Source organism: Adiantum capillus-veneris, chromosome 25 (genome assembly GCF_014529385.1).
Source record: "Adiantum capillus-veneris isolate H3 chromosome 25, ASM1452938v2, whole genome shotgun sequence".
Classification (NCBI taxonomy): domain Eukaryota; kingdom Viridiplantae; phylum Streptophyta; class Polypodiopsida; order Polypodiales; family Pteridaceae; genus Adiantum; species Adiantum capillus-veneris.
In genome coordinates this window covers 127,565,662-127,709,840 of record NC_140955.1, presented here as the reverse complement: position 1 = coordinate 127,709,840, position 144,179 = coordinate 127,565,662, and the positions used below count along the sequence as shown (strand labels likewise).

At 42.9% G+C, this 144,179-nt stretch overlaps 2 protein-coding genes across 5 annotated transcripts; both read left to right on the top strand.

The window, feature by feature from the left end:
* Positions 1-25,587: 25,587 nt before the first annotated feature.
* On the top strand, positions 25,588-97,189 carry LOC147425628 (uncharacterized). 4 transcript variants are annotated; one of them, XM_086499879.1, is made up of 4 exons: positions 25,592-25,815; positions 25,974-26,064; positions 94,822-94,895; positions 96,690-97,189. In XM_086499879.1, the coding sequence occupies exons 1-4, from the start codon at positions 25,740-25,742 to the stop codon at positions 96,794-96,796; spliced, it is 348 nt and encodes a 115-aa protein (XP_086356005.1). In that variant the 5' UTR covers positions 25,592-25,739; the 3' UTR covers positions 96,797-97,189. The 4 variants fall into 4 exon arrangements, with proteins under 4 accessions (XP_086356007.1, XP_086356005.1, XP_086356009.1 ...); XM_086499883.1 differs by having other exon boundaries at positions 25,599-25,815; positions 96,782-97,189; XM_086499881.1 differs by lacking the exon at positions 94,822-94,895 and having other exon boundaries at positions 25,588-25,815; positions 96,782-97,189.
* A 22,148-nt stretch (positions 97,190-119,337) lies between these two features.
* Positions 119,338-120,330, top strand: LOC147425627 (uncharacterized). Its single transcript, XM_086500766.1, has one exon. It carries the CDS (start codon positions 119,731-119,733, stop codon positions 120,328-120,330), a length of 600 nt encoding a protein of 199 aa, XP_086356892.1. The 5' UTR covers positions 119,338-119,730.
* Positions 120,331-144,179: the final 23,849 nt, after the last annotated feature.

Sequence of the window (144,179 nt, the reverse complement as noted above, 5' to 3'; positions counted from 1 at the left end):
TTGTATTCTCTAGGAGAATAGCCATAACTTTCATCGGAAGAGAAGGAAGGTGAAGAAGAAGGAGAAGAGGGTGACCTCTTCCTAGCCCTTTTCTTCCTTTGTTTCCTCTCTTGCCTTTGAGACTGATGAGGAGAAGGACTATGGGTTGCTCTTTTCCTCTTGGGAGGAGTAGGCGATCGTCTAGACCGCCTTCTTCGTGGAGCCACATCTTCAGAAGAACTTAGACTTTCATTGCTTTCTTTCTCTTTGGATTCCTCCTCTCGAATGGGAGAGAGTCTTCTTTTGGGGGTCTCTTCAAGAGGCCTCCTAAGCTCTCTCTCCTCTTGGAGAGGAAGGGAAATTCCATAGGCACGAAGTTGTTGAGTAACTTCGGCTTGCAAGGTAGGGTTGCCCATAGCTTGTTGCAACCTAGTCACAAGATAATTCACAAACATGGGAGCATCATCATTAGCACCTTCATGTGCAAAATCAAAGCTATCAATGTTCATTCTACTCTCTTGATTATTGTCAGCCATGTTAACAAAATTTTATGTATGTACTTAGTGTATGCTTTGGCAATTCAAAACCTTAGTTGCCACTCCTCTTAGCCTTTGAAAATCGGCTCTTAAGTATCTACACCCACGGCTCAAAGTGGTTAATTATAGAGAGTAGAGGAGTAGGTCTAACATAGCAGAGTTGCCAAGGGCTAGCTCCTTTCGGACTTCTTATGGCTCAATAATGGTAAAGCCGTAGGCAAGTCTAAAAAGACTCCATTATTAAGTCCAAAGCTCCCGAGGTGTGCACCATCCCCCACATAGTGGGCTTAACAAAACCGGTATTAGATCCCAGTTCCACTTACTCTATTATAATTAACAACATCAACCATTTATAGGCTACTTAAGGACCTCTCTTCTTAAGCAAGAAAAGAGAAACCAAATGCTCTGATACCAATGTAATGGAATTTGCCTATTCAATTTGAGAATAGCGGAATTTAATGAGAGTACTTTCAAGAAATGATTTTGTGAGCATAGCGGGTAGACATAATTGAAGATAGCAACATAATCATAGCAATTAGTTAACTTGGCATAGACAATACTTTTGCAAGAGAGAGAGTTTAGAGAACATGACAACAATTGAGGACCGGATTTATGTGGAGCCGGTCCCCCCTCCAATAGGCATTTGTATTATGATTTCTCCCATAAAGAGAGACTTGTTACAATACAGTCTTTGTGTTCCTTGTGACCTAGGTGATGCCATGAAGATGGAAGGCTTCATGCACCACAAACATAACATAAACTTGAAGAAAGCTTTAACTATCCCAAGCCTCAGTCCCAAGACCTCAAACACCTTCGAAGGTGGAGAGAGCTAGCAGGGAATGAGGGTAGGGAAGAGGAAGAAGAAACATTTCTAGGAGAAAGAATTAGTTCCTCACTTATCATACTCTTGTTGCTAGCATACATAATAGCATAGTAATGAAGAAGAAGGAGATGGCAAGCTTAAGCATTGAAGCATGGCTCTTGGTTGGATTTGCACTCCATAGCCAAGAGTGTTGGTGTAGGCTCTCAACCTCTACTTGCTTGGAGAGGGAGCTCTTACACTTTTCATATCACACAATGAGAGTGCTTGTGAGTGTGTGTGGGTGAGTATACCCCCTAGGCACCCCCCTAGCTTGCTTGGGTCGACCCCCCCTTGTAGCTCATGCCTGAAGCTCATTGGACCCCTCCAGGCCTAGCCAATCACAAGCAGGAGCCATTACAAGCAACATGGGTAGCCTTGGGACAAGTGTCCCCCTTTCCCCTTTGAGAGAGAGGACTTGATAAATGCTAAAACAATTAGATAATTCATGTAATTTATCATTGGACCCCTTTGAAGCCTAGCCAATAGGCTTCAAGCAACACATGAAGGTAACATGGGTAGGGGCCTGACATGTGTCCTTGCTGCCTCTTCAAGATGGGCTTCCCTTGTGTGTGTGAGTGGGTGTTCTCTCTCTAGGCCCTAGGAAAAGGGCTCGCCCCCCCTCTTGTAGGAATGCTTTTGACTTTTAGGTGATCAAGCACCTTACTCACCAAGCATGACAAAGCACTTGAACTAGGGGGGGTTCCCACAAGCATCTCAGGCAAGCTTCTCAAGGCACCTCAAGTACTTTAATCATGCAGCAAGTCAAGCACCTCAAGCATGGAGCCAGTCAAGCACCTCAAGCATCTTAATCAAGCACCTCAAGCATGAAAAACACCTCAAGCATGACAAGCACCTCAAGCAGGACAAGCACCTCGAGCTTGGGCCGGGTTCCCACCTCAAGCTCAGCCCTAGCTTACTTAAGGTCAAAAGGACTTTTACACACATTTATTGGAGGTCTTCAATGAAGCTAACCCTAAGGTCTTATGCTCCATTGGTTAGCCTTGCTCTTTGATAGACCATCTCCCTTTTGGGCCCCTTTACATTGGCCCCGTGTTGAGATAGATCTAAAAGCACATACCTATATCTTAACACTTGTTCTCGTTTATTCTCCCACATTAAGTGATCAATTTAATATGAGAAAATCATTTGGGTTAGTTAGATATTAGATTTTATGACACCTCATAGCACTTTATAGCTCTTTCTAAGCACTTTGAAGTACTTTCTAAGCACCATTGACTGTTGTAAAGCACTTCTAAGAAGTTGCTACACCACTTTTTGTACCTTTGCTTAGCACTTTCTAAGCCCCCCATAGCACTTTGAGGCTCTTTCTAAGCACTTTAGGCACTTGCTTAGCACTTCTAAGCACTTTCTTAGCACCATTGAGCATTGTGAAGGACTTCTAAAAAGTTACTAACCACTTGCTAAGTAGTTTCCAATGACCTTGTAAGCACTTTGTAGCTCTTTCTAAACACTTTGAAGTGATTTCTAAGAATCGTGACCACTGTAAAGCACTTCTTAGCACTTGCTTCACAACTTTTTGTACCTTTGCTAAGCACTTTCTAATCCCCCCATAGCACTTTGAGGCTGTTGCTAAGCACTTCTGAACACTTTCTTAGCACCATTGAACATTATGAAGGACTTCTAAAAACTTGCTAACTACTTGCTAAGCAATTTCGAATGAACTTCGAAGCCTTTTGAAGCTCTTTCTGTGCACTCCTAAGCACCATTGGCACTATGAAGCTCTTCTAAGCAGTTCCTTACCATTTGCTAAGCAGTTTCTAACCACTTGCTAAGCAATTTCTAATGACCCATGTAAGCACTTTGAAGCTCTTTCTATGCACTTTCTAAGCACCATGGAGCACTACTAAGGAGGTTCTTCACTGGGAAGCACATCTAAGGAGTTGCATCACCTCTTAGCACTTTTGTGTCTCAGTTCATTTTCTAAGATCCATTGAGTTATACGAGGCACTTCTCAGTACTGTCTAAGCACCTCATAAGCACTATGAAGCTGTCTCTAAGCACTTTCTATGCACCTTATTTAGCATGATAACCACTCATGCATAGCTTAAGTAGTTTCTCAGTAATTTCAGAGCAATACAAGCACTTTCCTTGCACTTTGAGCAACAAGATCACCTGCAAGGAGTCCAACTCTTCTTTAACCTAGGCCAAATCATTGTTGGCACCTGCTCTGGATAGCATTTTGGTGATGGCCTCTATTGCCTTGCAGTCAACCTCCCTCGGGACATTGCCAACACCATCTACACTACACAGAGCACATTGGTAGTTTTTGCCAGGAACCCAATGTTTATGCTCGCACAAAGCACATTGAGGGGCATTACCACTATGTCAGGGAGAAGCTCTCATCTCAGGAGAGATCAGCTTGGCTTATGTGCCAACACAGGACAACCTTGCAGATCTTTTTACGAAGGCATTGTCTTGTGAGAAGTTCGAAGCTTTCCGCAAAGCTTTGGTCTTACTCCCCTTTGTGTAGTGATCATGTCCTCAGGGCATGGCACTTCCCTATACTCTATGTGCTAGCTCTCGTTCACCGCATCACTCCCAGGGGGGATTTGTTACCATATACATGTGGTAGTGATGTGTGTGAACACACTTAGGACCGCCGGGGCATTTTTTCCCTCACTAGGAGGTTTTTTCCCACGTGCATTGTATATACGTCCATCACTCTAGGGCTATCTATCTTTGCACTGCACACTAAGTAATACACTCTATGTTGTGTGCCTTGAGCTTCCTTCATTTGTTACCACATACATGTGGTAGTGATGTGTGAACACACTTAGGACCCTTCACATTTTTTCCCTCACTAGGAGGTTTTTTCCATGTGCATTGTATATATGTCTATCACTGTAGGGCTATCTATATTTCCATTGCACACTAAGTAATACAATCTCTATTGTGTGCCTTGAGCATCCTTCAACTTCTCCAAGCTGCGTGTGTTTTCTTGCAACCCTAATTCCAACAAAAGTTGGAGAATGAAGCCACGATGACAACATTATATGGATGGATGGACCCAACAAGTCAAGTAGCTTTTCAAATATATATTTTTCTTTTGTTAGCTTAGTTGGTGTTATGCCTTGGGGTTAGCAAAACTTGACATTTGTGCCTCTATAAGCTATGGGGTAAAAAGCATCAAGGATAGTTGCCCTGGAGTATGGACTATCTTGGTTGACTTTTGTTTAGGTGTGTAACATTGCACGCTATAGTGATGCTCAATAATCAATGACTCTTGCTTGAGGATCTACCATGTTGGGACTCACAAACGTATGGTGTCTGTGTAGAGTTAGAAAGTAGAACATCACTATTAAGTTATGGTTTTCCATTAGCTTTTGCAATGCAAGATGAGACCAACCCTTCACTAGTGGCTCATGCCTAAAGCTGGTAGTGTCATATGGTTCTCTCTCAGTCTATAAGAACGGGGTTGAAGACTTATGAAAGGTACCCCGTACTTCATTTTAAGCGGGTGGGGACCTCACAGCAAAATTGGACAAAAACCAAGATGGTGTTCAAAAAGAAGGAAAAGAAACAACTAGTTGATCAAGATGCCAACTTAGTGTTGGCAACATGTTGAGCCACCCATGTGTACAACCAATCTTTTATCTATATGAAAAATTATACTCACACAATAATACATTGACTTTGTGTGAGCATGCCCCCTGCCTTATTTGCATGTGTTCTCCTTCCATGTGCTCTTTGTGTGTGCCTTCCTACTTTCTATTGTTTCCAAGTGGTATCACAGCTCCAAGGTACGATTCTCTAATAGCACATTCTCGCCCTTGTCCAAGCCCATGCACTTTCGGGGTTGATTTTGGTTATGATTTTTGCTACAATACACTCACCATTCTAGGAGCGTTCCAAATGGATGTTGTGTAATTTTACCCTTTTTCAAAGCTATTCCCACCCTCAAAATCTCTATATGAGCAGCACATCGGAAGCTACCTTTTAGTCGCATATAGTCTTCTTGTGTGCAGATTCTGCTACAACAAGAATGTATATGAGATATGGTACTAGTATGCGGAGTCTTCATTAGCCACTTCTAGCCTTGGTATATTGTCTATGTGTGCATCCAATACACACTCATACATTGTTTCTCTCTAGCTATAGCTATCTGTACATGTACAAGTGCAACTAGAGGTATAGGTACAAGTTGCAACACACAATTTCATACATGATTGTTGAGTGACATACATGTTCCTAAGGTACTTAAAGCATGTATATATATGAGGCAACCATATATTGGTTGAGTTTGAGTACGAGCAACTATCCTTTTGAATTCACTTTGATGTCCACCATTCTGGCTATAGGTCCTAGTTGATGACATGTATGCTATTTAGTGTGGAATTGGTAGATTGATCACATGTTCTATTTATTTATGACCTTTTGTGGTACTGTTTTGCACATAGAGAGCGTTTTTGCTCTTGATTCTTGTATCGCAATTGGAATACATGGAGAAACAAAACTGAGTAGTTATTGTTGAGCTATTACATGGTTGTTCTATTTATGCATGACCTTTTGGGGGTCTTTTAGTACTGTTTTGCATACATAGAGAAGTTTTACTCTTGATTCTTGTATCACAATTGGAGTATATGGAGGTACAATACTGAGTACTTAAACCTAGTGTTCCTTTAGGCTTTCAAGTTCATTAAAAGGTATGATGTTATCCGCCTTGTTATGGTCATCTTTGTTTGTTTGGTTGTGAAGCATATGTACATTTCCCAAAGGAAAAATGTAGTAAATTGGATCCAAAAGGAAGAAATGTATCTTCTTGGGATACGGTAGCTCAAAAAAGATGGGTTACAGATTATGGGATCCAATAGTTAGGAAGATTGTGTGTAGACATGATGTTGTATTTTATGAGGACTTCATGTATAGGGCACCATCAAGAATAGTCTGTTTTAATCGTGTGATTTTTCAGGAGGATGAGCATCAAGATGAGGGTCCTATTGTTTCTACTATGCATCCCATTGCACCTCATGTGGGAGTTCATGGGTGATCATGCTTTCTTCACAAGTTTTGAGACGTTCAAAAAGCGACATGCTAGGCTACTGTAGTGCTATGTGCCTTCTATGGACTATGTCATGTTCATTGATTGCAGAGAGCCACCATGCTATGATGAGGCCATGTCTAGTGTGTTGACAAGCTCAAGAGGAGTAGGCTATGCAATCAAAGATGGATCCATTGATTTCTTAATGGTACTTAGGAGCATTAGAAGGCACTATCATGCAAGTGGGTTTACGAGATAAAGTTGCCTCCAATTGGTGGTACACCCAGGTACAAGGCAAGACTTGTTGCAGAGAGATTCAAGTAGCAAAAATGCATTGGTTTTGTTGAGATCTTCTCCCCAATGGCGAAGATGACTTTTGCACAATGTTAGCTTTGGAGTCTACATAGGATATGGAGTCAATATATTTGGATGTAAAGACAACTTTCTTACATGGAGACTTGCATGAGGATTTTTATATGGAGCAACCAATTAGGTTTGTGGCTCCTAATAGATCAGACTTGGTATGTAAGCTTTGCAAGACCCTTCATGGCTTGAAGTAAGAAAACCGTGAATGGTATCATAGATTTGAAGATTCATACAATTAGAGGGCTATACGTGCAGTCGTGATGACCCATGCCTATCACTTGCAGGGATGCCAATGGCATCAAACTTTGTAGGCAAGACAAGTGTGTCACCATGAAACACTTCAAATATGTGCATTCTTAAACAAAACAATGCCACATCTAATGAGACTTTTTAAGACCGATTGAAAAGGGTTCCTCAATAAGAACATGACCTTATGGATTGCAAAAGTTTTGGTAGAAATTATACCTATGGGGCATATCACAAAAGATAATCTCTTACCAAGGATTATTCATGCATGATTTAAAATCAATCTTTAAAGATAACCTAAATGGGACACTAGAATGTGGAGTTATGGAATGAAACTAGTGTGAATGCTCCATGGTGGGTGTTGCATTAACAACAGAGATTGGAGCTGACTGTCAATCACGACAATGGCCTTGTGTAGACTCAAGCGATTCTAGGGATGGCCATGCATTGCCACAACAATGGGGAGGTTACTACAATGATGTGCTAGCATCAATGTCCCACATCATAGTTGCTGGACAGTACTAGCGGCTCACAAATGTGGCTCGTGCAGAGCAGTGCACAATGGTTAAGGATGTGGGGGGTTGCCTTGGAGGGTTTGGGGTTGGGGGGGTATGTACAAGTGTTGAGCGAGATGTAGAGTGGAAAATGGGGATAGAGGGCTTGACCCACTTGCAGAACAAGAATCATGGAGTTGAATAACCTCAGAGAGAGCACTCAAAGAGGGGGGATGTAGAGTGCTAAAGAGAGAGAATAGCAACATGGAATGAAATAAATGACTTGTTTTTATTTTGGGTTGGGAGGGAGAAAGAGACGATGGACGAGGGAGTAAAGAGGGGGAAAGAGGGACAAGGGAGTGTGAATGGGAGAGGGTGGTGTATCTAGGTCTTTTAGAGAGTATAGAGGTCATCAGATGGAGACAAAAGGGAGGGAAAAAAAAGACAAGCAAAATTTTTAATTTTGTTTATCAGAATAAAAATGAGAACATAGTTTTTTTGCATATGAGGGATGGGTTATTAGTATTTTTTCCTTTTTTGATTTTTACGAGAATTTTTTGAAATTGAAATGTATAAACAACAAATCCATCAAATAGAAAAATAGAATGGTTTAAAAAAAAACAAACAAAGATTGATTACAATATCATCAATTTTTTCCAAGTGTTTAGAAAAAAATTCAAAGGATAATCCTCCAAATAAAAAAATGGATTCCTTAAAGGCACAAATTAACTAAAAATGTGATTCATTAAGTTGTAGCTTTTTTTTAAAAAGCCGTTCGAAGCCGAAGCTTCAACTAGTTTTACAGGATTGCACCCACTCACCCACATCAACATGTCTCAAGGATTGAAGCATAGTGGGTGCGCTTAAAGCCCTCACCTTTACGACTAGGCCAACTCCCTTATATCAATTAAGTTGTATCTTAGTGTCAACCCATCACAGTTTGACCAAAATTGAAGTCATTGTGCACAATTGTGTATACTTTTTAAATTAAGCTCAAAGTTGAACAAATTAAATATAAATTGAATTTAATCAATGAGATAGTTTTGGTGCATTCACACATCTACAATTTGCATTCTTGGATCTCCAAATTATCAAATATAATTCTTTGATTGGTTGGTCTACGACATTTTTTTCAAATATGCGTGCAAGCTCGTCCATGTAAACCAGTCCTTTGATGTTAGATGAGTACCATCATCGTATGGCCAATCCTCAGCCTCATTTGCTTTGCTTTTCAAATCCTTTGATAGCAAATTGCCTTTTATCATTGGCGTTTTTCATAACTTGCATTTTTCAACTCTACGCTACTTTGTTCGCTTATCATCGCTAGTGTTTTTAAAAGCCTATAAAATTCACTTGGTGCTTATAATTGCCAGTACGTACCTATAGACCTACAAGTCATGAACCTGCCAAGTTGTCCTCTACCTACAAGTGGAAGCTTTTTGCTTCACAGTCGCTCTGCTACAACGAACTTTGCTTTTCAGTACCAATTGTTAAAAAACTCTCCAAGTCATGAGCGTGCCCTATTGTCCCGTACCTACAAGTGGAAGCTTTCCGCTTTAGAGTGGCTATGCTACGATGAACTCTGCTTTTCAGTACCATTGTTAAAAAACTCTCTATTGATGTGCAACAGAAAAGCTCCCTATTGACGTGGATGCTAAAACGACAATAAACGTGTAGCACTGATCAACACAACACCAGGGGGGTATAACCTTACTTTCACACGACGTTAAAATTATCTTATTCTTGTTCTTTTTCTATCTCTCCCTCTCTTTGACTACCTTAGTGTATGCAACATTGATTAGCAACGATGATACGACAACAGGATATGGCAATGATGAGATGTTTAATAAATGATATTTATTACCTTTCAACTTCAGGAGAGCTTCAACAGGCAATACAAACTGCGTATATCTATAGCCATCGATAAGGTCATCAGCAACAAGATAGTGCCAAAGAGTAGTGCACAATGCTTTTAAAAAGGTTTGTCATCTAGTTCCCAATCTCCATGTCTATGTGTCTGCTTGGACGACACATACAATCTACAGGGTAGGGCATGGCTTCCGTTTCTTATTATTTCCGGGGAGACACAGTGCCGACTCTCCACCATGCTTTTGTATGGCACGTTTGCATGACTCACACTTTTTGCTCTTGCTTTCCCTCATTTGCTAAAAACATGATGAGAATTCTAATTTGCCAAATGCTTTTTTGATGCTTTGCAATGTAGGTCTGCTTTCCGTTGCACGCTTTGAAGAAACTATACCAAAAAATCAGGTTGGTATTTAATTGATGGTTGTGAATATTGCATTTTAAAGTCTCTTTTGGTAGCTTCCTTTAGCCACTACACAATCTTGTACAAATTCGATATTAGCCAATAAATTTTTCCAACATTTGACAATGCATGCTAAGTCAAATACTGCACATCACGTACCTTTAGTGAACAATAATTTATCTTCTGTTAGTGAGAAAAGAAGCGCTCTAAATGAAGTACTTCATAACAACCGCCAGAGGACTGGACAACGAGTAGCAACCACCATGAAGCTAGCCTTACGTCCATACGCTAGATCATGGTTTGAAGTAGTTGCATTACATAGAGATTGGACAACACACTATGACGTTGTTGCCCATAATTTCGAAATATGTCAATATTGCGGACTGTCAAATTTTACATATCATGGTCGACGACATTACCCAACATCTGAACCAAATAATTCTGCCACCTTGGCTTCAGTGCTATTGCTTAATGCCTTGGACCACGCAAAAGTGAAATGTACATGGACATCTTGTAATGCTTGCAAAAAAGATAGCTCCCATCTGAACTATGTTACTGTCCACACCCTTGATTATATATAACGACTTCTATCTGCAAAACAGTTGTATGTGCAACTACTCAGTGTTGTCGACATCTCCATCAATGTGATGAAAACTACTCATGATATAACACACAGATTACTGGAGAAGATATACTTGATAATCCATTGTTGTGTTAAGCAAGTAATCACACTCTACGCTCAACGACCTAGGAACTTTCTACTTCGAACGTCTCAAATGTGCTTGCTTTCAATATCCTACACAATCCCACACTACAAAGATACAAGAGCATGGCCGAGAAAAGGCACAAGAGACTAGGGCTATGCATACTATCTGAAGATCCAGTGCCATGCTGAACTACAACCCTCTGATCTCATGACTCAGGTGGAGAATGTTACCACATACATGTGGTAGTGATGTGTGTGAACACACTAGGACCGTCGGGGTATTTTTCCCTCTTTAGAAGTTTTTCCCCCTCGTGCATTGTATATACGCCCATCACTCTAGGGCTATCTATCTTTCCATTGCACACTAATTAATACACTCTCTATTGTGTGCCTTGAGCTTCCTTTGTCTTCTCCAAGCTGTGTGCGTTTTCGCACAACTCTAATTCCAACAATTGGTGTCAAAGCAGGTTGCATCCTCTCGGGCTCAGTCGCCAATAGCTCCAGCACACGCCTGCTCACTTTCTCCGATTTCTCTGAGCTTTGGCGAGCGTTCACAGGTCAACAAAAATTTTGGGAGATCTCATAGAGCACAGTCTGCTCATATTTTTGGGCTCATTTTGGCCTCTGTTTCTACTATAGGCAGTACTGCACAGGCTATTTCGTCATTTCGTGCAAAATTTCTATCAGTGTTGTTTTATGCATAACAAGTGCCTTACAGTCTTCTACGGTTTGTGCGATATAGCACGTGTTGTTCCCGCTTCGTCTCTCCTCTTTTCGGGCAATTTTCACATCAAGTGCAGCATTTACCATGGCTGAAAACAACACAGATGTGTTCAAGATGTTTGCTACTGTTGAGGACAGACTGGATGGGGACAATTACCCTATGTGGGCTTACATGATGCAACATGTTCTTGTGTCAAAGGGAGTCTAGAATATTGTGCAGGGCATTGATGGACGTCTTGGTCCTGAGGATGTAGGCGATGTTGAGGATGTGGTAGGTCTTGCTGCAAGGATTGCTGCTATTAGAATTGTTTTGCCTACGATAGAACAATCTCGTTGGGATGTAGAGGATGCACAGGTGTGCGTGTATGTCGCACGTGTCAATGCAAGGAACTTGTCGATACACTGTGTGCGAGCCACAAATGGCTCCAAGCACGCAAGTAGCCTAAACTAGTAAGCTCAAAGATGGCGATGGTGTGTCACTCACCACTCTACGCTTGCTGTCGTGGAGGATTCCTCGCCACGAAGAAGAAGGAGTCGCTGCTGTGCCACGCTCAACCGCTTCGCCGTCGCCGTGCCAACGTCGCAATGCTCGATCTCTCTCTCTCTCTCTCTCTCACACACACACACACACACACACACACACACACACACACACACGCATACACACACATGAGGAGATGAAGAAGAAGAAGATGGAGATGGAGCAAGAGCACTCTTCAATTGCACAAATGAGAGAATGAGTGAATTTTAGGTTTAGTTGACTTTTATATGAGCTCGCTCCATTCACACTTGGGCGCCCATGCTTAGCCAACCAATCCCTTGAATGTTCCAGTCAGAGTGCACCTCTCATCGGCGATCACTCATACCCTTTTCCTATTGGACCGACAAGCCCGGTACCTGACTCTACCAAATAAATAATATGGTGTCCGTCTTAGGTGATAGGAATGTGCGCGAGAGTTTACATGCCCCCCTTCGTGATGTAGATTCCGTCCTCAGAAGCTATTGAGTTGAAGCTCGTTCATCGAGATGGAAGAGCATTTGAGATGAATGTCCTTAGCCTTCTTCAGTCAATGCAAAATCAAAACAACATTGGCACAGTAACTGCATTCTCATATACAATTAAAAAGCATATGCAGTTGTAGGCAGACAATTCGATTGGTAACAGAATTTTAAACTATTTGTCAGCAATAAACATTAAATTGCAATTTAATCAAGCGCATAAACAGTTATAAAGATAAAAAATTAAACAAGTCTGGGGTCGCTTATTTAACGGTCGAAAGGCACTAAAGATCGACTATTAATACCATGGGCAAGCTTCTCAATTTTCTATGGTCAATTAAGTTGTTTAATCACGAGAGCCAAGTATTTCATGTCCGAGGGGTGACTAGAGGTTATACCTAGAAGACCTTGTAGTTAAGCTACGATAAAAGGAGTTGCTTATGAAATCATCGCCTGACTTATTTCCTTTTCTTCGACCCCCCAAAGTCTTTTTCACAGTGATTCCATTTTGATGCGTGTGCTTATTTTGTATACCTTGGGTTTTTTGCTTTTCAAGGAAAAGCACCCACACTGGGAACCTCTAGGGCTCTAGTACCATAGGCGATACATGTGAGTGAAGTACCAAATCAAGCTGAGGTTTCTCTTCCAGCTTAAGATTTTACATTGTGGCACTTTGGTTTTTTTTTTGTTCATTTTCAACATTTTAATTTTGTAACTTTGGGGGGTCATATAACACAGTTACCCTCCCGAGGCTCATCACACTAGTAAACTCCCTTTATAATACTTAAGCTAAAGGTCAATAGGGACTAAGCCCACTAGAAAGCCCTAGTACATTTCACGCAATGCTGCCTAAATCGGATTAAGAACCTAAGTAACCATTGATTATTAGAAAGGCATTCCCCACGGTATTAAGAGAAGATCTCTAACACCTTGCTTGGTCAAACTAGCTTAGTCGGACTGCTTGATTTTTAAACCTACACAAGTGATTATGACAAAAATCACATTGAATTTAATGTTTGATACTAAGCAAATGCGTTGAATATTATGCTACCAATCACAATTAAAGCAGACAAATATAGATGCAAAAAGATAAGGGGCAATGCTAATGGACAAGAAACACTTGTTTGTGTTGATGATCACGCCTGATTTGAAAAATGGACGAGAGAAATATTCCATGAAGGTCCAGATCCTAACAACAGCAACACGTTCCTGTACACACTAGGAAACACAAAGGATACCTCTAGGAGGCACATTAGTGGGAAAAGGTACCAACACTTATTGAACACAACAAAAAAACATAAGGAACCCTAACCTAATTATTTGCACTCCCCCTAGAGAGTCAAGGAAAAAGGATATTGTAGAGATTGGGGGGAAACCCTAAGGCTAAACCCCTATCCCTCGTCATCGAGAAAAACAAAGTCATCATCCGTGAGACCATATATGCCATCCGTATAATCATGTAAATCTTCTTCTTCATCAGAGGCACCCATGTTTACTAAGAAGGTCACTAGACGCCTATAGTCATCTTGGTCAAAAGGACAGGCTTGTGCAATGGGAGATACACTCTCTACTAAGTATGGATCAGTTGTGGTCAAGAGACGTATCGGCTATTCTAACTCCTCAATATTCCTCTCACATGCTAGTGTACCTACCAAATCCCATTCACAGGCAAGCACTGGAAAGACCATGTGAAACATTTGTGAAAGTAACAAGGGTACCTCCCACCCAAGGCAGGAGTGGATGACTCTAGCGTACTCGCCATATCTGTACACGCAAATAGATGATGGTTAGAGTGAAAATATTACAAGGCCATGTTCTTGTGCATAATGTGTTTTTATGATTTTGTGTTATGGCTCTTGCTTTTTTACTTTTTTATCATGTTTTTGTGAGTATAAGGCTATATACATTCCCTAAGATTGGAGATTGAGAAGTCAGGGAGGAAGGTTGAGAGGGAAGCAAGTGAATGATGGATGTCAGTAAACACTTCCCCCTTCCTTGGGTAGATCATACCTTTTGGAATGATGTCGTCACCTTTTGAACCAATTGTTCCAAGTTGTTATGGGTGAAGGATTTAACCAATAGTTTTCGACCACCCTATGCGTTTCATCTAGTTGCAAGGGTGGGAAGGTACTCTCCCATGATTTTATTTGCAACATTGTTGTAGGTGGTGAACTTACAACGGTAGGTGCAAAATCTTTCTTGCTTGTATGGATATGTACAATGGTAGGTGGAGGTTGTGTTGAAACTTCTATTTTCGTATAGAAACTACATGAAGAGCAAGAAGCTTCATTTGATTTCCTCATTCCTGAGCTAGGTGGAACAAATCGTTCTTTCTTTGGTACCCAAACTAGCTCTGGAGCAGGTGTGTAGCATTCCGTGATTTTTTCCTTTCCGCGATCTTCAATTTGTTTTGGAGCCACATGATTGAGCTCACATGGGCCCAGTGACAAGTAAGAGCACAATTTACGTTTTGTTTTGGCACCCAGATTTGATCATTTCTTTCATAGTAGCCTTGGGCTTCTAATAGTTTTTTAGGAATCCAACACAACGTTTCCTTATATTTCTTGGGGCTAATGGGACGTCTCTTACCATGCTCTTGTCTTTTAGCACTGGCTATGGTTGCTAAAGAAGCTTTAGAAACCCTCTTGTATGTTTTCTTTGTTATATTGGGATGGGTCTTATGTGTCTCAAGCTTTATTTTAACTACATTAGTTGAATCTCTAGAGAGTTGGGCTATGGGGACATATGGTTCAACCTCTTGGACATGCAATGTTTTGGGTTTTATTTCCTTAAGAGGCAATATCTTAGGGACTATAGCTTGAGTGGCAGGGCTAAGAGTTGGTTTCTGTGTTGTGACACCCCCTGTCCCCCAATCAATAGTGCATTTGGTGGCTATCATCCACATGCATCCTAGGTTTATATTACCCTCCATAGTTCCAACAGGCATGACCAAAAAGTCTTGAGCTACAACCCCATTGTCATAACTGACAGAAGTGTGGCAGATTCCAAAAACTGCAGTTTTTTTCTTGTTGACACCCTTGACTCGAATGACAGAATCTTGGAACTGCAAGTAGACATGGGTTTTAGACCAGTCGTGCACCATTTTTGCTTCCCTCATGAAAGGACATCCTAAGATTATCTTCGATGCCATAGTGTGTTTGGAGAAATCCATACCAATGAAGGTAATCCTTATTTTATGTCCAAAGACCTTGATCTTGAGATCTTCTAGCATCCCAATAGGTTTAACAATAGATCCATTGGCCATCTGCACTACTATGGTTGTGGTCGCAAGGTGAGGTCTTCCCATAGTTTCCCATCAATTTTTAGTCACAATGCTGACCCCAATGCCACCATCAAGGATTCCCTTCACAGTTAATCCCTTAGTAGTGATTGGTATGGTCGCATTGGATTCATCACCCTCAAAGTATTGTCCCAACTTGTTAACAAGTATTTCTATAACAAGGTTCTCATCTAGGTTGGGTTGTGGATCTAAGTGTTCCTCCTCTATTGGCATCTCCCCAACTCCATCCATTCGTGCAAACTGTGGTAGCCTAAACTTTAGTTCTCCATTGAGGAAGGCTCGAAGAGCTGAGACTAGCTTAGGGTCTTTATATAGTTTGGCCATGATGGTGGTTCTAACTTCTGAAGACATGAAATCCATCAATTTGGCAATGTTTAACGGCACCTTTTGGACTTTAGTCCCTTGATGTGGGGAAGATGGGATCTCCATTTCTTCGATAGGATCAGGTAGTCCCTCTGTAAACATTCTTTCCATCAAGAAGTGAGTATGCCCACTTTCCCATGACTTTAAGCCACTTTCTTCTTGGATGACACTAGGTATGGCTAAGGGTCTATGGACTTGGTGAGGTTGTTGTTGCATAGGGAACACGGTGTCTGTAATCTGGATCTGCCTCTTCTTCTTGGATGTTGGCCATTGTGGCTCATGAAGATCTTCCTTGTTGGTTTCTATCTTAGTGGTCATTTTGATCTCCATGGTTTCACCTGAATCAGAATCCTCTTCAGCGTCGTTCATATATACGGGGTTGTCACCAGTCCCTATGTTGGTCTTTGAACCGGGGTCTGACTTCGCTGCTTTTTGCGATCTCTTCCTTCGTGTTTTCTTCTTTTTCTGAGAATGGGCAATTGATGCCATGTCTCTTTCCTCAAGAATATAATTTTGTTTTTGGAGCATCGATCGTGTGAGTATGTTTACTGGTACCACAGGTGTACTTTGTGATGGCTCCTCGGTAACCTCAATCAAATTTAATGGCGTGATCTTCGGTGCATTTGGATTATTTGGGCATTGGGCAATCAAATGATCTATGCTACATTGATTACACATGAGTATCGGCATTGTAGACGTGCTCGTTTGATTGGTTTGCATTAGTGTGGCGTTCTTTTGTAGCCTAATAGGACACTCGGCTACACGATGTGGACCTCCACACTCATAGCATTGAAGAGGTGGTCTCTTAGCAGTGTAATTGATATTTTGGCCTCTTGCAGCAAGCAGCTACTTGATAGACAGGTTTGACTTGTTCCCAATAGTCCTCCATGTAGTATTGTGGACTTTCGTCAAGCACGTCCATCCCATAGGAAATATTAGGGTCTATATCTTCCTTACAACCTTCCAAACAAGCAATAGATGACTCACAACACACTTGATTCACGGAAGTGATTCTCGAATGTGGTGGTTGTGGTCCTAGCATTGGAGGTGGTAAGGGTGTTGTTTGAACAACATTTTGGGCCCTAGGGACCATGTGTTGTACTGTTTGTTCAAGAGGTGGGGCCGGCATCAATGCAGGCACTCAAGGTGTGTTTGTCCATGTTAAGGTTGGTCTATTGGCCATCGCGCACTTAAATACTATGCAATCCTTAGCTTGATGACCATACCTTCCACAGGCATTGCAATTCCCATTGAATTTTACTCTAAAAGTAGGGCATTCACTGGTACTATGCGGTCCATAGCATACTGAGCACCATTGTTGCTCCCTTCTTGGATACATATGATTGTTTTGCGGAACACAATTATCTCTAAGACTCTCTTGAATGGCCTTGGTGGTGAGATCCGCTAAAGTCATTTCAGATATCTTTGACTCCTTAGCAATAGGCTTTAGGGTCATTGGTTGATGCCCTGATGCTTGCGAGCTAATAGATTTAGGCTCAACAGACACTCTTTCTCCTTGAATCATTAAATTATCTCCGATTGGATCGTATTGGTGGTGACTGCTTCCCAAGTGGTGATACCTCTAATGACTAGGCCATTGTAGATATCCTCATTTCATAATCCCCTAATGAATCTATCAAGAAATTGGTTATTGTTGAAGCATTCATTTGGATTACAACGAGAATTCAAATGCTTTAAGCGACTAATAAAGTCTCTCACCGACTCTCCTTCCTCTCATTGGGCTTTCTGGAGCTCAGAGGCTACACCCCAAAGCACTCCTTCTCGTATGTATTCTTTCAAGAACAGTCTCCTAAGAGTAGGGTAAATCGTTTTTTTCTTCCACCCTTAGGGTTCTATACCAATCCTTTGCCTTCCCACTTAAGGTTAGGCTTAAAGCATTACTCTTATGCAGGTCATTGTGTTCTCCTAGAGAATCGCATATTTGTTCAAACACTTCGATATGCTTTCTCACATCCCCGTCTCCACTAAATTTTTGTGTGAGCTTGGCTATTTGTACTGCCTTACTTTTAGGCTCTCTATCAGGTATGTTATGCATATTCTCAGTAATATATCGACCAATAGCTTGAGCAAATGTTGCCAAGTCACCTAAGTGAGCAGGCACCGTGGGTGAAGGCGCTCCAGAGACTACATGTGGAGTAGGTATTGGCATTGGGCTTGGCGCATAGGAAGCACTTGGGTTCCACGTTGGGTATGATGTTGTGCCATGTGGTGGCCCAAAGTTCATATGGGTGGCCCTAGGCATAGTAGACGTCGGATGTGACATGCTAATGCTAGCCGGTATAGTCCCTTGGAAATAAGAACTTGGGTGTTGTGGTTGTGGAGCATAGGTAGTTGAAACAATGGGAGGGGTAGGGACTACATAAGTACGAGGACCCATAGGTGCATACGATTGGTACACACTTGTAGGTACTATTGCAATCATTGAGCTACCATGTAGTGGTGCTTTACTAATAAATGAGGTCCATGGCGTGTTTCTCGGCATGACCATCATTGGGGTAGGCATGGTAGATGTGGTGTCATCAAGGGAAAGATGAGCTAGACTTGGAAAGGTAAAGCCATCACTTGTGGGCTCAGATTGCACCGAGACCCCTGGCGAAACAACATATGGGGGATCCATCGGACTTACCGAGGGAGTCTCCATTTGCGATAAGGTTGGTTGTTTAGCCTTTCCTGTATCCATGAATCTCATGAGACCCGTTGAAGGCATGTTGATCCCCTTGTTCTATCTCTCTAACTCAATGACCCTATGGATGACCTCACAAACTCTTTGTTGTTGATCCTCCACACTAGTAGCACCCATTGTGGATTGTAGGACATCCAACCAACCCACGTGATAGGTGTGACCTGTGTATAGGTCAGTTAGAGTTTTTGTTTGTAGTTTGTACTCCCAGTTCTCATTTAAGAACGCTCCATCTAGGATTGAGGTGCTAGGGGTGTCCTTTGAGCTAGATGCAATGTTGCTTTCTAGGGGTTGGCCCTTAGTGGTTGCTAAGTCAAGAGCACTCGATTGCTCTCCTAGCAAGGATATTGACATAGGGCTTTCGCTTTTAACTCTTTTCGTTGCTCCGCCTTGCGTAAGCTCTCAATTTCCTTTTCCCTTGCTGCAAGGATATACCGCTCAACCTCTTGTACTTCGGCAAGGCTTCTACCATCATGCAATATAACCTCAGAGGGGAATAATTCTGAAGAGTCATGGGGTGCAGTGAATGGAGTATTCACGTGCACATTCTCTAAGGGCATAGGGTCTACGTTAGTCATGAATGGAAAATTTACTTCCCCACCCCCCTCATTTACATCATTAGCTCCATGTTCACAGCGAGTGGCTCTACTAAAGGTTTCCTTCAAGTGGCTAAGCACGCTCGGTCCGGACCGTGGGTCCATGGCATGCATGTCTTGAATTGAGCTATCGGGATTAGGCATCGAGAAACCCTCCATGACATCGTAGTCAGAGCAAGAGTCACTAGCCGCTTTGTTCGGGTCTTGGTTTGTACTACCTTGGGTCCCCGTTAAGGGCCCGAACCTAAGGTAGGTGGATATTGAGAACTCATGTAAGTCAAAATTCTCTCTAGTTGCTCCGTCTCTAGCACACGACCAGAGTACAGATGCATGTGCCTTTGGCAACCTACAAGCATCGACGAATAATCTCGAAGGTTAACCGCTTACTTTTTTAGGCGTCCGTTTTCACTCGTCTTTTATGTTTTTAACTGTTTTTTAATGATCTATTTTTTTATTGAAGTGTGTGATAGCTCGAAATGAGCGTATCACTCAGAGGGTCGTGGTGTGCTTTACAACACAACGTTCGGTCACTTGAAGCTCTGTTGGTCATAAAAAAAGTCGATTTTTAGCTATGTGTGAGGCTAAAATACGTAATTTTAAAGGGCGACTGAGGCTTGAGCCTGAGCGTGAGCTTGGGATTGGGTTTGGGCTTGGGTTTGGGAGATATACCCGATCTCGGTTCTACCTTTTAATTTTTTTAAATTTATATATATATATATATATATATAGTTTTTATCTTTTTGAGATAAGGTCACCGCGGCCTGCGCGCGAGCACACACACACTCTACCTACCTAGTTACAACTAATACACCTACTATTACACACTAACACACTTCATTAGCTCTAACAGATCTACTTCCTACTTACTGTACTTTACATTACACATAACTAACAACCTTAATACTAACACCTTATCACAAAGAAAACACAGTACCTTTCAAAACCTCATTAACAAAGAAATACACAGTAGCAAAACAAAATCCTTCTTCTCAACACACACACCTTCCTTCCTTACCTTTCCTACAATTGAAATTGCACCACAAAGAAGCACAAACTGCCACTCAAGCTTAGTGTATGGCATTCCCCGGCAACGGTGCCAAAAATGTGCATGTATGTTGCACGTGTCAATGCAAGGAACTTGCCGATACACTGTGTGCGAGCCACAAATGGCTCCAAGCACCCAACTAGCCTAAACTAGTAAGCTCAAAGATGGTGATGGTGTGTCACTCACCGCTCTACGCTTGCTGTCGTGAGGATTCCTCGCCGCAAAGAAGAAGGAGCCGCCATTGCGTCGCGCTCAACCGCTTCGCCGCCGCCGTGCCATCATCGCAATGCTCGATCGCACACACACACTCTCTCTCTCTCATGCACACACACACACACACACACACACACACACACAAGGAGATGAAAAAGAAGAAGATGGAGATGGAGCAAAAGCACTCTTCAATTGCACAAATGAGAGAATGAGTGAATTTTAGGTTTAGTTGACTTTTATATGAGCTTGCCCAATTCACACTTGGGCGCCCATGCTTAGCCAACTAATCCCTGGAATGTTCCAGTTAGAGTGCGCCTCTCATCAGCAATCACTCTTACCCTTTTCCTATTGGACCGACAAGCCCGGTACCTGACTCTACCAAATAAATAATACGGTGTCCGTCTTAGGTGATAGGAATGTGCGTGAGGGTTAACAACAGGCTCATGCATTGATTGCGTTGTGTGTGAAGTGCACCATTGTTCCTCACATTCGTTCAGCAAAATCTTCAAAACAGCCTTGGGATATTTTGGTTGGCCTTTATGCAAGTCGCAGTGAGGATAAAATTGCTTTGCTGCATAAAGAATTGGAGTCAAAGATTTTGCATGAGGAAGATGATATGGACACTTTCCTTGCTGGTGTCAAGGATATCAATGAGCAACTTATTTCTGCAGGTAAAGTCATTTCAGACAGTTCCCTTGTGCAGATTGTCCTTGATGCCTTACCAGATTCTTACAAGACTTTTGCTAGTACTTGGAGACTTATGACCCAAGGAAATCCTAAAGTTGTCAAGTTTGATGTATTATGCATATTGCTGTTGCAAGAGTCACTTTCCAGATTAAACAAGACTAGGCAGAGTGTAGTTGAACTGGCTTTTATTGCTTCTCAAAGAAAGGGTGGTAACAACAATGCAGCCACTTCTTATGGCTCTGCTGCGAGTGACAAAACTTATGTTCCCGATGCTTCTGCTGGCAGCACTTCGTCTAGCAATTCTGGTGATAAGGGCAAAAAGAAGATGCGTTGCCATTATTGTAAAGCTAATGATCACTTGATCAAGCAGTGTCCTAAGTTGAATGCCAAAGAGGCTAAGAAGAAAGAGGGTGGTTCCACTGCAAATGTTGATTCCACTACAAAAGCAGCCATTGTCAAGCTTTGCCGCATTCTTTTTGGCTTGAGGCCATCATGTGTGCCACTTATGTACTAAATAGGTGTCCTACAAAAGCTTTGAAGTCTATTACTCCATATGAAACATGGCATGATAGAAAGCCTTCTATTGAGCAATTGTGTGTTTTTGGTTGTTTGGCATATGCTTTGGTGCCACAAACACAACACAGAAAATTGGATGATAAGGCTGTTAAATGTATTTTTGTTGGTTATAGTGCTAAAAGCAAAGGTTACAGGTCCGCAAACAAAGCGTATTCTGTTTTCACAAGATATATTGTTTGTGGAAGATTCTGTTCAGCCCTAGCTGTCATGTACTAGAGACAATAATGTAAGCTCACAGGACATTTATGACACTTTGTTGCCTCTTTTCGGTGGTGGAAATACGAATGTAAATTCCAATGAGGCAATGTACGGCCTATGGGGGTTTCTGAAAATGTTAGAGATCAGCCTATTACTGATGCAGATGTACATGATGTACTTGATGAGGAAAGGGCTCAAAATGAGCAGGCTAGAGGTATGCCAAAATGGATGGTGCATACATTGCGTGGCAGTAAACTGGATGCACCTTTGTCTAGTCGTACTCTTTCAGGCTCTCATCATGCATCTTATGCATTAGATTGTTATGCTTTGGCTGTGTCTAGCTTACGTGATGTTGAGGAACCTTTGTCTTTTGATGAAGCACATAATTCAAAACATTGGATGGCTGCCATGCAATCAGAATATGATGCACTTATAGAAAATAACACATGGACTTTATGTGATTTGCCTCCTAGTAAAAAGGCCATTGGTACGAAGTGGGTTTACAAGTTGAAACGCAAGTCGGATGGTGAGATCGATCGCCATACAACTCAACTTGTTGCAAAGGGTTATGCACAGCAAAAAGGCATAGATTATGAAGAGACTTTTGCTCCCACTTGTCGTATGACTACTGTGCATTTTCTATGTGCATTGGAAACTCATTTTGGTTGGGATGTACATCAATCAGACTTTGTTACTGCTTTCTTGAATGGTGACATGTTTGAGGAAGTTTATGTAACGCAGCCTCGCGGTTTTGTCAAGAAAGGACAAGAGGACAAAGTGTGCAGATGTAAGAAGGCTTTGTATGGGTTGAAGCAATCGCCTCGTGCTTGGTATGAGAAAGTTGACACTCATTTGGTCAAACAAGGCTTTCGTAACAGTCTAACGAAAAGCACATTGTATGTAAAGCATGAGCGTGATGTACTTCTCATTGTGGTTCTTTACGTCAATGATGATCATTGGACCAAATGAGAGACATATTGCTGAATTTAAGGCTGATTTGAATGCTACTTTCAAGATGAAAGATTTGGGGATGTTGCATCATTACTTGGGTATACAGTTTAAGCAGTGTGATGGTGGTATTGCCTTCTATCAGAAAAGTTACGTAGAGACATTGCTATGTAAGTTTGGACTTGAGGATTGCAAACCTATTGTTATTTCTATTGGTCGAGTCTCAAAAAGGATGTGGACGAGTTTGTTCGCAATTAGTATGCCAAAAGGTAAAGTTTGACAGGCATAAGCACCATGTCTCCTATAGCCTCTACCAATGCCCTCCCGTCCCTGATAAAGCATCGTTATGGACTTTATTTTTTATCTTCCCAAGACTCAGAGTGGGCATTTGGCCAGCCATCGACAGATTAGTAAGCAATCTCACTTCATTCTGGTAAAGATAAGCTTGATCATTTGGCAAAACTGCTTGTCTCACAGATTTTCCAATCACATTGTATGTCTCAGTCCATTGTGTCGGATAGAGCTCCCCGATTGTCAACCGTGCAACTTCATTCATGTACAACGGCTTGCCCGCACACAACTCCGTCTACAAGATACCACAATAGAATCGGTAGTTTTTCCCTTCTTATTTCCATTTGGCTATGGCCACTACAATGGCCATATTCGGTTCAGTGACTATATCAGGATGCAAATTCATACATTATTCTCTTTGTTTACATTGCACAAGACATATATCCTCGTGATGTTTCAGTTGAAGCAGGCAATATTGATTGCAAACAGTACAACATCTGTTTTACAACAAGATATTGACAAATATAAAAGGACACACAACAATGAGAATGATGAGGAGGCTATCTGAAACATACTTTGCTTCAACCTTCTTGCAACAATTGCTGGCACTCCATCATGGCATAGTCAATGTCTGAAGGATTTGATCAGCATGGTGGATGCATGGGGTTTGCCAAACATTTTCATGACATTCACAGCAGATGAAGTGACCTCTACCAGTTGGACGGAGATACACACACTCGAAGACATAACGCGAACTATGAAACCTCAATTTTCTTGGAAGGATTTTCCAGTTGAATGTATGCTACTCTTCCATAATCGATTGAGACAATTCATGCAATGATATATCTTTCATGGAAAACAAATTCTAGGGTGTGTTCACCACCATCTAATACGATATGAGATTCAAAACAGGGGATCTATCCATGCCCATATTATTTTATGGATTGACTATGAAGACATTGACCAAACTGCATCAAAGATTATTGCTCCTATCTTGAGAGCAGCTGCGAGTGATATACATGCAGGGACACTACCCGAACTTGTCCTCGAGAAACAAGTGCATGTCTATCGTGATGCATGTCGTATACATAACAACACTGGTAAGTGCAAGTATGGGTTTCCATATAATATCCATCAAAACCCTCTCCCATTCTTGGACCCTCATTGCTTGAAGTGGATGTGTTATTGACCAAGTTTCGAGCATCGAAATGTTGTGCCGTACCACCCATTCATACTTCTCGTTTGGGGAGCTCGTATGAATATGCAACATGTCAAAAACTTGTCAATATCATATTATTTGCTCAAATACACAATGAAGGATGAGACCATTGGTACACTTAACATATCTGCAAAATCGGCCATCAAATTTTCTTAGAGGGATTGGACAAGAGTAAACTGCAATTAATAGCTGCATCCCTACTAACCAAACCAATTTTAACGACAAAGACTGCATTGATTTGCTTGCAGATTCCCATTATATCAAAAGATTCAAAAGCTCCATTATTCCCATTGTAAGTATAATACCACAAGCTCCAGAGAATACAACATCTTGCAAGCTCACTTGCAGCACTACACGAAATATACATACCTAAAAGAAAAAAGAAAAATATGAAATCTTCAAAATCTTGATAATGTCTTCTTTGTCTTGTCTTCCATGTTCCAGTTTAATGTGGTCGCATTCATATACCCTTTGATAACTTTAATTGGACTTAGTTTTGGAATGCAATCTCCCGAATTTACAAAACCATGGGTCAGCGCTAGCAATCCCTTCTCGGCGTAAGAGCCGGGCCTCACTATGTACTAGTGAATTTAGTGAGATTACTTTGATGCAATTAAAATGTGGTAACATATATTTTTCACACTTTTAAGGGTATCAAGCGGACAACTTCCAAAATCATCCCCCTTTTTCCTTGTATTAAGAGCTTTTCAAATGTACTAGCAAATGAAAACTCAAGCCTAGTTTCTAGGTGGACTTGCACAATGTGATTTGGTGTATTTTTGATAAGTTGAAAAATAACTCTTTCTATCAAACATTTAGCGAGACCACATACTTAGGCCTTTGTCACACAAGTCCGCCCGGACATGTGTGTATATGAGTTGGCAAAATTTCATTGGTTGGTTGCCATGTCTGTCAAAACCTGGATCCGTCCAACTTTACCCCCTTGACCATTGTCGGCCAAGTATTGGACATGAGAAAATTCTACGCAGGAGGTGCTAAGAGTGGGCCTGGACTGCATAGGTTTTGCTCATAGGCCTGCATAGTTGCCAACAGGCTGGGTCTGATTGGTGCTAATATCAGCGAAAAAAGATACATATAAGTTAGTCTTTGCCTGCATGAGACACTACAAGCGCTTGAACATGCTATTTGTAAGCCTATCCAACACTCGTGTGTGACACGGGCCTTAGTATTTCTCCTTTCATAATACCACTTATACCTTAGTGGGACCCGGCTCTAAGTTTGTGTAGAATGTCAATAGTGAGGAGAATGCAACCGCCCACCTGTGCTTAAGAGACCAATCACATTGAGGACTCCAACTCTGAACAGGACCATATACCTAAGGAGCGGCAGACAGTGAGCTTCCTTCTTCACCAAGTCTCTCCTCGCACGCGTGGGCGCCGCAAACACCCTTCACAGCGAAAAATGGCGGCTGAAAACAAGAGTAGTACAATGGAAGACATCAGACAATGGGTCTCCGAACACAAACTCCGATCTGTGGGTATGCCATAGCCTGCTCTCGCTTCTCCCCCACCACATCACACACACACACACACACACACACACACACACACACCCCCAGAAAAAGAAGAGAGAGAGGGAGAGAAATGCTAAACCTTTTATCTTAAGAGTGGTTTGAGATTGTGAGCGTTTCTGCAGGTATTGTATGGGTTTCTGGAGTGGCAGCTTCGCTAGCTTACAACTGGTCGAGACCTCACATGAAGACCAGCGTCAAGATAATGCATGCCAGGTTAAAATTTTGTTTATCTGCACATGTTTAAAGTTTTTGGGCTTGATGCCACTCTACCTTATCTGAGGTTGCCATTTTGATGAGTGTATTTGCTAATCTTTTGTTCTGATTTTTCCCCGTCTTCAAAATTTCGTCTGTAGAGTCCATTTTTATCTGTTTTCATCAATCTAGATATGCAATCATCTTGTTGTACTTTTTAGTGATGCATGCACCATCATCAGTTTAATAGCTCAAAACATAAATTGTGTATTCTATGTATGAAAGCATCTCCTGCTTGTCTTGTTGTTGTTAAGGCTGCAATTGTGCACCAGGACTTGTAGAAAGGCATCAAGGAAGTGAAGGCTGGGCTCCTGAGATTGAAAATGGATGGGTACATGGTAGTTAGAGATTTCTTTTTACGAATGTAACCAAGCAGAGAAGTGGTGACTAGTTGGCCTCACAAAGAAATTGTGTACGTTCTAGAACGGGCACAACCGAGTGGGAAGAGGTGGAAAGCTGTGTGAGTGCTCCAAGTGACTCTACAAGGGATGAGACAAGGAAGAATAACCTTGTTGGTGTCTCTTGGAGGGTAGCTTCATGCAAAAACAAAGTGTACACGTACAACTTCTCTCTTTCATATTGGAATCAAATAGGCAAAAGACAGATTGCACAATTGTCAAAAAAATTGAGGAATTAACTCTTATGAACATCGAGGAAGATGCAATTGGTATGGGTGCAAGGTGCAGGAAACATATGGGGTGCTTGTGGGATGTTGATGTTATACCTTCTCTGCATAGCTATTGGTATCATCGCTTTGTTAATTGCTCAGCCATTGTAATGGGTGAAATTCTTGCTAACACTTGAGACCATTGTTGTGGAAAGCTTTGAAATAGATTTTGAAATGGGCATGAATGCAGAGATTGATAGGGAAATTTTAGAAAGGGGGAAGAGAAAATGCCACGTTTCTTGGAAACCACGTGGGAAAATCTTTTAGGGAGGTCACGCATGCGCTTCACATGCATGAATTGTAATGTTTTTCAAACTATTTAGCTATCTAGACCCCAAAGCCTTCAAATGATGGAGACTTCTAGTTTAACCATTTTGAATCATCTCGCATGTTGATAACTCTCAACCCAACATCTCTCCTTGGTGCCAACTTGCCCAAGAGTGCCTCTGCCAAATGGCACATACTACAACGTCACTTGAATGACATGCCTCCAACACCATCTTAATGTTTGAGCTCCCAACCCTTTCAAGCTGCCTTGAGGCACATGTGCTTGGGTTTGTTAGAGTTTTGGCATCTCAAGTGAATTGCCCAATGTGATCCCATTATTTAGTTTGGCTTTTAAGGTATTTATTTTACTTATTTGTCAAAAGTCTGGGTAGGGCAATTTACTGAGGTTGCTTTATAAGCAACCCTCAACCCCCATTGTATTATCATCATTCCATTGCCAAGGTTGGTTGCTCTCTCTCTCTCTCTCTCTCTCTCTCTCTCTCTCTTTCTCTCCCTCTCTCTCTCTCTCTCTCTCTCTCTCTCGCTTTCTCTCCTTGGTCTCTACGCTTCTGCATCGTTGACTTTGACATGGTATCAGAGCCTTGGTGGAGCAAGGCGATACCGTGAGAAGAAACCCGGAGAAGTTGTAGAGTTCTTTCACTTAGCAGGTGGCGCCATCCAATCCATTCACAACAATCGACTTGTCAAAACGTGTTTGTTTTGGTGTCGTTTTTTTCCCCTCTTGGCATCCTCCCATACTTTCCCTGCACTATGGTGTGTTTTAGAACGCAATCCCCAAGTAAGTCTTGCCGCCTCTTCGCTTTCTCCCTTTGCAAGTTCTCAGCGTTTTAACACTCATGCTGCAGAAGGGCCCCTTCCACCACAGCGCTTCATGTCCCTCCCCATCTTGCGTTTTAAAACGTTGACGGCGGCTCCTTGGGCAACGACAATGGTCCTCTCCGACCCCCCCTACCTGCTATGTTTTGAAACGCAGGTAGCGCTACTAGCGGCGACTCCCCTTGTGTTTTGATAAGCAATCCCGAGGAGTCCCTCGACGGCGACGACACCCATGCAGTGTGACATAAAAACGCGTTTCATGCGGATGAAACCCCGAAACTCCGAAACGTTTTGCCGAAACGCATGAAACGGACAGGCATTTTTTATGAAACGTTTAAAATTGGGGCTTTTTTTCCAAAAACTTTGTTCAATAGAAGTACTTTGCTAAATGAATCAATGATGCATCATTTATGATTTATGAAACTAGTGGCCGTGTTTTAACTTTCATCAATATTGAACATCTCTTTGATCGTACTCGCTTGAAGTCGCTTCTAAGCAGTGAGCACTGAGCAGTGAGTACGTCTCTCTCTCTCTCTCTCGTGGACATTAAAGTCTAGAGTCATGTGTGCTACATTATATACATATTTATCATATTTTATTAATATATAATTTAATGTCGTTTATGAAACCCGTTTCATGTTTTTGACGCTATGAAACGGAACGTTTCAAAACCTCGAAACCGCGAAACGATCGAAACCACGAAACATTTCATGTCACACTGCACCCATGACGACCACTATTCGCACCTTTCAAGAACTAGTTTTTAGGAACGTTGGGTTCTTCGGATTGGTGGAAGTGAAAAAGTTGAAGATTAAAGGGTTGAGGAAACGGCCGTCTAAGTGACGAAGAAGAAAAAATGCTTTCTGGAGGCCTCTGAACGCAGAGTCCGTGGATCGGCTTTTGAAAAGCGGCAAGGAGAAAAGCCACGACAGTGTTCTTGGGAGCAACGTGAAAGGAGGAATCTTGGAGCCCAAGAGAGGGGCATCTAAAGACGGCTTCCTTTTGGCTTGGGAAGTCAAGAAGAAGTTTTGCAAAGGGAAGAGAGGAAGCAGCTTTGGTTTTGGGAAGGTGGCAGGTTGTACTGGATTGGAAGGGGAGGGGTGAAAGTCGATCGGCTTAGGGCGAAGCGGCTTGGTGGAGTTGTCTGCGGCCAAACCTTGGAGAAGGAACCCTTAATATCTAGATCACGTAATTTCAACATGGCCTCCCCTTGCTGGAGCGCCCGCGACGACAACCAAAACCAACAAATGGCTATGGATTGTGGATCAACCATCCAGTTAGTAGTTTAGGAAGTCAGGAAGAAGTTTTGCAAAGAGGAGAGAGGAAGTAGCTTTGGTTTTGGGAAGGTGGCAGGTTGTACTTGATTGGAAGGGGAGGGGTGAAAGTGGATCCGCTTAGGGCGAAGCGGCTTGGTGGAGTTGTTTGCGGCCAAACCTTGGAGTGCGAGAAGAAACCCTTAATATCCAGACCACGTAATTTCAACATGGCCTCCCCTTGCTGGAGCGCCCGCGACGACAACAACCAAAACCAACAAGTGGCTATGGACAGCGGATCAACCATCCAGTTAGCAACCTATGCTTTGACATGGTTCTCAAGGAAACCGACAAATTGTTTGGCTCGAGATTGTGAAGCCAAAAGCAAATGGACGAGTTCGCTAGAGGACAGAGGCAAAGCGAAGCTTGACAGGGATGACAATACGAGTACTCAGTTAGTTGCCTCCGTACCCACGAGGTCTGACAACCATTGGTATAGATGTGACTTGACGTGTTGTTTGGCTCGGGAGTTTGAAGCCAAAGGCAAAAGCAAGAACACATAAATAGTCAAAAGACAAAGACAAGCTGGACAGAGATTACAGTAATAAAGATTGATAGAGGAGATGGACATGGCACACCTGGCGGCGGCCACAATGGCCTCGACGTCAAATTTCTAGTCAGAGCAATTAAGGCCACTAGCTTCAGCCAGAGAGAGGCTTGTGAGTAGCGGAGAGGGGCAAACAGTGCACCGTATAATTAATTTGGACCCTTGTGTTGGAGTTCAAGTTGTCGGTGTTTTGAACCAGTAGGTCAGAGTTCAAGGCACATGCATCTGGCAGGGAATCAATCAGACGTATCTAAAACACTATGGATGAGTGCACCTCCATTGTTGTTGGTCAGATTATGGACAGGATGTGTTTCAAAGTTCATTTTTCGAAAGTATATTCGGATGTGATGTGTTCACAATTCATGAATGGAGATTTTTGGACGTAGCATGGTAAGTAGGTTAATTCTCTAAAAGACAATCGATGCTCAAGATGGAATTCTTCTAAGGTACAACGTTGAGGGCAGCATAACCGACGTGTATCCAGTGGAAAGGATCCTCTACTGGGTGTCCATGTAGCTTCTTCATCGACTTGGTCTCACTATTTATGTCCACTGTGAGTTGCAAAGAGGGTGTTAGAGTTTTGGCATCTCAAGTGAACTGCCCAATGTGATTCCATTATTTAGTTTGGCTTTTAGGTATTTATTTTACTTATTTGTCAAAGTCTGGGTAGGGCAATTTAGTGAGGTTGCTATATAAGCAACCCTTAGTCCCCATTGTATTATCATCATTTCATTGCCAAGACTGGTTGGTTCAAAAGACTCTCTCTCTTCTCTCTCGTGTTTTCTCCCCTTGGTCTCTACGCTTCCGCATTGTCAACTTTGAGAGGGTTACACCAAAAACAAGCCTCCAAAAGATCTGCACCATAGGACTAGTTAAAACAATGGGTTGAATGGGTACCACCAAATGCCATCATGCCCACTCTGTGTCTTCGGGAGATAAAAAATGAAATCCATAGCAATACTTTCCCAGGGGCGGGTGGGAATGGGTAAAGGCTGTAACAATCCCTGTGCTTTATGCTTGTCAAACTTGATCTTTGCAACTAAACTATGTACAAAGTCGTCCACATCCTTCTTGGGTCTCGTGTAACAGACTTGGACACTCCAAGTCGAGAATCTACCGCGACAACACAAATAATCACTTCAAAACAGTTCACAATAGATTCGGCACTGGTCGATGGAGTTTCATGCCTAGAGATATTGGCCCCAAAGACTGGCGCCCCTTTCGGTATTCCTTTTTGTATTAATCTGTGTTCGAAGTACAAGAGTGCGGGCAGGCGCTCACACTCAAGACTTTGCGTCCAAATGCTCTGAGTTGTGAGGCCCCTGCCAGCTTATTTAAAGAATACAAGGGATGCCAAAAGTATAGCCCAAAAGCTGGTAAACTCAAAAGCTTGAGTAGTTTTAAAAGCCTCAAAAAACTTAAAAAGTAAAAATTCTCTCTCTGCCTTACGTAAAAAAATAAAGCAAGTCCCCAAAAGCTTCAGCGTAGCCTAAAGCTGGCCTTACAGCCTTGCCACGTGGCTGCCTATTCCCACGCTGCTGCCCCTTTCTGCCATATGCTTAGGCTGCCTCAGTCCAGATGCCCTGCAGAGTGTCCGTACGCAGCAGTGCCACGTCTGCCTGCCATGTCAGTCTGCCACGTCAGCGGAAACGCAACTAGCCAGCCACGTGTGTACCAAGGGCAGCCACGTGTCCAGATTGTGACATACCCTCTCTTGAAAGCTTTGTAATCGTCCTCGATTACGCCTGCAAAACAGACAGAGGTCAAAAACTGTTTTAGTAGACACTAACTGTTAGTACCTACATACTAGGAACACACATCTAGCACATGTACCAATCGACAGTCACATCACATGACATCACTAGACATCACAGGACATCACATGACAAATCACATTCAACATTCATTCGGATCTTAGACCATGATTTATCGGCAATGTAGTTAGCAATCGCATCTAGATCCACTCGGGACCTAATCGATGCTCGATTGACTAACCCCTATTGCAACCATGTCTATTCGAGATCATTCAGACCAAAATGCTGCAGTCATTTCGTCTATCAATTCTTGCACTTAAAAACAAGTTAGTTTCATATTTTCCGGAATTCCATTTCATAAAGTCATAGAGTAGAATACTGTCAGCTCTCAGTATCCCTGAAGCTCATAGAGACAACAATGACTCTAGTATTCAAGGTTCGAGGCATCTGTTGACAAAGGAGCGGAGTAACTCCCCTCTTGTGCAAACCCACGCACCAGATCTCCGATCAAGCTGAATTTTGGGTTCCATTTGGAATAGACTATGCTAAACCAAAAGCTTCAAGGTAAAGATTCACATTCCGAGGAATATCTGGTAAGTCTTCCTCCTCCATTCGCTTTGCATCCAATGCGAAGTAGGTTTTGAATTTAACCAAGAACCGTCAATTCGCTTTACCTTCTTTCTCTCTTTCTGTGCTAATGTTTGTTCTGGAACGAGGATTTGCGCGTTTTCGTCCATTTCGGGTTGTTCATCATCAGACACATCGCCTTCAAAAGGCTTCAAGAGACTCACATGAAAAAAAAACATTGTGAATCCTTCAAGTATTCTGGCAGCTTCAATCCAAAGGAGATATCATTTATCTTTTCGGAAAATCTGGAAAGGTCCACACTATCTCATGCTAAGCGTTCAAAGAAGCCGCTCCTTTCCTGTCACAAAAATACGGAAGCGTAAACTCACTTTTAATTATACTTCAAATATGCGTGAGAGAGAGAGAGAGAGAGAGAGAGAGAGAGAGAGAGAGAGAGAGAGAGAGACTTCATTGGGGACCAGAAGATGGGCTGGTCCCCCCCCCCCCCTAAAGAGATTATCTTTATTACTAAGGGAGAATCTTTACAAGCACAGGAATGGGGCAATAGCCCGTCCTCTATTCTTTCTTTTCTGCTTCTGACTGAGAGAGTGCGAAAGCTACTCTCTGAATACTGAGAGGATTTTCCCTCTACTATGAGGTTTTGGGAAGCTCTCGAAAACGAGAGTCTATCTTCCACAAAACTCAACGAAAGCTCTCGAAAATGAGAGTCTACCTTCCGCTAACTGAGTCCCTTTATGCATAATCATTCCTGCAACAAAAACAAGGGAGAAACACGCAAAATGCACGCACACATGCTTGCTGTAATTTTCTGCACATAACCTGAAAATGTTACCTGAGCACCTTCCAAAGCCGAAATAGAGACCTTTTCCGTGATGGAATTGCACGAAACTTTGTGTACGCGTAGTGTAGGTAGAGAAGAACTAGATTCTATATGTATTTTACTGAAATTCACCCTAAAAGAGATGATTAGAAGCTGAAAACAAAGAATTTTCAGCCACCACTCTCTACGAAGAGAGTGCCTGCTGCAACTTCTCGCGATGAAACTTTACCAAAAGCTGGCTATGGCTATGAGAACCCTTGTTCTAGACAATGGGAGCACAAGGCCACCACATATCTTGCAAGGGAGAGCTCCAATGCGTAGAGCATACTCACAATAGGGGGGGGGTGAGCGCGAGGAAGAGAGAGAGGGTGAGAAGGTTAGTTTGAATTGGTAATTGTGCCACTTGGCACACTTAAGTAATAACTTAAAAACCCTTCAACTTTCACTTTTAAAAGTTCACAAACTATTAATGAAATGTGCAAATTGAACCACAACTGCACACATAGATGCAACCAATGAAAATGTTAGCTGCTCCCCAGCGCAATGCCGTACCAGCACTGCTCTGGCATTACCTGTTCGCACTTGTCCGGCCATTTGGTCCAGCGCAAACTATTTAAAAATACTTTAATCGACTTATCCTAAGGCTGTAAAATAATTCAAGCCTTAGGGTTACTGTTCTAAAGACCCCATCTCATTCTTGAGCTTGCACTAGCGCACGTAATTTTCTGAGCCTGGATCTGAGGCTACTATCTATCCCTTTATTGAAGACCCAATTTCCCAATCACTAGGGCTTCAGGGTATTTTCTGCTTGAGTCTCCCTGAGGTTTTCTGGCCTAAACTTGGGCGCACCCAAGGCCCCATAACTGCTAGATCTATTATGATGTGCACAACTAATTAGATAATTCTTTTCTCGTAAATAAATTAATTATTTACAAAGTCTGATATTGTTACATCCCTCTTGGTTCTAAACATTTGACCTGAACTGTAGAGCGTCTTAACATAACTGTGCAAGATGTCTGGGTAGTTCTTGAGATCGGACTCAGTCATCCACTTTGCATCTAAAGGGGTGTAATTCTTGAACTTGACTAAATACTTTCAATGTAGGCTCTCGAACTTTAGTTGTCGCTCAGAGTCGTGTATTATCTGTTGAGGTTGAAGGATTTCCTCAGTCTCTTCGACTTCTGGAGGATCTTCCTGTATTGGCGCCATTGGAGGAGGTCCAACATATGGTCGGAGGAGACTTACATGAAAAACATTATGGATGCGCCAATGAGGAGGCAAATCCAATCTAAAAGTCACTTCATTGTCTTTATCTGTAATCTTGAAAGGGCCGTAAAATCTATGGGAAAGTAACAACTTTCCCTTTTCCGACCCACTTTTACAATCTAGCTTTCTCAAACCGAAGCAGGACATATAGTCCTTTTTCAAGATTGAGAGTCCTTCTGTGCTTGTCTGCTTTTCTCTTTTGTTGCTCTTGAGTACAAAGAATCGCTTGCTTTACTTGTTGATAGGCAATATCAATATTGCGTACAAATTCATCTACGGCGAAGATGTTTTCTTTGGTAACCATAATAGGAAGTAAGAGTGGCTTTCTGTAAAAATGTAAGAGTGTTATACTGGTTGGCTTTGTACAAATTCTCCTTCTTTGCATAAAAGTTGGTGTCATTAGAGTCCGAACTGTCTGTAGACTAGTCCTTTATAGAACTGTCACTCACGTGGCGAGATTTAGGCTTCTTTGCCTTTTTCTTTCCCTTTCCAAAGCGTTGCTTTTTGCTTCGCTTTTTGCCTGTTCTGTCTTCTTCGCTCGAGTCAGATGAGCTAGAAGAACTGTCAGAAGAAGAAGATGAAGAAGAAGAACTGGGTCCTCCTTCAAATCGAACACGCTTCTTTTGCTTTCTTGCCTTTTCAAATGTCCACTGACGACCCAAATAATGCGGCTTCTGCTTTTTGTCATGCTTTTTAGCATCGTTCTGCGCGCCAAAAAGGTGAGCAATTCGTGCATCAACCACCTCTTCTAATTCTTGCTCTGTGTACATCATGGGCATAGGAGGTTTCTTGAGAGCCGGTTTGAGGAGTGGTTCTGTGGTCTGCCATCATTGTGTGTGCACCTCATTGAAAGAGGTCTCGCTCATATATTTTGCAAATTTTGGGTCCTTCGCAAAAATTGAGCATCATCTTTGTTGTGTCGCCGATCAATAGTTGACGCTGTATCTCTTCGAGCTCCGCCCGAGTAGGCCGAGGCGGGCCATACTCGCGTGAATCTTCATTGTGATCCCTTCCCGCATCTCCGGATGTAGAGGGAGTCGACTGATCTTTGCCTGAAGCCATAGGTGTCGCGGAAAAAAAATAGGGATCGGATTTCCCGTAGAAGAGAAATCGGCCATGCTCTGATACCACTGTAACAGACTTGGACACTCCAAGTCGAGAATCTACCGCGACAGCACAAATAACCACTTCAAAACAGTTCACAGTTCACAATTGATTCGACACTGGCCCGGCGGAGTTCCGTGCCTAGAGATATTGGCCCCAAAGACCGGCGCTCCTTTCGGTATTTCTTTTTGTATTAATTTGTGTTCAAAGTACAAGAGTGCGGGCAGGCGCTCACACTCAGACTCTGCGTCCAGATGCTCTGAGCATAGCAGCTACGGTACGGGACAAGACGTTTAATATGCGGTGTACAATACGCGTATTAGACGTATTTTTGAGAATCCAAAATAAAATACGTCAACTTTTTTTAGATATGATAGTTTAATAAGAACAAATGAAGCGGTTCATGGACCTCCTCAATGATTCTTCAATATTTAACCATAGCATACGTAAACAAGAACCATGAAGCTCTAAAACACAATTGATCAACTAGAAAAAGACATACGTTTTGAGTAAAAAAAGTTAGAATAGAAAACGTTATGAGACGTATTGTACGTTTTCAATACGGGACGTCGTGTATTGAAAATAAAATACGCGTATTTTAGCTGCTATCGCTCTGAGTTGTGAGGCCCTTGTCAGCTTATTCAAAGAATACAAGGGATGCCAAAAGCACAACCCAAAAGCTGGTAAACTCAAAAGCTTGAGTAGTTTTCAAAGGCTTTTGAAAACTTAAAGTAAAAATTCTCTCTCTGCCTTACGTAAAAAAGTAAAGCAGGTCCCCAGAAGCTTCACCGTAGCCTTTGCGTAGCCTAAAGCTGGCCGTACAACCCTGCCACTTGGCTGCCTATTCCCACGTTACTGTTCCTTTTTGTTGTACGCTCAGCGCTGCCTTAGTCCAGATGCCCTGCAGAGTGTCCGTACGCAGCAGTGTCACGTCAGCGGAAACGCAGCCAGCAAGCCACGTGTGTACCAGGGGCAACCACATGTCTAGATTGTGACATCTCGGCCAAAAGGAGTAACGCTCCACACCTTTCAAGGTGGTGTCAATGGCGCGGTGACCCGTAAAAGGTGGACAATGGCTCTCAATCAGAACCTTTTCCCTCAACGGTTGTGTAACACACAACATCGTTTTCTTTATCAAGTAGCCATCCCGTATGGAATATCCCTCTACTACCTCTCCATTCCGTATTCGAGTGAATACATTTGAAAAATCCGGATCTGTGACGTACTGATCAACCATGTCCTCGAAGCTTCTATGATGAATCGCGGAAATAGCCAAGACTAGTGGCTTCCGAGACAAAGCATCTGCCACCAAGTTCTTTTGTCCGTGAACATGGACAATTTGGAAGTGAAACTGTGACAAGATGTTAGTCCACCGCATGTGCTTTTCCGAAAGCTGCTTCTGTGACAAGAAGTAGTGTAAACTCTGATGATCAGTAGAGACCGTGAAATCGGCTCTGAGTAGGTAATGTTGCCACTGAGTAAGAGCATGGATCACTTTCGGTAGCTCTTATAAGCAATTTATGCTTCCTCAGTGAAAACCCACAAATGATCGGTATTCTTTGAAAATCCAAAAAGTAGTCCTGAAAGCTGTCTCTTGTAGACCTCTCTAGGAGCAATACAGATCCGATGATAATCACCCTTCATATCAATTCGGCAAGTAGAATTTTGAAGTCTGTTGAGTATATCATTGATCCTCGTAATGTGGAAATCTGTTCTGGCTCATTGGTTCTTTATCTTGGCCTCGGCTAAGTCTGCAAGGTGGCCGGTTCGGTGGTGTACTACCACGAATCAATCATGTGATCTTCACGACGTAAAGGAGGTAACTCGCTTTGTACGCCTTCAGAGAAACAGTAAGCTCCCAATGCAGAAAATCTTGTCATTCCTTTTCGAGGTCAAAACATATTTGACCTTGAATCATCATTCAGTTCTCTCAAGCGAATTGAGTACAGAAACTGAATTTCTTCAAGTACAATCTCTCTTCCCTTCATTTGTTAAAGTCGCTTTCTCAGCCCGATAGTCAACCATGACGTTGTTCTTGTGGTACCAAGGGATTTCGAGGAGGACGTCACAACCTTCTTAAGGACATTACGTAGAAGTCCTCGTGCCCTAAATACCCCTGACATTGCAAACGAAGTTTGCCAATGATTGGTGTAATGGCAACATCCCGTTAGGGTGTAGAGCTGCCTCCACCTGTGGCCTCGGCCCGTTGGGCGTTATTCCAAATTGAGCCGCCAATTCAAGGGAAAAGAAGTTGGCCTTAGCTCCTCCATCAAAGAAAATGAGGGCTTCCTGATCTTTTACTTTGCCCCAAGTGCAACTAAGTTTTGTACTTTAGTTCATTTGATTGGGTTCAGGCCCCACGGAATGTGGTACCAGTTCTGTTTTCATCTTTCCTTTTCTTCCACACTCGTTTGCTGCTCTGTAACTCTCAAGTTTATCTTCAGTGTGCCCTTTCTGTGCCTTTTTGGGGCACTTTGTAGAGATGTGCCCTAGTTTCCTGCAAGCAAAACACTTCCCCTCTTTGAGATAGATAGCCCTTTCTCTAAGAGTCAGTCAGGGTTGTGTATCGTTCTTTTCTTTGTACTGGGAACTCTTTTTCTTTCTACTTTCATTATTGGAGGTTTGTCTGGTCCTTTGAGTCAAGATCTTATTAGTGGGGTAAGTCAAATTCCCGGAATGTATCAAAAAACCCCGTTTCGCATGACCCATCAATTCTTGATTAGAATTTGACTTGTGTTCAAGGTAGTAGTCTCGGATCTCTCTAGGGAGTCAGCGGCAAAACCACTCAATCTGTTCCTTAAAGGTGACCTTCTTTAATGAAGAGGTTGGTAGAGAAGAGTCCCACAATCTCTCGCAATAAGCTTCCAAAGAATCTCCCTTGGTCATCCGAAGATGGTTCCAAGCGATTCTTACATCCCGTTCGTACTCCCGGGTCAGCCAAGAAGAAATAAAGAGCCTTTTGAATTTCAACCACTTGATTGGAGCTTCCTTCCTTAGAAGAAGAGTGGACCACCATGTTCGAGCATTTCCTTTAAGAAAAGATGCAGCCCTTCTAATCTTGGAGTGCTCTGAGTAATGCCCTCCAGAGAAGGCTATGTCAAACTGCTGGATGAAGGCCAAAGCCCTCGGAGCGTCTCAGAATCCTGAAAAGGATTCAAATTTATCGACTGTCCACCTTTTCCAATTCTTTTGTTTTCTGGTTCTTGTCCTCGAGGAAGTCATATTGGTTGTTGGCTCTGTAGAAGTGCTTCGTTTCAAGAGTTCTTGTCCATCTCTTTCTGCGAGTACAGGTTCCGCTTTTCTGCACTCGTCTGTCTTTTCGGCTTTCCTCCCTACTTGAGAGAAGAAGCAATGGCCACGTGCCATCTCGAGTAAATCTTATCAATCGGGTAATTCTTCAGGTGTTTTGCCAATCTCGGGTCCTTGGAGTACTTAATAAATCTGTTTATACATATGCCAATATGCATTGATGTTTGTACTCCGTTCTGGCAAACTTGTCTGAATTTTTTTTGCCCCAAATCTTCATTCTTTTCTTTAGTTTCGACGCCAGATTTCAACTTTTCTTTGCCTTCCCACTGAGAGGTGTCATCTCTGTCAGATTCTCCACGAGAACCCATGTCTAATGTGGGATTCTTTATGGCTTTATGCCTTGTAAGACAGAGCGATGAAGACGTGAGCGTGCCTGATGCGCGATGAAGTAAGGGTGGGAGTAGCTAATAAGTCTCGGGTGAGGACACAGATTCTTTCACAGAAGTCTGCGTGTGCTGCAAAAAGGATTGGATCCTTCGTAGAAGAAGAATTTTTTTGTGCTCTGATACCATTGTAACAAATTTGGACACCCCAAGTCAAGATTCTATTGCGACACAGCAGAGATTCACTCTAAAACAGTTCACAAAAGACGACACGGCCCGGCGTAGTTCCGTGCCCAGAGGTATTGGCCTCAAAGACTGGCGTCCCTTTCGGTATTTCTTTTTATATTAATCTTGGTGCAAAGTACAAGGGAGTCTGCGGGGACTCACACTCAGACTTTGCGTCCAGATGCTCTGAGTAATGAGGCCCAACAAACTTATTTATTGTTACAAGGGATGCCCAAAAGCAGAGTCCTAAAATTTCAGACTCAAAAGCTCTTAAACTCAAAAGCAATTGTAGTCCAAAAGTTACCAAAAATCAGCCAGCGAAATTTACGGGCGTCCGTACACTGCCACGTTAGCATGTCGACGGAAATAGCGGAAATCTGTACGGCCTGCCACGCCAGCCTATCGGTGCGTTTTGCGGCGCGATTTCCAAGCTCGTTGCCGCGTCAGCCTGTCAGCGCATTTCAGGGACGGCCACGTCACCAGTTTGTGACACAAACCACATGTCAAAGCCCCTTCTAGCGTGCGCAACCGCCAAATGATGGCTTGAATGAATGGATCTTCCAAGGATTATACGCTCGTAGATGATTAAGCCGATGCCGAAGATACGGTGTATTGCAACAGTCACTAAGAGACGGCATGGACCACCACCGGATGGTGTCCTGGCAGGTGGTAACCTCATCCTCAGTGAAAAACACAAGCCATGTGGCTGTTGTTCACCCAAAAACGCAACTGCGAGGTGATGAAAACGTTGTTGTCCAGCGATTTTCAGCGTGCTTGTACGCTTCCGGCAGGGTCCGGAGCGGTGTAGAGGGTGTAGGGAGGGCGGGGGGTCCCTCAGATTGGCTAAAAACAGAGAAAAAACAACAGGTGTATATGGCTGAAATCCGAAGGAAATGAAGAGGAATGTCGCCGGCAAAGCACCGGACGCCGGGTAGGAGGCAAGATCTAGATGGGTGTGGCAAGCGCTCCCCCTCTCTTGCAAAAACGTTGCTGAATCAGCCAACAACGCAGATGGAGGGAGGGGTTTTTCGCGAGGAAAGTGAGTAAAAAGGGCTAGCGCTGTCAGCCAGGAGATAATCGCCACCAAGGAGAGCAAAAACACAAGTAGCCTCCAAAAAACGCTAGGGTTTTTTGCTGCCCAAAACGCAGATGGGTTGAAAACGCAGGTTCTTCGCGATGGGAGGATCTGAAGGTGCAACTTGTTTGCCTTCTTGATTGGTGGATGTCTCCATACCGCTACGAGCCTTGACCATGCAAGGATTTCCTCTTGGTTCAAGGAAGTTCGCTAGTCAGACTAATCTTTGGGAGACTATATCTACCTCCTCGTGGGCGCACCCCAAATGCAACACCTGGTATATAATTGGTTGCTATTTTTTGACGCTCAAGGTGCACAATCGTACGTGCAATGGCAAGCTCGCAGTTCCAAGAGAGCGAGGAGTATACACCGAAGGGTTGCCAACACAACCAAAAACACAAGAGAGAAAAAAAACTTTTTGCGCATTAGCGGATTAGTGCAAAATCTTCAAAGCTATGATACCAATGTCAGGTGCAACGGAATTGAATTGGTGAAGATCTAGCTTTGACACTTCCACAAATCCTTTACTTCCTTTCTTTGCGTTAGTGATTCCTTTTAGCTTGAATGAGAATTCCTTTTCCTTTTCTTTGAAGAGAGGGAATGAGAGAGTGTGGTAGAGATGTGTAGAGGGAGAGAGAGAGAGAAGAGGAGAATGACATATGGTTGTTGTCGATGTGGTATTTGCTTTAGATTGGGTAGTCTATTCACTCGAATGATGATTATCGCCGCGGTAACTCCTCAAGGTGGGCTACCTTCGGGACTGATTTGATGTATCTTTTGATCCTTCTTGATGTGGTATTGCAGACGGTCACCAAGGGGTAGATCCTGGGTTGATTTGCACTCTCGATTTGAGAGGAATGAATGGTTAAAAGTTGGCTGCAAAAAACGTAGATCTGGTTGCAAAAGCGTAGCCGATCTGCTTCATAAAGCACGACTGAAAACGTAGATCTCGATGATGTCGATGATGAGTAGTAATGGTGTACTCGATGCCGGTGAGGGAATGGCCAAGGGGAGGCTCAATGGGCTGCCGAAGGACTGGACCGCATCTGGGATATTATGAGAAATATGGACTTTGCATAAGTCTTTTAAGGAATCCGAATTTTTAAGATTAAGGTTATTGTTGTGTAGGGTTAAAGCGACAAGAGCATTGAAGGAGCTAGTCTTGAGTATGTTTTTTTAGCCTTTTTTTTACACTCATGTAGGATGTGGACATCGGAGGTCACTTTCTCTCTAGCGTTTTGAAAGTGAAGGGAGTAAAGGGGTGTGGATACATCAACAAAAAAGTGGGTCACTAAGGACCAAACATATATACATATAAAAAAAATCATTGTTTGACCTTTTTTTCGACTTAAAACTCCCTCCAACATATATACATATAAAAAAAATCATTGTTTGACCTTTTTTTAAAACCTACAAGCATTAAAAGTCCACTTTTTCAAGAACTTTTCACAAAAAAAAAACCCTTTGTTCTTTTCTCTTCTTCCTCTCTCTCTCTCTCTCTCTCTCTCTCTCTCTCTCTATCCTCTTCTCTCCCGTTTCTCCTCTCTCCCCCTCTACCCCGTTGTCCTCTTCTCTTCTCCTATCTCCCTCGCTCTCCCTCCCTTCCTCTCTCTTTTCATCCTTTGCTTTCTCACACAGCAGTTGCCATGGTACTTACGGACATCACAAATCGTGTTCCTCCATCACCTACTCCGCACACCAACGTACATATTCGTTTTGTCCACGACGTTTGCATCAAAGGCCGCACGTGAGGGTGAGGAAAGGTGATAACAGGAACGTCGTTGTCGGTGAGACGAATGTTGACATTTGTGTGGATGGTCATTTGTACCCTTACGAGTACCCTTATGATCCTATAAGCCGCTTCCATCCATCCTTTAATAGCCTTTTGACGTTTCTTCAATATCTTGGGAGAGAAGAAGCAGCCTTATTAGGTTATTACAAGTGGTTGTGGTGGGTGCAGATGTTTCTTTGTATTCGTGGATGTACGAATGTCTATCTTTTCAATTCAAAACAGTGGCATAACAAGAAAGTATTGCTCGGAGAGGGAGATTGAAATTTTCGAACAACAAATGCAAGAAAAGGATGCCCACATTATGAAGCTTGCCAACACTATCACATATTTAAAAGAAACACCCTTTGGTGCAAGGGAGCGCAAATGCACATTTTCATTCATTGAAACCCTTGCACATTCGAGTGGAGCACGCAAACGACGAGTGATAGCCACAAGGTGATTTGTTTTTCACTTACAAGATATATTTTTACTTCACATTATTTGCTAACATTTATTTTATTGGTTGTTAGAAACTACATCCAGGAAACATGCGGTGGAACAAGCCAAGATGATTGAGTGAATCTTTTTACTAGTTGTCTCAATACCCATGATGTGATTTCTATTTTACAATTATTTGGGGGAAGCACATTAACGATGCAGTCATCAAGGACCTTATGCATAAATTGAGAAATGTGGTTAGTGAAGATGATGTGCAAAAAGCTTGTGATGAAGCTTGGATTACACCAAAGCTTATAAGTCTATAAGTCTATTTTTAACTTTTAAAAGATGCCCTCAAAGAGCGTGGCATTGAAGAGAACCTATTTCCTGTTCTGCACAAGGTAAACCTTGCAAAGAAGGCCATAAATGAAGATATGCTTTTTCGCATAAGGGCATATCTACACATTGAGGGCACAATGAAAGCTTCACTTTATGCTTCATGCACACCAAAGGCAGAAAGAAAAGGTAGAAAAAACTCCATAAAACTTTCGTAGAAGGGTTTTTTTCCTTACACAATGTGGAACAATATTTTTGTGGACCTTAGAAGGGTTTAACAAGCCATGCTTAGATTCTACAAGTTACTTGAAAAAGGTGACACAATATATATTTTTCTTTTTGTTGTGTTTTTTTTATCATAGATTTTGAAGTTTAAGGTCTTAAGAGCCTATACTTATTTTGCAGTGCTTGGCACAAAGGTTGCTTTTGTGCTGAAACTCGATTAGTGTCAAATAGTAAAAGGCGAAGATTGGAGACGCGGAGTGTTACTCTAATGAATGAAGCCTTATTGCAAATCAAGCGAACGGATTCAATTGAGCCATCTCCCACTCCGTCTTTTAATGTGCAATCAGAGAGAGACATTTGGCGGTTGGATGCTATTGAGGGCCGAGGCGTCCAAAGAGACTAATGGAGTACTTTCATGGGTTTTTGAGAGAACTCCATGGATCAAAGAAGTAGTACACTCCCAACTTACAGGTGAGAAGTTGGAGGTTAAGAGTTTTGGTAGCTTTGATGTGGAGCGGCACTTAGACGGGGACTTGAAAACCATAAAGTGTTTGTTTGGCTGCAAACAAAAGGCTTCTTCTCTCTTGTCTTGTCCATACAAACAAGATGCTTTTTCTCTCTTGCCTTGTTCATTTTGCAGCGAAGCAAACACTTTATGGTCTTCAAGTCTCCGTTTAGGTATCGTTCCACTTCAAAGCTACCAAAATCCTCAACCTCCAACTTCTCACCTGCAAGTTGGGAGTGTACTACTTCTGTGATCCATGGAGTTTTCTCAAAAATCCATGAAAGTACTGCATTAATCTCTTTGGACACCTTTATTACACCCAACCACCAAATGTCTCTCTGATTGCACATTAAAAGACTGTTTGAGAGATAGCTCGATTGAATCCCTTCGCTTCGTTTGCAATAGGGCTTCATTCATTAGAGTGACACTTAGCGTCTTTAACCTTCGACTTTCATTATTTAACACTCGTCGAGTTTCAGTACAAAAGTGACCTTTGTGTCAAGCACTGCAAAATAAGTAGAGACAAGATCTTAAACTTCAAAGTCTATGATAAGAAGAACACAACCAAAAGAAAAAAGTATATTGTGTCACCTTCTTCAGGTAACTCGTAGAATCTAAGCATGGCTTGTTGAAGCTTTCTAAGGTCCATAAAATTATTGTTCCACATTGTGTAAGGGAAGCACTTCTCCGAAGGTTTTATGGAGTTTTTCCTACTTTTTTTCCTTGCCTTTGGTGTGTATGAAGCATAAAGTGAAGTGTAGGTATGTCCCAAAGCGGGAGAGCATATCTTCGTTTGTGGCCTTCTTTGCAAGGTTGACCTTGTGCGGAACGGGAAATAAGTTCTTTACAATGCTACGCTCTTTGAGGGCATCTTTTAAAAGTTAAAAAATAGACTTATAGGCTTTGATGTTGATTGCAGTCTCATCACAAGCTTGTTGCATGTCATCTTCACTAACAACATTTTTCAATTTGTGCATAAGATCCTTGGTGACTGCATCGCTAATGTGCTTCCCTCAAGTGATTGTAAAATTGAAATCACATCATGGGTATTGAGATAATTAGTGAGAAGGTTGACTCAATTATCTTGGCTTGTTCCACCACATGCATCTTGGATGAAGTTTTTAGCACCCAATGAGATAACTGTTAGCAAATAGTGTGAAGTAAAATTGTATCTTGCAAGTGAAGAATAAATCACCTTGTGGTTATCACTCGTCGTTTGCGTGCTCCATCCGAATGTGCAAGAGTTTCAATGGATGAAAAAGTGCGCTTGCGCTCTCTTGCACTAAGGGGTTTTTCTTTCAAATATGTGGTAGTGTTGGCAAGCTTCATAACGTAGGCATCCTTTTTCTATATTTGTTGTTCGAAAGTTTCAACCACCATCTCTGAAGAGACAAATACTTTCTTGTAATGCCACTCTCTTGAGCTAAAGAGCTTGACATTCGTACATCCACGAATACAAAAAAGCACTTGCACCTATACACAACCGCTTGTAATAGCTTAATAAGCTTGGTTCTCCCCTCTCAAGATATTGAAGAAACGTTGAAAGGCTATTAAAGGATGGATGAAAGCGGTTTATAGGATCGTAAGGTACAAATGGCCTTCCACCCAAATGTCAACATTCGTCTATTGACGACACGACGTTTCTGTTATGACCTTTGCTCACTCTCACGTGCGGCCTCCGATGCAAACACCGTGGGCAAGCGAATATGTACGCTTTTGGTGTGTGGAGTACGTGGTGGTGGAGGTACACGATTTGTGATATGTGTAAGCACAATGGCAACTGCTGCGTGAGAAAGCAAAGGATGAAAAAAGAGAGAAGGGAGGGAGAGCGAGGGAGATGGGAGGAGAGAAGGGGACAAGGGGGGAGGAGGGGAGAGAGGAAAGGAGGAGAGAAGGAGGTAGAGAGAGGAAAGGAGGAGAGAAGGAGGTAGGGAGGAGGAGAAGGAGGAGGAGGAGGAGGAGGAGGAGGAAAGAAGAAAGGTTTTTTTTTTTTTGGGATGGAAAGTTTTTAAGAAAGTGGACTTATAGTGATTGTGGGTTGAAAAAAAGATCAAAAAATGTCTTTTTGGATATGTATACATGTAGGGAAGAAGTTTTAAGTAAAAAATAAGTAAACATGTCTTTTTTGAAAAAAAGTCAAATTTTGGTCCTTAGTGATCTACGTTTTTGTTGATCTGGCCACACGCCTTTACTCCCTTCACTTTCAAAAAGCTAGAGAGAGAAAGCGACCTCCTATGTCCACATCTTATATACGTTTAAAAAAGCTTGCTCAAAACTAACTCCTTGATTGTCCTTGTCTCTTTAACCACGCACAACATTAGCTTTAATCCCTAAAAATTAGGATTCCTTATAAGGTCCATGCAAAGTCCATATTTCTCTTGATGTCCCAAATGCGGTCCGGTGCTTCGGCAGCCCATCGAGCCTCCCCTTGGCCATTCCCTCGCCGGCATCGAGTGCTCCATTGCTGCCATCATTGGCATCATCGAGATTTGTGTTTTCAGCCGTGCTTTATGCAAGATCGGCTGTGTTTTTGCAACCAGATCTATGTATTTGCTGCTAGCTTTCAGCCTTTCATTTCTATCAAAGCAGGAGTGCAAATGAGCCCTAGATCTACCCCTTGGTGGCCATCTGCAATCCCACATCAAGAAGGATCTAAAGGTACATCAAATCAGCCTTGGAGGTACCCTATCTTGAGGAGTTACCGCGGCGACAGTTATCATTCGAGTCAGTAAACTTTGCACTTGAAGTATTGTACGTGCATACATTTCATTTACGCAATCTAAAGCGAATACCACATCGGCAACGGTGTGGGGGGGTCCTTGAGAGGGCTGGTTGGGATCCCATCAGGTGTCATTTTCCTCTTCTCTCACTTTCTCTCTCCCTCTACATATCTCTACTGCACTCTCTCATTACCTCTCTTCAAGGAAAAGTAAAAGGAATCATCATTCAAGCTAAAAGGAATCATTAACGCAAAGAAAGGAAGTAGATGATTTGTGGAAGTGGAAAAGCTAGATCTTCACCATTTCAATTCCACTGCACTTGACATTGGTATCCATAACTTCAAAGATTTTGGACCAATCCGTTAATTCGTAAAAAGTTCTTTTTTCTCTCTTGTGTTTTTGGTTGTGTTGACAACACTTCGGTGTATACTCCTCGCTCTCTTGGAACTGCAAGCTTACCATTGCGCATATGACTGTGCACCTTGAGCGTCACAAAATAGCAACCAATTGTTTACCTGGTGTTGCTTGTGGGGTGTGCCGACGAGGGGGTAGATATATTCTCCCGAAGATTAGTGTGACTGGCGACCTTTCTTGAACCAAGAGCGGAAATCCTTGCATGGTGAAGACTCGTAGCAGTATAGAGACCTCCACTAATCAAGAAGGCAAACAAGTTCCACCTGCAGATCCTCCCATGAGTCCTCCTGTCACCAGCGTGTGACTACTATCTATCCTTTTTGTTGACTTCTTTCTTATTATTTATTTACTTTCACTTTTTGGAAACACCCCTCGAGAAATCTAACTGCCCTGCATTGCATAGCTAGTGTGGAACTGTCTAGAGGGAGTCCAGGCCCGAGGGCAAGAGAGCACTAAGGTTGGACAAAGACTATGGTTAGCCAAAGTGGAGTCATTGACTAGCCATAGTGGAATCCTTTGCTACAGAGGCTACATTTCAGTTTTGGGTGTGGCTACAGTGTACAAAGGGGGTCGGATGACCTAGAAAGATACAATGGCAGCATCTCCTAAAATTTAGGGAACTGCTATTTTGGGACCTGAAAATGTGTTTGCGTCATTACCTCCGGAATGACAAGGAGAACATTTTCTTACTCTGCCGTGAAGTCAATTGGGCGACCGGTTGGGAGATTTTTAGGCGGCAACCCCGAAACGGGAAAATGCTTGTAAATGTGCCAAGTGGCACCTTCTGGTGCACTTTCCTCATGCAAGAGAAGGTGGCGCTGAATTTTAAGCTGGGAGAGGCTCATTTTCAGATTTTGTCACAGGTTAAGAGCTATGGAGTGCTTGCTTTCCCTCCTATGTACAGTGCGGTGCCAGGAGTGATGCCCTGCACGCTACGCACTGCCCTCTCTCTGTGGGGGAGCAGGAGAGAGAGCCCACTTGCTGTCCTATGTGATGAGAGTGAAGGAGAAGAGGAGAGTGGCGCAGAAGAAGCTCACGTAGAGGAAATTCGTGAGAGAGAGAGAGAACGCACGTCAAAATCTGGGAGAAGTCACAATCTTTTATTTGGGCTTGACCTTTGAGTATATGAGTAAGTGACTAGGGGGCCATTCACACTTGGGCCCCCTCACTTATAAGTCTTTTAACTTATAAGTTAATAAGTACAAGGCACTTAGGCCTTTATTCCCTAACAACCTCCCACCTAAAGGCAATGTACCTTGGGAGATCAAAGAATCAACTAACTATAATATATCAGCTGATCATGCACTTACTCCTCCAACACCCATCATCTGTCGGCAATATGCAAACCGCTCTGCTGGAAGACTCTTGGTCAAAAGATTTGCAGGATTGTCATCTGTGTGCACCTTGACAAGTGTAATGCTCTTGTCATCTAGCACACTCTTGATAAAATGATACTTCACCTCTATGTGCTTTGTCTTGGCATGAAAAACAGGATTCCTTGCAAGCATAATAGCACTCTGACTATCACAGTGTAGCACAGGAATGGGTGACTTAATGCCAAGCTCTTCTACCAAACGCATGAGCCACAAAGCTTCTTTGCATGCCTCAGTGGCAGCCACATACTCAGCCTCAGTGGTAGACAAAGCAACACATTTTTGCAGTCTAGAAATCCAAGAAACTGCACCTCCTGTGAATGTAAACACATATCTAGAGGTAGACTTCCTGCAATCTGGATGTCCAGCAAAATCTGCATCTGTAAAGCCATGCACAGATGTCTCACTCTTCCCAAAACAAATGCACAAGTCTTTAGTGCCTTTCAAGTATCTCAAGATACACTTCACTGCTTCCCAATGCTTTTTGCCAAGATTGCTCATGTACCTGCTTACCACTCCCACCGCAAATGCAATGTCCGGACGTGTAGCAACCATAGCATACATCAAACTGCCAACGGTTGATGCATAAGGAATCTTGGCCATTTCAGCCCGCATATCATCTGTGTTTGGGCAGTCATGTGCAGTCAGTTTTACATATGGAGGCAGCGGAGTACCAAGTGCCTTTCCCCCATCCATATGAAAACGATGTAGCACCTTATTAACATAATCTCGTTGAGATAGATACAGACGCCTGTTAGGTCTATCTCGAGAGATATGCATGCCCAAAATATGATTAGCATCACCAAGATCCTTCATGTCAAAGCGATTCTTTAAGCTTTGCTGTAATGCATCCAACTCCGTGACATTTTTACCCGCAATAAGCATGTCATCAACATACAAAATCAGCAATAGAAGAGATCCATCACTTGCCGTTTTGATATACAAACAGTGATCAGAATGACTTCTTTTGTATCCTTGAGACCTCATGAATGTATCAAACTTGTGATACCATGCACGGGGAGACTGTTTCAAACCATACAAGCTCTTCAAGAGTCTACATACTTTCTTCTCGTGCCCCTTTGACACAAAACCTTCTGGCTGCATCATATAGATTATCTCAAGCAAATCACCATGCAAAAACGCTGTTTTGACATCCATTTGCTTTAACTCCATATCTTCAGAAGCAACCATGCCTAAAACAAGACGTAATGTGGCAAGCTTTACAACAGGAGAAAAAATCTCATCAAAATCAACACCATGCTTTTGCTTGTACCCTTTAGCAACCAAACGTACCTTGTACTTAGAAGAAGCATCAGATGTGACTTTGGTCTTGTAAACCCATTTACATGGCAGAGCCTTATGCCCTTTAGGCAAATCAACCAAGTCCCATGTATGGTTTTTCTCCAAAGACTGCATTTCCGAAACCATTGCTTTGAACCATTTCTTACTGTCTTCCCGTTGCATAGCCTCTTTATAGCAAGACGGCTCACCACAATCAGTAAGCATGACATAGTCCAAAGACGGTTCATATCTATCGGGGGGCCTTGTCACCCGAGTAGACCTACGCACCCAATGATCCATAACAGGTGGATTTTCAGCCTGTAAACCATCAAAAACAGCAGGCTGTTCAGCCGGTTGCATCGCAACAACGGGCGGTCTAGGAGCATCAACCTGTTCCCCTACCTGTGGGGCATCAATGGCAACCTGTTGGGGCTGATTTTCAGCAGCTAATGGCTGATTTTCAGCACCATTTTCAGCATGTAAAGGCTGCTGAACATTGGGCCTTCTTGGCTGTCCATATGTAACATCTTCACGAAAAACAACCCGGCGCACTTCCTCGACCTTTGTGGGTTGTTTGTGCATGCAATTCTCATTGAAGATGACATCATTGCTGCGTATGATTTTCCGTAATGCGGGATCCCATAATCTATACCCCATTTCACCATCCTCACCATATCCTAGGAAAATGCATTTATGAGACTTTGGTTCTAGTTTGGTGCACAGTTCACTCCGGATGTGAACATAGGCCTCACAACCAAACACTCTTAAATGTGCATATGAGGGTGGCTTGCCAGACCACACCTCATCAGGCACCTTTCCACCCAAAGTCTTGCTAGGTGAGCGATTAATCAAGTGAATAGCTGTTTGCACAGCTTCTGCCCAAAAACCATGAGGTAATGCAGCATGTGACAGCATACTCCGAACTTTCTCTTGGATAGTCCGGTTCATCCTCTCTGCAACTCCATTCTGAGAGGGATTAAAAGGAGCCGTGAGCTCTCTTTTAATACCTTTAGTAGCACAAAAGTCAATAAATGCTTTTGATACATACTCCCCCCCATTGTCTGAGCGCAAAGACCTAAGCTTCTTGTCAGTTTGATTCTCAACAAACGCAAGAAACTTCTTGAAAGTATCCAAAACATCGCTTTTAGCACGTATTGGATACACCCACACCTTACGTGTAGCATCATCGATAAACGAGACAAAATATTTCTTTCCCCCTAAGGACAACTGTGGCATTTCACATACATCAGAATGCACTAAGTCTAACCTGTCAGACTTCAAAGAAAGAGACCTTTTGTGCGGTGTTTGACTGTGCTTACCATAAATACAGTGCTCACAATGAGAAAAATCAGCATACCTCAAACACGGCAAATAACCACAACGAGACAGAGTTTCCATTCCTCTTTTACTCATGTGTCCCAACCGGCCATGCCACAAAGAAACACTTGGCTGCTCGGTTACGGTGACAACATGGTCACGCACACTAGATACATGCAAAGGATACAAAGTGTCCGATTTACAACCCTTGGCTACAATCCGGGCCCCTTTACAAATTTTCCACTTGCTATCACCAAAAGTGGTGTGATAGCCTGCATCATCTAGCTGCCCTGTACTAATCAAACTCTTCTTGAGTTGTGGCACATGGCGCACTTTGTGCAAAACAAAAGTCATACCATCAGCAAAAGAAAACTGGACACTGCCAATACCTGCAATGTCACATGCATAGTTGTCTCCCAAATAAACAGTGCCCTGCACCTCACCTGAGTACTGTGTAAACCAATCCCTATGAGGTGTTACATGAAAGGAGGCACTTGAATCAAGAATCCAAGTATGCATGTCCACATCAGAACCTATAGCAAGGGTATGTGCATCCACAGAAGAGGCATTGAGTACATCAGTGCTGCTGTCACTGTCACAACTACTAGCAACATTGATTTCCTCAATCAACACAGTGCTCTTCTTGGCATTTCCCTTGTCCTTTGCATCAGTTTCAGCACCCTTGTTCTTCTCTTTCTTCCACTCATAGCATTTCCGTTTATAATGCCCTTTCTTTCCACAATGATGACACACAACATCTTTCCTACGAGATTTGCTGCGTGCCCTGTCCTTATTGTCAGATTTCTCCCTCTGTTGAGACCTGCCTCTCAAGTGCAAAGCATTAGAAGACCCACCTGTGGTGTTCTTCCTGTTCATCTCTTCCATCAAGAGAGAACTCTCTACATCTGCATACTTAAGTGACGCACTTGAGTTACTAAGAGCTGTCCGGAATACATCCCAACTCTCGGGCAATGTGCATAGCAGAAAAGTAGCTTTGAACTCCTCATCAATCGTGAATTTCAGCTCTGTCAGTTGGCTGAAAATAGAATTGAATTCATTGAGGTGCACTGACATGTGCGTGCCCTCCTTCATGCGGAGATCCATAAGCTTCTTAAGCCAATACACTTTACTGACAGCACTCTGCTGTGCATACAACTCGTCTAAACGCTTCCACATGCCCCATGCTGTCTGCTCATTCTCTACATTGAAGAGTAAATTGTCAGACACCGAAAGCATGATCGTGGAGCTAGCCAACTCGTCCACTTCTTTCCATTCTTCAACCTCCATATCAACCGGTTTCACACCCTGTAACTTAATAGGTTTCGCCTGTTTCTTCTGCAACATCACATTATAACATTGCTTCTTCCATATAGCAAAGTTATGGGCACCTTCAAGCTTGCGAATGTGCAACAAATTGCCACTTTCACTGCTAGAAGCCATTCTGAGTGATTGCAAACACTGAAACCCTGTTTTGCCGACCTAAACACGCCCAAATGTGCGCAATCGGGCAAAAAACAGCTTGCTGTTGCAGAAAAACAGCGAGCAAATTTCACGCGAAATCACCCCAAAACGGCGTACATTCACTGCCAAACCACCCTTACCAAAGGTTTCCACAAGGTGTATACATCATTTGCTTGCTGGAATTCCCTGTTTTAGGGCAAAAATCAGACCTGTAAACACCTGTTTTGCTGAATTTTCAGAACCTCGTTGGTGGAAACACCTGTAAGATTGACCTGTGAGACTTGCCCTAATGAAATTGCATCAAATTGACCCCGAAATTGGTCAATTTCAGCAGAAATAGGCTGCTGTTCGCCAGTTTTTGAAACCCTAATTTTGGGGAAACTGTCACCGGAGGTCGATTCTACACGGTGAGAGGATCCCTTCGCGACAGAGTTGATCGAAAACGGTTGAATATCCTTCCCGCAGCGAGCAAGAACAGAATTCTGATCTGTGTTGCGAAAATGGCTCTCTTGGAAACCCTAAAGCTCTGATACCATGTGTGGTGGAGCAGGAGAGAGAGCCCACTTGCTGTCCTATGTGATGAGAGTGAAGGAGAAGAGGAGAGTGGCGCAGAAGAAGCTCACGCAGAGGAAATTCGTGAGAGAGAGAGAGAACGCACGTCAAAATCTGGGAGAAGTCACAATCTTTTATTTGGGCTTGACCTTTGAGTATATGAGTAAGTGACTAGGGGGCCATTCACACTTGGGCCCCCTCACTTATAAGTCTTTTAACTTATAAGTTAATAAGTACAAGGCACTTAGGCCTTTATTCCCTAACAACCTCCCACCTAAAGGCAATGTACCTTGGGAGATCAAAGAATCAACTAACTATAATATATCAGCTGATCATGCACTTACTCCTCCAACACCCATCATCTGTCGGCAATATGCAAACCGCTCTGCTGGAAGACTCTTGGTCAAAAGATTTGCAGGATTGTCATCTGTGTGCACCTTGACAAGTGTAATGCTCTTGTCATCTAGCACACTCTTGATAAAATGATACTTCACCTCTATGTGCTTTGTCTTGGCATGAAAAACAGGATTCCTTGCAAGCATAATAGCACTCTGACTATCACAGTGTAGCACAGGAATGGGTGACTTAATGCCAAGCTCTTCTACCAAACGCATGAGCCACAAAGCTTCTTTGCATGCCTCAGTGGCAGCCACATACTCAGCCTCAGTGGTAGACAAAGCAACACATTTTTGCAGTCTAGAAATCCAAGAAACTGCACCTCCTGTGAATGTAAACACATATCTAGAGGTAGACTTCCTGCAATCTGGATGTCCAGCAAAATCTGCATCTGTAAAGCCATGCACAGATGTCTCACTCTTCCCAAAACAAATGCACAAGTCTTTAGTGCCTTTCAAGTATCTCAAGATACACTTCACTGCTTCCCAATGCTTTTTGCCAAGATTGCTCATGTACCTGCTTACCACTCCCACCGCAAATGCAATGTCCGGACGTGTAGCAACCATAGCATACATCAAACTGCCAACGGTTGATGCATAAGGAATCTTGGCCATTTCAGCCCGCATATCATCTGTGTTTGGGCAGTCATGTGCAGTCAGTTTTACATATGGAGGCAGCGGAGTACCAAGTGCCTTTCCCCCATCCATATGAAAACGATGTAGCACCTTATTAACATAATCTCGTTGAGATAGATACAGACGCCTGTTAGGTCTATCTCGAGAGATATGCATGCCCAAAATATGATTAGCATCACCAAGATCCTTCATGTCAAAGCGATTCTTTAAGCTTTGCTGTAATGCATCCAACTCCGTGACATTTTTACCCGCAATAAGCATGTCATCAACATACAAAATCAGCAATAGAAGAGATCCATCACTTGCCGTTTTGATATACAAACAGTGATCAGAATGACTTCTTTTGTATCCTTGAGACCTCATGAATGTATCAAACTTGTGATACCATGCACGGGGAGACTGTTTCAAACCATACAAGCTCTTCAAGAGTCTACATACTTTCTTCTCGTGCCCCTTTGACACAAAACCTTCTGGCTGCATCATATAGATTATCTCAAGCAAATCGCCATGCAAAAACGCTGTTTTGACATCCATTTGCTTTAACTCCATATCTTCAGAAGCAACCATGCCTAAAACAAGACGTAATGTGGCAAGCTTTACAACAGGAGAAAAAATCTCATCAAAATCAACACCATGCTTTTGCTTGTACCCTTTAGCAACCAAACGTACCTTGTACTTAGAAGAAGCATCAGATGTGACTTTGGTCTTGTAAACCCATTTACATGGCAGAGCCTTATGCCCTTTAGGCAAATCAACCAAGTCCCATGTATGGTTTTTCTCCAAAGATTGCATTTCCGAAACCATTGCTTTGAACCATTTCTTACTGTCTTCCCGTTGCATAGCCTCTTTATAGCAAGACGGCTCACCACAATCAGTAAGCATGACATAGTCCAAAGACGGTTCATATCTATCGGGGGGCCTTGTCACCCGAGTAGACCTACGCACCCAATGATCCATAACAGGTGGATTTTCAGCCTGTAAACCATCAAAAACAGCAGGCTGTTCAGCCGGTTGCATCGCAACAACGGGCGGTCTAGGAGCATCAACCTGTTCCCCTACCTGTGGGGCATCAATGGCAACCTGTTGGGGCTGATTTTCAGCAGCTAATGGCTGATTTTCAGCACCATTTTCAGCATGTAAAGGCTGCTGAACATTGGGCCTTCTTGGCTGTCCATATGTAACATCTTCACGAAAAACAACCCGGCGCACTTCCTCGACCTTTGTGGGTTGTTTGTGCATGCAATTCTCATTGAAGATGACATCATTGCTGCGTATGATTTTCCGTAATGCGGGATCCCATAATCTATACCCCATTTCACCATCCTCACCATATCCTAGGAAAATGCATTTATGAGACTTTGGTTCTAGTTTGGTGCACAGTTCACTCCGGATGTGAACATAGGCCTCACAACCAAACACTCTTAAATGTGCATATGAGGGTGGCTTGCCAGACCACACCTCATCAGGCACCTTTCCACCCAAAGTCTTGCTAGGTGAGCGATTAATCAAGTGAATAGCTGTTTGCACAGCTTCTGCCCAAAAACCATGAGGTAATGCAGCATGTGACAGCATACTCCGAACTTTCTCTTGGATAGTCCGGTTCATCCTCTCTGCAACTCCATTCTGAGAGGGATTAAAAGGAGCCGTGAGCTCTCTTTTAATACCTTTAGTAGCACAAAAGTCAATAAATGCTTTTGATACATACTCCCCCCCATTGTCTGAGCGCAAAGACCTAAGCTTCTTGTCAGTTTGATTCTCAACAAACGCAAGAAACTTCTTGAAAGTATCCAAAACATCGCTTTTAGCACGTATTGGATACACCCACACCTTACGTGTAGCATCATCGATAAACGAGACAAAATATTTCTTTCCCCCTAAGGACAACTGTGGCATTTCACATACATCAGAATGCACTAAGTCTAACCTGTCAGACTTCAAAGAAAGAGACCTTTTGTGCGGTGTTTGACTGTGCTTACCATAAATACAGTGCTCACAATGAGAAAAATCAGCATACCTCAAACACGGCAAATAACCACAACGAGACAGAGTTTCCATTCCTCTTTTACTCATGTGTCCCAACCGGCCATGCCACAAAGAAACACTTGGCTGCTCGGTTACGGTGACAACATGGTCACGCACACTAGATACATGCAAAGGATACAAAGTGTCCGATTTACAACCCTTGGCTACAATCCGGGCCCCTTTACAAATTTTCCACTTGCTATCACCAAAAGTGGTGTGATAGCCTGCATCATCTAGCTGCCCTGTACTAATCAAACTCTTCTTGAGTTGTGGCACATGGCGCACTTTGTGCAAAACAAAAGTCATACCATCAGCAAAAGAAAACTGGACACTGCCAATACCTGCAATGTCACATGCATAGTTGTCTCCCAAATAAACAGTGCCCTGCACCTCACCTGAGTACTGTGTAAACCAATCCCTATGAGGTGTTACATGAAAGGAGGCACTTGAATCAAGAATCCAAGTATGCATGTCCACATCAGAACCTATAGCAAGGGTATGTGCATCCACAGAAGAGGCATTGAGTACATCAGTGCTGCTGTCACTGTCACAACTACTAGCAACATTGATTTCCTCAATCAACACAGTGCTCTTCTTGGCATTTCCCTTGTCCTTTGCATCAGTTTCAGCACCCTTGTTCTTCTCTTTCTTCCACTCATAGCATTTCCGTTTATAATGCCCTTTCTTTCCACAATGATGACACACAACATCTTTCCTACGAGATTTGCTGCGTGCCCTGTCCTTATTGTCAGATTTCTCCCTCTGTTGAGACCTGCCTCTCAAGTGCAAAGCATTAGAAGACCCACCTGTGGTGTTCTTCCTGTTCATCTCTTCCATCAAGAGAGAACTCTCTACATCTGCATACTTAAGTGACGCACTTGAGTTACTAAGAGCTGTCCGGAATACATCCCAACTCTCGGGCAATGTGCATAGCAGAAAAGTAGCTTTGAACTCCTCATCAATCGTGAATTTCAGCTCTGTCAGTTGGCTGAAAATAGAATTGAATTCATTGAGGTGCACTGACATGTGCGTGCCCTCCTTCATGCGGAGATCCATAAGCTTCTTAAGCCAATACACTTTACTGACAGCACTCTGCTGTGCATACAACTCGTCTAAACGCTTCCACATGCCCCATGCTGTCTGCTCATTCTCTACATTGAAGAGTAAATTGTCAGACACCGAAAGCATGATCGTGGAGCTAGCCAACTCGTCCACTTCTTTCCATTCTTCAACCTCCATATCAACCGGTTTCACACCCTGTAACTTAATAGGTTTCGCCTGTTTCTTCTGCAACATCACATTATAACATTGCTTCTTCCATATAGCAAAGTTATGGGCACCTTCAAGCTTGCGAATGTGCAACAAATTGCCACTTTCACTGCTAGAAGCCATTCTGAGTGATTGCAAACACTGAAACCCTGTTTTGCCGACCTAAACACGCCCAAATGTGCGCAATCGGGCAAAAAACAGCTTGCTGTTGCAGAAAAACAGCGAGCAAATTTCACGCGAAATCACCCCAAAACGGCGTACATTCACTGCCAAACCACCCTTACCAAAGGTTTCCACAAGGTGTATACATCATTTGCTTGCTGGAATTCCCTGTTTTAGGGCAAAAATCAGACCTGTAAACACCTGTTTTGCTGAATTTTCAGAACCTCGTTGGTGGAAACACCTGTAAGATTGACCTGTGAGACTTGCCCTAATGAAATTGCATCAAATTGACCCCGAAATTGGTCAATTTCAGCAGAAATAGGCTGCTGTTCGCCAGTTTTTGAAACCCTAATTTTGGGGAAACTGTCACCGGAGGTCGATTCTACACGGTGAGAGGATCCCTTCGCGACAGAGTTGATCGAAAACGGTTGAATATCCTTCCCGCAGCGAGCAAGAACAGAATTCTGATCTGTGTTGCGAAAATGGCTCTCTTGGAAACCCTAAAGCTCTGATACCATGTGTGGTGGAGCAGGAGAGAGAGCCCACTTGCTGTCCTATGTGATGAGAGTGAAGGAGAAGAGGAGAGTGGCGCAGAAGAAGCTCACGCAGAGGAAATTCGTGAGAGAGAGAGAGAACGCACGTCAAAATCTGGGAGAAGTCACAATCTTTTATTTGGGCTTGACCTTTGAGTATATGAGTAAGTGACTAGGGGGCCATTCACACTTGGGCCCCCTCACTTATAAGTCTTTTAACTTATAAGTTAATAAGTACAAGGCACTTAGGCCTTTATTCCCTAACACTCTCTCCCCTATGGCAGTATGTTATGCCCCTCTAGTGGGCTTTTCAATTGACCAATGTACAGTTGTGTGGGTTCATGCGCGATTGCCGAGGCAAGAGCCTCTTGCACAGGTACTCGATTAGCTAGCGGCTAATCCCCCGCAGGTACAGGTGAATTCGGAGAGGTTTCACGCCAGAAATCTCGTCCGATTCAAAGGGCAAGTAGCCCTACAGGTGCAGGAGCTCGAGGACTTGCTATGGATGCGACCGGCACGCGGAACGGAGCCCGAAACAGTAAATTACAGCCTGCTGTGTATTTTTGCAGGTTTAGGGTTTTGGCCCTAAACGGTCCCCAATACCCCCAGGAGGTTCGGGGACGCGAGGGGACCGCTGTACAGGTGATCTGACGAATTTTCGGGGCTGAAAACAGAGAATTCAGCGTGCTGCAGATTCTTGCCAGGTTTTGCAAAGTGCCCATATGCGTCGGGAAAGTCAGTCAATGCGTGGGAATATTGACTGTGAAGGGTCCTAGTACAGTTATGTTGAAATTCAGCCGAGCTTGTGCGGGGCAGCTTGTAGGGAACCACAATGTTTATTCCCTCTTTTAAACAATAAAGAAATACCGAAAGGGGCGCCTAAGTTAGGGGCCAATCTGGTATCGGTCTACTCATACAGGTGCAATCTAGCAGCCTGTATCCCTCTCCCCTTTGTTGTGTCTTGAAAGTACAGGTAGAATAGACGACTAATAATGGGTGAAACCTAAATCAAGGTTTGAAGTAAAGTCTACCGCCCTTTTTGAAGTTAACAGGCCGGTTACATGGTTGAGAGGAGTTCGAGGAGAATCTAAAGACTCGCTTCTTGCCTCCACAATACTTGAAGCGATTAAAGGCGGATTTTGGGGCTTTGTCTCAACAAGGTAGATTTGTAATGTCGTATGCTAACCGTGTCTCAGTTAGGTGGACAATTGAGAAAACCGGATGAGGAAAGGTTGGAGGCTTTTCTGTTTGGATTGGACCACTCCATCAAGTTTGATGTGGAAGCCGGTGATTGCACAAAGCTATACATTTGGCTCAACTCCGAGAGACGAAGCACAACAAGGGTAAGATCAAGACGGCTTTAGATAATGGTAACTCTTCCTCTCATGACTCCTCCAAGGACAAAAATTGTAATTGTGGAAGCGTGTGATCCAAAGACATTGCGCGAAGCTATACATTTGGTTCAACTCGAATAGACGAAGCACAACAAGGGTAAGCTCAAGACGGCCTCAGATAATGGTAACTCTTCCTCTCATGACTCCTCCAAGGACAAAAATTCTAATGGGAATGGTAACAATAAAAAGAACTCTTCCAGTTCTTCTTCTCAATGTAATTCTCCATCTCAATCTCAAGCAAAGAGTGATAAATCTAAGGATAAGGTTAAAGGAAAATTTGATAAGCCTCAATTCACACCTGATGAAAAGATTGCTCAAGGAGTTTTAGGAGGTTAATTAAGTATAGAAGAAGAAGCATTGTATGCAAAGAAACGTAGGTGCTTTCATTGCTTAGTCCTCGGTCACATGAAAAAGGAGTCCCCCAAGAAAGAATCTAAAAAGAAACCTCTACTGCGTTGATGTAAGGTGCAGCGGAAGTGAATATTGAACTTTGCTCAAGATGAGTGCTCCGACCTGTGCTCAAGGGTTCCTTTTACTTACGGAAGGGAGAGCCTTCCGTTCCTTTAGTGAGAGAGTGCAAATGATCACAAACAAGGTGAATGACACTGTGAATGAAGGTGCTGAGAGAGAGAGAGAGAGAGAGAGAGAGAGAGAGAGAGAGCAGACGGTTCTCAAACCCTCCTCCAAGGGCCCCCCTCTCTATGGCGCGAGAGGTCTATGCTATTGATTGCACAAATCTGGTACAATGGTCTAGATGCAATGGACTTGCCGACGTGTCGATGACAATGATGACGACGACGAGACGGGCTAAAATTTGAAAACGCTAGGGGCTGAATTCTGCAATCTACTAATTGCTGAATTCTGACACTGTGTCGGCGAGGACGGCGATGGCGACGAACGTGACGCTATGCGGTGAAAACGTAGATGTTGAAACCTGCGAACAGCGGGCTGAAAACTGAAAACACTGGTTGATCGGACGGTACGGCGAGGATCTGTTGCGGGTACGTGCGATCTGCGAGACTAGGGGCTGATTTTGCGGTGTCAGGTGCTGAAAACTGAAAATGTTGATGCTAGGGCTGATCTGACGGTGGAAATCTACAAAATGCTGATGTTGATATGCAACCAAAAACGCCCGCGAATCTGTAGCAAAAACATTGGTCTTGATTTGCTGTAGAAAACGCTATGTTGGTCTGCAATCTGCTTGGATTTGAAAACGCTAAGTCTCCTGCCGGTCTTGCTGAGAAGGTGCATTGCAAGTTGCTGGAATCTGCTGTCTCTTCTGTCAGAAAGTGCTAGCGCTAGGTTTAACTTAGCAAATTTGCCCTACGCAGTTTTCCAACAAAGTCACTTCTTAATAATAAGTGAAAAATGGATAAAATAGGAAAAATGGGTTCTGTGCACTGTAAAATGCTCATGATGGGTACTGACTGTCATGGTTCATGCTGTGTGCAACCAGAGGATATGCAACTACTCCTAAGTGCGTGGGCATGCACGGCCTGCGCATAGGCTCACAAAGGTGCCAGAACACTTCCTAATCTGACTTGAACCCTAGACCTGAAGTAGCTTGTCCACATGCACATAGGGTTAGATGTGCATGTGACATTCCCTCCTTTTTAAAGTGAGGTATTGGTACCGAACTGTATGGCGTCGAGGAAGAGCGCCAACAACGTCTGGAATCCTAGGAAGGACTTTTCGCTGGCCCACTCTGATGCGTGGGTCGTGCGATACTTGAACTTCATGAAGGTCTGCAACGCTTGCTTCTTTGGGCCACGCCGAAAGCGACAAAAAGGAATTTGTGGCTGCTTCAATGCTCCCACTTCGGCTATGGACGTAGGTCCACCTTCTTCAAGAATCTCTGAGGAGGAAAATTCCTGAAACCACTTTGAACACAAAATCATGAACATATCCACTCCAGGTAGAGTGACTGGAAAAATACTAGTCGTCCTAAAAGACTGTGCATGCAATGCAGATGAACAAAGTGATGGAGTGCCAAACCGTTCACCAAACGCACACAAAAAATGGAGTCGAAACTTGACTTTCTGATCTAAATCTATCAACTGTGGCAAATCACCATGAAAATGCCGATGCTTGATGGTCAATCTTTCCTGTGCTCTTTCTGAGATTGGGTCATGCCAAGGAAGAGACTTGGAATGTGAATTCCTTGAATGCAAACTTTTCTTCTTTTCGATAGTGATCCGCATACAATTTGCCCTATGCAGTTCTTGATCTGTTGTAGAAAACGCTATGCTGATCTGCAATCAGTTGGCGTTATCTGCTGGGATGTGAAAACGTTGGCTGATATGGGATGTCCAAAAACGCCAGGCTGTCTTTGTGGCTGAAAACGCTAAGTCTCCAGCCGGTCTTACTGAGAAGGTGCATTACAAGTTGCTGGAATCTGTTGCCTCTTCTGCCAGAAAGTGCTAGCGCTAGGTTTCTTATACATTAACTTAACAAATTTGCCCTACCCAGTCTCCCAATAAAGTCACTTATTTATAATAAGTGAAAAATGGATAAAATAGGAAAAATGGGTTCTGTGCACTGTAAAATGCTCATGATGGGTGCTGACTGTCATGTTGATGATCATGCTGTGTGCAACCAGAGGATATGCAACTACTCTATGTGCTTGGATATGCACGGCATGTGCACAGGCTCACAAAGGTGCCAGAACACTTTCTAAGCTGATCTGAACCCTAGACCTGAAGTAGCTTGTCCACATGCACATGGGATTAGATGTGCACGTGGCAGTCAATTTCTGACTCTACCCCTCAAGTGAATGCTATGAGTGTGGTAGAGCAAGTAGGTAAGCAGGTTTCGAAGAGGATGAACTCATAAAATGTTATGGACATGTGAATGGTCAAAGGGTTGTTGTGTGATTTGATTCCGGAAGTTCTCATGATGTCATAAGTGAATCGCTTGTGAAACGTGAATCTCTTGTGAAACGTGTGTTACATTTACACCACTCTGTTGCTTCACTCATGTCTAGGGCATACATGTACGACTAGTATGTCTCCGGGCTGGCCGCCCACTCTTGGGCCATCCGCCTGTATCTTGTCCAGGCGCCCTACACTCACTTATATCGTGTTGGGTGGTGGGACCATACTGTGGTCGGCTACAAACTTATGAAAGGAACCTAACCCTAATTTTTGGTATAGGTTTCAGGATGGAAAGTCAATCGACTTTTCTAGCTTAATTGTTGTCGAGATTGCTTTTTAAGTTTGAGTATTATTTGAGAATTTGTTTGAAATGGATGGTATCTGTTTTGAACCTGTCTTGGTGCCAATTTGAACTGTTTGACTTTGGTTTTAATGATTGGTCATTTTACTCTCAGGTGGAGTAGTGAGAAATGATGTTTGAGAATGCTTGTTCATATTCATGGCCTAGACCCTTGTGGTTATTTGCGGGGGGAGTATTGAAATGTTTGAAAAGTGTTGTTTTTACTCATGGCCTGGATGCTTGTGGTTATTTATAAGGGGAGTATTGTTGTTGTTACTCATGGGCGGGATCCTTGTGGTTATTTACGGGGGGAGTATTGTTGTTGTTACACGTGGCCCAGACCCTTGTGGTTATTTACAGGGGGAGTATTAAGAAGTCTGAGCAATGGTTACCCTCAGCACCTCCAAACGACGCAGGCTGCGGTTTGGGAGACGTTTGGTTGTAAAAGACCTCTATATCTCATGGCCCGCACCTTTTTTGGTTATTTGCGGGAGGAGTGCTGAGGGAGTCGTTGAACACCTCATGGCCCGGACCTGGATGGTTATTTGCGGGGGGAGTGTTCATTGACGACTTTATGTTTGTATGTCTTGTAACATGCGTATGTGAGCATTTGTGTTGCGTTGTGATGTGCCACCCATTGAATATTCCTTATTGGATGAAATTTGGAAGTCTTAACGACCGAGGATACCAAGAGTTCCGATCTGGGATGAGACTCCTTACTGGACGAGATTCTTCTGGGAAGCCAACGATCCAAGAAATCAATAGCTCCGTTTTGGAATGAGAAAATGGATTGTCCATCGATGTCCCTTGGAATGACCCTCGAAATTTTTTGAGCTAACTTGAGTTGTTTTGCAAATATATTGTGATCGCAGACGTTTACTTTCTTTCAAGGAGGAGGGATGTCACAAATTGCTGACGTGTCAAGCAACTAAAGAATGTAGCTAACCTACAGATCCCGGTCAAGGGGCCTAAATCCTAAGAAGTAGCAGCAGAAGAAGAAGAAGTCCTACCAACTTATGGGACCCCGTCTGAGGGGGTCCAAAGGACATAAAGGCATTAAAATACAGTTGGACCAAAAAAAAAACAAAAACGAATAGCGTAAAAATTGATTACGTGGCAGCTAGTACGGATCTTCGGATATCGTGCTAATTGATGATGTGGCAACCTGTACGGATTTTCGCTTTTGTGCTAGCTTGCTTACGTGGCAACCTATATTGATTTCCATGATTTATGTTGGCAGCTTTTTAAGTGCAGCGCTTTTGGACTAGATGCTTTTGAGTTTACTGCTTTTCATGTAATTGCTTTTAAGGCCAAGGGCCTTAAAATATGTGCAGAGGGCTCATTCTTTGGCATGCTTCGGTGAGAAGTTGCAGAGCGCGAGTACCGGCTTTGTACTAAGTTCAAGTAATATAAAGAGATACCGAAAGGGGCGCCAAGGTTTGGGGCTAGTACTCACTGGGGTGGAATTCCGCCACTCCGTGTTGCATGTGCTCTCTCTCTCTCTCTCTCTCTCTCTTTGAATTCAGTTGTTATTGAAGTGATTAAAGTTGTTCAGTCTATACTGTTCTGATGGCACGTGGTACCCGTCTTGTAACATCTTGCATGCTGGGAGCACTTTAAAGTTTACTCAACACAGTATTAGAGAATTTTTTTTACGGCCTATTGGCTTGCTTTAGGTTGATGACATGATAATCTAAGATGGGACCATTACCTCATGTGGTCTTACATGATGAAACACGTCCTTGTTGCCAAGCAACCATGGAACATTGTGGATGTCGACAAGAGACCTAATGCATCTTTTTCTGGTGTTATAGACCCAAATAATTCAACAAGTCTTGTTTCTTGACCTCCTTTGCCTACATAACATTAACTGCATGCCAAAGCGTGGGTGAAATTGCTTATTGTTATGCACTACTTCCATGAAATGATAAGCGTTTCACAGATAGACCAATTTTGTCATGATTTGGCATGCTACCTTGCAAGAGGAAAGTGCAAGGGACATACTTTGTGTGGATGGAAAAAATGCACATGTTTTGATTGGTCTATGTGTGAAACATTTTATAATCATGCATCTCTTGTCATGCACTACTTCGAAATAAGCGTGGGACAAGCTTGCATATTTGCATGCTGTTGCTAAATTGGCTTTATCTGACAGGAAAATAATTCTAAATGAGTTATTGGATTTATAAGTGAGAGGGTTTTCTCGCTCGGAACACCAAGAAAACTATTTCTAAATGAGTTATTGGAATTTTAAGTGTGAGGGTTTTTCTCGCTGGAGACATCCGAGTACAGAGTATTCCTAGTGCGTCACTCAGAGATGCGTCATAGGATGGGTGACATAAATCATCGCGAAGGAGATTGTACCGTAAGTTCGGTAGGAAAGGACTAGGTGATGGGTATTCCTGATGCGTCACAAGGTGGGTGACGGGTGCATCGGAAAGGGAATATCCATAGTCGGGAGGAAATTCTGAAATGTGTTAGAATTGTGCATAAGGAAAAGCAAGCACTTGAATGAAGATGGATTCAAAGGAAACTTTGAGGAAAAACGGATGCTTTTTGAGAAAGAGGGATTGCTTTTCGGCAAAGCAGATGCTTTTCCGCGAGGAAGTCTATGTCTGCATTGCAATTGTGCACGTGCTTGCATCCAGGGACGCCTGGAAAGTATTGTGAAAGCATTGTTTTTAACTTATCTTCACGTGACACATCCCAATCCTATGTGTCTGTGGACAAGCTACACCATAACAGGGTTCCCGTCAGTCCAGTCAGTCTAGATTAGAAGTGATCTGGCACTTTTGTGAGTCTATTCGTAGACCGTGCATGCCCAGTCACTTAATGTAGATGCATATGCTCTGGTTGCACACCGCATAAGCATAAGCATTTCCAGCAGAGTCAGTTTGGGGATTTTTCAAGTGACTTTATCCTATTTTTTCGTATTTTTAACATTTTTCACTTATTTATTAAGTGACTTTTGTTGGGAACTCAGTAGGGCAAATTGGGTAAGTTAATATACAAGCAAACCCAAGTTAGCACAATTGGGTAGATGAGCAAAGAGCACAGTAGGCTTCCCCAAGCAACAGGTGCTCCCTCCCTCTCTCAACAAGAACCTCGTCAAGCCGCTTGGTGAGGCCACCCCCCTTCATGCCCTAGCGTTTTGGGATCGCCTACATTCCCCCTTCCCCTGGCGTTTCCTTCTCCATCAGCCATCGCCATCAAACTCCAGTTTCCTGGCGTTTTCCCCCCTACTGCAAGCAGCCAACTCAGCGTTTTGACTCAGCGATTTCAGCCAATTCAGTGATTTACTAACACTAGCAAAACCTGCCATTTCAGCGTTTTTCAGCATTGGGAAAACCTGCAAATTCCAGCGTTTTCAGCCTACGACAGTGGCCCTAAAAACGCAGCCAGATAGAGACATATCCTCAGCATTTTTGCTACCGCATGACCCCCGACAAACCCAGTCATTTTCAGCCATAAAAACAGCAGTAGATCAGTCATTTTTAGCCTCCCAGAGTGGTGCAGATTCTCAGCCAATACCCCTTTGTGGACAGCAGATAGAAGAGCATCGAATTCAGCCCTAAAGTCTTCATCGTCGTCATCACCATCGTCATCATCGGCATAGTCCCAAGTTGCATCAGTCCATCGCATACGCATTGTACCACTTTGTGCAATCAAAAGTAGACCACTCTCGTCGACGAGAGTGGGGCCTTCGGAGGAGGGTTTTACAACGTCTCTGGTGTTGTATCTCTCTTCTCTCTCTATCTCTCAGTCTCATACACTTGCACGCACAGTGTCCATTCACTTTGTTTGTGATCATAGCACTTTCCATTAAGAATAAGAACGGAAGGCTCTCCCTTCCATAAGAACTAAAAGGAACCTTGAGCACAGTTCGGACCACTCATCTTGAGCAAAGCGCAAACAATCATTCTGCTGCACCTAACATTTATATGATTTTATTGTGTTTTTGGGCAGATTCAGACTATTTTTAAAATACTCCGACCGCCCACTTAATAAGTTTGGCAGCTATCTAATAAATAAGGCAACATCTCTCTCTCTCTCTCTCTCTCTCTCTCTCTCTCTCTCTCTCTCTCTCTCTCTCTCTCTCTGTGGCAGAACAACGCAAAAAAAAAAAACCCTCTCTCTCTCTCTCTCTCTCTCTGGCAGAACAACGCAAAAAAAAAAAAAACCCGGTCGCGATCTCTACGCGGGCTGCCAATGCTTTCCTATCTTTGATGTGGCCAGGGAGCTATAAAAGCATCACATGTCCTCCCCCAGAGGAAAGACCAATTTTTGCAAGGAGAAGATGCTACTGTAGATTTCAGCCGCAAAGAAGACGTTATTGGTGATGCCCGTGGCTGCCCCAAGTGTACTAGATGTCGCCAGGACCCAGTGCGTGAGTAACCTCGCAAAGAAGTGCCTACGCAGCGTGTCTCCATCGCAACAAGCTGCTGTTTTTTCTCTGTTTTCAGCCCATAAATGTCGTAGACGGGGCTGATTTACGAGAAGAAACCCGAGAACACACCTCTTTTATCTCAAATGTGATGACGTGGCTGCCCGTGTGCACACACACAGTGGCATGGACAATCCCGGGAAATACAATCTGGTTGAAATATGGACATGGCTGTGACGTGGCACCGGAATTTGCGTTGCATGCTAATGTGGCATTGCCGTACGGACCCCTGCGATTTTCGGGCTGTTGACGTGGCAAAAAGCTATACGGATTTTTCTGTGGAAAACCTGGCTGATTTCTACCCAAGAGAGGGGGAGAGCTTTTGGGGATTACTTGCTTTTACTACGCAAGAGAGTTAGAAAGAGAAGCTTTTTGCTTTATTTTAGGGCTCAATAGAGCTTGTCAAAGAAAGCTTTTGCTTTATTTTTAACAGCTTTTGTTTTTCAGCTTTTGAAGCTTTTTGGGGCTCTGCTTTTGGCATCCCTTGTAATCTTTAAATACGTGGGTTAGCCTCTCACAACTCAGAGCATCTGGATGCAGAGTCTTAGTGTGAGCGCCTGCCCGCACTCTTGTACTTTGAACTCAGATTAATACAAAAAGAAATACCGAAAGGGGCGCCAGTCTTTGGGGCCAATATCTCTAGGCACGGAACTCCGCCGGGCCAGTGTCGAATCAATTGTGAAATGTGAACTGTTTTGAAGTGGTTATTTGTGATGTCGCGGTAGATTCTTGACTTGGAGTGTCCAAGTCTGTTACAATAGTATTAGAGCACGACAGATTTCTCTTGTGCGGGAAATCCGATCCCTGTTTTTTTTTTCCGCGGCACCTATGGCTTCAGGCAAAGATCAGTCGACTCCCTCTGCATCCGGAGATGCGAGAAGGGTTCACAACGAAGATTCACGCGAGGAGTATGGCTCGCCTCGCCCTACTCAGCGGACCTCGAGAGATGAAGTGTCAATGATTGATCGGCGACGCAACAAGGATGATGCTCAATTTTGCGAAGGACCCAAAATTTGCAAAATATATGAGCGAGACCTCTTTTGATGAGGTGCACACACAGTGGCGGCAGAACCGGCTCTCAAGAAACCTCCTACGCCAGGATGTACACAGAGCAAGAATTAGAAGAGTTGGTTGATGCACGAATTACTCAGCTTTTTGGCGCGCAGAACGATGCTATAAAGCACGACAAAAAGTAGAAGAAAGGCGTTGACTTCCCGGGTTATTTGGGTTGTCAGTCGATATTTGAAAAGGCAAGAAAGCAGAAGCGTGTTCGATTTGAAGGAGTACCCAGTTCTTCTTCTTCGTCTTCTTCTTCTAACAATTCTTCTAGCTCATCTGACTCGAGCGAAGAAGATAGAAAAGGCAAAAGCGAAGCAAAAAGCAACCCTTTGGAAAGGGCAAGAAAAAGGCAAAGAAGCCTAAATCTCACCCCGTGAGTGATAATTCTACAGAGGACTCGTCTACAGACAGTTTGGACTCTGATGACAACAACTTTTATGCAAAGAAGAAGAATTTTTACAAAGCCGACCAGTATGACTTTCTGGAAGACAAAAGCAAGAAAGTTCGAGAGTTTAAGGAAGGTGGATAGTCAATTAAATTTGACACGTTTTCTGGTTATAGAGATGCTTCGAAGGCTTTGTCTTTTGTATAGCAGTTTGACATCGCTTTCGTGGTAGGGCGTTACTCAGAGAGTTGCCTCTTACTTTAAGGGGAATGCTCGAACTTGGTGGTGCACGCTTCTATTAAACAAGACTGCGCCAGTTAAATGGCTGAAATTGAAGAGGCTTTTTATTTCTTCTTGGCTGACTCGAGAGTATGAGCGCGATATACGAATTGCTTGGAACCATCTTCGGATGACCAAGAAGGATCAGTGGATGCTTATTGCGAGAGATTCTAGAGCTCTTTTCTACCCGCCTCTTCATTTAAGAAGATCTCGTTCAAGGAACAGATTGAGGGGTTTACCTTGGGTCTTCCTACAGAGATCCGAAATCACTGCTTGGAACAAAAGTCAGCTTCCATTCAAGAGTTGATGAGTCATGTGAAACGGGGTTTTGTCATTCACTCTGGCAGTCTGACCACCCCACATATGAGATCATGACGCAAAGAGCCGAACAGACTTCGAAAAATGAAAGTAGAAAGAGAAAGAGCAACCCAGAACAGAAAGAAAAGGATACACGACCCCGGCTCACTCGTCGAGAGAGGATTAGCTATATCAAAGAGGGGAAGTGTTTTGAATGCGGGGAAATTGGGCATATCTCCGCGAAGTGCCGTAACAAGGCACTGAATGAACAGGATGAAGAAAGGCTAGAAAGTTCCAAAGCAGCTGAGGGACGTGGCAGAAAAGGTAGATAAAAAGCGAACTGGTACCACATTGCGTGGGACCCGAACCGAATTAAATAAAGGAAAGTACAAACTTTGCCGTTTTCAGGGCAAAGCGAAAGATCAGGAAGCTCTTTTGAAGGAGCCAAGGCCAACTTCTTTTGAATTGGCGGCTCGAGTTGGGAGGCCACCAACGAAGGTAGCTCGAGTGGCACCCGGACGGGATGTTGCCATTACATCGAGCATTGGCAAACACGTTTGCAATGACAGGGGTGTTTAGGGCACGAGGACTTCTACGTAATTTCCTTACAAGGTTGTGACATTCTACTCGACATCCCTTGGTACCACAAGAACAACGCCGTGGTTGACTATCGTGGCGAGAATGCGACTTTGACAAATGACGGGCTCAGAGATTGTACTTGATGAACTGCAGTTTCTTTACTCACTTTTTTTTGGAGAGAACTGAACGATGGATGAAGGTCGAAAGAACATTAAGATTTTCTTCACACTCATGCCGATTGCTTCTCAGAGGGCCTACCAGGCGAGTACCACCCGCTCGTCCTGAAGATCATACCATTGATATGATATCTGGAAGCACACCACCGAACCGGCTATAACCGGCCTATACACCGTAGAGGGCGGTACTATTTCAATTACCTGTTAACTTTACACAGAGCACTGAGAAGGGAAGAGAACACAGTTGCGTCCAGCGACTAGAATGTCACTGCGCACACGAGATCGACACCTTGTAGGCCCCTAAGACTGGCGCCCCTTTCGGTATTTCTTTATTCAAATTAAGGTAGACGATCCGATGAAGACTACCATTTGACCACCATCTACAATGTGGGTTGATTTACTACCATTTGACCACCATCTACAATGTGGGTTAATTTACTGGCCCCTTTCAACTTATAAAGTTGCAGTGACTTGACGAGTGGCCCAAATTCCAGTTTGGCGCACACGAGCTTCCATACTCATCAGAATTCAGTGCTAACTGGCCCGGGCAGTCCCTGTCTGACCGACCTAGATCCCCGATGTGAGAAACCCATTTGGCTGTAGCCGTTTCACACTGGCCATGCAATGTCCACTTGCACCTTTTCAAGGGTTTTGGGACAAACAAGTAAAAATAAAATAAATATATCTAATACTTATTTACGGAAGGCAACAGGAAAAATACACCTCCTGGTGACACACCCCACCCTTGAAATACTGCAAGCGACCTCGCTTGCATGCCAATAATACATGGAGATATCTCCTGATATCACATATATTCTATGATGGGAATCCAAGATATACATGCTTCCGGAAATGTAGCGTTGTACGATTAAACAATCCCACCAACCTGGCTACGACACATATATCAAGCATAGAAGTCTTCTAGTGTACTCTTGAGCACAAACCGCTCTAGCTAAATTCTGTATGGAAAGAGTAGATACAATTGCTTAACTACTCTCTTGAGCATCATGAACCATGCTCTTGCCTTGCTCCAAAAAGGTTGCATCAAGTCACTGTGGGTTCCATTTGAAAGGTTTCAAGATACAATTGCAATAGCTGAGGTGAATCAAGCAATTCAGACTCTTCCATCCATTTGGCATCTAATGATGGATAGTTCTTGAACTTCACCAAATAGCGTCTTGCAACTTTTCCTCTAACCTTTCTTTCTTTATGTGCCAATATCTGTTCAGGAACAAGGATTTCATCCAATTCTTCCACTTCGGGTTGTTCCTCATCAAGCATATTCTCTGGCACATCACCAACAAAGGGTCTTAAAAGGCTGACATGAAAAGCATTATGTATTTTCCAGCCTTCTGGTAGCTTTAACCTGTAAGCTACATCGCTGATCTTTTCTGAAATCTTAAAAGGACCATAATATCGCATACTGAGCTTAGGAAACAAGCGTTCCTTGCCTTTCCTTTTCCTTAACCTGGCCTTTTCAAAGCGCAAAAGTACCCAATCGCCAAGTGAAAATACAAGTTCACGACCGTGACGATCAGCAGCTTTCTTTTGCTTAGCCTGAGTCTTCTCAAGAGCAATCTTTATCTTCTTGTATGTTTCATCCATATCTTGCACATACTTGTCTGCCTCAAATATCTTGTCCTTAGTCTGCAAAATGGGTGGGACTTTCTTTCCTCCTTCCACTATCTCAAATGGTGCCTTACCTGTTGATGTATGCACAGTGTTATTGTAAGCATATTCAACCAATGGGAGATGGTGTTCCCAAGTTGCCTTGTGCTCTGAGACATAACATTTGAGTAGGTCCAAGACAATAGAATTTGCCTCTTGTGACTGTCCATCAGTTTGCGGATGAAACGAAGAAGAGAACTTGAGCGTAGTGCCCATGTTGTCAAACAATGCCTTCCAGAAAAGACTCGTCATACGTGGATCCCTGTCACTGACAATTGACTGAGGCATCCCATGATATTTAAAGATATTTCTCATGAATATCTTGACCATGGATCAAAGATAAAGTCCAATGCTATACTTTCCCATGGCCTATCAGGGATCGGCAATGGCTGCAACAATCCCGGCTGCTTTTGTCTGTCAAATTTGACTTTTTGGCATACTAAGCATGATCTTACAAATGTGTCAACATCTTGACGCAAAGCTGGCCAATAGAAGAATGCCTCAACCCCTTTCACTGTCGCATCAATTCCACGATGCCCAACATAAGGTAGAGCATGACTTTCCATCAAAATCTTTGGCCGTAACTGTTTAGTAACACATAACTTTCCATGCATCATGAGAAAGTCATTCTTAAGCATATAGTGCTCATGATGTTGCCCATCAACAAGCTGGTCATAGATCCTTGCAAAATCTATTGTGTGTTCATTTCGTCTAGTTCACAATGGTACGGAATTGACACTGCTGAAATTTGGGGCTTTCGTGACAACGTAGCAGCCACCACGTTCTTTTTCCCTTGCACATGCACAATCTGAAAATGGAACATTATCTTCAGCATATTGTGTCTTCATTTCGTCTAGTTCACAATGGTACGGAATTGACACTGCTGAAATTTGGGGCTTTTGTGACAACGCATCAGCCACCACGTTCTTTTTCCCTTGCACATGCACAATGTGAAAATGGACCATTGACAAGATGTTTGCCCATCGCATGTGCTTCTCAGACAACTTCGTCTGTGTAAGAAAATATCGCAAGGTTTGATGATCCGTTTGGACAACAAAATCAGCCCCTAGCAAATAGTGTTTCCAACTAGTGAGAGCATGAATTACTGCCTGCAATTCTTTCTCATAGACTTGCAAGTTCCTTTCAGTCTTCAAAAGAATTCTGCTCTCATATGCGACTACTCTTTCAAGTGTTTGAACGCTAAAATTTCCTTGGCTGTCCACTTGAAAGTAACTCCTTTTCCTTGCAGTGCATGGAGTGTAGAAGCAATCTCAGGAAAATTTCGGATGAACCTCCTGTAATAGGAACATAAGCCTAGAAAGCTTCGAATGTCATGTACGGACTTCAAGTCTGGCCATGACCTAATTCCTTCCACTTTAGCGGGATCCATGCGTACCCCATCCTTTGAAACAATGTGCCCAAGGAAGTGAATTTCTTGCAAAAAGAACTCACTTTTCTTCGCATTGATGAGTAGCCTATTCTTGCGTAGCTCATTGAAAACTGCGGTCAAGTGATCCCTATGCTCCTCTTCAGACTTTCAGTAGACAATCATGTCATCAAAGAAGGTACCCACGAAGTTTCTCTGTGGTCTAAAAATTCTGTCCATCATTCTATTAAAGGTGGCAGGAGCATTTGTGAGACCAAATGGCATGACAAGAAACTCATAGAGACCAAATGTTGTCCTGAACGCAGTCTTATGGACATCTTCTGGTCTAATGCGTATCTTATGATACCCGCTCTTTAGGTCTATTCTTGTAAACAATGACGCTCCCTCAAGCCGATCAAGAATGTCATCTATCCTCGGTATGGGGAACCTGTTCTTGATAGTATTCTTATTCAAGGCGCGATAGTCAATGCACATGCGCCATGAACCATCCTTCTTCTGCACTAAGAGTACAGGCGAACAAAAAGGGGATGAACTGGGCTGAATCAGCCCCTTCTCTAAAAGCTCGTTGACCTGACCCATAATCTCTTTCTGTTGGGCTGCACTAACCCTGTATGGTGGTCTATTCGGTGGACTAGAACCTGGCACAAGATCTATAGTATGATCCTCAGGTCTCTCAAGAGGTAACTCCCCTGGCAAAGAGTCCAAAAAACAATCACTGAAACCACTCAAAAAAGTCGACTTGTCTTTATCTAAGGTAGACAAATTAGATACAACTTGAGGTACTTCCTTTGCAAAGATCAAGTACGCAGAAAGATGATTCTTTATTACAGATGAAGTAGTAGAAGCAGAAACAACTGGAACAGAGTCGCCTTTAATCTTTACATCAAGGACATGAGTCTTTCCTCTATGTACAAGGGTAATCTTTTTGTTGTAAGTATCCACCATAGCATGCAACCTGTAACACCATGGGATACCCAATAACACATCACAGCCCTCAAGCGGCATAATATGAAATTCTTCCGCATCCACATAGCTCTGAATGTGCAGACGAAGCTTTCCCAGAATGGGAGTAACAGGCTCTGAATGTCCTGGGCATGCCAAACCTGCTTCCCCTGTCATACCCATCTCCTCTGCACGAATGCCCAACTTTGATGCCAATTCTGGTGATATGAAATTTGCACGGGCTCCTGGATCAAAGAAAACCAGCACTGTTTGGTCTCTAACTTTGCCCCAAGCTCTGCACAGCTCCAAGGCATCTGTGTTTGGCTGATCTCCAACCAAATCTGGAACAAGTCCTGCACTCGGCTTTGGCTTCTTCCCTTTAAGGTCTGACTTGTCATCCTTATCCTGTGACTTCTTCTGTGGGCACTCATGTGCAAAGTGTCCTTTCTGTTCTCAAATGTAGCATTTCTTGGCCTCCCTAAGAGCAATTGCCGTACGGACCCTCGCAATTTTCGGCGGAATTTCCCGACATGGCAAAACGCTGTACGAATTTTTCTACGCAAAAGCTGGTTGATTTCTACGCAAGAGAGGGACAGAGCTTTTGGGGATTACTAAAACAAACGAGGAGATGGATCTCCCGGCTACACGGACCGCCTACAGACACACTTCGGACAAACCACCCGACCATAGCCACCATGCGGCAGCTTCCCCGTGCTGGGGCCAGCGTCCGAGGACGTAGGCGTGCACCTGTAAGACCGAGCGTCCCATACCACCTGGGCTCACCTCCTCGAGATGACCTCGCGCACTGCTAGACTCGTGGGCTAACCACTGGCACTCTGCCAGTGGGGGTCGATAACTGCAAATGAGGGCCTGGCCTCCCTTTTATGATAATGGCTGGCCACACAGGCCGTGTTGACACTACGTCCGCCCGGACACTGGACGCCCATCCTGACGGCATCTGGGCTAGATCCCCTCTCCTGTGAGCAGGACATAACATACTTCCCTCCTTAAGAACCATTGATGTCCTCATCAATGAAGTGGGGATACTGAGCCTTCAAAGCTCTAACAGGTTCTTGTCACAATACGGGAGCGCATAACAATATAAAATACAGTCGGATAAATAGGATTTATCACTTATTACTGAAGCCAGAGGATATGGAGAGAAATAAATAGAGAGAGAGAGATAGAGAGTGAGAAGATCGACACAGTATTGGGGACCAGAAGATGGGCTGGTCCCCCTCGTAATAGTATCTTTATTACTGAGGAGAAGTCTATACAAGCACTTGAACCGAACGTATTACCACGTTCGTTCTAGAATAAGACTTGATGGTTCCCAGAAGCCTCAACTTCCGTTTCCTAGGGCAAAACTCTATTCCAAGGAATGTCCGTTCCTTATTCCAATTCCTCGAGAATCAAGGTTCTTGCCTCTGGATCTCACCTTCCGGACTCAGGGCATGGCATCCCTGCAACTCTTTTCCAACTCTGCTTTCCCGGACACGAAGTCCTTACTTGGGAATCTCAACTTCCGGATCACAACTTAAGAGACTACCTCTCTTTGATCTGTGGATCTACTTCCCAAACTCGGGTACGAAACCACTGGGCTGATCTGGCTCTAGTTCCTCAGAGCGCTTTTCTCCTGCAGAGGCTCATACCTTCCTCTGCTCCTACTCCCTCACTAAGAGGAAGTACACCTGCAAACAAATACTCTGAGTTCATAACATGAAAATCGTTACCTTCAAAGTCTCGACGCTCGAAACGCAACTCCGTTCTCGAAAAGCAATTCCCCGGAAGAGATCTCTCCATAGAAAATCTTCTCTTCCAATCCTACACATAAAAGAGGTGTTCTCGGGTTCCTTCTCGTAAATCAGCCCCGTCTACGACGTTTATGGGCTGAAAACAGAGAAAAACAACAACTTGTCGCGATGGAAACACGCTTCGTAGGCACTTCTTCGCGAGGGAACTCGCGCAGTGGGTGTTGGCGACATCTGGTACACTTGGGGCAGCCATGGGCATCACCTGCAACGTTTCTTTACGGCTGAAATCTGCAGCAGCATCTCCTCCTTGCAAAGATTGGTCCTCCTCCCTGAGTAAGGGCATGTGATGCTTTCATAGCTCCTAGCCACGGGCACGACTAGCTGCTCGCGTAGAGATCGCGGCCGTTTTTTTTTTTTCCGTTTTTTTTTTTTCGCTGCTCTGTCAGAAAAAGAGAGAGAGAAAACGCTGGCTGATCTATTGCCTTATTTAGCAGATGGCTGCCCACTTATTAAATGGGCGGTCGGTCACCTTTAAAAATGGTCTGAATCTGTCATAAAACTCAATAAAACCTTATAAGTTAAAAACAATGCTTTCACAGCACTTCCCCCAGGCGTCCCTGGATACAATCACATGCACAGTTGCAATGCAGACATAGACTTCCTCGCGAGAAAGCATCTGCTTTCCCGAAAGGCAATCTTGCTTTCTCAAAAAGCATCTGTTTTTCCTCAAAGTTTCCTGTGAACCCATCTTCATTCAAGTGCTTGCTTTTTCCTTGTGCACAATTCTAACACAGTTCGGAATTTCCTCCCGACTATGGATATGCCATTTCCGATGCACCCGTCACCCACCTTGTGACGCATCAAGTATACCCATCACCTAGTCCTTTCCTACCGAACTTATGGTACAATCTCTTTCACGATGCTCTATGTCACCCACCCTATGACGCATCAGAGATGTCCGTTCCCGGATGGTCGGATACTTCTTTCCGATGCTCCCTGTCACCCATCCGATATGACGCATCAGAGGTACCCGTTCTTGGTGGCCTTACAGATATTCCCGTTCTCAGTGTTCCCGTCATTACTTTAAATGACGCACTAGGAATACTCTGTACTCGGATGTCTCCAGTGAGAAAACCCCTCTCACTTAAAATTCCAATAATTCATTTAGAATGATTTTTTCTTGGTGTTCCAAGCGAGAAAACCCTCACTTATAAATCCAATAATTCATTTAGAATTATTTTTCTATAAGATAAAGCCAATTTAGCAACAGTTCCCAAGTAGCAAACCTTTCAGATTGACCCTTCCATTTAATTAAGTACTCGTCATAAGCCTTTTGGCGCGAATGACGGGTACGATGATCTAAAACTGCTTCTGGTTCTCGAGGAATATACTCAGTTTGCATATCTTGCCATACATATTCCTCGATAGGTACAACAACGTCGGCCTCGCCCAATTTTACTTCAAGGCGGCTGACATGAAACACTGGATGTACACTGACATCCTAAGGAAGAGCCAGTTTGTAGGCAACTTGGCCAATTTTCTTTGTGATCAAGAAAGGACCACAATATTGAGCTGAAAGCTTATAATGCTTTCCTGTGCGCGTAGTCTTGGAATCCTTGGGTATCTTCAGATAGACCCATTGTCCCACATCTAGAGTCCTTGGAGATCTCTTTTGATTGGCATAAGTAGTGACTCGATCACGAGCCGTTCTTATACTATCCTTAGCCAATTCGAGCATTTCCTGCATGTCATACAGGAAATCACGAGCTTGGCATTCCTTGACTTTCTCTAAGCCAATAGCAATTGGGGATTTAGGCTCAAATCCATGCATCAACATGAACGGGCTAAATCCAGTAGCAGAATGCTTGCTACTGTTAGAGGCAAATTCTAATTGTGGAAGATACCTTTCCCAATCAGACTGCGTGTGAGAGACATAGGCTCTCAACATGTCCTCTAACGTTTGATTCATCCTCTCAGTTTGTCCGTTGGAGTCAGGATGGTCAGAAGACGACATACTCAACTTCGTCTGAAGATGAGCAAACACGTCTCGCCAAAATCGGCCAGTGAACTTAGTATCTCGATCACTGACAAGATCCTCTGGCATACCATACAGCTTATAAAGCTTATCGACAAATAAAACCGCCAACTCATGGCTTTTTACTGTGGACTTCGTTGGTATAAAATTCGCCATTTTTGTGAGTCTATCGACCACAACCCAAATAGCGTCATTACCTCGATTAGTATTTGGCAAACCAACGATAAAGTCCATGGAAATACTTTGCCACTTGGCATCTGGGATTTCCAATGGGTGTAGCAAGCCAGCTTGCTAAGGCGGTCTGCCGTATTGACCTGCTGACACTGAGCGCATCTCTTCACATAGCTCTCTATGTAAGAGCGCATTCTTGGCCAATAGAAATATCGCTTGACCAAAGCCAAAGTTCTCTGGATGCCTGGGTGCTCAGCGCTAGGAACATCGTGACATTCGCACAAAATCCTTTGTCGAACCTCATCGATTTTCGGCACGCAAACTTTACCATTTCTGAACAATAGTCCACGTCTAATGGAATATTGTCGTCGTCTCGTCTCTCCAGCTCGACTCACTTGGGTCTCCGGACCACCCAAGCCTGTATGCGAGTCCTGCCCTACTTCGACCTCGTTCCATATCTTGCCAAAATTGCCATCAGAACGACATAGCCCTCGGAGAGAGATAGAAATCCGTCGAGATTTCAGCCATAGACAAGGCATTAACCTCAGGAATCCTGCTGAGCGCATCGGCAACTCGATTGCTGGATCCTTTTCTATAATGGATCTCAAAGTCAAACTCTTGCATAAGCTCAACCTATCTAGCCTTCCGGCCTTTGAGATCACCCTGATCACAGATATAGCGCAAGGAGTTATGATCTGTCCATGCAACAAACGTAGAGCCATACAAGTAGTGCCCCCATTTCCTCGGGGCGTCGACTACGGTGTAAAGCTCCTTTTCATACGTTGGATAACGCATCTTAGCGTCAGAAAGCTTCTTACTTTCAAACGCAATAGGACGTCCATCCTGATATAATGCCGCACCAATAGCATAATCACTAGCATCCGTTTCAACCACAAATGGTTTGCTAGGATCCACAATGTGTAGTATTGGCGCAATAGTCACCAAGTGCTTTAGTGCCCGAAAGCTCTCGTCGAGACGCTCATTCCAGACAACAGGGGGATTACCTTTACGATGAGGACCCGAAGTCTTCGGCCCTTTCACCCCTCCTTTCAATAGTTGCGTAAGCGGAGCAACAACTTTAGAGTAGTCCTTGATAAACTTTCGAAAGAATCCAGTAAAGCCTAAAAAGGACTTTACTTGGCATACATTCTTCAGAATGGGCCAATTTCGCACTTTATCCAATTTTCAGGGTCGACGCGAATTCCATCGCGAGTAATGATGTGACCCAAGTACAGAAGCTCTTTCTTAAAGAATTCACACTTAGAAGCCTTAGCATAAAGCTTCTCAGTTCTCAGTACTTCGAGAACAGTGAGTATATGCACTAGGTGCTCAGACAAACTTCGGCTATAGATCAAGATATCATCGAGAAATACAACAACGAAGTTGCCTAAAATGGTCTCAGCAGATCATTCATCATCTGCTGGAACGTAGCTGGAGCATTGGTCAAACCAAAACGCAAGACTAAAAACTCGTAGTGACCATAACGCGTATGGAAGCTTGTCTTAGGAATATCTTCCAGTTTGATCCGTATCTGATGATAGCCTGATCGTAGGTCTATCTTCGTAAAATACAACGCTCCATGGAGCCGATCTATCAGATCGTCCATGCGCGGGAGCGGATACTTGTTCTTGACAGTGAGCTTATTCTACCCCTTGTAATCCACATAGAAGCGCATAGTGTTATCCTCCTTTCGAGAAAGTAACACTGGCGCTCCCCACGGGGACTTAGTTGGTCGAACAAAACCCCTGTCGAGATAATCTTTCAGCTGGCGTTGAATCTCGTCCTCTTCGGTTTTACTAAACCGATAGGGTTGCTTTGAGAAGGGTTGGCTACCATCCACCAACTCAATGCCATGATCTACTCCTCTCGAAGACGGCAAGCCAGGAGGTAGATCATCAGGAAAAACATCCTCTAAATCAGTCATGATTCCTCGGATAAGGTTGGCTTCGTCGGAATCCCCAAGTTCAACAGAAGAACATGAAACATTTTAACGAAATTTAGTGACAGAAGTACCAAGCACTAATGAATCAAACCAAGCAGATGGTACACATTGATAAAAGTCAATATCAGAAGACTTTATTTCTTTATACATTTCCAAAGCAGTAACAACTGGTATTGCAAAACCATTATTTATAGACTTCTGATTACAAAGCGACACAGATACATGAGGCATGTTCTACTTAACAAAAACAAGAGAGTGATGTACATAATCTATATACAATGAGTCTTGTTTATCATAAAACCATGGAATTCCTAAAATAATATCTACTCTGTCCAAGCACATGATGTGGAAATCCATGTTCTCTTTGTAATCAGCTAGCTCGAGCGACAAGTCTGGAACCATTCGATTCCATACATCGCCATCTTCACACGATACTCATGGTCACTGTCCCGCGTCCGCTGGCTCAGTTTCTACACCAATTTTGCATCCACAAAGTTGTGTGATCTTCCATTATCAAGGAGTACGGTCACATTATGACCATTGATCTTCTCGGGGAAATGGAGAAGATCATGCTTATCAAACACTTTGGTGCTAAAAGTATAGTTAGTGCATGAACTGTGCAGTAAATGATGGATTTCAACTTGAATGACATCAGAGTTACCTGAGATCTTGTGAATCTGAACCGAAGGACGACCTTGCGGTTTCTGTGTCTTCTTCTTCTTGGGGCAATCCTTGATTTGGTGACCCGTCTGGCCACATCCGAAGCAACCCCTCTTCTTCACTGCATCAGCAACTGAAGCATTTGTGGCTTTCTTCTTCTCTTGAGAAGATCTCGGCGGTGATTTGGACTTATGTTGGAATCGGGGTCGCTTCCTCGAAGCACCCTCACCGGATTGACGGTCTGTTGTTCTTTTCTTCTCATAGTTTGCTCCATTTATCAAATGGAACGTCCTGGCCTTTGCCACTGCATCCTCGACATCAGTCGGGGCTTTTTCCTTAATTAAGGCCCAACGGTAGTCCTCATGCAATCCAAGCAAATACATGTGCACAGCGTGGGTAGAATCCACCTTGCAGAAGGTGAGCGCCTCTTTGAAAGCTGTCATATACTTATCAAAAGACAGAGTTTTCATCGAAAGACTCTGCAGTTTGGCATAGGCTTTCAAAGGGTCCATTTTAGTGAAATCCCTCTTGAATTCCACACAAAAATCAGCCCACGTCGTAGGCTTCTCTGTCATGTCACGCCACCAGGTAAGCGCCTTACTGCGGAGATAGAGAGGAATTGTATGAATCCTTCGTTCATCATGCTTACCATGGAGATCAAAGTATGTGGTCCACTAGTGCAACCATTTATTCACGGCCAGTTCCGTATGCTCCTTCTCTTCACCTGAGAAATTTGTAGTTTTGTACGGAATGGTGGCAGTCGGACCAATCTGCGAACACCCAAAAGCAGCAATTTGTATCCGCAATTGTTGGAGATGGGTTTTGCCCTCGGAAATACGCGCAGTGGTCGACCGAGCCATATTTTCGAGAGTAGAGAGTCAGGAACTGAGCCCCTGCACGACCCCTTCGAGAGAGGCCAAGCGAAGTTTCGTCCAAACGTTCGCGTTTTTCAGAGCGGTAACACGCTGGTCGAAACTCTGGAAAGTACTTGTAATCCATGTGTAGAGAGCATGTGTGAATGGAATTTGGATATTACCTGGTGCGTCGTCATGCTGCACATCGGAGCGGGAGGAATCCATGGCGAAGTGCGTGAAAAACTGGAAATTTCACGCGAAATCTGGCTTGTTTTGCACCTTTCGGTCGCAAAAAGTTGAAGTTCGAGGAGCTCCACGCGTCGGGGTGAGCGTTTGAAGGCGAGTAGGTGATGGCGGGGGTGCGAGAGCGCGAGCAGGCGGGAGAGAGGAGTGGTAGGGAGCTCAAAAAGTGAGGCTTTGTAAACTCTGCAACTCTGTAAGTGAGTTTTTTTTAATAAACTCAGGTTTCAGACCATACTTTAAAAAAAAACTCAAAAAGTCCACAGTTAGAGAGCCTGCCCATTTTGTAATGGGTACTCCCTTAAAAAAAACGATGTAGTCCTTGTAGCGTGGAAAAGAAAAGCGTGCGTTGAATCTGTCGCGTGGAGACCACGAAGGAAAAGAATCGGGCGTGTGGGTACCCGTGGCCAGCATGCAAAAGGGGCGCTAGTAAGGAGCCAACGCTACAAGGTGGATTCCACGCCAGCAGTCAATGCTTTCTGCATGATTGTTCCTTCGCTGCATATGAGCTCACGCTACAGAGGGAGGTAGTTCTCTCTCTCTGTGTGTGTGTAAACTGCGCACAGAAAGAAGACTACAAAGAGAGTAAATAAAAACAGTATGCTGAAATTGTAATCCGGAATCAGCAAATCAATAACTAAATGACTGATTTTCATCGAAAATCAGCAGAATTGACAAAAATCCCATGATTTTCAGCGCCTGCACCTGCTAAATTGCTGAATTTTATCAAAAGTCAGCGATTGCAAACATGCTCATGAGAAGAAAATAATTAATTAAACTGTCATTTCATCAAAACTTGCGTGAAATAGTGGTTATCCGACTCGAACCAGGCCGTAGGTGTGCACTTGGTCCTTCGTGCAGCCAAGCCGGCTCTGATACCATGAAACAAACGAGGAGATGGATCTCCCGGCTACACGGACCGCCTACAGACACACGTCGGACAAACCACCCAACCATAGCCACCATCCGGCACCATCCGACAGCTCCCCCGTGTTGGGGCCAGCGTCCGAGGACGTAGGCGTGCACCTGTAAGACCGAGCGTCCCATACCACCCAGCCTCACCTCCTCGAGGTGACCTCGCGCACTCCTAGCCTCGCGGGCTAACCACTGGCACTCTACCAGTGGGGGTCGATAACTGCAAATGAGGGCCTGGCCTCCCTTTTATAATAATGGCCAGCCACATTGGCCGTGTTCACACTATGTCCGGCCGGACACTGGACGCCCATCCCGACGGCATTTGGGCTAGATCCCCTCTCCTGTGAGCGGGACATAACAATTACTTGCTTTTATTACGCAAGAGAGTTAGAGAGAGAAGCTTTTTGCTTTATTTTAGGTCTCAAGAGAGCTTGTAAGAGAAAGCTTTTGATTTTCAGCTTTTGAAGCTTTTTGGGTCTTTGCTTTTGGCATTCCTTGTAATCTTTAAATACGCGGTTTGGCCTTTCACAACTCAGAGCATTTGGACGTAGAGTCTGAGTGTGAGCGCCTACCTGCACTCTTGTACTTTGAACTCAGATTAATACAAAAAAAAAAACTGAAAAGGGCGCCAGTCTTTGGGGCCAATATCTCTAGGCATGGCACTCCACTGGGCCAGTGTCGAATCAATTGTGAACCGTGAACTATTTTGAAGTGGTTATTTGTGTTGTCGCGGTAGATTCTTGACTTGGAGTGTCCAAGTCCGTTACATCTTTTGTGTGTAGGATTGGACGAGAGGATTTTCTTTGTAGAGATCTCTTCCGGGGAATTGCTTTTCGAGAATCGAGTTGCGTTTCGAGCGTCTAGACTTTGAAGGTAACGATTTTCATGTTATGATCTCTAAGTTTCTGCTTGCAGGTGGACTTCCTCTTAGTGAGGGAGTAGGAGCAGAGGAAGGTATGAGCCACTGCAGGAGAAAAGCGCTCTGAGGAACTAGAGCCAGATCAGCCCAAGGGTTTCGTACCCAAGTTTGGGAAGTAGATCCACGGATTGAAGAGAGGTAGTCTCTCGAGTTGTGATCCGGAAATGGGGATTCCCAAGTAAGGACTCTGTGTTCGGGAAAGCAGAGTTGTTCTGCAGGAAGAGGACTCTTGAAACAGAGTTGGAAAAAAGAGTTGCAGGGATGCCACGTCTTGAGTTTGGAAGGTGAGATCTAGAGACGAGAACCAAGGTTCTCGAGGATTTCGAATAAGGAATGGAAGTGCCTTGGAATAGGGTTTTGCCTTGGGAATAGGAAGCCGAGGCTTCCTGGAGCCATCAAGTCTTATTCTAAAACGAACGTGGTAATACGTTCGGTTCAAGTGCTTGTAATAAATATACTAATATTGGCGGGGGGGGGGGGGGGGGGGGGGCAACCCATCTTCTGATCCCAGTACAGTGTCGATCTCCTCACTCTATCTCTATCTCTATCTATTCCTCTCTATATCATCTGGCTTCAATATTAAGTAGTAAATTCTATTTATCCGAATATATTTTATATATTGCTACGCGCTCCCGTTTGTGACACACGCCATGTGCAAAGAAGCACGTGGGGCTTATGTGCGGAAGCAACTTAAGGATATAGGCACGGCTGAAGGTAAGTCTATGTCACTATGATAAAAGACTTGTGAGAGTAATTGGCAAACATTGATGAGATTATCTTGGATCTTGAAGGACTGTAGAGAGGAGCATTTGAGAGAGGATACAAACACATTGTGAGAGGGATAGTGTAGTCCCTCGCCGGATCCATCATGCACACATGACATGACACAAACCATATATGCATAACGAGCGTAGAGAGAGGACATCAGACTCACCTCCCAGCCATAGAGCCAATACCGGTTCACCCTTGAGCTTGGGAGCTTGCAGCCAACCGGCTAGCGTGGTGAGCACACAAGATGCTCACAAATGAGACCTTAGTCCTATTTGTAGAACTTCTTAATTGCCCTTCTTAACCTCCCTTCAAGTAAGGGTCTGTTCACACGTAGTGTCATTTCACATTGGTCGGACATAGCTTAGGCGCCCATCCTGATATCTGGGGACATAACAGAGAGAATGACCCAAGAGCAAATAACTTAATAACTAAAGAGAGCACTCATTTAACTTGATAATGACAATGAGGGCTGAGGGTCACTCAGATACTAATAAAATGACCTCGAAGACTGTAGAAAAGAGGGTTCTTGGTTGAAGACTGACTGTGTAGTCAAGAAAGCCACCACATCATGAAAGTTATGAAACATGGCATTAAAAGCTAATAAATGTGTCAAGTCATCTAAAAATGGGGCAATTGGATGAAGAGAGGGTGAGTTTGCAGTAAATGGTCCAAGACAATAATAATGAATCAAAAGGGTCTAAAAATGCACATGCATGCCACCGTTTGCTGATGACATATCTCCAACACCTTCTCAGTGCGAGATGGGTGGTCCCTCCAACTCCTCATCGCTAAAGAAGACAATCAGTCTAGGTCTAGGCAGAGGCTTGGTGAGAAAATATGCAAGATTGTCGATGGTTTAGGATTAGGGTTTTCGCATTGAGATCACAGATGCAATTCTCATTGCGTCTATTTGGCAGTTTGAGACGCTCCCACTCTCTTAAGACAGTGGTCCATACCAAACTCTTGGTCAAGGCCAGCATTCTCTATGCCGCATTGACTCTCTCTCTCTCTCTCTAGATTTTTCCGTCTCTCTAGAGTGATCCGTATGAGAAACTATCCCACCTAGCCTGGACATATCCAAAAACAGCCCTCATACCTTGAGATCTGCCCCTATGAAACGACGAGGCACTTGCAGCTTCGTCAAGAAAGGTGATTTGTCTCTTAATACTGATACCCTCCAAAGCTCTTTGTGTATGTGTGCACTTGTGCTTTTTCTTCCAACAATCCACTTTTCTTTTTGAGCCAGTTCTCAACTTGTGACTGCTGTTTATGCTTTTTTATGCACTTGTGGAGCTTTTTCTGTTCACTCCAGGCTCACTGTGCTCTGATGCCCCCAATTGCCATGCCAGATCAGCATGCTACATTGTCGTGCAATGTCAGCAACTGACTGACTGCTTGCTGTCTGTCACAAAGTGATGATGTGGCGGACAGCAGAAACCCTAATTTCTGACTGAAACCCTAAAATTCTTGCAAACCCTAAAATCTGTCAGAAACCCTAATTTGCAGCAAACCCTAATTTCAGGCTGAACCCTAATTCAGCAAACCCTAACTCCTGCCGAGGGTGCCACGTGGCAGCAGCAGTACGGATTTCCGCGTTTTCCGGCGGAATTTGCGCTGGCAGCTTTTCTTGCTTTTTCTATGCAAATAGCAAGAGAAAGAGAGAGAGAAAGTCTTTTGCTTTCTTTTGGGACTCTCAGAGAGAGAGAAAGAGCAGATGCTTTTGGTTTCAGGGCTTTTGATTTTGAAGCTTTTTGGGGCTCTGCTTTTGGGCATCCCTTGTAACCTTTAAATAAGTGGTGAGGGCTTCACTTCTCAGAGCATCTGGACGTAAAGTCTGAGAGTGAAACCCTAGCCACTCTCTTGTACTTTGATCTGATTAATATAAAAAGAAATACCGAAAGGGGCACCAGTCTTTGGGGCCAATATCTCTAGGCACGGAACTCCGCTGGGCCAGTGTAAATCTATTGTAATCTGTGACTTGTTTTGAAGTGGTTATTTGGTGCTGTCGCGGTTGATTCTTGACTTGGAGTGTCCAAGTCTGTTACACTGGTATCAGAGCACGGCCGATTTCTCTTCTACGAGAAATCTGATCGCCAATTTTTTTTTCCGCGGCACCTATGGCTTCACGCAAGGATCGATCGACTCCCTCTGCATCTGGAGATGCGGGCAGGGATAACAACGAAGATTCCGGCATGGAGTATGACCCGCCTTGGCCTACTCAGGCGGAGCGGCGGGAGATGGAGCGCCGTCAATTGATTGGCGATGCAACAAAGATGATGCTCAATTTTGCCAAGGATCCGAAGATGGCAAAATATATGAGCCAGACCTCTTTGGAAGAGGTGCAGACGGAGTGGCAGAGAACCACAACACCACTCTTGAAACCCGCTCTCAAGAAACCTTCTGCCTCCAAGAAATATACGGAGAAGGAACTGGAGAACGTGGTTGATGCACGGATAGCTTAACTTTTCGACGTGCAAAAGAAAGACAAAAAGCACGGCAAAAAGCAGAAGAAAGGCGTTGACTTCCCAGGATATTTGGGTCGTCGGTCGACATTCGACAAGGCAAAGAAACAGAAGAAGCGTGTCAAGTTTGAAGGATTACCCAGTTCTTCTTCCTCTTCTTCTTCTGACAGTTCTTCGAGCTCTTCAGACTCGAGCGAAGAAGACAGAAAAAGAAAAAAGAGAAGCAAGAAACAACGCTTTGGAAAGGGCAAGAAAAAGGCAAAGAAGTCTAAATCTCGCCCAGTGAGTGACACTTCTACAGAGGACTCGTCTACGGACAGTTCAGACTCTGACAACGGACACTTTTATGCGAACAAGAAGAATTTTTACAAAGCCAACCAGTATGACTTTCTCAAAGATAAAAGCAAGAAAGTCCGAGAGTTTAAGGAAGGTAGCCAAAGTTTGATACTTTTTCGGGATACTCCGATGCTTCGAAGGCTTTGTCTTTTATACAACAGTTTGACATCGCTTTCGCAGGAGGATGCTATTCAGAGCACTCCAAGATTCGGAGAGCTGCCTCATATTTTAAGGGGAATGCTCGCACTTGGTGGTCCACGCTTCTATTAAGCAAGACTGTGCCAGTTACATGGCTGAAATTCAAGAGGCTTTTTATTTCTTCTTGGTTGACTCAAGAGTTTGAACAAGATATACGAGTTGCTTGGAACCATCTCCGGATGACCAAGAGCGATACAGTGAATTCTTACTGTGAAAGATTCTGGAGCTCTTTTCTACCCGCCTCTTCATTCAAGATCTCGTTCAGAGAACAGATTGAGCGGTTTACCTTGGGTCTACCTACAGAGATCCGAGATCACTGCTTGGAACAAAAGTCAGCTTCTATTCAGGAGTTGATGAGTCATGCGAAGCGGGGCTTTGCCATTCACGCTTGCAGTCTGACCTACCCCACAGATGAGGTCATGACACAACGACCCGGACAGACTTATGGGAATGAAAGTAGAAAGAGAAAGAGCAACCCAGAGAGAAAGGATGCACGACCCAAGCTTACTCCTCAGGAGAGAGCTCGCTTCATTAGAGAGGGGAAGTGCTTTGGATGCGGGGAACTTGGGACATATCTCCGCGAAGTGCCCTAAAAAGGCACAGAAAGAACAAAATGACAAGGACGATGAAAGGCCTGAGAGTTCGAGAGCAGTTGAGGACCGTGTAGGAAAAGGCAAGATGAAAACAGGACTGGTTCCAGATTGTGTGGGTATTGATCCCGACATTATGGATGAGAGTACAGAACTTTGCTGAGCTTGAGGCAAAGTGAAAGATCAAGAGGCCCTGATTTTCTTTAATGGAGGAGCCAAGGCCAACTTCATTTCACCGAAATTGGCGGCGGAGCTCAAGATTACTCCCTATCGGATGGGACCACTTGCAGAGGCAGTTCTAGCGGCACTCTGCAGGGACGTAGCCATTACACCTGTCATTGGCAAACTTCGGTTGCACTGTCAGGGGTATTTGGGGCATGAGGACTTCTTCATAATGCCTTTGGAGGGTTGTGATGTTCGCTAGGGATTCCCTGGTACCACAAGAACAACGCCGTGGTCGATTATTGGGTGAGAAAAGCGACTTCGACTACAAAAAAGGGTAGAACAATTGTACTTGATATTAAACTGAAGGGCGAGTTTGTCCCTATTGTATCGACTTCGGCCATTTCAAAGTGAATGAAATCCAGTCTGTTTGTTTACTCGATCTGTATGAAAGAGTTGAGTGATGATGATAGGACAAATATGTCTAAACTTGATAAAGAACGCCAAGATTTTCTACACTCTCACGCCGATTGCTTCTCAGAAGACCTGCCAGGTGAGTTACCACATGCTCGTCCTGAAGATCATACCATTGATCTGATACCTCGAAGTACACCACCGAACCGGCCACCCTACCGTGTGAGCCGAGCACAGAATGAAAAGATTATGAACCAAGTGAAAGACCTCTTGGAAAAGGGTCTTGTTCAGCCTAGTACTTCACCGTATTGCTCTCCAGTGTTGTTGGTTTTGAAGAAAGATGGATCTAGGAGAATGTGCATCAATTATAGAGCTCTCAACAAAATCACCATCAAGAACACATTCTTGGGATCGATGATATACTTGACAGGTTACAGGGATCCTCGTGCTTTAGTAGGATTGACTTGAAGAGTGGATATCATCAGATCAGGACAACACCGGGAGACGTCTACAAGACAGTTTTTCGAACGACTTTTGGGTTATTTGAGTTTTTGGTGATGCCTTTTGGCTTAACCAATGCTCCTGCGACATTTAACCGGATGATGGACATGATTTTTCGAGAGTACACGCTATTTGTTGGCACTTTCTTTGACGACATCATTGTTTTCTCCAAGAATGAGGCAGAACACAGAGATCATCTGCTTCAGGTCTTTCAGGCATTATGAGATCACAAGTTAGTGATTAATGCAAAGAAATGTGAATTTTTTCTACCAGAGATACACTTTTTGGGACACATTGTGTCAGCAGCAGGAGTGGAAATGGATCCGGCCAAGATAGAGACTATCCGTGATTGGCCCGACTTGAGGAATGTCCATGAAGTTGGAAGCTTCTTGGGACTGTGTTCGTACTACAGGCGGTTCATACGAAAGTTTGCAGAGGTTGCTTCCCCTTTGCATATCTTGACACAGAAAGGAGTACCTTTTTCGTGGGGACCCACAAAGGTGACTACCTTTCAGACATTGAAAGAGAAATTGACTACAAGACCTATTTTGACTTCGCCGGAATTGCAGAAGTCATTTGAAGTATATTGTGATGCTTGTGGTCGTAGTTTGGGTGCGGTCTGGATGCAAGAAGGCCATGTCATAGCTTACGAGAGGCGTTTGTTCTCTAGGACAGAGATGACAACACAGATTTATGAGAAAGAGCTTTTGGCGGTTATCCATGCTCTTACTCAGTGGCGGCATTACCTACTTGGAGCGGATTTTATTGTCTTTACAGACCATCAGAGTTTGCGCTACTTCTCGTCACAGAAGCAGCTTTCAAAAAAGCAGATGCAGCGGGCGAACATCTTGTCGGTTTTGCAGGCGTAATTGCGGTCGATTACAATGCTTTCAAGAGGGGAGTATGTCACAAAGTGATGACGTGGCGGACAACAAAAACCCTAATTTTTGGCTGAAACCCTAAAATTCATGCAAACCCTAAAATCTGCCAAAAACCCTAATTTGCAGCAAACCCTAATTTCAGGCTGAAACCCTAATTCAGCAAACCCTAATTCTTGCTGGGGGTGCCACGTGGTAGCAGCAGTACGAATTTCCGCGTTTTTCGACGGAATTTGTGCTGGCAGCTTTTCTTGCTTTTTCTACGCAAATAGCAAGAGAAAGAGAGAGAGAAAAAGTCTTTTGCTTTCTTTTGGGACTCTCAGAGAGAGAGAAAGAGTAGATGCTTTTGCTTTTAGGGCTTTTGATTTTGAAGCTTTTTGGGGCTCTGCTTTTGGGCATCCCTTGTAACCTTTAAATAAGTGGTGAGGGCTTCACTTCTCAGAGCATCTGGACGTAGAGTCTGAGAGTGAAACCCCAGCCACTGTGTTTTACTTTGATCTGATTAATACAAAAAGAAATACCGTAAGGGGCACCAATCTTTGGGGCCAATATCTCTAGGCACGGAACTCCGTCGGGCCAGTGTAATCTATTGTAATCTGTGACTTGTTTTGAAGTGGTTATTTGGTGCTGTCGCGGTTGATTCTTGACTTGGAGTGTCCAAGTGTGTTACACTGTCTATAGCTGCCTCTGCCTCCCGTTTAATGACAAGGAACCAAGTTTAAGAATTGCATGTGAGTTTTCTGAATGTCTGCTTTACTTCTTACTTTTTTGGGCGAGAACCGGCAAGCTGGAGGGGGCAGCAAGCAAGTTTTCCACTCGGGTGAGTAAAAGGTCTTTTCATGCCATGCCATTTATTCCATGTCCTCTTGTTAATCATGCCAGCTGGGGATGACGTTGGTGGGATTACCAACTCAAGTTAGTGATACACTTGAGGACCAAGGTCCATAGAAACATACCCTTTTCTGAATGTCTATTGTATGTGACACAATCCTTTTAGGGTAGTGCGGAGTGCAGAAATTTACATATTTAATTGTTCTAAACCTGATGGAGCTGATGATTGTATTATCTTGTGGATGATATCCACGCGTCTGTATCTTGCGCTATCCTGCTCATGTTAACACATATTCTGCCATACCATGACTCTCTATAAGGTGCAGTGGAAGTGGATGTTAAACTTCGCTGAAGATGAGTGCTCCGAACTGTGCTCAAGGGTTCCTTTTACTTACAGAAGGGAGAGCCTTCCGTTCCTTTAGTGAGAGAGTGCAATGGACACAAACAAAGTGATGAACACTTTGAATGAAGGTGCATGAGACTGAGAGATAGAGAGAGAAGAATACGACACCAAAAAGTTGTCAAACCCTCCTCCGAAGGCCCTTCTCTCGATGGCGAGAGAAGTCTATGCTATTGATTGCACATGTGGTACAAGATGCTAATGCAAAGTGTGTCTAGGTGGAAGTCGACGGCGACGATGATCTAATGACTTGCTAGTTTCGAACGATGCTTTATCTGCTGATTTGAACTGCTGAAATTGATGAAGTATGTTGCTGCAAAAACGCCAACTCTGCTGGTGTAGGTACTGCTGAAAATGCTGAGTGTGGCTGCTGCAGAAACACTGATTTTGCTGTTCTAAAAACGCTGATCTTGCTGGTCCTGAAATCGCTGAAATGGCCGAGTCTTCAAGGCTGACAAATGCTGTTGTTCATGGCTGAATATCGCTGGGTTCCCATGCTGAAAATGCTAGGGCTTCTGGGCTGGAAACGCCAGGGATTCTTGGGGTAGTCTTGCTTGAGAAGGTGCCTGTTGAGCAAGTGCTCCTGTTGCCTCTTTTGCCAGAAATGCTAGCGCTAGGGTTTTCTTATGTACTTGGCTTGCGAAATTGCCCTACCCAGTTTTCCAACAAAAGTCACTTAAAATAATAAGTGAAAATTGGCTAAATTAGGGAAAACATGTCTATGCATTGTAAAAATGCTCCTGATGGGTTCTGATGGAAATCTAATGATCATGTTGTGTGCAACCAGAGGATATGCATCTAATCTAAGTGTCTGGACATGCACGGTCTGCGAACAGACTCACAAAAGTCTTAGATCACTTCCTAAGCTAACTGAATTGAATCCATGTCATGAAGTAGCTTGTCCACGTACACATAGGGTTAGATGTGCAAGTGACATCCGCTCCTTTTCAAAGTGAGGTATTGGTACCGAACTGTATGGCGTCAAGGGAGATCGCCAACAGCATCTGATGCGTGGGTCAGGCGATACTTGAACTTCATAAAGGTCTGCAACGCTTGCTTCTTTGGGCCGCGCCGAAAGCGACACAAAGGCATCTGTGGCTCCTTCAATGCTTCAACTTCGTCTACAATCATGCGTCTACCTTCTTCAAGAATCTCCGAGGATGAAAATTCCTGAAACCACTTCCAACACAAAAACATGAACATACCCATTCCATGTAAAGTAACTGGAAAAATTCTATTCCTTGGAAAAATTGTACAGATGAGCAAAGTGCGAGAATGCCACACCGTTCATCAAACACACGCAAACAATGGGGTCGAATCTTGACTTTCGGATCTAAATCAATCAAGTGAAAAATTCTATTCCTTCGAAAAATTGTACAGATGAGCAAAGTGCAAGAGTGCCACACTGTTCATCAAACACACGCAAACAATGGGGTCGAATCTTGACTTTCGGATCTAAATCAATCAAGTGTGGCAAATCACAATGGAAATGCCTATGCTTGATGCTCAATCTTTCTTGTGCTCTTTCTGATATTGTGTCATGCCAAGGAAGAGACATGGAATGTGAATTCCTTGAGTGCAAACATTTCATCTTTTCATGAGTAATTCACATACATTTGTGCTCATGCTTGCGAAAAGGAATCACATAAGGACGATGACTAAAATACAGGAAAGCATCACGAATGAAACACTCGAACAATGCTTGATGACTAATCGTTCGAACACAAAATATTCCCTGTGGGGGTTCTTTGGACCTAGGTTCAAGAGCCAAGATGGGTTCTTCGCGATCGATCGAATCTGCAATGAGGTTAGTTTCACTAGACAAAGTATCAACTAAACCATCATTCTTGTGAATAATCACAGTTTTTTTGTGCAAATCATCATGCTCGTGAATAATCACATCTTGATCATGCAAATCATCATGCTTATCATTATCATGCAAATCATGTGTGTCATGCTTTGGAAACGAAGAGGCTGAGAGAGTCTCCTTCTCGTGATTCTGTTCAATTTGTGCCTGCAGATTAGAAAAGAGTCGCAACAACTCTTGCATGTGTCGGTTTCTCTGTTCGGCTGCCAAGCGCGCTTGCTCATGCTCACGCTCTATGGCTGGCATTCTTTCTTCGTATTCACGATCTATGGCTAGCATTCTTTCTTCGGCCGCCAAGCGCGCTTGTTGACGCTCACGCGCAATAGCTGCCTTTCTTTCTTCGCGTTCTAACTTTCTTGCTTCGCGTTCTAACTTCCTGTCCATCATCATCTTGTCGAAAGCCTCCATAGGAGTTAGTGCAATCCTTGGTGTAGATGGGGAAGGGGGAGGGTCAGAAAAACCTCCTGGTGGAGAAAACTCTTCTTCGCCACCGTCATGCTCACCACTTCGAGTGATGACCATCCACTGAAGTCTTGGGTTCTTAAGTTCACGAGGAACTTGGGTTCTTGTGGTTCTTGGTTTCTTGAGGTTCTGGAGTCTGAGGTTCTTGAGGGTCTTGAGTTCTTGAGGTTCTTCTTTAGCTTGCAATCTGTGTTAGAGAAGGATCTTCTCTTACCCAAGCTCTTCTCTTTTCTGCGGCGCACCCCTTGGCGGCCTTGCGCTCACACCAAGGTTGCTTTTTCCCACGTCACGTCGATTGTCCTGCCGCTAAGTGCACGGTCCGCTCTCAATGAGTGAAAGGGGAGGCTGGACAAGCCCTTCTTTCTTGGGATTCCTGTAACTCTTCAAAAACACGATTAGGAATCGACACGCCCAAGAGGACTTGGGTTACGTGCGACCGCAACAATCAAAACAAATTCTTGTGGTTCTTTCCTTGAGTGATACAGAACACTGCCAAAGCTCTGTTACCAATGTAAGGTGTAGCGGAAGTGAATGTTGAACTTTGCTCAAGATGAGTGCTCCGAATTGTGCTCAAGGGTTCCTTTTACTTATGGAAGGAAGAGCCTTTCGCTCCTTTAGTGAGAGAGTGCAATGGACACAAAGAAAGTGATGAACATTGTGAATGAAGGTGCATGAGACTGAGAGATAGAGAGAGAAGAATACGACACCAAAAAGTTGTCAAACCCTCCTCCGAAGGCCCTTCTCGCGATGGCAAGAGAAGTCTATTCTATTGATTGCACAACCTGGTACAAGATGCTCATGCAAAGTGTGTCTAGGTGGGAGTCGACGGCGATGATGATTCAATTACTTGCTAGTTTCGAACGATGCTTTATCTGCTGATTTGAACTGCTGAAATTGATGAAGTATGCTGCTGCAAAAACGCCAACTCTGCTGGTGTAGGTACCGCTGAAAACGCTGAGTGTGGCTGCTGCAGAAACCCTGATCTTGCTGTCCTAAAAACGCTGACCTTGCTGCCCTAAAACGTTGACCCTGTTGTTCCTGAAATCGCTGAAATGGCCGAGTCTTCAAGGCTGAAAAACGCGGTTGTTCATGGCTGAATATCGCTGGGTTCCCATGTTGAAAACGCTAGGGCTTCTGGGCTGGAAATGCTAGGGGTTCTTGAGGTAGTCTTGCTTGAGAAGGTGCCTGTTGAGCAAGTGCTCTTGCTGCCTCTTCTGCCATAAATGCTAGTGCTAGGGTTTTCTTATGTACTTGGCTTTCTAAATTGCCCTACCCAGTTTCCCAACAAAAGTCACTTAAAAATAATAAGTGAATATTGGCTAAATTAGGGAAAATAGGTCTATGCACTGTAAAAATGCTCCTGATGGGTTTTGATGGAAATCTGATGATCATGTTGTGTGCAACCAGAGGATATGCATCTAATCTAAGTGTCTTGACATGCACGGTCTGCGAACAGACTCACAAAAGTGCCAGATCATTTCCTAAGCTAACTGAATTGAACCCATGTCATGAAGTAGCTTGTCCATGTACACATAGGGTTAGATGTGCACGTGACACTCTCTTACACAAAAATGAGAGTTAAGTTCATCATCCATGGGATAGAATTATTTACAACCACAACAGTCTCTTTCAAGAAAAATAGTCTAAATTGCGAAACCTTTGGCATGCATGCTTAGGGAGGCCTCCTAATGCATGATCTGAATGTTTAATCTATATAGAACTACTATATCATGTGCTGTCAATGAGTGGGAACCAACACCGGGTTCCTTGCTGTGGGAAATTGAATATAAAGAATTGTGCTCGATTTAGATTTTACCATGAACTGATATTCTTGTGCTAAGCCCAAAGCACTCGAAAATGGTTTTCTTGTCCTGTGGAAAAAAATTGTTTTAATTGACTTAGAATTTGTGCCTAGGAGCCTTTCAAGGCTGTTTATAATTTCATTCATTGTGAATGCCTCAAAAGAGCTGCAGTCGCACCTTTGCCTTCCACTTGCTCACTGGATGTCGTTTTAAAATTGTTTTGCAGGGTCCATTCTCAAGCACTGACTCTGGGAGCTCTTGTCGCGGCTGCTGGTTTAGAATATTACGAACGAAAGTCAGGTCAAACTCCCACCCCCAAAAAATATGATTCAGTGTTTGATTTTGCTGGAGACAAAAGTTAAAAGGGTTCAGATTGACGGAGTCTTGGTGCATACGCCAAAAGCTCTCTAAAATTCACATTATAGGGCAAATGGCAAGCCTTTTTGGGGGCTTATATATTAGTTAGCACAATTTTTGGTGTATTACGACACCTTATAGCCAAGCTGCATACATATCCAAGTTTTGGGTTAAATTTTCTTACTATACATTGCACGCGAGAGGGAGTTCTCCTCTTGTTTTTTCCCCAATTGATGTCTTTGGGGATCAGCCATTGCTGTCTATGTAGAAAGGGTACATTCTGATAAGGCGCTTGTATAAATGCCCCTGAAGCCTTCAGCAGATGTGATTCTATGAGCTCTAATGCATTGCCACCACCCAGTTGAGCAGGTGGGATTCTTGACTTCTTTACGAGTTTATATTTTTTTGTTGTTGTTGTGTCTCCAGACTTGATGGTGGTATCTGTTTGATTTTGCTCGAGCGATCAGCATTGTAACAATGGTGGTATCTGGTTGATTTTGCTTGAACGATCAGCATTGTAACAATGCAGTTGTGTGGATATAATGTCAGTGGGTGTTATGAGGCGTGAATGCACGCATGTGGGTGCCTGTACGTAGTTTTACATCCTCTATTGGGCATCCATTATGTTTTGGGGGTCGTGTCTCATGGCACTGATGCTGTAGTTGATGAAGCTGGAGTGGTTTTGCATTTTATGGTTACTGCCATGTGCCTAACTTGCACTCTCTCCAAGGTGGGCTCGACGTGACTTTAGATTCAAGGAGCGATCCGTTCACAAAAATGCACAAATTACATTCAGAGGCAACAGTCATCATGTCAGACAATAGGTGTTGGTAAAATGGCTAGCTGGACCTGAAGTACGTTCTACATGGGAGAATGTCTCCGCACTTAAGAACCATTTTTCTACATTCGTTTTTGAGGACGAAAATGATTCTCCAAGGGGGGGGTAATGTAAGGACATGGGTCCTATGGGCAAGGCCACCAGCACGACTGGACAGTGTGTACGCTAGGGGGAGGCTATAAGATAGCACGGTTGGGTGGAGATTAGCACACGCATTACCACCGCTCTTTCACAAGTCAAAAAAAATTATAGTAGATCTAGGCCCATTATATGGTGCTAACCCGACCAAAGGCTAGCTAGAAAAAAGTATATGTGTGTTTAAGAATGATTATCTAAGAATAGTTTGATTTCACAAACTATTGAACCATACAATGGGAATAGAGACCAGTCAACGTTGTCATGCCATGGCACGTTCATAATGTCAAAGGAAAACAAGGTGTTAACACTTGTGCTACTATGTATCTATGGGTGTGATAAGACCTTGATTATGATGAGTTTAGCAGGCTGAAGACCTTGAAAAGATGCTTTGTATAGACAAAGAGCCGAAGGAATGTAGACAAGAAGAAAGGGACGGTGATCTGCCATGAAGACTATGGAAAAAACTGTAATTGACTTATAGGGCGTCACCATCAAACATGCTTTCATCAAGGTAGTGGTTGTCTTGTAAGGTATGGTACAACGGGCACAGCTTAGACAATGCTGAAAATTTGCAAAATGGATCTGCGCTTTGAGAAGACCACAATTAGCAGCACCTGCTAACTTTGAGGTGGCAAGTCGAATTAGTGTCGGTCTAAATAACCTTGTAAAGGAATGAAAATTACCAAGGATATTCTTTGAAAAAGCTACGAATTCAAAGCTTATCGAGATTGTTTTTTCAAGATAGATAATTTTCTGTGCAGCACACTTGGTTCCAAGAAGCTTTGATAAATTTTTTGTGGCTTGGATATTGCCCGAGCTTTCAAACCCAAAGGGATTATCTTTGCACCTACAGGATTGCAGCATTTGACTCAAGTTTGAGAGTCATGAGCGATTTCTCCACAATGGAAAGCCTTCATTACAAAGATTCAAGTGGCCTATTAAAAGAAGTAATATGAGCTTGTCGTTGTACATAAAGGTGGCGGCGAATGATTTAAGAGGGTGCCTGTACGAGTTGGAGAAATTCTATTCAATGGCCATCAAAGATCTGCTTTTGCATTTAGCGGTGGGTCTGGCATTATGGTGAAGATTCCTCCATTTTCCAAGGCATATGTTACTATGTATGCGGTTCAAGACCTGTTAGCCCACAATTGTACATGCTTTGGTTGCTGCAAACAGTCAGACCTTTTTGAGGACCTCTTCAACAATTATTACTCTATTTGTTTTGTATTGGGAAATTATCCATTTTGAATTTTGACTCCAAGCTAATTTTTTTGTTTGTTCACAATGTTTTCAATTGTTTCGAACGTGAATGTGTACTTTATGTCGAGACTTCTGCAATAATATGTGTGCAAAGGCCACTAATCGTACATGGAGAGTACGAGTACATCCATGGAAGGATAGTGAGGGAGGTGATGTCTCCATTAAATGTGTGGATTTACAAAAAAAAAAGTGTGTATGTGGATGTGAATATTTGTGCATTCTATATGCTTGATTGATGAGTGTGTGCAGGCTATGTTGTAAAAATTGTGTGATTGTAACTTAAAATTGAGTGTGTACATAGGTAGATCTCTCTTTCCTTGTTTGGTTTGGTACATTAGATTGAGTTTCGTCACTATGGGCACCATTTGTGGGTGTTGTCGATGGTATTGTTTGGTTGCCTCCATGGTCTAATCCAGTAAATCGTAGATGCGTGAAAATGCACCAAAACTATTTCATTGATTAAATTCAGTTTATATGTAATTAGCTCCATTCTGAGCTTAACTAAAAAAGTATACACAATTGTGCGCGATGACTTCAATTTTGGTCAAGCTGTGATTGATTGATACCAAGATACAACTTAATTGTCGAAAGGAAGTTGGCCCAGTGGTATTTAAGTGCACCCACTATGCTTCAACCCTTGAGATGTGGTTGTGGGTGAGTGGGCGCAATCCTGCAAAATTAGTCGAAGCTTTGGCTTCGAACGGTTTAAAAAAAAAGAAAGAAAAGAAACAACTTAATCAATCAAATTTTCACTTAATTTGTGCTTTTAAGGAATCCATTTTTTATTTGGAGAATTATCCTTTGATTGTTTTTTTAACTCGTAGAAAATTGATAATATTGTAATCCTTAAAATGATAACATTCCATTTTTCTATTTGATGGGTTTGCTGTTTATACATTTCAATTTCAAAAAATCCTCATAAAAATAAAAAAGGAAAACATACTAACAACCCATTCATCATATGCAAAAAATCTTTGTTTTCATTTTTATTTTGATAAACAAAATTAATTTTTTTCCCCTCCCTTTTGTCTCCATCCGATGACCTCTGAAACACCTAGATACACCACCCTCTCCCATTGACACTCCCTTTTCCCCCATTTGCCCTCTTTACACCCTCGTCCATGGTTCCCCCCCCCCCCCCCCCCCCCCCCCCCCCCCCAAAACCCATACAAATTACCACCACCGCCCAAAAAAGTAAATAAATCATTTATTTAATTCCATGTTGCTCTTGAAGTCTTTAGCAGTCTGCATCCCCCCTCTCAGTCCCTCTCCATAGTGCTTCAACCTCATGGTTTTTATTCTGCAAGTGGGTCATGCCCTCTATCCCCATTTTCCACTATTACATCTTGCTCAACCCTTGTACATAGGCCCCCCCCCCCCCCCCCCAAAAAAAAAAAAAAAAAAAACCCTATATCCTTCAAGGCAGCCCCCCACATCCTTAATCATTGTGCACTGCTCTGCACGAGCTACATTTGTGGGCCGCTAGTACTCCCACATGATCGCTGTCTGTCGATGCTAGCACATCACCGCAGTCGCCTCCCCATTGTTGTGGTAGTGCATGGCCATCCTTAGAATCCCTTTAGTCTACACCAGGCCATTGTCGTGATCGATAGTCAGCTCCAACATTTGTTGTCAATGCAACACCCACCATGCAACATTGACACTAGTTTCATTCCATAACTCGACATTCTAGGGTCCTTTTTAGGTTATCTTCAAAGATTGACTATAGAAAATGCATGAATAATCCTTGTTAAGAGATTATTTTTTGCGATATGCCCCATAGGTATAATTTCTACCAAAACTTTTGCAATCCATAAGGTCATGTTCCTATTAAGGGACACTTTTCAATCGGTCTTAAAAAGTCTCATTAGATGTGGCACTGTTTTGTTTAAGTATGTAGATATCACAAGTGTTTCATGGTGGCACACTTGTCTTGCCTACAAAGTTCGATGCCATCTGCATCCCTGCAAGTGATAGGCATGGGTCATCATGAATGCACTTATAGCCCTCCGATTGCATCAACTTCAAATTTATGATACCATTCACAATTTTCTTACTGCAAGCCATAAAGTGTCTTGCAAAGCTTACATGATCTATTAGGAGCCACAAACCTAGCTGATTACTCCAAGTACAAATCCTCATGAAAATCTCCAAAGCTAGCATTGTGCACAGGGTAGTCATCTTCACCATCGCGAAGAAGATCTCTACGAAATCACTACCTTTCTGCTACTTGAATCTCTATGCAATAAGCCTTGCCTTGTACCTAGGTGTACCACCAATTGGAGGCAACTTCACCTTGTAAACAAAGGGCTCCTAAGTACCATTAAGAAATCAATGAATCCATCTTTGATTGGATAGCCTACTGCTTGTCAACACACTAGACATGGCCTCATTATAACGTAGCATGGCCAATCAGTGGGGAAGTACGGCCTGAGGTGGTCACCTCAATGATGGAAATGGGGGTAGAGATGGTGGCTCTCTGCAATCAATGAACATGACATAGTCCATACAAGGCACATAGCACTACAATAGCCTAGCATGCTGCTTTGAACGTCTCAAAACTTGTGAAGAAAGTACATTTGGCTATCCTACATCTACATGATCATCCAACAAGGGCTGAACTCCCACACGAGGTGCAATGGGATGAATAGTAGCAACAAGAGGACCCTCATCTCGATGCTCATCCTCCTAAAAAATCACACGATGAACTTAGACTATTCTTGGTGGTGTCCTATACATGAAGTCCTTATGAAATACAACATCATGGCCACACACAATCTTCCTATCTATTGGATCCCATAATCTGTAACCCATCTTTTTTGAGCTACCATATCCCAAGAAGATACATTTCTTCCTTTTTGGATCCCATAATCTGTAACCCATCTTTTTTGAGCTACCATATCCCAAGAAGATACATTTCTTCCTTTTTGGATCCAATGTACTACTTGTTTTTGTTGGGAAATGTACATATGCTTCACAACCAAACACACAAAGATGACCATAAAAGAATACCTTTTGAAGCACTAGAAAGCCCAAAGGAATACTAGGTGCATGTTTGATCAACTGCACAACAATCATGACTGCTTGGGCCCAAAAACTATTTGACAATCCAACCATATTAAACATACTATGCAACATTTCATGTTTAGACTTGCTCATGCACTCTGCAACACCATTGTCATATAGGAATCACTAATCTCACACTGTGTACCTTTCTCAACACAAAATGTAGTGAAAGCATGAGACATGCTGTCCCCCATTATCTGTACGTAAGCCGTTCAACTCGCAACCTACTTGTGTCTTAACAAGAGCCACCCATTGTTTGAATACATCAAACACCATATACCATTCTTGAATATGGTATGCCCATACCTTCTTACTAGCATCATCAATAAATACATAGCACTTCCAAGGTAAGAAGTGGGCATAGGCCCAACACATACATCACTATGCACAAGAGCTAGCTTTTCTAATTTCCTGTGTGGAGAATTCTTCTTTTGAGAAGAACAAGCATGACAACCTGAATGCAATGCTCACAAATATCAAAAGAGATAAAATAAAAAACAGGGATATGATTAGAATGTGCCAATCTTTCAGTCCTTTTAGTGAAATATGCCCTAAATCCTTATGTCATAAAGACATTGAATGCTACCGAGTGATCCCAACAATGTGATCACAACACGTGCTAGCGAAAAAGAATACAAATTGCTACTCTTAAGGCATTTAGCTAGCACAAGGCTACCCCTAGTGAGCTTCCAAGATCCATCACCAAAAGATACATGATAAATGAGAGAGTCAAGCTGACCCACGCCTCAATGCATCAAAGTGAGCTGATTTAGAGGCAACACAAACTCCATATATGTCATAACCATATTAGAGATAATATCATGCTGACCAAGCATACATAAAGTCTACAAGCTCATGGATAAACATGCAATAGCTCAATATTCACTACTCAGTATTGTACCTCCATGTATTCCAATTGTGATAAAGTTTGCAAGCTCATGGATCCAAGACTTGCACACAAATATGCAATAGTTCAATATGAACTACTCAGTTATTGTACCTCCATTAATCCATTTGGGATATAAGAATCAAGAATAATGTATGCAAAACAGTACCAAAAGATCATGCATAAATAGAACAACCATGGAATAGATCAACAATAACTACTCAATATTGTTCCTCCATGTATTCCAATTGCAAGACAAGAATCAAGAGAAAAACCGTCCTCCATATGCAAAATAGTACCGAAAGACCCCCAAAAGGTCATGAATAAATAGAACATGTGATTCCACACTAAATAGCATACATGTCATAAACGTAGAACCTGTAGCCATAATGGTGGACATCAAAGTGAATTCAAAAGGATAGTTTATCATACTCAAACACAACCAATATATGGTTTCCCCATATATATACATGCTTTAACTACCTAAGGAACATGTATGCCACTCAAAAATTGTGTGCTGCAACTTGTACCTATACCTCTAGTTGCACTTGTACATGTACATGTAGCTAGAGAGAAACAATGTATGCGTGTGTGTTGAATGCACACATAGACACTATACCGAGGCTAGAAGTGGCCCAAAACTTTAATGAAGCCTCCACATACTAGTACCATATCTCATATACATGCTTGCTGCAAACAGAACCTGCACACAAGAAGATTATATATATGCAACTAAAGGTAGCTTTTGATGTGCTTCTTAGAGGGAGATTTTGTGGTGGGAATAGCTTTGAAAAAAAAGGGTAAAATCGCATGACATCCACTTGGAACGATTCTGGAATGGTGAGTGTATTGCAGTAGCAATCGGAACCAAAATCAACCTCGAAAGTGCATGGGCTTGGATAGAGACGAGAAAACACTATTAAAGAATCACAACATGGAGCTTTGAGACCAGCTAGAAGCAATGGAAAGCAGGAAGACACACACAAAGAGCACATGGAAGGAGAAGACATGCAAATTAGGCAGGGTGGCAGTGCTCACACAAGGTCAATGTACTATTGTGTGAGTATAGGTTATTCGTATAGATAAAAGAATGGTTGTACACATCGATGGCCCGACACGCTAGCCTTTCACCCAACACTAAGTTGGCATCTTGATCAAGTGGTTTTTGCTTTTCCTTCTTTTTGAACACCATCTTGGTTTCTGTCCAATTTTGCTTTGAGGTCTCCGTCCACTCAAAATGATGTATGGGGTACCTTTGATAAGTCTCCAACCCCGTTCACATAGACTGAGAGACAATGAGTGGGCACTACCCTTGCTACACATGTAGCTTTAGGTATGAGAAACTAGTGAAGGATTGGTCTCATCTTGCATTGCGGAAGCTAACAAAAAACCATAACCTAATAGTGACGTTCTACTTTCTAACTCTACACAGACACCATAGGTTTATGAGTCCCAACATGGTAGATCCTCAAGCAAGAGCCAATGGGTGTTGAACCTCACTATATCCTGGAATGTTACGCACCTACAAAAAACTTGACTAGGATAGTGCATACTCCAGGGCAACTATTCTTGATGATTTTTACCCCATAGCTTTTAGAGGCACAAATGTCAAGTTTTGCTAATCCCCAAGGCATAACACTGGCTAAGCTATCACAAGTTTTTTTTTTGGGGAAAGCTTCCTGAATTATTGGGTCCATCCATCCATCCATCCATAGAATGTTGCCAAGGTGGCTTCATTATCCAACTTTCCACACCGTACTCACACTGCTTTGCTTTTGTTTTCTAATCACTACCTGGACATGGAAAACATTCAAGTTGTCATAGATAAAAGTATTGTACCTCCCCCAAAAGGTCATGCATAAATAGAGCAACAATGCAATAGCTCAACAGTAACTACTCAGTATTATTTCTGCATGTGTTCCAATTGCGATACAAGAATCAAGAGAAAAACTTCCCTCTAAATGCAAAACAATACCAAAAGACCCCCAAAAGGTCATGAATAAATAGAACATGTGATCAGTCTACCAATTTCACACTAAATAGCATACATGTCATAAACGTAGAACCTGTAGCCACATTAGGAAGGGAATGGGGTCTCTTTATTTTCCATGGGATTAAAAAGGAGATTATGGAAGGGGCAAATGGGTGGATGCCATGTGGACTAAAATGGTGGGTATAGCAGGGCCTAAAAGTAAGTGGTCAAACTTGTACTCTTTAATAAAAATATAAAGAGAAAATCTCGTATAAATTCAAAAAACTGAACTTTTCTCTAAATAGTTGGGTAAAAATCACTCCTTTCTCTCCAACATTGTATAGTCTGGAATGGCCTAAGCCAGTTAATGCCTTGATCGTAGCAACCAAAATGAGAATCGAGGCGGATGTGCAAGCAACATGTTCCCACAAAGCCACGATAACACGGTTTATGTCTCTTCATGTCTTTGTGTTTATCTTTCCACTACAAAGTGTTCACATGACACCAACAATGTGGACTTGCAAAGAGGGAAGTGTGATCAACGGATTTCTTGCAGTTGGATGGGAGACTGAGATGGTCAACACTAGGGAGATAGAATCAAGTTCTCTATAGTTGCTGAGAATGTGGTTTTCAGATATCATATTGCGAAGAAAATCTTGTGAATGGTCTTTCCCTACAAAAGATGGAAAATGACAATGGGAGAATGGGAGGCACTAGACTCTGATGTTGCTGCTAGAGAATCAATGAACCTGAAAATATGCCTCTACGACGATGCAGTTGGCGACATTGCAGTGAATAACAACTGGCACCTCAATTCCCTTTGCGAGTATCTTAATCTCAAATGCACTTTTCCCAACCAATATCTCTTTGTAATCAATGAAAAGATTGTTCGCTCCAGAAAAGAGAAGAGATTTATGTTCCGTTTCCATGATGTATTTTTCTAAAAGCTTGTAACTGACGCAGATTTTGCTCCCATTAATACATACGATGTTTTAAATCTCGTCTCTACGTACACTTGTTCATTCTCAATTTGTTTAAATTTTTGATTGAATGTGCAATTTCTTTGATTTGGAGCGCAAATGTTTTCAATGTTGGTGTCTTTCAATGCTTTTTCCCGTGATTTCGTTTAAAATTATAGTTTTAAGTTATTTTGATGTTAATTTTAAGTGCTTATTTTAAAGTGACCTTGGGTATATAAGTGACTTTCTAAGTTTTAAACTTCATTTCTCACATTCACAAAACTCTAGCTCTAAGCTCTCTTCACATCTTCTTCGCGAACGAGCCCATGGCAACGTCTTCTGATGCACTTCTCACCTAGAAAAGGCAGGACTTGTGGATCGAGCACATGAACTAGTTAGTGTGTTTGAGGGGACAATTGACATGCATGCCACTGCCAAACTTTAGGCAAAGGCATTCAAAAACTTTCTTGACTACATGGCGCAACACGTGGAAGAATATTCCATAGTCTTTGAGGGATCAGGCATAGCGTGGTTGCCAATGGATTTCCTCAAACAACTCTATGCGGCTGACAAAATTTTTTCTTTCACTTGTTGAGGTTTAATAAAGGGCTCATTGAACGGGACTACAAGACAAAGGATGAGAATGATCTCATAGACTTGGGCATGGGGTTTATTGGGACATGGTTCTGGCCTTACTTGTGCTTGAGGGCATGGATAATGAAAAATCAAAGGAAAGTCTAGTCAAAAACCGCCTGTGACCATTGTGGAGGAATCAAATGAAGTTATCGAAGAGGTTGATGAGAAAACTGAGGCATCTATGGCACTCGTCCACTTGCAAGAGCCCAACTCCACTGAGGAGGAAGATCGGATGGTAGAGGGAGATGAGGTGTTGGACGAAGTCCCTGGCCTCCAAATTCTCACTTTGCATGTAGTGGTGGTGAATGATCGTCACTTTTTGTTCCTTGACGACATTGCCAAAACAGTAGCACTCAGAGAAGATGAGTTGCTCTCAGCTCTTGTTATCTATGCGGGCATGAAGGATCCCAGTGGAAAGGAAGAGAAAGTCAAATTTCAAATTGACTTTGAAAAGCATGGTTCTACGGAGCTGCTCAAGTGCAAAGCATTAAGTGTCATACTCGTTGAAGATTTCCTCATCCTTAATGCTCACAAATGTATATTGGTGGATCGGGAGGCAACATTGTATGCCTTTACAGGCAAGCACCCTGGGTCAGTCCTCTCTCACTATGCCTTAAGGCTAGATCAAGGGGTGACAAACCAAGAGGAAATTGTAAAATTCCTTGGTGTCAAGTCAGCCATTCACCCCATACCCACAGATGTAATTTGCACAAAAACTAATTGGCCATGATGTAATATCCAAAGCAATACATAATAATTGTCTTTTCTATCAATTTTGTCAACATTCTGTACTTGTTTTTTTTATGTTCATATTGTCTAATAAATTTTATTTTTGTAGTGCGTGCACAAAACCTCGACCATGCAAGTACACAGTAGTCGGGGGCCATCGACCGGTGAATTTTTTTCAAAACTGGGCGACAAGGGGAGCGGGAGTGTACGAAGGCGATAGGACGACCACGACGTACAACACTCAACGGGATCGAACGGTGCAAAAAAAGCCCATGTGTGCCATGGTGCGCAGGGGTGCTTGGGAATGACAGGGGCTTTACTGTCCCTGCGCACCATGGCGCATATGGGCATTTTTTGCACCGTACAACCCCACTGTGTGCCATGGTCATCCTGCCATCCCCGTACGTCCTCGCCCATTGGCCGGTTTTGTAAAACAATTCTTTGGGTGGTGCCCCCTGGTGGTGGGTGCTTGCAAGGTCGAGGAGAGTTTAAATTTAACAACTTGAACAATTCAAATACGTAGAAAATACAACGTACACAATCAAGTATTACAATTGCACGGAATGGTAGAAATTTGACTCATTGATATTATATGAAAAGATTATAATCAAGAGAGGTTACATGGGATAAACTAATTCTTATGAAGGCATCCTTCATTTTGCAAATGATTGCTAGAGCATTTTTTAGGGTTACGCGCTTAACATGCACCATACAAAAAACGCCATCTGGAAAAAATTGCACCAAAATGTCCTTGACGACATCCTATAGGGCCAATAAAGCTGCACATTGTATGCGTGTGACGGAATCACTATATTCATCCATTATTTCTCTCCCCACCCAAGATAAGGCCTCTTTGGGTATGATTGGCTCAATGCTCTTGTGATACTTTGGGATCTCCCACAAAGAAACTGTGATGTTGGTAGTGGTGGAGGAGCTGTATGCTTGGCCCATTGAGGAGGATCATTTTTGTACTTTTTTCTCCTCTCCTCCTGGGACCGCCGTTGCTCTTCAGGTGTCACCTTATTCTTCTTCCTCTTTGCATGTTGTTTGGCTCTTTGAGGAATTTTAGAACTCGAGCTCCACCTTTGCTTGTTGGGTGGTTCGAGCTCTATCCTTTGCCACTTTTCTCTCTGCCTCTACTCGTGCTTGTAAATTAGCCAAGTGAGGTCTCTTGGCCTCGGCTTCTTTTCCATGTTTTCCATTTTTATCCTTCTCTTGGCCTCCCGTGCTTCAAAAATTGGGTTGCATGGTATTACTTTGATTACCTTTTGTTTGTACCACGGTCCAAATTTTTGTGGTGTAGTTTTTGCGATTGCTTGAGCGCCAAGTACTGTGATAGTAGACGAGGGTTCCGAATTTTGTAGCGGATGTTGATATTCCTCTTTGGTTGCTCTTGTTTCTTGTGTGGGTCTGTGTAGAGATGAAATTGAAGGTGGATCTGACAGAAGTGTCCGGTTGGCATGATTTAGTGGTGCGAGATCACCAAAAATCTATCGCATTGTGGTTTGATAATTTGGATTCAATGGTTGGGGAGGCTGTTGGGATTCTAGAGAGGGTTGCAATGTTGAGTTATCCACATGTATCTGAGGATGTGGATTTGAAGCCGTAGATTCTACATGAGGTGCTGGCTGCGGAGTTTTAGTGGTGTGAGTGGTGGTGGTGGTATCGATGTTCATAGTGGTCTGCTCTGTAAATTGTCCATGTGCATGATTATTTGTGCTCGAGAGGATCTTCTAGAATGTGAAAACAAAAAATTGAGTTTTGATTATATAGTACTCAAAGTTTAAAAGAAAACATAAAAACTCAATAATACTAGTAAAAATAAAAAAACCTCAAAAATAGATGAAACTTGATCCACGGGACCACTGATTGGGGCGTCAACAAAGCACTTGGCATTACAATGCATTTTTACAATAGAAGTGGTTAGTGTCATAAATTTATAACTTTTCCACCCAACGCCTGCCATTTCGCCGGCTTGTCTCCAACCATTATCGGAATCAATCTTTTGCACTTGAAGCATGACATGACTGTGATTGCCTCACGCTAACCACTTTCCCTATTCTGCATTTCAATCTTCCTTGCACTCTAGTCTTATTCCTCTTTCCTTGCTAAAACTCTACAAAACCAATTGAACATCTCGTGTAGGGCATTGTTCTTTTTCCTTCCACCTCCATGCCGTGTATTTTTCAAATACACTACTTTTGCTTGATAGTGTTAGCGCTCCATTCCTTGGCTACTCCAGATGTCCAATGAACCATATGTTTTAAGAAAAAATGAACTATGTGCAAAAAGAATGTGCTGAAAAAACAATTAAACTTTAGTTCAGACACAGATGTTTTTTGACTGCAAAGATGAAGTATTCAACCCACCATGTAATGTGGGTTGTGCGTCTCCCTCGAGGCATCCACTGTTTGCTCTGTGAAAGTATTGATTACAAACTTTAAGGTGGATATCTCATCACAAGCTAGCTTTGCCTTTTCAAGCAGACAAAAAATATCATCTACAGACTACCACACACCAGTGCGCTTAATTCCTAGGGTTGCTTTGTTACCTTTGTAGGTGGTAATGCCACACACCTTTTTCCACAATTGAAACTCATTGGGAGGGAGTCATAATAGTCTGAAAGCAAATGCCTAGTTTTACTACCACCCATACATATTTTATTAGGACAATCTTGTGTACATCTAGATGATTTTTTACCTTGATTATCTAAGATCGATTTAGTGAAAGGAGCAAGGATAGCTATGCCATGTGGCCACATGTCATTGGTGTGCTAAATGAGGATGGAGAGAGAGAGAGAGAGAGAGAGAGAGAGAGAGAGAGAGAGAAGAAAGCAATGGCGTTTAAAAAAGGAGATCGAAAAAGAAGCAACAAACGTAGCAACCGTAGCAACTTAAAGCAGCGATGTTATACTCCTCGCCTAGCGCACATAGAGAGAGAGAGAGAGAGAGAGAGAGAGAGAGAGAGAGAGAGAGAGAGAGAGAGAGAGAGAGAGAGAGAGAGAGAGAGAGAGAGAGAGCAATTGACCCAGCACTTGCAGAGCAAAGGAAATTGACGCAGCACTTGAGAATCTAATCTGGTCCGCGTTGCTCTAGAATTGAGAAACCCCTCCTCTACGCAAAAAAAGAACCTTCGAAAACACCCTTTCGTGCTTTGATGAAATCAATCTGGTCTGTGCTGCTCCAAAACTGAGCAACCCTCTACGCAAAAAGAACCTTCAAAAACACCCTTTCCTACACAAAAGTCGTGGCTTCTTTCTTGGGCTCACTGCAAGCCGGAGAGAGAGAGAGAGAGAGAGAGAGAGAGAGAGAGAGAGAGAGAGAGAGAGAGAGAGAGAGAGAGACTACTGTGCGCTTTTGAAGAACTCAGCCAAGAAGAGGGGGTGCAAGTTGTTTGGGAAGAGCAAATAGAGCCATACTGGGTTTGGCTCTTTGTATGCTACTGTGCGCTTTTCCGCAAGTCCTCTTTCATCCATCCTATTTGGCTTTGCTGCTGTTAGAAGAAGGAAACTACCAAAGGCGAGATACTATCAACTTGGGGTGTGTGTGTGTGTGTGTGTGTGTGTGTGTGAGAGAGAGAGAGAGAGAGAGAGAGAGAGAGAGAGAGAGAGAGAGAGAGAGAGAGAGAGAGAGAGAGAGAGAGTAAGTACATGGACAATCTTTCCTTGGTGTGCTTCTTGAGGAGACTACCATTTCAAAAGTGACATCCCAAGCATCTCTTTTGGTGAGAAAGTCTGAGTTGAGGTTGAAAAGCTTCTTAACTGTTGCTGGATAGAAGCTGTGCGCTATTGTCCGCTTTTGTTTCACTGCAGGCCAGAGAGAGAGAGAGAGAGAGAGAGAGAAGAAGAAGAAGAAGAAGAAGAAGAAGAAGAAGAAGAAGAGAAGAAGAAGAAGAGAAGAAGAGAGTTTTAACGTCGTAGGAAACTATCCCAAGAGACCTTAAAGATCTAGCCGACGAGGAGTTGGACTCAAGACTTGTTATTCAAGAGGGAAATGGCATAACCAATCTACCACACTTGGGTGATAGAAAGAGAGAGAGAGAGAGAGAGAGAGAGAGAGAGAGAGAGAGAGAGAGAGAGAGAGAGAGAGAGAGAGAGAGAGAGAGAGAGAGAGAGAGAGAGAGAGAGAGAGAGAGAGAGAGAACTTTCTTAGGCTTACTACTGCAGGCCGAAGAGAGAGAAAGAGAGATTGTGACTGTGTGCTTTGTCTCAGTGTAGGTCGGAGAGAGAGAGAGAGAGAGAGAGAGAGAGAGAGAGAGAGAGAGAGAGAGAGAGAGAGAGAGAGAGAGAGAGAGAGAGAGAGAGAGAGAGAGAACTTTCTTGGGCTTACTGCTGCAAGCCGAAGAGAGAGAAAGAGAGATTGTGACTGTGCGCTTTGTCTCAGTGTAGGTCGGAGATAGAGAACTGTGTGGAGAGAGAGAGAGAGAGAGAGAGAGAGAGAGAGAGAGAGAGAGAGAGAGAGAGAGAGAGAGAGAGAGAGAGAGCAGCAGATGTCAGGTTCTTATGTTGTAAACATGAAGACTCTATGTTTGCTAGAACATCAATATAATGAATGCTAGCCAATGTTTGTGCATATTAATTTTTTGTTTCAGTATATTAATTCATGTGTCATATTAATCTTCGCAGTCGCCATGGAAGATGTGAGGGTCTAGCTCTCCTGAGCTCATTGGCTCTCACTATGATGAGCAATATTTTTGTGCATGTGTATGTGGTGGAGACAGAGAGACAGGGAGATAGATAGAGAGAGAGAGAGAGAGGTGCATTACACTATGAATGTTCGACATTTGTCAAAACTTCTCCGTATTTGTCCGAGTCCCCTTGTCTTGAATCCCCGACAATTTCAAAGCTAGCCAATCGCTTGCCTTTTTGGTTAAAATTTCTTTAATAGAAACCCTACTTCAAATTTTGCTATGGTGCATATCGACAGTACTGCATGCGTACTTGCTCCGTGTGTGAAGACTTTAAACATTGGACTCATGCCAACTCCCAGTGTTCCTTGAATCAGATGCAATAAAGCAAAGGTAACAAATTGTCGTCATTTTTTCTATTTTACAAAACAAAAAAACTAGCCCTTCTAACACTAGAGGAAAGCATAAGTCCCCCTTCAACACTGGAGGGCATAAAAGTGGCGGGGGAAGGGAACATTCCTTACGGTATTATAAACAATGTGGAGAATTGTGCCAACTCCACACCATACTTATGTATGGTTTTCTTTTTCACAACACACCAGCATTCCATGCACGATGTTGCACAAAAAACACTAGCATTTTGCACATGCATGTTGCTTTGTTGCACGGTATACTGTAGTAAATAATTCCATCTTCTCAATAAACACATAACTTTTGCATTGTCTTTTATTAACAAGACATATTTCCTTAAAACTCTGTCATTATGTGGTGATCAAGGTTGCTCATCTATTATGCAATACCGTGAAGTTGTTCTTGCAAATCCAGGGATCAATTGATTGCTAGTATATTGTTCTGTATTGTGAATTTGTCGTTGCAAGATTAGAGGTCGTTGTTGCGTACATGTCAATTAAGGGTATTAAAAAGAAAACTGAATTTTACTTATGTTGTTGGGTAAATGTGAAGGACTGTATGACTCTCCAAAAACTTGATCACTTCGACATCAATAGTCCTCTTGATTGCAAATGTCGTCATCTCCCATTCACACACTGTGGTCATCGTCTCATTTGTATATGCCCCCGTCTTAAACTGTAAAATTGAATTTATTTTTGTTGTAGAGTAGATATAGAGACCTGTATGAGACTCGAAAAGCCTGATTACTTCGACGCCAATCATCCTCTCGATTGCAAATGTCGTTGTTGGGTAGATGTGAAGGACTGTATGACTCTCCAAAAACCTGATCACTTCGATATCAATCATCCTCTCGATTGCAAATGTCGTCATCTCCCATTCACACACTGTGGTCATCGTCTCATTTGTATACGACCCCATCTTAAACTTAAAATTGAATTTATTTCTATTGTAGAGTAGATATAGAGACCTGTATGAAACTCCAAATCTTGATTACTTCGACCCCAATCGTCCTCTCGATTGTAAATGTCGTTCTCTCCCATTCAGACACACTGTGGTCATAGTCTCCTTTGTACACACCCCCGTTTTAAACTGTAAATTTGAATTAATTTATACAATTCCATGGTGTAACCTACCCACTGCAAAGATTGCGTCACGTACTGCAACATTGGCTATCAATTTGGTCCCACATGTCGTTGTGCTTAACAGAGCCACTTTCTGTTAGGCACCATTGTAGGAGCAAAATTCCCATTAGTTGTTACATTTAGCATGCCATTCGATGTGAAATAATTGCACTTCCTATTAGCTTGTATGTGGAGGGTCCCTATCAGGTTACGAGCATGGATCTTGACCAAATGTATTGCACTGCTTTATCAAATATTTGATGTCACTGAAAAAATTAACGATACACTAATTTGTTGATTTTCATTCCCTCCTCCTTGTCAATACAGTACTTGTCATTGCTGCAAAAAATCTAGCTTCCCTTTTGAGCTATAAAGTGACAAATGCTCTCACCAATACATCATAACTTCATTTCATTGCTTGTAGGTAAAATGCTTCCCGAACAAGTAGTGCAGTTGAAAAAGCGATTACGCACACAATTAGTGCGGGTAGTGGGTGCCCTCACGTTGGACGAGATAACAAAAACCTTGCAAGATGAGCGGCGCTTGCAAGCCTTGCTCTCTGAAGTGGTTCACTCAACAACCTCAAAGTTTGAGGGTGCCGATATTAGTGACGTACAACACCTTCTCTTTAGTATTGTTGGAGACATGCCAAAATGTGTTGTCGACCTGCGAGGTGACTTACTTGAGGACATACAAATGAAGAAATTACAACATTGGTATAACTGGTGGAAGATTGAAAAGGAAAAATCCACCCGCGCAAGGAATATTGACACAGAGAACACCTTCAACAAGAAATTGCGGAAGGAGACCCTTCGAGATAGCAGAGGATTCATGTCCAGTTTGCATATTTAGAAAATTGTGTTGAACTCATTTTGCTATGTCACCTTGGGCATTCCAATAGAGGCTATAAAACGAGGAAGGAAACTAAGATCTGGGTCATATGGAGATACTTATGAATGCATGATCTAAGGGATTTCTTTCCTTCCGTCCAACAACGTGTACTGTTGTAAGGAATTCAAAGGTCAAGCAAAACAACATTCAAATCGTTCGCAATCGAGAGCAGTGTTGACCTCAACCACCGAGGTATCATGCGTGCTCTTGCACATACTTGTCAATCACCATGGGTGCTTATATTTCCTTATTTCAATGGACCTTCCCTTGGTGATTTGATGGAGTGTGTGCCTGCACCTTCGGGAAGCATCAATGAAATTGTACTTGCCATGGGTGATGAAAAACACAAAAAACCAACTGAACTGAGTTGCAGCCTCATCATCAATCATGCTTCATCTTTGATTCATACACTACTAAAAGATTTGGCATTTGCACATGACCATGGTGTTATTCACAATGACCTTCACCCTTGGAACATTATGCTTGACTTCACTCTACCAAGAGTAGGCATTATAGATCCCGGGGCGGTCACTTTTTAGAATGTGTATGCTGGAGAGGATTATTAAAAGATCAAAATGTATCAAAATGTATACATACAGAGGGGGGTGGGGTTTTTTTAAATAGGCACGTAGTGTAAATATAGTATGTATATTGAGGTATTATTAATAACCTCTTGAATGCACGTGATATAGGAAGCTTTTGATAAGTGACTGCCCCGGGTTATAGATTGGGGTCTTGCCCTTTGACCACCGTATGAGAGAAGACCAACAAATATTCACAAGTAGAAAGAGCATGCCATAAGGCCGTGGCAAGTAGCTGAACTCCTGGATACCAGATCTATGTGCCCTTGGAGTAAATGATCTGTATGCACTTGCATGGGTCATCACTCAACCCGGTATATTTTAAAACCAATTTTGTGTCTATTACAAACTTGACTTAATGCAAACAAGGTCTGCTATCGAGGTTCAGGCCATACAGAACATAATCAACAAAGCCTATCTTCTGGAGAATCCGTTTGAAAGAAAGACTCTCGCTTAATTAAATCAAGAACTGGAACATCTAGATATGCACCCCGAACAATGCTTGCATCCCATCTCTGAAATGTGTATTTCTTTCTTCCACTATGCCTAGAAAATTCGTTGCAGCTTCCAAGCTCTTTTTATTTATAGAGATTCTGTCGTTTTGTTCCAACTTGTCTCCAACATTGGCATGCCCTTCTTCGATATTAGCTAAAGTTCCACTATGGTTTGCAATAGTTTTTTGAACATTGATTTGTTGCCCAATTTCATTATATTAATCCCTTCTAATTTCAATCAGACTAATTTTTATCTGTTGTATTCACAGTTGCGTTTAAGTGTAGGCCCTCTCAATGGCAATTGCAACTATGTTGCGCGCTAACGGGAAAAGACACCGGAAACATGCCACTTTTCAAGCTATGAGGAGATGGAAAGTACTACTCTGTCCTGTTGCTTCTTCATGGTTTAGTGTGCAATATATTTATGTGGCTTGGCAAGAAGAATGAAATATCACGATTCACAGCTCACAATATTTCCATCTGTGGAGGCTGTGGCGTTTGCAATCTATCAAAAAAAGATATCCAGAATAGTGATCTTAACACCACCCGCACGAAGTTAGCAAACACAACCTTATTGCAAACAACTGCAATGCATAATCTCAAAGTGAATTGAACTTGTTGTCCTGCCTAAAAAGTCCAAGAACAAGCAGCATTGTCATCTTGCAGCCCGACTATATACAAGACATCCTAAACACAAATCAAATAATTGTGCAGCTCCTTAGCGACATCGATATCACAATCAACATCACAAAAGTAGCAACTGCGGTTGCATAAGGTCTGCTTGATAGAAGGTCGTTACTCGACAATTCACTAATTTGCTGGTCGGCAAAGAAAAACATGTGTTACCAACTTCGCTACTTGCAAACATGCCACTAGCAGCAGTGCTAGCATACGAAGAGAGCTACATAGTATAATCTGTTAGATGCAAAATCAATAACCGTGTTTATATAGGCATGACATCCGATTTCGAAGCTAAGAAAAGGGTGCACATGACAAATCCACCAAACGGATGATACATGATGTGTCGTCCTTTCCACCGTTTTCTCAAAACTTTGAGTTTCGTGTACTGTACAATACACAAGATAGGAGCACTACTATTGCACTAGAAGCACAAAAGATAATTACTCAGCATGCCACTTCCACCAAAGGATACAATAATTTAAATGGACATCCCCCAAACTACAAGAAATACTATTACTTAAAACACCATAGAAAGATATAGTGTGCAATGAATTCAATCTTTGTTCTAGGGTAATATCTCTCATTCATGTCTCTCTTGTGTATTAAACTACTTCTCAAGAGTCTTATTCTCTATTATCTGTGATAATTTTTAAGTTATGTTCTGTATTTTTTTCTACAACAACATCATTCAACTTCCAAAATTTAGGATTCAACAGCTACGTGTACTGCTGCTTAACGACTTATGAACATATTGGTCCGTTCACATTACCTAGATGTCTTGCAATAACATCAAGAGTAGTGGACAATCCATTCCAGCAAACAGGGAGAAATTCCAATTTTCTTTCCATGCCTCCCAGTTACTTAGGTTATCTACATGGCTCTTTTCTCACCTCCTGTAAACTTCCATATCTAATACTTCTATTAAAAATCAACAAATAGAAACAAACCATGTAGCAACAATTTATATATTTTCCAACAAACTTATACATGTACCAATGATGCACCTTGCCTTTAGCACAAATTAACACTATTCCTTGCTATTGCTTCTCAATAACTTCTTCACTATGCATATCACAATTCATTCCAGCACAACATCAGTAAATTCCCCGTCTCCTCCAACCTCCCCTTTCTTCCTCCAATCAGCCACTTTCACTATCATCCTTCACCCACCTTCAATGTGTGCTACAATCTGTTTCAATATCTCAAGACACCAAGAACGACTACCTCCTGCACTCTCCAACTTTGTGCCTTGATCTGCCTCCTCCAAAGCTTGGCAATCAAGGCATACTAGTTACTTGTTGTCCTTTGATAGCTCAATGGCATCCCATGTAGACCAACACTTGATAGAATAGATTCTCTTATACAATCTTGTCTTCTTTCTGTAGGCTCCATGTTTCAAGCATAATTAATATGGAGCATAAGAAACTTGTCAAGAATTCATAGACGGACATGAAGGGTACACACATGCACATTTATCAGTGTAATCGATAGAATAGGATCCAAATTTGGGTCATTATGATGTCTCGATTAAGGGTGGGCACACCTTTCACATAGTTGACTATAGCTTTGCTACCCTTACCCTTACCAACCTTTGACTTGCTGACCTTTGCACCCTTGCCCTCAATTTCCAATGAGACTTTATTGGGCAGCAATAAATGCATGGAAAGAGGGTCATTGCACCTTGATTGCACCCTAACATACACTTGAGAGTTTTCAAGTCTTTTGCAAAATGCCACTCAACTTGGAACGTACCCAAATCTGAAACTTGCAATTGTTGTCCTTCTTGTTGTTGCCAAATGACATCAACGATTGGGGTGTGATTGAAATACCATTTCAGGGACTCATGTGTCTTGTACGAGAGATGAAAAGCTGCTAGCCACCAAAGATTCTTCTTTGAATGAACACCTAAACAAGTGTTTCCCTTCTCATTGGGATTTAGCTCAACATCGACGCCCACCAAGGCCCTGTTCATAAGTGTAACACTTACCCTTTCGAGTCTTGACCTTTGACAATCTGACACTCATCAAGCTTCATTACAGATATCACTTTTCCATTACACTCTTCCTATGTCAACCCATAAAATCTAATCATTGACTCGTGGAGCTTCAACAAGTCAACATACACATTGTTGAACTCGTTGTAGCAGAAGGATTTGCTATCTTCTAATGGCATGGCATCCTCCACATATTGAAATCCACCCAATAAGCTTGCAACATCATTATTGGTGCACTTTTTTGCAATGCTGACACTATAAGGCCCTTGATTGCAACCTAAACAAACCTTTTGCCTCGTTACCTAGTGTGACAATTATGTACAAAGCTTCATAGGTCTTGAAACTTATTCCTGCACTATCACACACCTCCATCATCTCCTGAGGTATCACAAGCTTTAGCTCACTGAAATACTTTTGGCGCAAAACATTAGCAATGCCAGCATTGGATGGATCATCCAATAGCTCCACCAACTCCTTTGGCTTGATGATATGCTACAACAGAGTACGTACAATATTTTGAGCATTGGTATCGATTCCCATCATCATCCAAGCCAAGTTCTTGCATATTGAATAAAAATTACAGTAACCTGCAAAAAATATAGAAAATTAGAAGGTTGCATTTGTATCCTTACCGAGTTTCATGGATATGTTTCTTTCGAGCTCCACCACTTGAAGATAGCATAAACATCGCATGTCTCTTGCACTTACAAATGTGGTAGCCTAATGAAACACGTGTGAGATGATTGATTTATTGGTGCATATCACGTGCAGTGTGTTGTAGCTGAATGTAATTGTTTAGCCGACGCTCTTGCTCCATTTTTTAATGCTCGTTTTTTTGATTAAGCTTTGCCATCTCATGATTCAGCTGCTTCGTCTTCTCATTGGCTTCCTCTCTAACTTGATGAATGTCTTTTAGGTACTTCTCTTGCAATGAAAAATAGGCAACAAAGAGATGTTTTCTTGCTTCCCTTTCATACAAAAGCTGAATACAATCTCCAATAGTAGCCAAACAATCCGTCTCTTCCATCTCCAATAAAATGTAGTAGCTTAGTGACGTTACCAAAGGGCAATGATGCATTGGTCATTGGATCGCCAGGGTAACTATGGACATCAATGATTGAGAGGGGGAAGTGACAAGAGAGAAAAGGGGGAAAAAGAGAGAGAGTTGGCTCACATTTTAGAGAGAGAATGCAGTGAGAGAGTGAAAAATTTTCTTTTCTGGTAGGGGGGCTGAATAGTGCTTCCTCTAATGAGATCTAAGTGAGAGAGTGTTTTTTATGTTAAAGAGAGAGGAGAGGATGGACAAAAGACATTTTAAAATTCATTTATCTACCTCTCTTTTGGGTTACTAAATAGACTATTTTCAAATACAAAATATGAAAATGAAAATTTTTAAAATCGCAACATAGGCCTTTTTGCCCTCTCTTTTAGGCTTGGTCAAACTTGGCTTAAGCTTTAAGCATTCCCTTAATTTGCCAAATAAAGAGGCTCTCCTATACCCCATTCAATTTCTAATGATAATGGTGGATATCAATGTGAATTCAAAAGGATAGTTACTTCTACTCAAACTCAACCAAAAAATGGTTTCCCCATATATATACATGCTCTAACTACCTGAGGAAACATGTATGTTGCTCAACAATCATGTATAAAATTGTGCGCTGCAATTTGTACCTATACCTCTAGTTACACTTGTACACGTATATGTAGCTAGAGAGAAACGTGTGTTAGATGCACACATAGACACTATACCAAGGCTGGAAGTGGCCCAAAACTCTAATAAAGCCTCCAAATACTAGTACCATATCTCATTTACATGCTTGTTGTAGCAAAACCTGCACACAAGAAGACTATGTATGAAACTAAAAGGTAGCTTCTGATGTGCTGCTCAGATGGAGATTTTGTGGGTGGGAATAGCTTTGAAATCACACGACATCCACTTGGAATGCTACTAGAATGGTGAGTGTATTGCAGCAGCAATCGTAATTAAAATCAACCTCGAAAGTGCATGGGCTTGGACATAGACGAGAAAACACTATTAGAGAATAGCTTTGATACCAATTGGAAGTAATGGAAAGTAGGAAGGTATAGACAAAGAGCACATGGAAGGAGAAGACATGGAAATCAAGCACGGTGGCAATGCTCACACAAGGTCAATGTACTATTGTGTGAGTATAGTTATTCGTATAGATAAAAGAATGGTTGTACACATGGATTGCCCGACACGCTGGCCTTTCACACAACACCAAATTGGCATCTTGATCAAGTGGTTGTTGCTTTTCCTTCTTTTTAAACACCATCTTGGTTTTTGTCCAATTTTGGTGTGAGGTCTCCATCCATTCAAAATAAAGTCTGGGGTACCTTTGATAAATCTCTAACCGCGTTCCCATAGACTGAGAGAGAACCAGTGGACACTACCCTTACTACACATGTAGCTTTAGGCATGAACAACTAGTGAAGGATTTGCATTGTGGAAGCTAACGAAAAACCATAACCTTATAGTGACGTTTTACTTACTAACTCTACACAGACACCATAGGTTTATGAGTCCCCCAACATGGTAGATCCTCAAGAAAGAGCCACTGGTGGGTGTTGAACCTCACTATAGCCTGCAATGTTACACACCTAAAAAAAACTCGACCAGGATAGTGCATACTAGAGGGCAACTATTCGTGATGCTTTTTACCCCATAGCTTTTAGAGGCACAGATGTCAAGTTTTCCTAATCCTCAAAGCATAATTCTGGCTTAGCTAACAAAAGAATGTTTTTTTTTTTTGAAAGCTACCTGACTTATTGGGTTCATACATCCATAGAATGTTGCCATCGTGGCTTCATTATCCAATTTCCCCATAGTACTCACACTGCTTTGCTTTTTGTTTTTTTAATCACTACCACGACATGAAAAACATTCAAGTTGTCCATCCATAATTATCATAATTAATTAAAATATTATTGTGATTTTCTTATTCAATTTATTTGTGAAAAAAGATAATTTTGACAATAATAATTAGCAAAATTATAAGTGCAGCTTCTCCTTATTATCTCTAGTTATTTCAATGGAGAAATACTAGATCTAAATTATCGGTATTTTTCTTAGCTATTTTTAAGTTTTAAACAATGAGCATATGGAGATTAGAGCTAATTCAATTAGCTTAAACGAGAGCATGTACAACCACCCTTCTTGGTGTGGCATCGGGCAAATAATCTGTGGTGAATTATGAGCGGGAGAGCATGGCCGGCTTGCCTCCTTCCCCTTCTCGTGATATAGTCGATGGCGCACCCCTATTGGCAGCTTGCGGCCTTGCTTATAGCTCTCTTTTCAACCCCTTGTCGGCCTCCAGCTAGCCGGTAGTGCCTTGATGGACCCCTGTTCCAACCGCGTAATATGTGCTCACCTGCATGTCGACTTAGAACTTTTCCAAAAGCTCAACAATTTAATCCTTTGCATCCCCGTGGCAAGTAGCGTCCCTTATCCCTCTGCCTGGCGGGTCTCTTCATGCCATGCAACTTGTGGCTTTGCCCAAACTCCCAAGGGCCCCAAGCCCGTGCTACTCCTGAACCTGCTCACGGCCTCACCTTCTTCTTTCCTGTATGCCCACTAACTCACGCCTTGAAGCACTGGCTCCTCATGGCGTTGGTCATCCTTCTCTGCAGCCCTCAACACTCCTGTAGCGATCCCCAAGTTTATAGCACCAAGCAGCTCACCCTTTGCCCTCGACCTGGTTCCTCCAAGGGCTCTCCAAATCGTTCCGATAGCACCCTCAACTCGGACTTGTACACCAGGTTGAGGTCCTTTTCTTTAACCGTGACTGGCGGCCCTTGCATCGACCAAGAAGGTCCCCCTTCTTCTTCTAATAGCACCAGGGTTGGCTCTCCTCTGACGATCCTTTTCTCTGCACTCGGCTTTCTATCGCTCGCGGAGCTCCTTGCTCCCAGGCTCACCGAGCCCTCTTTAAATCACCCACCCATTCTTGCGGTGCTATTAGCCTCATTTTATGCAATCGGCCGCTCTGCAAGCCAACTCCAGCCACTTGTGCCATTGTCCTCTGCATGGCGCCCCTTCTTTTTCATGCAGCCGAGGGCATCACGACTCTAGCAGCGCACCCTTTTCAGCTGCATGCTCCTTAAAATTTTTGACTCCAGCTTTACATTTAAAAATAAAAAAACGCCATGCTTAGCCTTGCTTCACACGCTCACCATTGCCGACCTTCCATGCTACAAAAAAAAACTTTATCTCGGCCATCTTTCCCACCTCCCGGCTATCGGCCGTCGTTTAATACATCCTCACCCAAATGTTTATTCTATTGTCAAGCCTTTGACCACCGCTGATGCCAATTCAAAGTGGGTTCCCTTGCAAGAATCAGAGTCATTAGCCCGAAGACTCTACGTTGGTGGACCTCAGGTAAAAGGATCCCCACAGGGAGCACCACTGTCATGAACCTTGAGCTACACTTACCTGCAAAAATTCCCGATCGTCAAGCTGCAACGTTTCTGACTTCAAGCACACAAAAATCCCCGAACTAGTTGACCTAGACCATCCATTCTTTCCCCTTGGCCATTCTTTTCTTCTCTTCTTCTATCTTTGGATCTGGTTTGCTTTCTTCAGAGACTTGGTCTGCTAGTTCCTCCATAGGGCCTTCATCACTCTCTTCCTTGCTCTTAATTGGAGCTTTCTTAGCTAGTTTCCTCTTGGATCTTTGAATTAATGGTGGCGGCTTATCCTCGTGTTCTTCATCTTCTTCATTTTATTCATTTTTTAATCCAGTCGCTTCCAACCAAATGTTTCCAACCAAATGTTTGATCCAGTCGCTTCCAACCAAATGTTTGATGTAGTGTAGGTGGTAAATTGTGAGTGATCCCTCAGTGCATGGTAGGCAATGCGAGTCAGGACCTCTGGTGCCCCCAAGTACTTGATTGCTTTGGTCTTTTTGGTGCTCTTCAAGGTGTTGAGCATGTAAGAGGCATGGTCTATTGGCATTGGCACACTGGTCTTTAGGTTGGTGGTAAAAGCTGATGCCACTGCATGGTTTGTACAGGTATATCCCCGGGGTGTCCACTAGGAAATATGTAAGATAGAACGTGTGAACATAAATGTACTTACATAAAGGGTTTGTTAATTGAGAAAGTGAAAATTTTCATACATAAGGGTTAGTTTTTTTTGCAAAAATGCATACATAAGGGGTACATATAATACTTAAAAATATACAGGTAAGGGATTATTTAAATACCTCTTGTTTGCACGTGTTATATGCAATTTTTACATAGTGGACTCCTCGAGGGTATATCTTGGTGGTTGCTTGGTTGAGAAATGAAAGTGTTGGTGGGATAATTAGGTGGCTCCTCTGTTGGGTTGTGGATCATATCCTGAAATATTTCCACGATGGCATTTTTGGTAAATATGCCCATTCTTTTCTTTTCCTTTGACCTCATTGATTCTTTTTTAGTAGGTAACCTTAGAGCCTCAGCCACTATCTCCTTTGGATGTTTACCTTTTTTGGCTGGCCTACAGAATCTGATATCTGGGTAGTCCCATCATCTTGTATGAAGTTGAGCAATTCATAGGCTCTCTATAAATCAACTCCACAAGGCTCCATCTGGTAGAAGAGCTGGAGTCCAAGCTTCCCGTGGGCTTCTTGGAGCTCTAGTGCTTGAGCCACATCATACATTTGTTTGGGCATCATCTGCACTTCATCTTCTTGACCATTTGCTATTCTGAATTGGTGTTGGAAGATTCCACATGGTTTTTGTCGATGAGACCCCCACAACAAAAGTTTGGGTTAGACTCTCCTTTTTTGGTGTTGACGGTTGGCTCTGCATTGATCCTGGAGTGAGCACACCGTACACTAGCATTAGGTGCATTTTAGAGCAAAAAATCTCTTACTAAGCTGGAAGTGATATTTTTCAGATCAATTTCATAATAAAAGCCAAATTATTACTCCTTTGATCCCTAAACAAAATGCAAGCATCAAAAAGCTAATCTGCAAAAAATTTACATCATATATAATAAGAGTGCTTATTATCTTGGGCATGATTTTGGTATCAAAAATGGATTTAGACAGCGCACAGGAATTGTAGGCGTCGAAAACATATAGGATTTGAAGTTTAGGGAAATTTGGATGCAAGAATGCCTAGTTGGGAACACTTTTTTATTGGAAGGCTATGAAAATGACTTAGTGTTGGTACAAAATTTTGGTGTGTCCAAATAGTCTCAAAATTGATATGCAAGCTTGTGAGGGCATGATAAAGCTGATGGGAACAAAATTTTGCAATTTTGGACTCGTTTGGCATCAATAGATATTAAGCACACTTATTATCTATTGTACAATTTTTGATATTTTTTGCAATTTCTTTTGGCTTGGGCAGGTTGCACTTGATGTTCCCTTGTCATGGATGTGAATTTACTCTTTTTTGGGTTGAATTGGATTCCCTTGGACTAAATTTTGGAATTTGGAAGCTTTGGTGCATTTTTTCATGGTGTGATCATGATATGAGTGCTTTTTGACATGTGAGGGCTTTCAAGGCCTTGATGCATCATGAGGATAGAATTCATGAGGAGAAAATGCCAAGTTGGGCCATTTTGGGGTCAAGAGCTGATAATAAGTGTGCTTAATATCTAGCCTTGCAAAGATTTATCTTTTTCAACTTCGAATGTGACACATTTGCTTATAGGCCTAGTGATTAATCCCTAGTTTCAATTGATTTTGGTATGTTGCAATTGTTCTTTGTACTTGGTCCTTTGACACTGGTGGTTTTGCTTGTGGCACTTGATATAGGTCACTTTTCTTGCATCCAAGTTTGAGGTATTGTCCCATATGCCTTGAGGAGTAGTCCTATCAAGTTTGGTCCAGTTTGGGGCAGTTTTGAGGCCCTGGCTCAAAAAATGATGCTTTGTGGTAATCTGAACCAATTTTTTTGTGTTTGGGACCCTAACTAGGCTTTCCTTTTGGTTCCACCTAGGTATATTGGTTATGAAACCCATGTGGAAGCCTTCTATGAAGTCAGATTGTGATTCCGACTCTGGGTGAAATTTCATCTTATTATCTATAGACCCCCCTAACCTCGAGTCAGATGGTCATATGAGTCATTGGAAATGTTCCAGTAGTACTTACTATGTCCCCTGGCCTTTAAGTTTGTTAATGTTTGGTCTACATATTTGGTAGTTACAATCCTTTTTCACTTCATTCTTTATCGGGAAGGTTCTGTTAACCTAGGGTTTTTCTGAGCTATTTGGACCCCAAAAGTGAATTCAAACATGCTTTTTAGGGTAAGTTATGAATTTACCCCTCATGTTTCATGCAAGAGTGTGTAGCATGGAGGTCGGTAGAAGTGATAGAAAGTACGTGTGAAACAAGGCTTTGAAGGTTCTCTCCAAGAAGACAAAGTAGAAATGAGATTAGTTTTGGCCTACCTGGGCTATACGGGGGCTATACATACCTGGGCTTCTCGACTCATTTTCTCTCTAATTCCTCGGTTAGTCCTACTAAACAATGAAGTACACTTTTCTTTGAAAATTTACTCAATTGGACACCGATTCCTCCTTTTCTAAGAATTTTACCAAGTCAGGCTTTCTGTCACTGTCGTTGGAATTGAACAATATTTGACATGCTCGTTCATCTCCCCTTCCTGATCACCAAGGTATCTTACATTTCTCCATTTGAGCGTGTGTTGGCAATCAAGCTAGACGGGAACCCTTCGAGTCAACCCCTTCTTCCATGAGCCCTAAAATTTCTATATATCTTCATCAATTTTCTAAAAAGCATTGTAATTATTTGTAGTCTCTAATTATAGACAGGCAAGCTCTGAGATGCTAAGTTCTAAAGTCTACAAGAAGTCCAAGTCTTGTAAATTCGGCCAGTGGCAAGAGAGCCCTAGATATAAAGCCTATTTTGTAAAGTGGAAAAAGGACACATTATCATTATCAAATTTTGGAGTATTGAGCATACGACTGAGAGTGACTACTCTCTTGCAACTTGAAATCATCAAATCTTGAGCTCTTGTAATGACATTTCAATTTTAAAACTTGCATTGTGTTCGTTGTCCGATGCTCTTTCATTCAAGTACATTAATTGTCGATTCTGCTGTGATTTGTGACTATGCATTTGTAGACTAAATTTGTTGATTTGAGTATGTTAATGGCTATTTTTGAGATTTTGACCATAAGAGAGTGTTCCTAGACCCTAGGGTGGCCTTTTTGGTATGTTTTGTTGTAGTTTCCAAGACCTTTCTCATGATGAATCGTGATTTTGGCACCTCCTTGAAATGCGACTAAACTCGGTAGGTTAGTGCCCCTAAGTGTTTTGGACATCATCCTAAAGTTTTGTAGCATATGGATTCCATTTGAGTGCCAAAACAGGTTGATGACTGAGTGCGGTGACATAGGATATATGTAAATTGCCAAATCTAAGAGCAATAGATTTGCATGTGCTAGAGATAGTGTTATTCCATAGGTTCACTCCTTGAGGTTGACACCCTCAACGAGTCTCTATGCCCCATCCGAGTCCCTTCCCTGAGTATTGTCATTATGTTAGTGCCAAATAGCTATGCTACAGACGTCCGTTGCGGCGATCCGCTAACATTGGCGCTGTTGGGGATATTGATCCTTAGATGGTGAGTGACCTAGTCATAGCTTTTTTACTTTGAGATCTTGACTTTGGTTTTCAGTTCATTAAACTTTAGTAGTCATGCAACTAGACACGGGGTCTAGTGCTTGGTAGAGTCTAGAAGTCGAGGACTTGCCAGATCTATATTCGAGAGGTAAAGAGGGTTGTGAGTGAGATAGCCAAAAGCATTTCATTTTTTGATTTTTTTGTTACTTTCAATGTGTTGTACCATTTTTCATTTTGACTCAAATTTGTATCATTTTGCTGTTTTTGTTTCATGTTTCAATTCAGTACTTAGGAGAAACCACTTCCATCAAATTTGGGCAAAAAGATCAGAGGAAAGTGAAAACCATATTTTGGGCAAAGCGAGCATAAACTTTGAAAATTTGATGGTCAACACTTCAAAGCTTATCTAAATTCAAAAACAAGTGCAAAAAGGGCATAATCAAATCATAGAGAGTGAATTTGGAAATTTTCATGGTGTTTGGTGCAAGAACATGGATCGTAATCCATGTCCTCCTATAACTTTTTAAGCAGGAACTGATACCATTTGGTCTAGGGTGGTTTCAGATCAAATGATATACACTTTTGGTGGAAAAGTTGACAAAAAAACTCCACCAAATCAAGAAAATTGGGCAAAGACTCCAAAAAATTTAGAAATAGACAAAAATTGGGACCTTTTGCCTTTTTGGTGTCCAAATTAAAACATAAGTGAATATCTGGCCTCCACAGGGTTTGGACATACAACGTAGTAAATTCCATGATCAGATGCAGTGGAACATGGTTTGAAATCCATGACCCCCTAAAGCATCTGAGCTTGAGATTTGAACAATGAAAAGCTGACACCATTTGGGACAACTTTTGTGAAGGTCATCATAGCAAAAAACAACAAAAAGTTGACCAAAATACCAAACACAAGCTGTAAGCCAAAAACCGCAAGAATCCATGAAAATTTTCTTTTGTCAAGGTGAAAGGGCTTTAAATCCAAAAATAAGTAGATAGGTAGACCCCAAATACTTCAAGAACAAATTGACCAAGTTTGAAGATCTAGACATGGTGAAACATGGATCACGATCCATGACCCCTTGCTAATTTTTGGGAGTGCAGCCATACAGAAGTGTAACAGGGACCAACACAAACATTTTGTCCATAAAAGGTAACGGATAAGGGTTTTGGAAGTTTTGGTTTCTTGATGTATTTGTGGTCAGACAAATTGTACCAAAGGAGAAACCCTAGTAATAGAGACCAATCAAGCCATATTTCAACCGAGGGACCATACCTACCTTAGAGCCTATCTTGGAGGAGAGTCTTTTTGATACCTCTTTGGAGAGATCATACACCTATATGGCTGAGGGAACCAAAAGTGTGAGTTTTAAAGAAGAAATCAAAATGGGAGCATGACCATCGTAACCTGCACCAAGCCAGAAACTTTTGCATTTGCAATATTAGTTCAAGAATGAGTAAGGAGCTCAAATCTATAAGGACGGTATGGATCGTTACTACGTTAAAATTGAAGAGAGGCCTAGTGAGGTTAAACTCGCAGGGTGGATAGATTATAGTGGTTATAGATACTGTGATGAAGAGGGAAACATGTATATCGTTGTGCTTAATCCTTTATTCTAGAAAAATGGGGATTAACAGACACCAAAGAGAAAGGTAATGAAGTGCTTGAGGAGAAACCACCAAACTGGACATTCCAAATGCCAAGCTTAGACGAGTAAATGTGGATGCAGGTGTCAACACCGTCAACACGCATGTGGACTTATATAAGTATGGCAACATGGGGCAAATTCTCTACTATAGGTGTGAGGAGCTGTGCGCTCCTTGCCGCACTGTCGAAGCCAAGGACTTGCCGATACACCGTGTGCGAGCCACAAATGGCTCTAAGCACACAACAAGCCTAAACTAGCAAGCTCAAGAGAGCAAAGGGTGTGTCACTCACCGCTCTACGCTCGCCTTCGTGGTGGATTCCTCGCCGCGATGAAGAAGAAGCTGCAATCGTGCCGCGCTCAACCGCTTCGTCGCCGTCGTGCCTTCGTAATGCTCGATCGCACACACACTCTCCCTCTCTCTCTCTCTCTCACATACACACACACACACAAGGAGGTGAAGAAGAAGAAGATGGAGATGGAGATGGAGCAAGAGCACTCTTCTATTGCACAAATGAGAGAATCAGTGAATTTTAGGTTTAGTTGGCTTTTATATGAGCTCACCCCATTCACACTTGGGCGCCCATGCTTAGCCAACTAATCCCTTGAATGTCCCAGTTAGAGTGCGCCTCTCATCGGCGATCACTCTTACCCTTTTCCTATTGGTCCGACAAGCCCGGTACCTGACTCTACCAAATACATAATACACTTCCGTCGTAGGTGATGGGGTGTCCGTGAGCCGTGAGGGTTAACATGCCCCCCTTCCTGATGTAGATTCCGTCCTCGGAAGGTATTGAGTTGAAGCTCGTTCGTCGAGGTGGAAGAGCATTTGAGATGAATGTCCTTAGCCTTCTTCAGTCATGGCAAAATCAAACAACATTGGCACAGTAATTGCATTCTCATAAGTGATTAAAAAGCATATGCAATTTTAGGTAGACAAATTGATTGGTAAAAGAATTTCAAACAATTTGTCAGCAATGAACATTAAATTGCAATGTAATCAAATGCATAAACACATGTAAAGGTAAAAAATTAAACAAGTCTGGGGTCGTTAATTTGACGGTCGAAAGGCACTAGAGATCGAATATTAATACCATGGGTAAGCTTCTGAATTTTCTATGGTCAATTAAGCTGTTTAATCGCGAGAGCCAAGTATTCATGTTCGAGGGCTGACTAGAGGCTATATCTAGAAGACCTTGTAGTTAAGCTACCATAAAAGGAATTTCTCATGAAATCATCGCCTGACTGATTACTTTTTCTTTGACCCCCCAAAGTCTTTTCACAGTGATTCAATTTGATGTGTGTGCTTATTTTGTATGCCTTGGGTTTTTTGCTTTTCAAGGAAAAGCACCCACACTGGGAACCTCTAGGGCTCTAGTACCATAGGCAATACATGTGAGTGAAGTACCAAATCAAGCTGAGATTTCTCTTCCAGCTTAAGATTTTACAGTGTGGCACTTTGATTTTTTGTTTGTTCATTTTCAGCATTTTAATTTTGTAACTTTGGGGGGTCATATAACACTGATACACCTCCCCAGGCTCATCACACTAGCTAACTCCCTTTATAATACTTAAGCTAAAGGTCAATAGGGTCAAGCCCACTAGAAAGCCCTAGTACATTTCACACAATGCTGCCTAAATCGGATTAAGAACCTAAGTAACCATTGATTATTAGGAAGGCATTCCCCATGGTATTAAGAGAAGATCTCTAACACCTAACTTGGTCAAACTAGCTTAGTCGGACTGCTGATTTTTAAACCTAGACAAGTGATTATGACAAAAAATTACATTGAATTAAATGTTTGATACTAAGCAAATGCGGTGAATATTAGGCTACCAATCACAATTAAAGCAGACAATCATAGATGCAAAAAAGATAAGGGGCAATGCTAATGGACAAGAAACACCTGTTTGTGTCGATGGTCGCGCTTGATCTGAAGTGTGAACGAGAGAAAGATTCCATGAAGGTCCAAATCCTACCCACAGCAACACGTTCCTGTACACACTATGAAACACAAACAATACCTCTAGGAGGCACATCAGTGGGAAAAGAGAACTTTGCTAATCACTCAACTCTAAAACAGAAACACTCCTATCGTACTAATCTTACCTGCCCTCCATCACTCAAGTGATGAGGATCAAAGGTGTTTCATGACATAGGTTTCTGTTTCAGTGTACCGGATGTAAATGTGTAGGTCTGGGTGAATGTTTTGACTTTTATTGTGCATACTCGTTTGCTAATTGCTCTTGCTCTTTATTTTTTTGTTTTTTGTGAGTATAAAGCTTTATATGTACATTCCCTAAGATTGGTGATTGAGAGGTCAGGGAAAAAGGTTGAGAGGGAAACAAATGAATGATGACTATCAGCAAACACTCCCCCCTTCCTTGGGTAGATCATACCGTTTGAAATGAACTTGTCACCCTTTGAAACCAATTGTTCCAGTTGGTAATAGGTGGAGATTTTTGCCAGTAGTTTTCTATTACCTTAGGCGCCTCGTCGAGTTGCAAGGGTGGTAAGGTACTCTCCCAAGATCGAACTTGAAGTAGTTCATCAGGTGATTCTTGAACACTGGGAGGTGTGGATTCCTTTGTAGCTTTATGGAGGTCCACTATTGTAGGTGGAGGCTGTGGGGAAGCTTTTACCTCTACGGATGCATTACATGAGGAGCTAGAAGCTTCATGGGACTCCCCCCTTCTTGAGCTAGGTGGAACAAGTCGTTCTTTCTTTGGTACCCAAACTAGCTCTGGAGCGGGTGTGTAGCATTCTGTGATTTTTTTCTTTCCACGATCATTGATTCGTTTTGGAGCTACGAGATTGGGCTCACATGGGTCAGGTGATAGGTAAGAGCACAATCTACGTTTTGGCACCCAGATTTGATCATTTCCTTGATAGTAGGCTTGGGCTTCCAATAGTCATTTCGGGATCCATCGCAACATTTTGTTACTTTTCTTGGAGCGAGTGGTACGTTTCTTACAAGGTTTCTGTTTTTTAGCACTAGCTATGGTCACTAAAGAAGCTTTAGGGACCCACTTGTATGTTTTCTTCGTTACATTAGGATGAGTCTTGTCAGAAGCTATATGCATTGCTTGTAGCATATTGAAGGGTACAAGAATTTCATCCCCCTCAGGTGTTACCCAGGTCGTCCCCCTATTTCCCCAAGCGCCTATGGTTGCTGCTAGGTGGACCCAATCCACATTGTCCGACTCAGTCATCCCAGGTAGGATATCCATATAAGGAGAGTTCTCCCCAATATCCGTGTCTTCGTTACACGTGTAACAATACTATAATGGAGCTGAGTGAATTGTTGTGTTTGATCGATTATCAATGATGAATTTATTTCCTAGAGGATGCGTTCGACCACTTAAAAGATCAACTCGAATGACAGAGTCTTGGAACTGTAAGTAGATGTGGTTTTTGGACCCGTCATGCACCATTTTTGCTTCCCTCATGAATGGACGCCCTAAGATCATCTCAAAGGACATAGGATGCTTGGAAAAATCCATAACAATGAAAGTCTGCCTTACCTTGTGTCCCAAGACCTTGATCCTGAGATCCTTTAGCATTCCAATAGGTGTAACAATAGATCCATTAGCCATTTTTACCACTACGCTTGTGGCTTCAAGGTGAGGTCGCCCCATAGACTCCCAACAACTCTTTGTCACCATGCTGACTCCCGCACCACCGTCAAGGACCCCCTTTACAGTTAATCCTTTAGTAGTGATGGGTAGAGTAGCATTAGATTCATCACCTTCAAAGTATTGCCCCAACTTGTTAACGGGTACTTCAATTACAGATTCATGTCCCGCTAGGTCAGATGGTGGTGCTAAATGTTCCTCATCATTCATTACCAAGCAGGTTTGTTCATATGTGCAAACTGTGGTAATCCGGCCTGTAACTCTCCATTGAGGAAGGCTCGAAGAGCTGAGACTAGCTCGGGGTCTTTATATAGTTTGGACATGATGGTGGTTCTAACTTCTGAAGACATGAACTCCATCAATTTGGCAACATTTAATGGCATCTTGTGGGACGTAGGACCCTGAAAAGAGAATGGTGAAGATGGAATCTCCACTTCCTCAAGGGGGTCGGGAATTCCCTCACCAAACATTCTCTCTAGTAGGAAAGGTGTGTGTCCACTTTCAGATGTCCTACCCTCACTCTCTTCCCGAATGATACTGGGTATAGCTAACGGCCTGTAGTTCTTGTGAGGTTGAACTTGTGTGGGAAACACTGTGTCCAATATCTGGATATGTTTGGGTTCAGGTTCTAATGTTCGTTGAGTTTCTTCCACCAAACCCCTCAGTTGTTGGACTCGTTCAGTTTCCACTGTCGGGTTTGGATAGGTTCCAATCTTTCTCTTGAAATCCTCATTTTTTGTCTCTCGTGGCTTATCTTGGGGGTTCGCAACTGGGTGGTTTAACTTTGAATACTCTTTTGGTGTTCGTCGTGATTCCCTCTCGTGATCCTCCTCACTGCCTTTTTCCTTTGTAGTAACAGTTTTGGTCTCTGTGGTCTCTATCGAATCTAAGTCATCCTCAGGGTCATTCATATACACGGGATCCTCTCCTGTCCCTATGTTAGTCTTTGAACTAGGTTTTGAGCTGGAAGCATTAAGGGATTTCTTTCTTCGTGTTTTCTTCTTTCTCGCTCGGCCAATGGATGCAGCATCTCTCTCTTCGAGGATGTAATTTTGCTTTTGGAGCATCGACCGTGTGGGTGCATTCATTGGTGCTATGTTTATAGTTGGTGGTGTCCCATCAACAATCTCTATTATGTTCAATGGTGTGATTTTCGGTGCGTTTGGATTGTTAGGACACTGTGCGATCAAATGATCTATGCCACAATGATTACAAGTGAGTATTGGCATTGCCAATGCACTCCCTTGACTTGTTTGCATTAGTGTGGCATTCGTTTGCATTCTAATGGGGCACTCAGCTACTCGATGTGGTCCACCACATTTGTAGCACTGAAGAGGTGGTCTCCGGGCAAAACTATTAATGTTTTGGCCTCTTGTTGCTAGCGCAGTAGCTTGATATACCGGTTTGATTTGTCCCCAATGGTCTTCCATATAGTACATGGGACACTCCTCAAGCATGTCGACTCCATAGGTGATACTAGAGTCTATGTACTCTTTGCAATCTACATAAGTACTAGATGACTCGCAACCTATTTGGTTCATAGGTGTAACTCTTGGATGAGGGGGTTGCGGTCCTATCACTGGAGGTGGCAACGGTGTGGTTTGGACCACATTTTGGGTTCTAGGGACCATGTGCTGTAATGGCAACTGTTGCTCCATGGGTGGGGTAGGCATCAATGCAGGAACTCAAGGTGAGTCTGCCCAAGCTATAGGCGGTCTATTTTCCATGATGCGTTTAAGCATTAGGCAATCCTTCGCTTGATGGCCATACCTACCACACGCGTTACAAGTCCCATTAAACTTCACTCTGAAAGTAGGGCATTCACTCGTAGTATGTGGGCCCAAGCAAATTGAACACCATTGTTGCTCCCTTCTTGGATACATATGAGTGTTTTGTGGAGCACGATTACCCCTAAGGCTTTCTTGGATGGCCTTGGTGAGATCTGCCAAAGTCATCTCAGACATCGTTTGCTCTTTCACGATTGGCTTTATCTTCATTGGCTCATGCCCTGATGCTTGCGAGCTATTAGACTTCGGCTCGGCGGACACTCTTTCTCTTGCAATCATTAAATTATCCTCGAATTGGATTGCATTCATGGTGACTGCTTCCCAAGTAGTGATACCTCTAATGACTAGGCCATTATAGATACTTTCATGTCGTAGTCCCCTAATGAATCTATTGAGCAATTGGTTGTTGTTGAATCGCTCGTTTGGATTGCATCGAGAATTCAAATTCTTTAGGTGACTAATGAAGTCTCTTACGGATTCACCTTCTTCTCGTTGGGCTTTCTGGAGCTGAGAGGCTACACCCCAAAGTACTCCCTCTTGTATGTATTCTTTTAAGAACAGTCTCCCAAGAGTAGAGTAGATCGTTTTCTCTTTTACTCTTAAGGTTCTATACCAATCTCCAGCCTTTCCGCTTAGGGTCAAACTCAAAGCCTTACACTTATGTAGTTCATTGTGCTCTTCCAAGTAATCGCACACATGTTCAAAGACTTCCATATGCTTTCTAGCATCTCCGTCTCCACTGAATTTCTGTGTGAGCTTAGCTACTTGAACTGCCTTGCTCCTAGGCTCTCTATCAGGTGCACTACGCATGCTTTCCACAATAGAGTGACCGATAGTTTGAGCAAATGCTGCCAAATCTCCTATTTGAGCAGGTATAATGGGTGTATGTGCTCCTGGAACCACATGTGAGATGGGAGTTGGCCTTGGCCTTGGCATACGCGCGGCTCTTGGGTCCCATATTTCGTATGGTGGTGTACCAGACGGTGGTGCAAAGTTTACAAGCGTGGCCCTAGGCATAGGGGGTGCCTGATATGGCATTTTATTATTAAATGGCATGGCTCCACTTGTATAAGAGCTTGGATAATGCCATTGTGGATTGTAAGCTCTTGGAATAATTGGAGGTGTAGGAGCTACATGAGGCTGAGGTATGACAGGTGCACACGATTGATACATACATGTAGGTATAGTTGGGGGCACTGTGCTACTAGGCATCGGCGCAATGTTAACAAATGAACTCCATGGTGTACTTCTTGTCATGCTCACCACTAGGATATGCATGGTAGCCGTAGTGTCATTAAGAGAAAGATGAGCTAGATCTGGGAAGGTAAAGCTGCCACTTGTGGGCTCAGATTGTACTGAGGCTCCTGGCGAAACAACATATGGAGGATTAAGGGGGCTCACTGAGGGAGTCTCTATTTGTGATAGGGTTGGTTGGTTGGCCTTTCCCGTATCCAAGAATCTCATTAGGCCTGTTGAAGGCATGTTGATCCCCGTGTTCTGTCTTTCTAACTCGACAATCCTATGGAGGACATCACAGACTTTCTATTGTTGCTCATCTATGCTAGTAGCACCCGATGTGGATTGTAGAACATCTAACCAACCCACATGATAGGTGTGTCCTGTGTACCGATCAGTTAAAGCTTCTGCTTATAGGTCATACTCCCAATTTTCGTTTAGGAATATCCCATCTAGGCCTGGCGTGCTGGAGGTTTCCCTCGAAGTGGAAGCATTATTGCTCCCCATCGCTTGCCCCTCCGTGACTGCTACCTTGGGAGCACTCGGTTGCTCGGCTGGCATGATTGTTGTCATAGGAGCCTTTGCTTTCAGGGCTCGACTTTGTTCTAGCCTTTGTAGGTTCTCAATTTCTCTCTCCCTTGTTGCTTGCATATAGCGTTCGATCTCTTGTACTTCGGCAAGACTCCTACCATCGGGTAGTAAAACCTTAGAGGGAGATAGTCCTAAAGGATCAGGAGGTGCAGTGGATGGAACATTCACATGCACACTCTCAAGAAGCATAGGGTCTATTTTAGGCATGAATGATGAATTTACTTCCCCGCTCCCTTCATTTATTTCATTAACCGCATGTTCGGAGCGAGTAGCTCTACTAAGGGTCTCTTTTAAGCGGCTAAACACGCTGGACCCGGGCCGTGGGCCCATGGCATGCATGTCTTGACTTGAAATATCAGGGTTTGATGTAGGATACCCCTCCATGACTTCGTAGTCAAAGGAAGAATCACTAGACACAATATGAGGATCTTGGGTCGCGCTACCTTGAGTCCCGGCCGAAGGTCCAGAACCTAGGGTGGAGGAATAATGGGTGCCCGCGTTAATGGAGGCACTACCAATATGCTCGTGCTCTAACACTCGTCCAGAGCGTAGGTTCATATGACTTGGATCCCCTAGAAGTGTCAGTGAGTGCCCGTGAAGGCTGCTCACCTCGTAATTTTGGGTGTTTTGCAACCCAAGTCTTTTCTTATTTATTTATTTATTGATTTTTTGGTCCTTTTTTTATGACCCAGCTATAGAATAGAACGTGTGATAGCTCAAAACGAGCGTCTCGGTCAGAGGGACATGCCGTGCTTTACAACCCTCCGTTTGGTCACTTTATGCCCTCGGAATCCCTAAAACCGTCAATTTCTAGTAGGGAACTAGGCCCAAATTAGAAAGTCTAAGGGTGTAAGTGGGAAGAGAAGGGAGGAGAGTGGAGGACTTGCCCCACATGCTCTCATTCCCTCTTGAGGGGGTAGGGTATATATATAAGAGTGAGTCTAGTATATATCATAAGACTGAGGGCTTGGGCTTGGGCTTGGGGAAATGATCTGGATCCCGATCAAAATTTTAGTGTAGCCCCCCAGTCACTCACGCTTAAATAAATAAATATATATATATTTTAAGGCGACGACCACGCGCGGTTTAGGTGACCCTTTCTTGACCACACACACTGTCAGCACCTACCTAACCTCTCTGTCAAGAGCTCACAGACACTCACTACCTTATCTACTTACTAATAGTGCTGCTAACCACTAACTAATCTACTAACTAATCTGTTAACCACTCTGCTAACTGCTTACTGACAGTGGGCTAACTGTCCACCTACTTCCTCTCTCACTACCTTACTGTGCAAAGACTGTGTGCAGGCAAACCTTGACAAAAAATTGTGTACAGACTGTGTGCAAACAGAAATTGCTAACTGCCTTCCTACTTATTCATTCACTGCGAACAAGCTAACGACTACTAACTGTGCAAAGACTGTGTGCAAACAGAAAACACAACATTATGCAGAAATCATAGAACTTGCAGACAATACAGAAATTAACAACTTGCAGAAAAATAACTCGTTCCTCTTCCTCTTCCTCTTCTTTCCTACTACAAACAACTCATAGGAGAAGCACAAAGTGCCTCTTGGGCTTAGTGCAGGGCGATTCCCTGGTAGCGGCGCCAAAAATGTGCGCTCCTTGCCGCATTGTCGAAGCAAAGGACTTGCCGATACACCGTGTGCGAGCCACAAATGGCTCTAAGCACACAACAAGCCTAAACTAGCAAGCTCAAGAGAGCAAAGGGTGTGTCACTCACCGCTCTACGCTCGCCTTCGTGGTGGATTCCTTGCCGCGATGAAGAAGAAGCTGCAGTCGTGCCGCGCTCAACTGCTTCGCCGCCGTTGTGCCTTCGTAATGCTCGATCGCACACACACTCTCCGTCTCTCTCTCTCTCTCTCTCTCACATACACACACACACACAAGGAGGTGAAGAAGAAGAAGATGGAGATGGAGATGGAGCAAGAGTACTCTTCTATTGCACAAATGAGAGAATCAGTGAATTTTAGGTTTAGTTGGCTTTTATATGAGCTCACCCCATTCACACTTGGGCGCCCATGCTTAGCCAACTAATCCCTTGAATGTCCCAGTTAGAGTGCGCCTCTCATCGGCGATCACTCTTACCCTTTTCCTATTGGTCCGACAAGCCCGGTACCTGACTCTACCAAATACATAATACACGTCCGTCATTAGGTGATGGGGTGTCCGTGAGCCGTGAGGGTTAACAGGAGCCCAATGTGAGGGAGTTGACCGAATAAAAATACTTGTACGTATTTTTATTTGAGGTTGAGAGAGATACACAAATAATCATGATGGACAAGTATGGTCAAAAATATTTGGCAGTGAGCTTTAATGAGCTCAAGGGATATACTTACTTTGGGGACCCACTCCATCAGTACTATGTCACCCCTAGTGTACTCAGACCTACAGTCTCATGAGAAACCACGAAACCAAAAACTACGAGAGCAAGTCCTCTGAAATCTCATGTGGAAGACTTATTTAGTCGATCGTGTCTGTCTGTACCGAGATCAATGGGATCCCTGTACTCCCATGCTCCTATGACAACACATAGAGGAAGCGTAGTCCCAGACACAATTTTCAATACAAAGGTGCCAGATTTCAAGACTGAAAGTCGGGACATAAGACCTGAGAGAAGGGTGTCTGAACAAGTCCCTTCTATAACACCTGTCAATGGCTACAAATTGAGAGATGTCATGGATGGAGAACCTAGATTGATGAGGGTGATTGCAGAAACTCAAAAAATGCGATCTTCTCAAGTGGCTAAGTGCGTGCCAAAGACGTACAATGGATCAAAAGATCCATTTGTGCATGTTTCCATTTTTAAGCAAGTCTTAAGAGCGGAATAAGTAGCGGATTTCCACACACAATACAAAGGGTTTGGGTTAACATTGGAGGGAACATCCTTGACTTGGTTCTAGCCGCTAAATAGTAGTTATTTCTTGAACATCGACTAACTCTTATGAGAGTTTGTGGAGAAATACTCTAAAAGGGAATCAAGCATAAAATTGTCTCTCAGATCTAGGCTTTTAGACAGTGAAGCAGTCCGGGGCGGGCAACAAGAAGAGCAACCTCTAGACACCCTTCAAGGCTCCCGTGCTGCTCAATGGGGCTGGGGCACAATACAACACAAACCAAAACAACAAACCCACAGCCAAATCCCAACTACACAAGGGGCACCACCTAGTTTAATAGCGAACTATGACGCAAAAGAGGAGAATCGTTAGAGCAACCCACAAACAAGCAAGGAATTTACACTAACCCTGACACCAATGGAACACTCTCACACACTAAAACACGAGCGAGAGAGAGAGAGAGAGAGAGAGAGAGAGAGAGAGAGAGAGAGAGAGAGAGAGAGAGAGAGAGAGAGAGAGAGAGAGAGATGGTGCTCGGGCTGCTTTGAAGTGTATGGTTAATGATCAAGCAAACATAAATATATATATGTAAGAAAGAGAGAGAAAGGGGGAGGGGGTGCTTGTTGCATTAATACTTTCTTACAAATGTGTCATGACAAATCAAAGTGAGATTAGTATTTGTTCAACATAGCTTGCGTAAATTTCACCACAACACATCACAAGAAAAGCCACCCCAATCACTGTCTTAAGGCCAGGGGAGTCCTCTCCACCCTGTCGCCCTCTTACAGTATGTGGGATTTATGGCTAGATTGATGACAACACCAGAGACAAGCTATCAAGAACTTAAATAAAACACCAAGACACTTACACATCATTATTGTCCACGACTTCACGTTGGAAGGGAGACAAGGTATCCATTCTTAGTCCAAATTCACCCTCCTTGATTCAGCAAATGTTGGGCTTACTCTAGTAGGAGAAATGATAGATTTCCTACTCTCAATTTAATGATCACTCTCTTACAATGGCATAGAGTTCCCTTGCTAATCACCCCTAATCCAACACATACATATGCCTAATGCCAATGAGATTCCACTCAAGAGCTCCTTCTCAAGAGGTTGAGCTTGGCTTCTCAAGCTATAGCATAGTGCTCTTTCTTCTCCCCCCTTTTTTGTGCTAGCTACACCCTCCTTTTATAGCAATTTTGAAGGCTAGGGTTACTCCTCTAACCATGGTTGGGTTAGATTTTCAACAATTTATCTAATTTCTTTTTCTTGGAATTATCAAGAAGTTGGTGGGGAAAGAGAGAGGAGAGAAATGGAGGTGATAGGACTTTTCATAGTGGGTTAGTGTTAGTAGAGTTAGTATTAATTTACAAATGGAATTGGATATTTACAATGGGAGTATCCATGTAGGATACAAATAAGGAAGAAAAACTCTTAAGAGGTAAGAAAAGGTGGAGGAGGAAAAATGAGACTAGGTGGTCAATTTTGGAATGGAATTGTGTGTGAGAGGTATGAGTTCACCATGGTTTCTCTTATTCTTCAAGGTTGAGGAGAAGGTGAGTAGGGTGCAGAGAGGAGTGGTGAGAGAGGTGGGGATGATGAGTGGAGAAGTGTGTGTGAAAGAGGAAAATGATAAAGTGGAAGAGAGAGTGTGGCTGCATAGCATGGGAAAACTGGGGTCCACTAATAAAATCATAACTCACAGCTCGTAGCTCAAAAAAATATGAAAAAATTTAAGGCAAAAGTTCAGACCACGAGCTACAACTTTTGTTTGTATCACCTTTTCAAATTCGGAGAGCAAGTGAACTTTAAAAATTCAGCAAAACCGACCGTTTTTTTCCACTGCACAAGGTCCTTGTGGGGTCCTTCTTTGGATGATTCTTTTGAATACCTCCAAGAGTGAGCCCTCCATAGTGCATGTATGCATGCCACCTACCCTTGACCTTATTTGGTAGGTCTATAATTGAAGATATTGTTGAGATCATGATATAAGTGAATAGTACAACTAAGAAAATCAAATATTGAGGGGTCTAAAAAATATGTACATATCAAATATAAATAATATAAGTGGAAAAAATATAAAGGGGTCAAAAGAAATCTCTCTCATTATGAAGCTATCATAAAAAGATAAATATTTTTGGTGTTCTAATTTTTTAGAAAAAAAACAAAATAGATGTAGGAAGGGAAAAATCACAATAGTGAAAAAATATACACATAAATAAAACTAGTTTTTTTGGATTTTTGTTGGGGTGGAGTTACACCAAATATAAGAGAAGCTTACATGAAAATATTTCTATATGGAATAAAGAGTATGAAAAATGGTAAGAAAAATTGTGGTAATGGTGAGGCAATGTACAGAGCATAAATAACACACACCTAGGTAGAAATATTTAAATAAATACCAAAATAATTATGAAAAAATCTTTTATTTAGGCCCTATATACAAAGAAATATTTACATACGCATGGGCCATAATATACTTATATTTTTTATATTTTTTATTTTTTTGGCTCAACTAGCCCAATGCCTAGCTAATTGAGGGTTTTTTATTTCAGTAAGGAGATATGGAAAAAGTCCCCTAACTCACACGCACCTATATACAGTGAAAGGGTGAGGGTAACCAAAGTGTTTGAGTGAGTGATTTGATAGGGGGGGATAACTCACTATGGCAATCACAGAGAGCCGAAAAAACGGCTATCAACAGAAAGAAAATGAAAAGATGAAGGAAGCTTCATTTTGTTTCAAGTAATACATTGAAAGATCTCTAGTGTGAGAGTTGCGACAAGATGATTGATTATCAGAGTCAGGCGGTTCAGTCTTGGTGGAAAAGGTAAACGGACAACTAGACGCAATGCTGCAAGCTTATGCGGCAAGGCTCAATAACAACTAAACTTTAGAAAAAGACTTTTGACCTATCCGCATCCAGAAGACAAAACCAAAAGACCAGGGGTGTACAAAAGACTTGTAGAAACTGCTCAAGCCCTTATGCAACATGAAGGTCCAAAATTTCTCTGAGCCTGTAACGCATAAGGTGGGAAAAGAAAACACGGGAACATGAGAAGAAACAAGCACATGTAAAAAGTATATGATTCAAGGATTCTATGATTGATGTGGAAGAGATAATGTGCTCATGGATTGTGCGCAGAATCCAGACCGCAAAATCAAACTCGAGACAACAAACAAGGAAGAACGAAGGACCACAAAGGTGGTGGCAAACACAATTGATAAAGGAAGATATTTAGAGATGCAACCAATTCCGAAAGTAGACGAGCCATGGAAACAATCACTATGGGAAACGATCAAAAACAAGAAATATGGAAGTGCTACATTACTGTTAGCACCAATCCCTAAAATTAATATGGACCATGAAATCTATCCGGGTGATATTCAGTCATTGTACGGAGATGCAGGAACATAATTTTTTGTGGAAAGCAAACTTGCAACCATAAGAACCTTACCGTCCTTTGTAGGTTAAGGATGCTACCACGTGGCAGCACACCGGGAAGCTTGTCCTCCAAACTCCAAGATTCAAAGAATCCACTTGAAGACTTCAAAAAAATCCTTTTTGTCCACTCTTTGAATGATTGCCATTATCTGCTCGGTGATCCCTCTTCCGAGTTGTGAAATGCCATGCAATCCTTGGGTTCCCAATTTCAATTTGCACAAGCATCACCCCACTTTGACTTTTTTGAGTCCGCAATCCAATGCAACTAAAGTCACCAAAATCCATCTGGTATAATTCTATTGACAATTGTCGCCAACTTCAAACTAAGATATCTAATTGGTCCGGACTCCGTTCGCCATGTCGTCACTTTTTGTGGCCTTCATATGTCGTGTATCTCACATAAAATGCCTTGCAAGGCTCGGAAATCCTCAAATGGAATGTTGATCGAGGCAACCAAACTGGCACAAAACTAACCCCTGGTGAAAATTTGACTAGCAATATCTTGACATCCATGACTCCAATCATCGATCTAAAAAGATCACCATGCTCCCATGATGAGCTCTTCACGCTCATGCACTCACATTAGCTTTGAACACCTGTCTCCATTTGCCCTGCCCGTCTCAAGTATGCAAATACCTCCAACTTCAGACATCAGTATCTTGTACTTTGTAGCTCCATTTGATGAGCCATTTGGACCAACCGACTCAGCACTTGTATTCCCAAGCCAAAAACCAGCAATTTGGACATCCTCACTTGCCACCCTGCCTGGAACACTTTGGAGCCTTACCGGTCTAAAACCCACATAAAACATATATCAGTGTTGCCAGTTGCCTGCCTTGGTCTTCCACACCTACTATAGCACTTTGCCATGCATCTGTAAACATACACACTACTACATGTGCCTTTTGCTAGGGTCGATACACCTTGGCTTTACCATCATTGCCCAACCCCCTTATTGAACATTCATGTTTAATAAAAAAACAACTTTATTTTTTTAACAATTGCAACAAGTAGGAAACACCATCGAAAAAAAAAAAACACTACCATATGTACAAGGACCTACATATTGCCTGATACTTCCAAACCTCAAGTGGGTTGCCCCACCCCCTGCGTACTGCTTCCACCTGAATCAAAAACCTGGCACTGATTTCCTCCATCCACTTGTAGCACCTCCCAACAATGTTTCACCCATGGTCACAAGCCATCCATGCACACAATATGCCCAAAGCACTATAGCATCTCTTCGCACGTTTACCTGCCTCATCAACACGCCTGGCCCTACAAGCATATTACCCGTACTAGCCAATGCATCTGGATCTGTAGCCACATCATCTGCACCAACCAACACTACTAACCCTCCCTCCCAACCATGTAAAAAAGAACTCTCCAAGGAACTCCGTACCTGGCAGATAACAAACTGTACTGATGCACTTACAACAAGCATATAGTTCAACCATGTATTGCATGCCTCTTTTGACAGCTTGGACCCACTCTAGGCATCTCTTGCATTTGCCATATGATATCCCTATTGCAGTGGATTCTCACCTCCTTTGAATCTGTGCTCTCCTCTCTGCCAGCAATGTCCTCCATACTAGCATCATCAAGCCCTTTTTCTTCAACCACCGGCTCCTCAAGGTTGATCTGCTCCACCTGTCTATCATCTTCAATTGCTTGCACTTCAACAACCTCTTCTACCATTGCATCATGCTCTACAAAAACAGAGAGAGACTCTCCCCACACTGCATCATCTTGGTTCTCAATCGTAGGCAAGGCCACCTCATCCCTTTTGGCAAGATTCTGCCTCATCTCTACCTACACATCCTCATTGGTGGGCATGGACTCCTCCACTTGATCCTCATCAAACATACCGGCTTGCACCGCCCCTACTCTTTACACATATCCACCGTATCTCCATGCACATGCAAAAGATCAAACTGTTTATACATGGTGATACATGCTTTTCATGACCCCCCTAGAAGTCGTCACTTGTACATAGCCAAGATGAGAAAAAACCCAAAAAATATAGCTCCATGCGTGATGCTAGTGTGGGTGGAAAATGATAGCTAGTTGAGAGGATGCAATTGGGGGATGCTGCCTAGTCATGAATCGGTTTTTCTGCATGCGTGAGCTTCACATGGGAGTGAGTTCCATGCATTGGTGAACTCTATGGTAAAGGGAATGGGAGTTAATTTCACTTAGGCGAAGAGTGATGGTTGGAAGGTCAAGTGGCACGACCCACCATCCCAAGATTTTCTATTTAGAAATTTCCTTGTGTACAGATAAGATGCTTGGTGACATCATGGGCCCTTGAGGCATCGTGGGCCATTCTGCTCTTGGCTCATATAAAAAATGGGAAGAATCAAGCCTTTTTCATAAATTTTTCCATGGTTTTTGAGAGAAATGATTCCCCTATCATATCTAGACCCCCCTCCATGACTTCCCCTTACCACCTACCCTCAAATTTTGTGGAAACCAAGTGGGACCCCATATTGGAGCCATTTGGGGTGGAAAAACTCATCTTTTGGTGTTTTTCATCATCTAGTCTTGGCTATTTTCTTGGCTTCTTTGAATGAACGCGAGCACCCCTGATCTTTTGTGTGTGTGTGTGTGTGTGTGTGTGTGTGTGTGTGATTCTCTAAGTCCCTTCAATGTGTCCTAGCCGCACATCCGCTAGGTGGTTTCCCCCCAAGTTTTCATTCCACCCACTAATGAGGTCCCTAAGAATCATCCTGGTGTAGAGGCCATTGCGGTCAATTTCCCCCCCTCATTAAAATGGTGTCCCCACTGAGGAGGGATTGCTAAGCCTTCAATTTTCTTGCAAATGAGTGGAGAAACCTCAACAAGCACACTCAAGACAGAGGTTTTCTTCATCGACATCCATAGTGACAAGTGCGTCCACGTCAAGGGATGAAAGAGAGTAGTCAAGCCTCTTTTTCTTGAAGAATCCTCAAAGAAGAAGAGGGCCACAACCACCCCTAAGTGTCCCAAGGGTGTTTCATGAGTGAAAGGAAAGGAAGGGTTTAAAAAAGCTTGAAAGTAAATGCTACGTCCCAATGTGAGAGAGGATTGGGAGAGACTAAAGATGGCTTTTCTCAGCAACTATCAACATCAAGAGTCCCCAGATAAAATCTGGAGGCAACTTCAAGAGCTTTGTCAGCCTTTGCCGCATAGTTATAAGGCATACGAAGATCAATTTATTAAACTTTGGGAGAAGTGGTCATCCTCCTTAGGCGACAGAAAGGGGACACTTGATTGTCTGAATAAGGAATGATTCTTAGCAGGACTTTATCTGATCCTGCAAGAAAAAGTAAAAGGAAAATTCCCAACTTCCTATGATCTAGCCATTCTTCATTCAAGAGAGAAAGATCACAAGCTGAAGTTCCAAGCTCAGTTGTGAGGAGGAATTGAGCCTCCACCAATGGCACAATAGCCAGGGCCTGTGGGAGGGGTGGCCCCAGCCAACCCCGAAATTGCACAACAGGAGCTATTGCAACGGATTACCAATCAAAGGCTCTCCTTAAACTTGGTTCAAGGTGTGAGACCCCCACCACCAGCCAATGGAGCTAATCGCAAAGGTGGTCAACGGCAAGCTAGGGAATATGTATGCTATAATTGTGGGCAGGTAGGGTATTGTTAAGTATGGAGCCTGATTTACCCTTTGTAATTTTTTGTGTTAAAAACACACATTTTTAAGGTCCCCATTATGAGGAGAAGCCATCGTGCGTGAAAAAAAATAACTCGCCAGAAAATTAAATCATTCGCCGGAAATTAAAATTTTCACGGCCAAAATATTCCTTCTCATCAAAATATTATGGCCGGACGACGATCGAAAAGTGGTCGAAAATGATAGGTCGGCTGGTAGTCAATGGCCGGTGTCCGATTTCAAAGAAGGACTTGTCTTCTCAAGGGCAGCCACACATGGGCGGATTGGAGGGTCCGATTTGGACTTACCAACACAAGGGCGGCTACACATGGCTGCCTCTCATGAGAGAGGACAACCCTTTTGGCCTATAAAAGGAGGTCATTTCTACACACATTTCATAGTGTGAAGTTGATGCAACAAGGTGGGTGTGAGGTGGTGAGAGCGAAGCAAGGCGGGAGCTCCAAAAGGTTATAATCCCTTTGTAACCTACTTATTA

What these genes read in the sequence shown, in the direction of transcription:
- LOC147425627 (XM_086500766.1), top strand. Translation starts at nt 119,731, where the DNA reads ATGCCATGCAACTTGTGGCTTTGCCCAAACTCCCAAGGGCCCCAAGCC.
- LOC147425628 (XM_086499879.1), top strand. Translation starts at nt 25,740, where the DNA reads ATGGCGGCTGAAAACAAGAGTAGTACAATGGAAGACATCAGACAATGG. An exon ending in ACACAAACTCCGATCTGTGG is followed by an intron (nt 25,816 to 25,973) that starts GTATGCCATAGC and finishes GCGTTTCTGCAG; the next exon opens with GTATTGTATGGGTTTCTGGA. An exon ending in GTCAAGATAATGCATGCCAG is followed by an intron (nt 26,065 to 94,821) that starts GTTAAAATTTTG and finishes ATTGTTTTGCAG; the next exon opens with GGTCCATTCTCAAGCACTGA.